We start from the raw sequence: 129,467 nt of genomic DNA, 5'->3' as shown, positions 1-129,467 counted from the left end.
GAAACTTACCTGAACTCTTCCCAAGGTCAGCTTGGCCATCGCTGTAACACAGCTGGAAAATCATGAATATTTGCATATTTACACATTCACTTGCTGCATATGTCAAGGTGTTACGCTAATCTGTGTTTTTAAGCTTGCCAGACTAAACTTGCATTTGGTTAGAAATGCTTGATGCTTCAAATTTTTACTGTAACAGTGAAAGTACAGAAGTTAAGGTTCTTGTATTGCTCAGGAATGTGGACGGCGTTTCAGGTGTCTGACAATATATTTATTGGCAATTCTCTAAATTTGTGTAATGCTACTAGTATCCTACTTTCACCTTTAAAGTTCTTAAACTCCTGCAATCTAAGCTGCAAGAGACCGGTAATGATTACAGAGTTGGACTCTTTTAACCTTTAGACTTGCTGTTAATTCATCGTTTTCATACCTTATATACTATGACATACCAGCCAATGCTTCAGAGATTTTTTTAACTTCATAACATTTTGTACTAATCATCTCAGTTTTAACAGATCCTTCTTAAAATTGTGTGTTGAAATGAAGTGCAAAATCCAATCTTAAGATTTGAGCCTGAGATTGCTGTTTAAGTGGAGAAAACTGTTCGTCTGTTAAGTGACTCTTGGTTATTTTTTTCTTCATTGAAAATTTTAGTGGATAAATCACCTTTACCTATATGTTTCTCTTTCCTAATCATTGTACAGATATTAGTCTTCAAATAAGCTGGCAAAAGGAAAGGTTTTATTGACCAGTAAGAACTGCTTTTTACCAGATTTGTAAGGTGGCATGGTAGTGTCATGGGATTTTATTTTTTTTTTGGTTGGTAGGTTGGTTTGGGGATGGGTGTGTTAGTTTGTTTTGTTTTGTTTTTTTTGCATAGTACTTACAAAACAAGATAGTTTCAACAGAGTAACTGTGCTTAAACAAAGCAAGCTATTGGCAAAAGAAAAGGGGCGGCACTGTGTTGGAACACAAAACAGTAGTCAAGCTATGTGACAGTCAAGTAGAGACATTTTGCTTTCTTGGCCGACCATCAGTATTAAACTCTGTTCTTCCATCACCCTGTTATGCCATTTAAAGTGTCTGTTGGAATATGAGGCTAAATGATGAGAACTCTACAAATGTCACTAAAATTGTAAGAGTTGCGTGTTGAGTGACCGAGTGTGGTGCAGCTATAAACAAAGTAGCAATAAATTCAGGAGCCCGTGTTATATGGGGCTTCTGTGAGAACTTGTGAGAGAATTTCACTGCAAGATCAGTGCTGCCAGGACATCTTCCAGAACTGTTCATGTCACCAGGGTTGTATTCTTAGTTCTTCCAGGGTTGTATTCTTAGTTCTTCCAGGGTTGGTTCATACTGATGTTCCAAAGTCTGCATGCACTTAGCACTGTATGACCCATGTTTTTTTTTCAGTTGGTGTAGGCCTTCTGTTAAACTACATTAGTCTAGTCTACTTTTTCCCCTGCACCCAGACTTAGCAGCAGTAGTTGTATTCCGTTTACCTCACCTAATCCTAGGTATTTAAAAATGTCAGTTAAGAAGTCTTAGCGCCTTTTGGTTTTTTATGTAATTAACAGGGAGAAGTGTTTCCAGAGAGAAATGCAGATGTTGAGTGGGCTGAATCACGTTCATGGAGTGCCTGTTTCTGTGAAATTGAGTCTAGGGTAAGAGGACACCTGAATTGAGGTGTTGAAAGGTAGGAGGTTGATTCTGGTATTAACAGTGTGACAGACTGCTTTGGCAGAAAGTCTTTTACTGTGAGGTTGTCATTTGGTCAGGTGGAGAATGAGCCAAGCAGAATTAAAGGAAAATGTCAGTTGCTAGTAGTGACTCATTGATGCTACATAAATTTAACAAGTGCGGGACTTGTAAGTGTTAACTCTGAGAGTCTTTGTCAAAGAAGGATAGATTTCTAATCTGGAAAGCTGGAAGCAAACTCCAATTTTGCTTTGAAATAGTTTATAGAAAGGGAGGAGTCTTAAAAGTGAGCAACTGAGCACAAAAGCTGCCTTCTCAGGCAAATAACTATTTAAATGATCTCAGTTGCCTGTGAAATCATTCCATGAGTGGTCTTTGTTGTGAAAATGTGCTTTTAATATATTGATATTTTTTAGCGAAAAGGTTGTTTTCTGGGGGTTTTTTTTTCAGTCTTTAAAAATGAATAAATAGGCACTTTACTGGCTCTACAGTGTGTTTGTTTCTTAGTTGAAAGAAAAACTCATGTTCTCTTTCTGATGAATCGCAGCCTGAAAGGCACTAGTTTACTCTTTTTTTTTTTTTTCCCCACCACTGTTGATTTCTACACTAACAGAGCTTTTTAGAGTTGGCATGGAGATATTGCTCATTCAGCACTGAGGACTGACAAACAGAAAAGCTTTCACACAAATCACTCAAACTCTTTGTGGGGGAGACTTTATACTGGTGAAAGCCTCATACCCACCAGCATTTCCCTTAAGTTACTGATTAGAAGAATTCATAAAGCGCTTTTGGCATAATATGATTGGATTTTTTGGAAATTCTAGGAAAGAATGGACAGAATAGAAGCTATCAATGAGGTACGTTGAGAAGTGGTCCGCAAAGGTGCAACTTAAAGCAAACTTTTATTATCCAGACTATTCCAGCAGTTTCAGTGTGTACTCCTAGATATTTTTCAGTGGAGGTGCAAGTTCTTTTCAAAACTGATGGATTGCCTCTGTGTGTCTGTCTGTAAAATACAGGAATCAATCATTTCCCATAGAACTGGCAGAAATAGTCCATCAACTTCTGCTTATGTGCTTTATCTAAGGAAAAAGTCTGCCTTCTCTGTTACTGAATTTTCTTTTTTCCATAGGTGTTTCTTAATACTGAAAAAATTAAATAACCTAGAGTGAGAGGAGCAGATGGAGAATACAGTCTTTGCCAAATTCATGTACATGTAACTTCCTAATAGTACTTTTCTTTTCAACTTGAAAGTCTTCAGTACAGCTGTCAACATGCAGCAATACAATGTAAGAAAGAAAAGGAAAGTTCTACTGAAGTTACAGTTCCTTTATGGAAAACAGGAACCAGTTGTCCCAGTTGCCAAATTATATCCTTCAAGATCAAGAGTGATGAAAGGTTGAGCAGGCTTTTTGTGTTAGTAGTTATGGAAAAGGATTGCATGAACTTGAGATGGGCAAGTGCTTGAGATGAGTAGATAAATTTATTTGTGGGTGTGGGATAATAAGTATTAGGCTGCTCATTACAGTCATGTGCTGTAACTTAATAATAAAAATAACCTTATGAACTATTTCTTTGCTGCTGCCCAGCAGGGCCTCTCTGCTTGGCTTTAGGCAAAATACTACATATAAGCTCTTCTCCGTACTGTACTTGACTTGGAGAATTTTGCCCCATTTCAGTTCCCATATGTACAGAAAGGAAATATAAACTTAGAGAGATGCTAGAGGTAGTGTAGCATACACTAATACAGTGTGGAAATCACTGAAGTCAAGCATGTTCTGCAGAAAAGTGAACTTAACTCTTTTCTCTTATTCTTTATTTCCTTATCACCCTTTAAAGATGTGTAGTTTTACATTGTGAACAGCATGATAATTGATTAAATCAGACTCCAAATCACTAGATGGTTTGCTTATTTTCAATGGTAAATGAATGTAGGCTGGATGAATGATTCTTCTGAGTATTTTGCAGCTCCTAGAAATGTGGAATCTATGACTGGCATGTATACAATGTTTACAATAGTATGCACCTGAAACTGTGCAGTTGCTCTCCTAAATCTTTTCTGTTTTCCTCAGCCGCTTTGTTTATTTTGTGTTTCTTCCTGTATTTGCCTTCGTCAATTTACTTTTCCTTTAAGACCATTCTCATAGTTTTCTCCATCCACTGAAGAAGCATAAAGCTGCAAGTCCCAGTCTTGGTATACTCCCCCCCTGCAAAATCAGGGTATTTTAACCACTGGCTTTGGTCCTCTCACTCTGTCACTGGGCTTGAGGAGTAGAGCAAGCCGTAAATCTAGAGAAGTCAAAAAGACAAAAAAACCCACAACAATAATTACTCTGGCCAACGTGGCTTGTAGTCAGAAAGTGAGTGTTATCAGAATCTGGGAGCACATGTATCTTTATCTAAAAGTTTCTTCTTGAGTTTGCTCCTTTTAGCTTTAAAAAAATTTTTTTTTATTGAACAAAGCAACAAATGGTTGTTACAGATTGCTGATATGTCTTTGTGGAAATCTTGGAGAAGGAAAATAGTACAACTTTTCTTTTGAGTTTTCCTTATAGTTGGCAAAGACAGTGCTCTTCTTTCTAAGTACAGATTTTTCTTCCACCAGTCAAGGGCTGACCCAGGCCACCCTTCCCCTACCACGTGTGTGAAAAAGCATTTTAGGAACTGCTAGCACAAACAAGTGCCTTTTCAGAAGGACTTTCTACTGATGCCCTCGGAAGGCACAAGAGGAGGGTTCTGTTTCTCAAAGGATTTGTTTCAAGCTTAGGGAAGAAAAACTGGAATTCTGTCGTCTTGACAGTTTTCTGTTTTACTCAAGCTTTCGGGGGGGGGGGAATGAGGGATTGAGTTGGGGAGTTCTTTGTCTTTAAGAATTACACTTTTGCATTCAGCTGCCATTAAACTGATAAAACTTTTGAACTAGTTTGTTTATGTTTATACAGGGGATCTGTTTCTTGGTCAACACAAAGCATCTTCAATCTACTTGCTGCTGCTTCTTGGAACTTCTTTCATCTTTCGTCCTGAGTGTAACTTTTTTTTTTCCTGATAGATGTTAATGATTGCCTCTAACCTGGTAGGACTTGTCAGAGCTATTCTCCTTTCAAAGTAAGACAAAAGTGAATTTTCAGTTGCAAGTTCTTTCTGTAATTACATATGCTCACATGATGTTGCTATTTAAATGTGGTTTTGAAATTAGTTGAAAGTGAATGCAGAAGTAATGAGAATTCAGATTTTACGTGTGAGCAGAGCTGTCTTGCCTTTTGAATATTGTAGAGTTATCCATTACAACAGTTCTGAATTTTTCTATTATAGTGAGCAGAAAATGCTTGCTATCATTTGGTAATAGTTGTTTTATCATTAAATCTTGGAAATGCTTTTTTTCCTATCTTGAAGTGGATCCTAAACAGACACTTCTAACAATTTCACTGTCAGTATACTGTTTTGTACAGGTAGGATGTTAGATGCTTATTTTTCAGGTTAAATATTGTCATGGAAGTTGTGCCATTTGGTTTGGAATGACATTTAATTTCTGATTCTTGTGTGCTTTTTTGTTAGAGCTGGAAATTTAAAAAAGTTAACAGGCGAAGGCAGCTAATAATGTCTCAAGCACAACAATCGGAAATAAACATTGTGGGAAATGAGAGCAGTTAAAAATTCCAGCTACGTGGATGCAGGAACTGGGTTAATTGTTTGCAGGAGTTCTCAAAGCTGTTGGAATAGAGCACTGTTTTCCAAGTTCTTCAGAGTTCATTTTGCCAAAACTGTATAAAATATTTAACGATTCATAAAAGATGGGGAAAAAAGAACAGGATGATCCTTGCTAGACTTTGTGCTGTGATTCTACTTCTCTGAAATAGACAACTGTGTACACTTGCGGGAATTTTTTTTATTGTTTATCAAATGTGATACTGTCAAAATGGATTAATTACCCATTGTAGAGTCCTTACCCTATTTAGGGAACTGCAATACTTAAACCTTGCTTACACAAAAGCAACTGATTATCTAGCAGATTATTAGCAATAGCTAACTTATCTTAAATTGTTTAAACTTCTCAGCTAAAATTAGATCTTAATTTAAAACAATTTAGCATAGTTTTACTTTGATTAGAGATTTAGAACTAGTTTTTGTATCTATCATAAGACAAAAATGGTGGCATTAAAGCAAATGATGTTATACCAATATTGTTTGGAGGATGCCCGCTAGTGAGATGTGGAAGAAAGGATGTTTGCAATGCTTAAAAGGAAAATGTTTTCCACTTGTTTGGATTGAATAGCAGTTAGTTAAAAGCATTGTTAAATGGCTCGCAGAGATGCATAGTCTGTTTTTTAAGCTATTGATGGAAACAGATATGTCAAGACAATGTTTTTCCTTTAATACACTTAAAACAGGATATTTATTGCAGAATACTTTAATGAGTTTATTACAAGAGGAGAGAGAGGAGGAAAAAATGTTTTACTCTAAATTATTTTCTCCTCATCTTTATGTATTTTAGCAAGATACAAACAGAAATGGAGTGAAGTATGAACTCTAACACCATCAAGCTTATGAAAGCCAGATTGTTTCATAAAGATAGAGCTTTCATCTTACAAATGATTTTACAATATTTAGCTGTGGAACAAAAATCATCCAATTACATGAAAGTACTAGTGATACGAGTGAAGGGCCTTCTTGTTCATGCCTAGACAACTGAAGCTTTTAGGATAGATCAGCCTAAGGAGTGTGTAAATCTTGCTTGTAGTATTGTCTTTTTGGCATGGAATTTTTATATCCCGAAGTACTAGACTTCTTGAAAAGCCTTATTTTTTTTATAACACTAGTGGTTTACAGTAGTGATTTCTTTTTTTGGTTGATGCTTTCACCTTCTGTAGCCTAGGTTTCAGTTAACATCTCACTGTAAATATTTGTATTAGGTAAGAGCAAAGACTGATGTACCTTTTTGCTGTTTTGCTTTTTCTTTTACTTCCAAGCATGTTTCCAACAAAAATGTCTCAAATGTTTTCTTTCATATTAGACAACATACTTTCATACTAACATTGTGAAATCTTAACCTCTGAAGGTTTTTAGAAAGAGTGGTAGGAAACTCTTAAACTCTAGTGTATTATCGGTTTAAGAAAGATCCTTGCTACTTCTCAAGGAAAGACAGGGTGGTCCCACTTTGTCAGTGGTATGGGCCAGATGCCACTCCCAGGCCACTGCAGAGAGGTAGAAAGGAAGGAGAAGAGTGTGAAGTCCCTCAGCCCTGCTGCAGTGGAGCAGTGCATCTCCTGGAAAATGAGGTGCTACCAGCAATCTGGGAGGCATGGCTTAGAGCCTCCCAGCTCTGTCAGGCAACTGTTGCTGCTGAAGCTTTGCTGAGCAATGGAGAGCTTCATCCACACTCACTTGCTGTCCATCAGAAGCTATGTATCTAGCAGATTTTGATGGTTTTCTGTTTTCGTCTGCCAATTCCAAGTGTTAGCGGTCCTAGTCAATCTGACAATGTCTACACTCGGTACTTCTGGTCAGATGTGTGTGTGTATACATCTTAAAACTTTGGACATAACCACAACAGACTTCTGCAAGTCTGATATTTTGGGAAGTGTCTTGTTATGTGCTGCTCTGCAGTGACTGAGGAAACTTTGAGTGATGGATAGATCCATATATGCATTAGTCTTCTATTGTATGTGCAGTAAGAATATATTGCGTGGAATAATACTGTACGTGCACATTTGACGAATGCAGCTTAATGCTGCTTCAATAGATAAACTTAAAAACTCTTTATTCTGTGCTAGTTTATGCTGTTGAGTTTGTATTGCCAGAAAATAGACTGTTTCAGAGCAGATGTAAACAAGTGGCCTTTAGTACTTTTTCCATGCAAAAATAGCAAGGGTATTTGTATGACAACCAGTGCCTCGTGACTAGAGTTGGGGAAGAACGCATCATCTATTTCTGTATTTGCTTGGTTACAGTGTTGTGTCTTATCACCTTCCTCACATGAATATTGAAGTGTCTTGGGTATAGAATTAGGGAGAAATTTGTTTGTGGTAACTTCAAAGGTCAGATTGTCTCTTCCACTTTTACTGTGGGCTTTGTCTGGCTTGTCTGTCTCGTGCTTTGTTGCCTGTTGCCAAGGAAATGGAATATACCTGTTCTCTTAACAGATGTTTATCTGTCTTTATTGTTGCCTTTGCACCCCCTTACCCCCCCCCCCCCCCCACGAACACAAGCAAAACACAGTAAACAAAGTGTAGAACATCCTGATAGCCTGCATGGGGTTGGATGTGTTCGCTGATACTACTTTTTCTTCATGGAGTTTCCTGGAGTGCCTTTTCTGCGATGTTCTTGGAGGAAATCATTCCTTAGTAATTCATGAGCATTTTGTATCAGAAGTACTACCTTTTTGATATAACTTTCATTTTTGAAAGAACTCCTTTCCTTCCATTTCTGAAATTAAAAATGAATTATTTTACAATTGAAATAGTCAGCACAATGTTACACTTCCAGAAAGAGGTAAAGGAGCCTGAACAAATACAAATTACTCCTGGAGCGAATGATGGTACGCATAATTGCTTTCAAGTCACGGCAATAAGGTTGTTGCTTTGTAATGGAATTTATTTAAGGGAGATTTCACTTATCCCTGTCTGGCAAACACGTATGTATGCTTATTTTTTAGAAGTGAATGGTGGCAGCTTTTTCATAAAACACCAATGTTTTCATGTTGCAGAGCTGAAATGGAATAAAAGTATATGGATGAGCTGGATGACTGTTAGGAGTCCTTTCTCAATGGTAATGAGGTCTGACACTTGTCTCTTGATATTCCTGATTAATAATAAGCATATGAAGAAAGAAAGCCTTGTAAAGAGAATACTTAACACCATCTCCTCTGTACTACCCCCTTGCCCTAAATACTCCTCCATGCCACCTACTGACGTGGTCTTTAGAACAGTGAGAAGGCAGGTTAGTGGACTCCCAGACTGAGGATTTCTGTTCAGTTCTTGCTGTTTTTAGCATTTGATATTACTTTCACTGATACATTGCTTTCACTCTTATTTATGCTAAAATGAGAAACCCCAGATTTAATGCAATTGCTTCACTAAGTCAGTCTCCAATATCCGTTTGCTTCTTTCATGGAGTCAAAATACCTTAATTTAGCAAGCTTAATCTTGGCAGGGGAAGGCTAAGGAATATGATGTATTTTATCTAGAGAGCAAGCATAAAAGAATACTTCAAGTAAGTTGTAAGGAAAACAGAGGAAAATGAGAACCTTGTATTGTACAAATTTAATTTGGGGGTAAGAAAATAACTGAAAGCCGTTTCTAACGTTTATTTCAAAATGGTAACAGAAGTAATGATGTTTTTAACACCAAATATTGCTTTCAATTGCATAAAAAGCCTATGGGCAGCATTTCTTTTGTATATTACTGTAGAATAATTAAATGAATGATTAGTATATTATTATAGAAGATATATTACTACCTTTATTTTCAAGCCTTCCCCATTGACGAGATACTTGAATAGAAGCAGTCATCATTTGCTTTTTTCTTATGCACAGTGGATTCTTAGTAATAAAGTGAAAACAGATCAGAAAGGCAGCTCTTTTTTGGATTTGAGACAACTTAAGGAAAGTATTAAAATAAGTTCTATAATAAAGGTTGTCAACAATTTTCACTTAAAAAAAAAAAAAAGGCCTATAGATGAAGCTTTTTCCTCTTGAGCCTTGTGTAAGAATTTTACTATCTTATTTTTTCGTAAGGATGCAAAATAAGGTATTTTCACTTTTCAAAAAATATGGCTTGCAGATGAGGCTTCATCTTCTTTCTGGATCTTGCATAACTATTTGTATTGCTTTTCATGAAGATGCAACCTTTATAGTAGTACAGAAAAACAAATTAATGCAACCCATATGCCTCGATTTATTTGAAAATTGAGCAGTGACAGCAAACCAAAACAGTTAGTATTCGAAATAATCACAGAAGTGTTATCATGTTCCTGTGGTCATTTTAAAAGCCTCTGTTTTCAAAATGTGTACTGTTTTGGTTTTTTGTTGTTGGTTTCTTCCATGGTCCACACAACTATTTAACTTTAGTGCACCAAGTTGGACCTCCTCATTAACCATCTTTATAATCCATCTGAACCTTAAAAACATGTATGTTTCTGTAAGTAGTGCTTCCTTTTTTATTTCACTTTGGTCTTCCCGTGCTGTGGCCTAACAGTCACCAAATATGATAACTGAGATATTTTTATTCATTGTCTTACAGTATACTAGCCTATCTTTGTGGCTTAAATTATTTTGGAGAAGTTAAGAAAAGTATCTGTAGAAAACAATGAATCTACTTAGTTGATATGGTGGTTCAATACTAAACTACCTCAATCCCCTTAATCAACTTGCCTTTTGGGACTCTCTCTCCTGAAAAGTTTCCAACAGAAATTCTCTTGGTCTTCACAACTGTAAAAGAGGTCCTTTGCAAATAACATAGGAAAGGTTTTATTCTTATTTTCTCTAATTTGGGGGAGGGGGAGGATTGGAGACCTGCTATAAATCTTTTTATAGTCACTGGGAAACTAATTAATTCAGAATGGTAACTGCAGCTGTTATAATTCCTTCCTTAGTTCTAACTGATTGCTCTTGTGTATAGAATCATATTTCCCCCACGGATGCCTCTTGCTTACAAAAAGTATATAAGGTGTCTGCGGGGAATGTAATACTAACATAAATATGACTTCAGTGCTGGACAGACTCATCGGCACTTTTATTAAAGAATGGATTTAGTGAGTGTGCAGATGAATATGATGGGGCAGAGTAAGTGCAGCTTCGGGAGATGGAAGTCATGCCTTGCAAATTGATGGGAATTCTTTGAAGGAATGAATGAATAATGTTGGATATTGCTGGTTGAGAGTCAGCGTAAATTTCCAAAAAGCTTTTGACCATCTCTTACCAAAGCCTCTGTAAAAAGACTAAGGTGTTCAGAGATTTGAGGGTTTTTTTCTTAGCTTAGTAACAGAGTTAAACATACTAAATGAATGGGAAGAATAATGGCTAGCCTTCGCAATATGGGAAAGTTAACAGTGGAGTTCTACAGGGATCTGTGCTGGAAATGGTTTGGAAAAGGGAATGAATATGACAAAACTTGATCATCCGAAACTTCAGGGTAGTAAAACTACTAACACTAAATAACTGCAGAATGATATCACAATACTGAGTAACTGGACAAAAAAATGGCTAAAGAAATTCAGTATTGATAAATGTTAAGTAATGCACGTGGGGAGGGGATTACCTTCACAACGCTATATATTCGTTGAACCTAAATTGGCTATTACTGGTTAGGAGGTGGATTTTGGAGTTATTATAGATGTGTATATGAAAGTGCCACATCAGACAAGACAGTGTGCTCGTGTTTAAATCCATTTTTCTATTTTTCTCCCACACACTACACAAGATTTTTCTTATTACATTAAAAAAATAAAGTACAAAACAAAAGCAGCAAGGAGGACTGTAGATACGGTGTAGCATCTAAAAGGAGTGTAATGAAATTAGATTAGGATTCCCCAAGATGCGAGTTAAACAACTAATATTGGAGACTTACACTTCTGACACATTTGTGCTGGATACTTCTTTTGCGCTGTGTACCATAGTTTAGTTAGGAGCCTTTAGCAGCCTGTTTGGAAATCTGTAGGTACTGAAAAAATTTTCTCTTGTGTTTTCTTGCCAGATCTCTTCCTTCCAGCTTTACCCCTCAGAAATGTGCGAAATGATTCAAAATTGTAATGTTCTTGAAAGATGCTGCTATGAAATGAACAGGCCTGTAACAACTTGTGATATATTGATGGAGTTAGGGTACACTTAACTTCTCTTACTGAAATCTAGGGTTTGGAAACCCTGGCAAATGCTCATCATGTTATGTTTTTGTTCTCTCATCCTGTTTTGTTTCTTTTTTTCCTCACCTTGGGCAAATGAGACACCAAGACTGTCTTGCATAGCTTCTGAGATCTCTAGAGGCAGGCAAAAGGTGACATTTTTTTCCCAATGTGCTCCTTTTCTATGCCTTAAGGAAAGACTGGAGGAGGAGTACTTTTCCCAGAGATGGGGTGCACTGGGAAAGGGAATGGGAAAAGAGTTCGTTCTTTCTCTGTTGTGTCTAATCTTTGAACGCTTCCCCACACCCCCCGAAGCAGAAGGAATTGAGTATGTGGTTCTACGTGTTCACACTTTTCCGTAGCTTTCTGCATTTTTTTTTTTTTTGATTCTTCTGTCTTCATTATTCATTTTTCTTTCTGTATCTCTTTAAAACAAGAATCTAGAGGTGGGGATTATTAACTGGATTGCACCCGGTTAATCAGTCACGGTTGTCTTCAGTGGGAAGTTACTTTATAAGAATATAGTACATCCTTTTCCTGGCTCCTTTAGTTGCAGCCTTGCTGGCTCAAGCTTCTGTTGGGAGAAAAGAGGCTAAACTGAGAAAGAGGTGGCTTTCTGCTAGTTGTGCATAGCGTCCCCCTCTGGCAAGAAATGCCATTTTTCTTTAACTCGTAGAAAAACACTTTCTCTGGCAACCAGTGATATTGGCAAGTGTTGTGAATACCGGGGATAGTAATCCAAAACTGAAGAAAGACCCAGCCAACACAGGACTGCTTGGAAGTACGTTAACCCTGAAATTGCATGTGGTTGTTATTTTAATATTAGAAAAGCAGCATGGAACAAATTGCCAATATAGAGTGAAATTACAGATCATACCAGTCCAAGTGAAGGCTGACATTCAGAACCAAAAGCTGTTTGAGGGGAAAAAAAAATATTCAAGTATGAAATCTTGGCATCATCATACTTGCTGTACTGAATAATGCTGTGAGCTTACTTTTTCCTTTTGTGTAATTTTTTTTGAATGCTTGTAATTGTAGTTTACTTTCATAATAGCTGCTACTTTTGAAATTGTCGTAAGATTACAGGCTCAATAACTTTGTATGTTATGGTAAAAACAGTGACCGTTGCTCCCTAAATGTGGCTACTGAATCAGATGGGAACCTCCAAAATTAAACAATTCATTTAATCTAATTGACTAAATAAAATGCCAAGTTCACAGTGTTCATCTCTTTAGACTGATGTAATTGCTGGCATTTCAATTGCATACCTCTTGAAATATTAAATTAGTTTATAAACGTGGCAGAAAAGAGCAGCCTATGCTTGCCAAATAAAGTTTGGGGATTTTACAACAGCTTAGAAAAACTAGCCATGTTAACTCTTGTTTTGGGGAATTGTTTCTTAGTTTTGTTTTGTTATTAAACTGTATAAATAGGCTTTCTGTCAGCTTCATGCTCCTCTTTTAAGAGAGCTTGTATGACAATAGCAGGCTAAGGATATTTAGCTAGACGGAAGTATCCGTTTGCACAAAATCATGTTTATGTTAATGCTATATAGTTCTATTTTTTTGAAACAAAGGGATGAAGTCATTAATAATTTTATTTTTCTAGAAAACACTAAAATCAGAAAACTTTACAATTTTTTAAATGTGAAACTTTGTGTATATGAAGACTCTCAGGTTGACATTGAATTTCACTTGGATCTAAACTGAGACAGCAGTACTGTAGACATTTAGTAATGTTTAAGATTGGTGCCAGCAAAAACCTGACACTAGTGTAGTTTACAAAAAGAACAATTGCTAGACAAGTTCAACTGGAAATACTTTCTTAAGCTCCTAGTGATTAACTGTAATTTTGGAGTGCTTTTTTTAATGGGTTAGCATCAGTTAATCTCCATGAAAATCAAATGCCATGTATTCATCCAAACTGAGGTTGTTCTACAGCTCCATTGTGATCACTTCCTCTAGTGGCTTCTTTTAATTTGTTATTTTAAAGGCAAGTTAAGTTTTACTATTTTTCCATAATCTACTTTATAGTATTGCTGCCCAATTTATTATTAATCATTGAAATAACTAGTTTTCATTTTTGTTGGAAGACTAGCCTTTCATTTTAATATGATTTTTTAAAACCAAGTTAAAACAGCATTACATTTTATAAAGCTTTTGAAAATGGAAGGTGGTTGATGAAAGATGCAAAGTCATATTAAACAATGCATGATATTTTCTTGAGTAAAATTAGCAACTCTAGGATTTTTTCTTCCTTATACTGTCCTTCTTTGTAGTGCAGAATCTAATTTCTGATAAGTGAAAAATACTGTAATTATTGTAAGACACAATAATAATCTTCAGTCCTAATGACACAGGGGAGTATATTCAAATTATAATTCATTTCATTTAATTTCTCTGTAATTAGAGTGAAAATGTATTCATTTAAACTAGATAAAACCCCTGGTTTCAGTATGTGATGATATAGAATTTCCAGCACAAGTTTGCCATTTCCAGTCAGTTTGCCGGGAAAAACTTTGTTGGCTAGACTGGTAAAACAAAAAAAAAATATCCATGGTCTCTCTTCTGTTGTGGTTTTGTTTTACTGCAGTTGTCTGTCCCTCTTGACACAGGTACTTGGAGTAAAACTTGATTTGTGTGAAAAGATAAATCTTGTATATCCATATATTTTCAACTTACATCAGGTTTATTACATTGCCTATAAGTTAAGCAGAAGCTAAAAGAGGAAACACTTGTTGGAGGCAGTTGTTCAGGTGTCATTCCTGAAAATGTGCAAACTAGTAGAGTAGTCTTTATTCAAACAGTACTAGTTACTATTCTCAAGACTGGTATGAAAACTGTTTAATAGTGATAAGTAGTCCACGCAATATGCAGAACACTGCTAACTCTAAAGCCATTCCTAACCTCATAATGTGACCTGTCATGTTCATTCAGAAAAGGGAATACATTAGTAATATGCTGGTTTATCTTGTTTATATTAACATTGAGTACATGTGCCTGCAATACCTGGGCTTTTTTTTGCCTGTATATTACATTATACTAGATGAAACGGGTTGGGGATTCATCTTCCCAAATGCATTCTCGCCCCAGAGTAGTTACATATTGAACTTCAGTCTCAGACATCCAGTAGAGTACTGTGTATGTTTATAAGGTTTATATCACTTACATTTTGTGCCCGTATGTAGATCAAAAAGTAAAGATGTATGCTGCAATGTGCCAGTGTGCCACCAAAGAAACCATGGCAGTGGTTCCCAAACAGTGTCTCTCTCTCTCTCTTGGGCATAAGGTATGCACAAAAATTGAAGTCCTGCCTGCCACCTTGTCAGGAAGGGTTGCAAGTCAACCTGAATAAAGCAGAGAGATCTCTAACCTTAGTGTAAGTAGATTAAGCATAGCTTCTTTTTATTTCTTTTACCTAATATCCATTCACCTAATGTATCAGCTTGTATTTTTTGTCAGTTAAGAATGAAATATTTTAATGACTATGCAATCTGTTTTGTAACACGAAGTAAGGTAAATGGAGCAGTTGAACCTTTCAGGCATTTTCACGCCTTCTCCAGGCCAGAGAGGATAAATGGGGTTTTCAAGATTACTTGTCACAGTCACTAAAGCAGGAAATCATTGAAAGAAATTTGGGGGTTGAGGTGTCAGAAGCTTTTTACTGCAGAAGTTGCAGTCATAAAAAGTAGCAGCATGTACAGCTGAGTTTACCTAATATCAGGTTACAGTTGTGAATCCTTGAGACAAATCAGTAGATTCGTCTGGAAATATTTTATGTAATTTGGAGATGATGGATAAAGATGAGGATGACCTGGATTGCCTGGATTCCATTGAGGGGAGCCAAATGAAAGATTAAATTTCCAAGAGTAAAGAAAGATGCGGGCTTTTTTTTTTTTCTAGAATGAGAATTGTCTTCTGTGTGATGTTACCAAGACACATCCTATATCCCATTATATTCCTATTTTAAAAATCATAGTAAAAAAATGGGAGCAAGTGCAGAAGAGGACTACAGAGGTTACGTATAGAAAGAATTTCATACTGTAGGAGATAGTCTGATATGCTTAATTACTTAAAAGGGTACTTGAAAGGCATGGTGAGCATGATGATAGTCTCTAAGTACTGTCAGGAAAGTAGCCAGCTACTCAACTGTGCTTTTTTTCTGTTGACTAGGGTATTGGGGAAAATTACATGGTGATTTTATAATAATGTAAATATCTCAGTGTAGCATCTTATTTATATATATAATATATATAGCTTTTAAATTGAAATCACACTAAAGTGAAAGTTTGATATTGTTTAGTTACCGATTCAAATTTTCTGTCCTAAAGTGCTTAGAAATTTTATCCAAATTCCCCTGATGAATATTACTGATGTTATTTTCACATCTGGCAAAACAGGATTTGGGGGGAGGAGGGTTATGGAGTTTTTTTTTGTTTGAAATAGGTAGAGTGACATTTATTTCGTTAAGGTGGTTCATTAATGGGACTTATCTCTGTAGAAATTCACATATATTTGGATCACAGTTGCTGACAAAGGATTAGGCCTTGTAAACTCTGTCAGGAAGAGATGCCCTAAGTAGATGTCACTTTTTCTTCATAATCAATCAGCTTATAACTGATTAGAGTACAGCATTCCTGGGAATTGGCCCTTCCTGGCTGAAACAAACTTGTACTCTTATCATGGATATAGTTTCTTTTTTGAAAAGCGTAAAACCTTTTAGCCGAACCAGGGTTCATTTATTTCACTGTCTGGAAAATATCCTACTTGTAAGTGCATGATCCATTTTTATGTAAAAGAAGAAATACTTTCACAGTGGTAGTATTTACACTAAGAGTCAAAGAATACTTTTGCTCGGAATGATTAAAATACCCAACTCTTACAGACTTAGAGAGGGGAACAAACTGATCATGACAGGAAGCCATGCAGTCATTAAATTATAGAAAAAGAAGCCAAAGAGCTGTTCTGAAAAGAGTATTTTTGGTACCCTTTTTTCCTCACTAAGCAACCTAGAAAAATGACAGGAAAGAGCAAAATGAAACTGGATACTGAGGAAAAATTGTAAGATACTTTATGAAATGTAGTCTAGAACACCCATTCAACGGTAGGAAAGTGATATTTTGAAAGATCTACGTGCAGTAATGGGTAACAAACTGCAGCTGAAGTTTCACCTAAGCTATCTGATGTTAGTTTGAGGTGTTTTATTATCTATTTGTACGTGCTCTGATATTGTTGCTTTTTCTTTTTATAGAAATTCTTCCTTTTTAAGAAAAAAGTTGTCTTGCAAAGATGGCATAGATGGAGTGATTATGAGGAAAGGCTTAACACTTGGACAGCTAAGAAATAATGAGGAAAATGATTGAATTGCATTATTATAAATAGAGGTAAAGGGATAATACTGGACAAAACAAAATTGAGCTGAGGAGTAGGTAAAACTTTTAAGTGTGAGGATTGAGATTCCTAAATTGCTTCCACAGGCCACTACTGGCAAACCTTTCTTCTGAGTCATCTAAAACAGCTTTAGACAGGATAGCTGCGAATACATTTTATATGAATAATCTTGCATTTCTGAGATGTGTTGAAGCCTCATCCGACAGCTTTTCTGTCTCTTTACTGTCTTCTGAAGGCTATTCAGTAGGTTACATTTCCATTCCTGTTAAGTTAAACTGCATCTTTCTGCTGAGAAAGTAGTTTAGTTTATCCAAGAGGTTGAGCAACCATGATCAATGATGATAGGGAACTGTCTTTTTTTCAGATGGCATTTATGCTTGATATACTTTTTGTTCAATATAGTCTTGTTTTCCTACATAATACAGTTATGGTTTATTTAAATAACTTCATATCTTAAAAAAACCTTGTTATTATCTTAACTTCTGTAAGTAGCAGAGTGAATTCTCTGCCTCTGATACTGGAACTGACTTCAGTAAAGCTCCATCTCTGGAGAGTAAGGTGGAGAGGCCTGGCAGGGCAGAGTTATAGCGTTAGGAAAATACCGATGCTATCAGGTGTGCAACTGGCACCGACATGGTGATGGTGGGATGCTCAGTCTGTCTGTTCTTGGGGCTTGCTTGGTAGCAGGAGAGGGAGCCCCTACTCCCCTCGCCTGTGGAAGCAGGTCCCACGTGTTGTGGTGAGAACAGCCGGCTGGGCTGGGCTGCCGTTCTTGAGCACAGGCCTGCCCCATGGGTACGCTGATTATCCCCTTGCATACTTTATTATCCCTTTTCCTCACATCTTGGCCTTTCCTCTTTTCCACCCCAATCCTGTCCTTACCTACCCCTAATTAATTTTTCCCCATTGCTCCCAATTTTACTGCACCCATTCCTGAATTTGGTATTTCCATATGGCTGCATAGGTAATCTTGGCTTTACATGGGGTTACTGATATGGTTACTTAGGTGCTGTTGGCCCTGCAAGATTCCCTCCCCAGTACTCCTCTTCAGTGATCTGTGAAGTTTATCCATTTCTAACGTAACTCATCCTTAATGATCTGTAAAATCCAGCCATTTTGTCAGCTTCTCACATCTGTCACATCCAGCAGTTTTCTTATATCCAGTAGTTTTTCATATCCTGTTTGTTTAGCTTAACCTCAGGCCAAGGCCTAGTAATCTGCCTGCAACCTTAACAAGGTCCAACTAGCTGACAGGTCCATTTAGCCTGATTTCTTTTGTTTTATTTATTTATTTTCCCTTGGAGGGAGTGCAGAACAGCTGTTTGAACAGTGAATGCAGCCCGACTTTGAGAGCCAGGCTGTTACTGCTGCTGCCACGGGGGATACAAAGGGCAGCTGCTGCTTTGCCACCTTCACGACCTCCCTTCTAGTTTCGTCTTCACTGCCTCCATGGCAGCTGTCATCTCACGTACTGGGAAAAAGATAAAAGCGCAAAGTCTGGCTATATTGTGTACATCAGCCTACAGAGGTTCTTCCCTTATCTCCCTTTCTCCTAAAAACTTTTATATTAGAAGTTGAGCTAGGGATGCAGTCTGTAATCAAAAGAGAATGATCTGTTTCCCTTCTCTTATTGACCATTCTCCATCAGGATCCCTGTGTTTGTTAGCTAGGACACTAGTGTCATGGGTGTCAGCTGTGTATCTGACAGTCAGTGTCCTGTGTCTTAATTCTAGAATTAGATCTCTTTCCTACAAGAGAAAACAGAATCAGCATGTAGACAGGATCTGTTGATCCCAGTAGTCATTTCTTCATCTTTTGTGGTTTTAGGGTATTTTTAGGTATTCAGGGAGTTGTTTAAAATATTGGTCAGAGATCATTTTCAAGGAGAGAATGGGTGTACTGGTTGGTAGTGGGGTCTTATCTGTGTTTTATTATCTAATCTGGGATTATTTTGGATCAGATGCTTCATAAAATAGCATATGTATCTAGCTTCTTTCTGGCCTTTATATTCCCTCCCCACTTGGAACATAACACTTCCTTGAACTTGACAACTTGTTGGCAACAGATGTTGTGGTATCAAACATGATTGTAAAAAGTAACTATAAGTGAAAGAGCAAGTCATAACAGTTATTACATACAAAGGTACCATCTCAGAGTCAGGAATTCTTGGGCTGAATGCATCTGGAAGCTGAGAAGACTGTGCTGGGAAAGTATCATTATATAGCTTTCTGCTTCTTGTCTACTGCTGACCATTAATAGAGACAGAAGAAAGGTCTATTTAGCCCAGTACCATTAATAGAGACGGAAGAAAGGTCTATTTAGCCCAGTAACTTTTACAAGAACAGAGTATTGTTGAAGACTGTATAAATCAAAAATGCTTACTCTGCCATAAATCTAAGGAGAGTGAAGGACATGCTTTAAATTTGGGGCTTTCACCCTTAAGAGGAGGCTCATGGTCACATTCTGGACAGTAAGCGTTTCAGTGAAGCTGCGTTCATGGCTCTGCATCCCAAACTGTGATTCTTACTTCATTGCTAGGCATGATTCTGCAATTCCAATGTAGTTATGCATTAATCCCATATAAAAACTAAACCCTTGAACTTCTAGTACAGACTTTGCTGATGTTTACCTCCCTTTACATCTGTTCCCCCCCCCCCCCCCCCCCAGTGTTCTGTGCTTAAATTCTAAAGGGACAGAAAATAGGCACAGGTTTATTTGGGATACAATTCAGAAAATTCATCCTATTTACTATAAAGAAGCAGTATGGTTTAACTCCATTGGCTTCCAGAACTTCATTCTTAGCCTCTGGCCAACTATGTGACTGTGAGCATGTCACCTAACCACCCTGTCCTAGTTTTGCCATCTGTGAAACACTTTGGGAAGTCATGGAAAACTGAATCATAGGTCTTTTCCATCTCTAGATTCTATTAGGTCATCCAGTCTGTCTATCTGCCAGTATAAGATTGTTTCCTATAGTCACCAGTGTTTTTCCAGTCTGGTTCTGTGCGCCAAGTGATTGGGCTCCCACCAGTGCCTTTGGGAGATGATTTTACAGACTACTAAATCTCACTTGTCAGGAAGCTCTTCTGGCACATAAAGTGAATTTTTAATTTCTTAATTTCATCCTGTCACGTTATTGCTATTAGTATATGCTTACTCAGTGTTTTAAGATATAAGCAATTTCCGTAACACCTTAAAAATCTAGGTAAGATGCATCTTTCCTATAGAGAATCTAATAAATGGAAGTTAAGGTTTTGGGTTGAGAGGTGTGACCCTTCATAAGGAAATAAACTATTTGGATGGAATTTCAGGAGGAACCATGTAAATGTACAGACAAACTGTCCTAGATTTAGGATAAAAACAGGATGGAATATAGAAACTTAACATAGTGGGGAAAAAATGGAGTAGGATGTTAAATGAAAGTGTTGGAATATTTATCAAGGATGGTTCAGTAGGGATTTTGAGAGAAAAGAACAATAGTTTTAGTCAGTGAACATGAAAGTCCCTAGTATAATACTTTTTTCAGATATTTGTAAATTATCATGTCTCCCATAATTTAAATTACATTTGAATCTTTGCTAATACATTATTCTAAGTCATTAATCACAGTAATTGCTTTTAGGGGTTTTCATTTAGTGTGTCTCAGCTTGTATCTGAGCACAGTGTTGCTCAAACTGTAATACATTTGCATATACAGCCCCAAGTTAGTTTTTCTTCTTTATTGACTGCAAATGTTGCAAATGTTGCAAATTTGCAGTTTTTTGGTCATTTTAAGTCATCCACTTTTCTGGCGTTTCAGAAATTCAGTGTATAGATTGTTTTCTTCAGATGTTGAAACTGGCAGTATTGAGGGAGAGTCTGGATGACAGCTATCAAATTTTTGTACAAAGAAGTTTAGTCAATCCTCATTTTCCAGAACTATGAATATGTGGAAGTTATTTTGGTCTTGCATAACACCATAGTTAAACTGTTTTTAAAGTGGCCATCTGGCAAACAACTGGTATGTAACATGATTTATTTGACATAGCGCCCTAGCAGCAAAAAGCCAATATTAGATTTCTAAAATTCAGTGCATTCATTTGATAAGGTTACTAAGGCATTTAGTAATACAATATAAATACAATATATGTTTAAGGGAAAAATATGTTGTGAGGGCATGTTTCATTGAAATATACATCTTCTAAAGAATTCTGCTTGTCCAGGACTTTCATTTCTCTATTTTGGCTGCTAATGGAAATGCTTAAGTCCAGGAGTGAAAATTCTGAATGTGTAGTATTTTCAGAAGAGAGGAGTTAGGTTTGCCCCCATCCCCCTTTGGTGTCATGGTCTTAAACATTTCTATTTACATATGTTCGTAAGTTCTGATGTAACTGCAGAGCTGAAGATAAGTGGAGCGTTTCATAACCTTCCAAAGTTTATTTCTAGCACACCTATATGGGCACTTTAAATGTTTCTATAAATAAAACCTCCGTCTTGCATACTTTGCTGTTGAAAATCTCCATTGCCCTCAGATTGGATACAATTAAGTGTAGGTTACATTTTTTGGAATTAAAATCTATTTATTTTATGTATTATTTACATTTAAAAAAAATCTATATATGAGAAATTGTTTTTACTTCCTTTAAGAAATCAGCAGGGGATGCCGTGAAGCCATAAGGTTTGAGGAAGGTGAGTCTTAGAAAGATTTACTAAAGTCCCATCATAAGAATAAATGTATGTTTCATCCACAGGAAATAAAGCCAGATCAAGTTACCAGACTTGCTCTTAGGAAGGAAGTTAATTTTGAAAGTGTCTGCAGAAAGGTAAGGTTTGGATTTCTGATTTTCTTTCCCTTGCTTCCGTGAATGTGAGAGAGCACATGAAACCTTTTAGGCAAAAGTGCATATGTTGGTGAGAGTATGTGCCTTATGTTACGTTACATTTTTCTCAATTGTAGATTTTTTTTAATGTATACACTAAGATGTGCCTACAAAAACTTGTAGAGATGTTTAGCACGAGTGGCTTGTCCTTAAGGCTTGCTGAGCTAATCCCTAGTGACTGGAATAGAAGATTAGGAAGCATAGCAGTGGTCTTTGTCTTAGAAATACATTTGCTATGTTTATATAATGCACTTCTTTGGTTCAGTTAAAAATCTCAACTTTCATCAGCTGTTGAAAAACAGTTGAAAAAAGTTCTTATACTTTAACATACAGACAGAAGCTTCCAGATATGAACAAAACATAGGAAATGGCCTGAAATACAGGGGAAACCAAACACTGCTGAGACTCATTAACTTCAAGGGTATGTCTCTTCAGAAGCCCACTGGTGGTACGTTATTAAATGTTTACTGTTTAACTCATGATGCCTGTAACAAGTGAAATGGGGACATAAAGGAGGGAAGATGCTCCTTGAAATAGTTGAGGCTGAGAGCAGACAGGATGCTCAAAAAGCAGAGTGAATAACAGCAGAAATAAATACCCTTTGAATGGAGATGATGTAGGAGATTGCTTCTGCAACAATGCTTAATGAATAAGTGTCAGTAAAAGAAACTACATATATTCCCTTGAGTTCTTCTAAATACCTGTTGGTGTTCCACTAAGGACTGCAGGGAGGCTGAAATCTGAAATATATATAATGCAGAGACTAAATTTTAATGTAGAACTGTGGCACTTTCTCTTATAATGCATCCTTAGTTTGTAGTGCAGCTACCATATTGCAAAGCACAGTGATGTGTGGTGGAGTTCATGCATACTTTTTTCTTTGAACAGCAGAAATGCTATCAGCATAACATGCAACAGTATTTGTGCTTCGTTGGAGCAAAATCAGGTTAATAGAAAAGTAATACAGTATGCCTCATGTAAGAGGAATTCAGTATTCATGGAGAAATGTTTGGATGGAAGTGTCCTACATGCTCTTCCTTCTCTTAGTGATAGAAAAGAGTGATGAAAGGATCACAGAGATACTGATGTGGAGCTAAGAAGCAGCACTCTTAGTTACTTGACCAAGAATTTCCAGTCAGAAAGTGAGCTAGTCAGAAATTGGTTGTTAGGAGGTTAGAAATGGTGTAGAGGTGGCAAGGTTCCAGATGCATGAGGACACCTGGAGGAGGAGTTCACACTTCAAAAAGGATGCTCCAATTCAGGCAGTAAGGCGCCTACTCCTGTGGGAGATGCCTTCTGCTAAGGATTCAAAAGTGTCGTGTTTGTGGTTTGTATTCTCAAGGTGTGGAAGCACCAGAATGAAATAGCTGATGGTATTATTTTAAAGGAGTTTATAGCTGGAATTTTATTGCCTAAGAGGACAATTTTATTGCCTAAGGCACAGAAGGAATATTATTAGTCTTACCAGTTTCTGTTGTCTATTCATTTCTTTTCCTAGAACCTTCTCAGATATAAATAAAGAAAAAAAAATGCAAGAAAATGCTGTGCCTTGGTATACAGGTTTCTCCCAAATAACTGACTGCACATTTTCATGGTCATGGTTGACTTTATACTTTTCATGTTTACTTAAAGTAGGCTTTTATTTAGACATAATCCTTGAAAGCAGATAATGCAGGTATTTTCACAAAATTACTGTTTTAGTTTTTAGATTTGTAGTTATTTCCATTACTTTCATCTGCTGGTCCTGTTTTCCAGTGTTAGGAGAATCTGTTAATCTTGTGCCTTGTAATGAATGAGTCTCTCTTGTTTCAAAACAAGTGTTTGGATGCATGCTGAGGTTGGTTTAAACCTGCAGAGGGGTTTTACCTCACTGCAGGGTGAGAACATGTACAAGTAATTATTGCAGTTCTGTTGACAAGCAGTGGCTAGGCTATCCTAACTTTATTGCTTGCTATTGTTTGGCTATAGCATACCACCAAATAAAGAAGGTATTACTACTATGCTTTAACAAAACTTAACTCTCCAGTGTATTACTTCCCCTTTTCCCACAGTTCTTTTTTTATTATTATTGCTGCTAACTACGAGGTGGTTTTTTATCCCCAGGAGTGTTCTGCAGGTCACATGAAATTCAGAACACACTGTTTACCTCTTCGTTAACTTGACTTTCAGAATATTTGAAGCAAAACATCCTGTGGCTATTTTCCTTTTTGGAATAGGTTTGTTTTCATTGATAAAAGGCAATCTGCTTTTAATTCACTGTGGAATGCTGAATATTAGTTTTGCATAGTGGACATGTAGTCAAGATATTTGTTTAATTCCTTCTGCCTGCTGAGATTTTATATTCCATTACCACGTTTTCCCATGTATTTTTCGGAGTAAAATAAGCATACTTTCTTATTCAGAGTTTGCATATTTTTCAATCAGTACAACAAAATTGTGCAAAGTGTTTAGGAAGTCACACTCTAAATTGAAGATTTTATGATTTAGCTCTCAAGATTGCTGTACAGACTTTTGTGACTGGTTGCTAATAAGATAATGAAATTAAAATGATTGAAGAGTGAGTTAGTGGTGAGTCACCAGCCACATGACATTACCTTTTTTCCCCCTGTTAATTTATAGAAACATAGGGCTTGCCACTGTAATATAGGACAAGAAGCAGTAGGTGGACATTTATTTGTGTACCTTCCCTAAAGCTTGCTTTATCTGTTTTTAATATTGCTGCAGCTGACACCATTGCTATCAACAGGTGATAAAGTCTGTTCTAAAGATGATAATAAAAATGTTGCCATGCATCTTTAACTAGACTTTATATTGTTAGTGTGTAGGTACAGCTGTTGTAAAAAGGGAACCTATTTTTTCTTGTTTTGACCTAAGGATTTGTGTTGAACTTGCTTCCTGTAGCACATATAGGTTTGCTAGCCATTAATTAAAAAAAGAAAGGAGGAGGGGAGTAGGATGATAGATCCATTATCTAAGCTTCTCTGCTCTGAATATTTCTAACTGTGGTTGCATTTTAGAGCTTTCCTTGTAGAAGATGTACCTGACCTGGTAAGGGTGGCTTGGTTTATTAGTGTTATGCTGCTAAATAATATGCCTAATAGAGCACCCCAAAGGTGTAAATTGGAAGCCAGTCATGAAAATGCAGTTCACTACAAGTAGGGGATTAACTTAGGAACTGGCAAAGGTCTTAACTGTTACCTTCAGCCTCCTGTTAACATAGGTTTAAGATAGACTGGTTAGATAAGATAATATTTCTTACATTTTTCTGGTGTAAGGGAAGCTATATGCATCATCTGTACTGTCTCTCCAAAAAAGGAGACATTTTTCCATCTGTGAACACCTCTATCTTTACCGCAGTTGCTTCTGTTGCTTTTGCAAAAGTGATATCAATAAGTGATTAATTTGCTGTAATATCTAGTTTAATTTTTTTTCCTATGTGTCTTTGGTATAAAAGACACTTAAAAAAATCTCTTTGAAAAGCTGAAAGTTATAGAATCCTACTCCAACAATGGCACTCTTTACTGTAAGGAAAGCTCTGGAGTGCCATCTTGTCTTAAATCAAAATGTTTCTTCTTTGTCTGAATGATAAAATATATATATGCTTCAAACTTCAACACCTCATATATCTTTAAAAAAAACATTGATACTGAAGCTGCAAAGAGCTAGATTACCACCTTTCCATATGCAAAGAAGAATACAGGGCAAGTATACACTAATGTCAGAGCTTAAATTTAGCATACGCTTAGTATTTCTGCAAATCAGTTTGCAGTTGATAAATGCATCTGGTTTTTTTTTTTTTTCTTCCAGATATCTTCCTGTATTTCAGTAGCATAGTTTTCTTTTTGCTCTGAACTCTACTCTGTGGTCCTTGAAGTGAGAGCCTCTACTTTCATCTGTTTCGCCAGTCCTGTCAGATTTGAAACTTTGTAGATGATTGTAGAGCAGAGGATTCTGCACAGCAGATTGAGCCTATTGTGATCCTTGGAGTCTTAGGGCCATGCAACATCCCACTGAGTCTTAAGATGACTGAAAATCTTGCCACAATTTCTGAGTTGAGAAATTTTAGTGGACCTGAGACATAACCCATGAATAGTTCTAAGGGGCCTTTTTGCTAATGTAAAACCTGGCAAGCTCGTTTTGGATTACTTGGTGTTGAGGCACCAACTTTTGCTTGCAATTTGCAAAGACTTCTAATGCTTGAGGAACTGGCTCTTGGGCAGCTTACACTGGGCAATAGACAGATGCCAGGATTTGACTGAGTGGCGTAGGGTATGGTATGATTTTGATCATTAAAAGTCTAGGCTGCCTCTTGAGGGCAGCTCTAAGTGCCTGATTATGGAGGGATGCCAGTAGTGCTGTCTAACTTCAGGTCCAGGTATTTTTCATGGATGTTCAGGGTCCATTATGTTGTGGTTAAAGTTCAGGGAATTTCTCAGGGTGAGTGAATACCAGTGGCCCTTTACCTGTAAGGCTCAGAAGAGTTTGGGAGCAACTTGGGGATTTGCAGACCAGCAGTAGAAAAGAGGTTTTCTATGACTTATCAGATGAGTGCTACTGCTTCACATTTGAGAACACTGCTTCAGCTACCAAACTGCTCCATGAATTCACTGGGTCTCTGGTGAGAGACTGAAGAAGTCACTAGGCTAGAGGGACAGGAGAATGAGATAAAGATGTATGGACAAAATGGACTGACAGGAACAAAAGGATGAAGCTTTCTCAATTTATATTGCATCATATATTACAAACATTGAAAAAGAAAAAAATTTTAGCAAGCCAACAGGAGCTAGTTTCTAACAACAGAACTTAAAACAGCATTTCTCCAAGAAGCTGAAGTTACAGGCCTGATTATGTATTACCTTTATCTCTCTTTTTAAGTGTTTAAATCCCAGCATCAAAGTAACAGTTTTCAGATTTGTCTCACCAGCTTGTTAAACTGTACCAGTGACGGCTAAGATTAGGCTGTGTATCAGTCTACAATATCTGTCTCATCAGTAACTGAAGAAAAAAACCCAGCTGCATACAAAGAGAACAGTTGTATCTGTATTTTCTAACTTTCAAAAAAAATACTTACCCCTTAGCTGATGTTCACAAATATGTGTTTAGGAACCCGGCTTTAATTTATTAAAAATATATATATTGTAATGGAAAATATGTAAAAGCAAAACCTCTGTATTTTCCATGCATTTAATCTTAGAAAAGGCAGTAAGCCATAGAAGGGGCCTGATGCAAAGTCTCTTGCAGTTTAATCGAAGACTTTCTGTTAACTTCAAAGGCTTTGGATCGAGCACAGAATAGTTGCTGTCTTCTGTTTGGGCCTTCTGGGCATTTTTCCCCAACTCCCTCCGTTCCCTGCCTTCCTCCCATCCAAGAATTCTACTAGCTACAAAAAAATTATGATAGATTTTGTAATTGATATAAAACTTCTGTTGCTGTTGTTAGTGCCTTTAACAGCAGCATAACTAGGTAATTACTTTTGTGGATTTTTAACATTCTTTGCTTATGAAAATATTTTGTTTGCAATCCATAAGCCGTGGCGAAAGGGCTACTGTATGAATCGGTCTTTGTGTAACAGCGATGTGATAGTCTGTCAGTTTTGTGTTGTGTCGTATGCTTATCACCAATTCTTTGCACGTAGCTCTTCTGTGGATTGACTTTGGCAATGGTGGGGGGGAAAGCAGCTGTTGTTTTTGAGGGACCCATGAACGCTTTTATTCTGTTTTTCATCATCTCAATTCTTGTTGTTAACACTCTCCTTAAATTAGAAATCCTGTGTGGATATTCAGTGTGTAACTAGCATAGGAATGTTTCTGAACATTTGAAAACTTAATGCTTACCTACCTGTATTTCAATCATGAGAACCATCTCTCACTCTTTTTTATTTCCTTCTTAGTAAGCAACATTTATTACAAACATTATTATCAACTTACTTTAAGTTTTAAGTGTCCAGATTTATGGATTAGCATTTTTACTTTTAGTTTAGCATGGATATATATTGCCTGTTATGCACAAAGATGTGTCCATTCTCCAACAGTGTGTTCATGCCGAAGGTACTAAAATAATACTTACTCGTTTTCTTACAGATATGATGTTACGTTGCAGTTTTTCTTACATCAGGATGGAAATAAAGGTAGCCATTTGCATATCAGATACCAGATATGCTTTTCTCTGTGTAATAGTTGCATCTGTCACCAACATTTGTTTTTGGAGGTGTATTGCATTGATTTAATAGCACAATTTCCTGTAATACAGACTCAAATGATTTGACTGATGCTGGGAATCAGTGTTGCAGAGTTGATTCCCCCTCCCTACCCCCTGCCCTGAGTATTTTGCATCTGTTTGGATGGAAGTTGCTCTGGATGTACGAAACCACTGTTTCCTGAGAATTTTCCATGTCAAACACCAGATGTTAACTTTAAACAAGAATGACTGTGGTCTTCTGAAGACTACTGATGAAGTGAAGAATTTTGCATTCAGTGATGAATGTCACAGTCAGGCGTAAATACTTTCTCTGTGTGACTGCTTTTCCCTGAGAGCCCCTCGTCTTCCAAATCTGATCACTTGAACTGTGAGATGTTTAGCATGCCTTTTATGCATGCTTTTATACAGTCCTTCTCTATACTTTAGAGCCTAGTCTAGTAGAACCATAGTACAGACTAGTATAGCCATAACCCACTGCTATGGTTGCAGCTCTAGTTTTGTGTCAGTATAAAACTAAGTCTGTCAGTCTTAGACAAATCTTTCTCCACTCTTCTCCCACCTCCTTCTACACTGATTCTGTCAGTCTTCTAGTCTAACCAGTATCTGTCTCTTCCCTGACTTCCTATCGGAGAGAGCAGGTCTCCTGTTTATCCCACATTCTGTCCACTGCCCTCCCATTTTTGGTTAGCCATTCTTTCCTCCACCTGATCTTTCTCTTTATTTCTCTGGGCCAATTCACCTATTTCTTCCTCATTAGTCCCTTTGCAGTTCAAATCAGATTGCTTCCTACCTCCCTAAGCTCAACAGGGTCACCATTTCAGAGCAAGGAGATGGTCTCAATCTGACTAGACCTGAAGTTACAATCATCTTCAATATCAGAGTAGCAATTGCAATGAATTCAGGTTAGGATTTGTCTGTTGTCGAAAGAATCTTTTTAAAGTCTTAATCTTTTTTTCAGTTTTGAAATAAACTTCTAGTAACTTTGCCAACTTTTTATGGAGATAGTATGTGCATTTCTGATGCACAAAGTCTGCTTCCTGCCAGATTCAAAGTTACTGATCCAAGGATCTTTCTATCATTCATTTGCAACCATATGAAGAAGCTGTATCACTTAAGTTTGTCCATCCAAACTGATTGTTTGAAATTATTAAAGGATATTCCTATCATTAGACCAGGATCAGTCTCAAAAGTGATGTCATTGCTCTTGATTTGAATGTGCTCTATTCAGGTATTTGGTGTTTCAGAGTGGAGTGTGGGCAGGCATACTGTTGTCAGTAAAGCTCAGAGCAGTTAACGCTCATTTTTCCAAACAATGTGTGGCTGGGATGATCTAGATAATTCAGACACAATAAATAGCATAAACGGACAGAAAGGTAGGTGGGAAAGAGCAATGTTTTAAGCATGGATATGCTCATGCTAGTGAGGACTTGAAGCATCATGTTTCAAGTACATGGCTGTGCTGTTTCCAGCACAGAAAGACTCTTATCACAATACCCATGAAAGCACAGTCAGCTTTCATTCCTGTTTTAAATGAGTATTTGTGATATTTATAAATATTTTACCGTACATGAGCTGTCAGGGGAACAAAGCAAGAAAACAGTAAAAAAAAAAAAAAAATTTCTTGTTCTTATGCTTTCCTTGAAGAAAATGCAAGGAAAAATTATTTTAACAAGATATGTTGAACGTTCTGTGTGTTCGTTTTGGGGTTCTTTTGACTTAATAAAGGCCAAGATACTCAAGTCCAGGGTCTGCGTGATAGCATCCTCTGAAACACTGTTCAGACTCCTGTGCAATGCCCAAGAGACAGGTGAAGATCCAGATTTGCAACACATGGGTGTATGTGTGCTATAGAATGGAGAGGTTTGGATGTTTTAGGAAACAGTGAAACTTCAGGGACCAGAAGAAGCTGTATAGCAAAGATGGGCTGCCTCTTGATCGAAACTGGACCAGGCTGGCCTTGCGGACGAGTGAAAACTGTCATGGAGTATTTAAACTAAAAGGATGGTGAAAGACTACACGCATGGAGCACCTGATTCACAGTGATTTTAACCAACAAGGGACACGTGGCTAGTTTTTAGTGTCTCTTAAAGGCCAAAGAGGGAAATAAATAGCCTGATCTAATAAATAATGAAGGCAAAGTAGACAACCTGCTAAGCCTAAAAAGTAAATGGGGGAAATGAGAACCCCTGACATCAGACAACATCCCTGATATAATAGACATTCTGAAGACGGATAATTAATGAAATAGTGTTGCCAAGTACCATCTTTACAGAGATAATAAGCTAGGATGTATGTGAATGAGTGGTGCGGTGTTGTGAAGGAATACGTTAAGCATATAACAGCATAAAACTATTACAGGAAAAGGGAAGCACTATGAATGCAAGTTCCAAAGTGTGATACTAGTATTGTACTACAGCCCCCAGTCAGTGATGATAGCAAACCAAAAACATTGAGCGAGATTGGAGAAGCTACAAATTTAGGACAAGTAGTAACAGCGTGAGATTTCAGTTACCCTTTGTTCATTCATGTATTAAAGAAGAAATCTTAAAATTGCATCCTTTATGTAGCCATGGTGAAAGTGGTCAATTTTTAAAGTTGATCTACAGGGAGGTTGGGAGGAGTGGGCAGGAATATGCCCTGAGAAGAGAATTATTGTTTCAACCAAATGGGAGAGCAAAATGTTTTCTCTGTCTTGCCAGTCATTTCTTCTTTAGCAGTCTGTTAGTGCTGTGTAGACAGCTGAAGAACTAGCAGAATTTTCATGTCAGGTATCAAGCAACTAAGATATGTCTGATGATAAAGGGTCATAATTCATTGAAAATATCCTTAGCCATCCTTACTAAGGAAAAAGGGCACAGCCACATGTTGTCTGTCTATCTGCTAATGCTCTAAATAATGGTGCCCATTGATCAGTGTCAGCCAAGGTTAATAAAGATTGTTTTAAAAGTGGTAACTTCCAGCAGGTTATTTGTGTGTGACAGTTCCCCCCTGAATAGGGTGAGAGATCCAAATCAGTGTTGCCAGTGAGGGAAAGGTAACTATAGTTCATCTTATTTTGAGAGACACCATAAAGTTGGCACAGATGATCTCTGCAAGGAAAGAGGACATAAAATAGAATATACATCTGTTAAGTGTTTCATTACTTCTGTTGCTTATAGAACGTACTGTGTTAAGGTATGTTTAATTTTGATATTGTATAAACATTTGTAATTACTTATGTTAAAGATTGATTATCAGCTGCTCACATGTTACAGACGGAGAAAGCTCTTTCTGTATATATGCTTTGTAGTGTGCCTCAGAATTGCATTGCAAATCACAAAAAACAAATCTGACATTCCTGATATTTCTAAAATGAAAAACAGCTGCTGCTGTCTCTTGCTCTTTTTATTTTTATAAGTGAAACTCTAAATGTTTTGTTATAAATCATATAGAAATCAAGTACAAAACCATTCCCATTTTTTCTTCCCCCCCCTTTCCTATGCAGATTAGTCTTTGAAGTGCTGTAACTCAGGAGTTAAGAAATTAAGAGCTATAAAAACAAGAAGTTATGGAATCAAGAGGGTTCTTTCATCTCAATATGGGGCTCATCAGTCTGTTAACACTGGAAAACTGTATGAAAAGTGGTGGAGGCACTAGTGCTTGAAATTTTTAAAAATTAACTGTAGAAGATGAAAATGATGTTCTTGAATTACTGGAATTATGGAAAAAAAATCTGATGTGATGGCATTGAATATAGCTGTTAAGACTAGCTACACGGTGAGGTAAACTGAGAGCACAGATTTACAGTGTATTAGTACTCGGTGGTAAGATCACTAGGTAAGAGGTTGTATGGGAAATATGAGGTAACTAACCACTTAGTAAAAGTATAACAGCCTCAAATTTAAAGGGTAATGATCTAGGTTTTTCTTGGTTTGGAGTACAAATAATTGCATGATGATTGACATAGCTGAGTGATTGCACACTGGAAAACCTTTGCATTCTAGATTTAACTAATAATAATGTAATGGCCTAGAAGATGCCTGAGAGTCTCTAAATGTAAAGTTGATTGTTCTGTGTGCCATCTGGTGAAATACCTGCTATAAAATGTGATCATGCAGGATTTCCATTTACTTTGTATTCATCTGTTGCTAATATGCTCAAACAATATCAGGGCTTCCATATACGTCTGACATGTGTTTATTGTTAGAGTAAGTTCTGAATGCATATACTCCCTCAATAGACTTAATGATGGAAAATCTGCATTTTGGTGCCAAGGAATCAGTATGTTTATCTCAGATGTTTAATAGTTTTTTCAGTGAGCTGAATTTGTATTTCCATTGTCTTTTTCAGAAAATGCTTGAAAAACATATAAATTAAAAGAAGTCTGTTTTCAATTGTGCACAAAAATTGCATTGTAGTATGCCAAGAAATTTTGTCTTGTTTTGAATAGCATATTCTAAGATGGCCTATCCCTGGTTAGTGTGTGCAATATCCATGAAGTCTGCAAGTCTTCTGTGCCCCTCAATCCCTGGCTCTTGTATTTGGTTTCTTCAGTAGTGCTTTGAACATAAATACATCTCTCCCTAGAGTTTTATTAGAAGACGTTGACCTGACAACACATCGTTTATATGTGGGTGTGTTGTTTGGAATATTGTACATGTGAAGGTCTAAGCAATACAAGGTTTGTTGTTAGGGACAAATCTGTTACCTTTTCCATTAGAAATGATGTGATACATATCTGATTAAATGCTGGGCAATTATTTTCAGCTGTTACTTAGCTCTGAAGATTTGCATCTGTTTTAAAATCTGAAGATTTGAGGTATGTCTACTTTTTCCAGTAATACCGGTTAAGAGATATTGTTATAAACTTTGTCTTGCCTGTGTTCATACACATATGCTGCTTTATTGGGCTGCAGCTGACAAGTTATCCTTTGAGGTTTGAGCGTCTGTCTTACAGTGAAATACTGAAGCGATATCTCAGAGTTACATCCCTGGAAGTGGTGTACAGAGTTTTGTCACCAGTTTGACTTCATAAGGAGACTGGAGGAGGACTTGATTCTGGAACTCCTCAGCTTCCTCAAAGGCTGAGTATTGTGAACGTCTTGGTGCATTAAATCGTTTTACTGTTGTAGAGATCATCCCTGTATCTCGCCAATTTGTTTTCTACCATCTGCTTCCACTCAGAATCTTTGGGCATGTCTGCGACGCGCGCTCGGCTCTGGGGAGACGCGGAGGCGCTCAGGTTGTGGCTGATGCGGAAAATGCCATTTCCTGTTTGGCTTGCAACACTGCAGCGTGTTAGTGGTCTACTTTCTGTTTCTGTTCTCTCTTCTTTGAAAAACAAGCAAGTATAAATAATTGATTTTGTTTGTTTGTTTTCTCAAACAGCAGAAACTGTTTCCTTCAAGTGTGTTTTTTTATTAATATTAGCCAGTTTAACACCTTTTCTGGAAATAACTGCTTATTTTGGTCTTCCAGACCCTCAATCTAGATGGCCAGTTACTAGCAAATGGTCTGTGAACTTTTCAAGGTGCTTATTTTCTGAGAAACATTTGATGTGGTTTCAGATGTGAATATATAGTGGTTGCCAAATTAATCTGTATATAAACCTTAAGCTTTCCTCCAAATTTCATGATCTTCCTCTGAAGTCTATGTGAATTTTGTAGCGAAGGCCTTTGTGTTGTCCATGGCTACTGCCTGTTACCTGAGTTTCATTTTGTTCCTCTTTTTTGCTTCAGTGTTTCTATTTCATCATATTTAGATTTGCGAGTTTACTTTCTCAATATCATTGTTTTTTGCCCTCTTTTAATTATTGGCATCTATTTTATCATGCTGTTTGCTGAAATTTTTTACACAATTTGGCAAAACCCAAATGTTGACTGATACAGTGCTTCAAATATCAAAATAATATGCACGTATTATATACATAGGTATTTTTAAAACGCAAAAATTTGTCTTTATACTGTTATTTGTTTTACTTATTTGAACTCGTATGTTTTAAGTCGGTAGAAAAACTGCCGATTTTTTTTATATCATTTAGAAAATAATAAGATATGTATCTGTACAATTAAATTAGATAATCTGTTTAAATTTTTAAAAAGTTAATCTCTGAAGTCCCACATGAAGAATGTTCTCTTCACAGCTGCTCGGGAGTGGGAATTTGTCCGCATGATACAACAGCATAAAGTGCTGTTCAGCGTGACTTCTGGTTTTCCTAACAGCCAACAGAGATTTCGGTGTTGGGGGTCGCAATGAGTTAGACCCCCACAACTGTATGGGGGAGTTGGCACAGTGCTTGCTCTGACTGCTTCCGTCACCTTGAGAGATTGGCACTTTTTCTTCAAAAGCAGATCTAGTGTTTGTATGAGATGCCAAACTGATAGGATTGTAGAGACACCTTCTTACTAGCCTGGGAAGAAGAGTTAGCAGCAACTGAGTTTTTCCCCTAATCTTGCAGTGTCAGCTTATACCTAGTTTACTTTGTTCACCATGAGGAGATGATTAAGAATCCATGCCTAATTTAGTCTGGATCTTTTTATTGAAAGAATCATGGCAGTGATTTTAGGGATAAAAGGAAGAAGGAAAGAATTAGTAGTAGACTGAGTGCATAATTTGTACTTCGGCAGGCCTGGGTTTTATGCCAAGCTCTGCTATAGACTACTATGGCAGTTTGGGATGAAACGCTCCATTTCTTGTTCACATTTCCCAATCTGAAAAATACAATTCTGTGAAGTAAATGTTTATGGCTGGCTAAATTAGTTGTGACAGGTTAATCCAGAGAAACCCTACTGACTCTTCTATACACCTAATAAATTTGGTTTTGTAATACTAAAGTGCTGTACTGGGCTTCTTAAAAGGCTTTTAGGCTCTTTAAACTGCTTGGACAGAAGGTATTTTTCATTGTGCATGGAGGAGAGAACAAAAGGAAATCTGATGATTTTCATTTCAATTTCTGACATATTTTGAAATTCTTCAGTTTGAAAGAAGAGATGACGATGGGAATAATAGGAGTGTACTCCTTTTTAATAAGAGAGAAGAGCCAGACTGGATGTGAGTGCGGAGGTAAATCTAAATGAACAAATTATGGGGCAAAGGATAGCTTTGATCCAGATATGTAACTGGCATTAGAACAGTGTAAGCACCTCCACAATATTTAGAAGAATTTGATGCTTCCTCCTGAAACCTCTACAAAAGTTGATGCTGAGATGCCAGTCAACGTTACTGTCATCGGTAGACAGTCAGCCAGGCAGTTCTCCAAAGCTCTGCCTGCCTGGGTGGGTGGGTGTAGTTCTGCAAATGAACTAAAAAAAATAGCCCACAGTACCCCATGTTGCCGCAGGTCTTCAAGTCCTGTATTACTTGCAAGATAAAGTACAAATCCAGGTATTTTCCTGATAAAATTACTTTGATGGTATGAACTGATGCAAGCTTTCCCTAGAGGTGAAAAGAACAAGAAACAGGAGGTCAGGGAGGGGGTGTGAGGGTTGCTTTATCCTGATGCTTTATGTGAAATTGGTCAGTAAAGCTTCTATTATAAGACATTTTCCTGCCAAGTTTTTGCGAAGGTATTAGATCTTTTGGGATGTGTTTTTTAGCTTCAATTGGCAATTTCCTCAGTCCATTTAAAAAAAATTGTGTAGTCTGTTAATAAAAACTGTTGAAACTTGCCTTGAGATTCATACTGAATTAATTGCTGTAAGAGAACTTCCCACCTGTGTTGCTATAATGCTTGTGTAACTACTCCTCCATAATCCCTGTATGATCATCCCTAGCCATCCTTCTGATGTTGCATGGAATATTGGGAAGACTGACTGAGTTGAATAAAAGACTGATAATATCTGCATTTCTAGTGCAGAATCTGAAGCATTTAATGCCAATGTTTCTTTCCTATATGTACTCTTTGATTCCTCTCTATTATTGCTGTTTTGGGGAGATCCACTCTCTTAAACTCTTTCCACAGCCAATAGAGATCTGTTTCATGTCTTTCCTGCTTGATCCATCCTCCCACTATCGAGGGGGACCCAGTCAACAAACCACGTCTCCCTGGCAGGAGCTGGGAGACAATCTGCCGCTACAACTGATATCAACAACCAAGTGCCTCTCATGTCAAAGTCTCATTTGGCCTGATAGCCCAAGTCGCCTATCACGTATTTTACAGACATAGGGAAGAGATATAGCAGTATTTCACAGTCAGAAAATAACTGCTTCTCAAGGGTCTTATTCCACGGCAGGCTGGAGCTAACAGTATGGGATCACGGGATAGACTTGGATGGCAGCCGTGATTTAGCACCTTCACTTTACATTAACCACAATTTTGCTGCTATTATGAAGGACAGCTGTAACTAGTTATGGCTCTGGGGAGAGCATATGGATTAGTAAGTTTTCTATATGGTTAGAGAAGTAGCTCCTCCCCTAAGCTGCTGCTATTGCAATGACATCTTGTTTTGGCTGGGGATTTGGGATTGCTGTTATGCTCTTTATGTTAGACTGCCTTTACAGTTAGTTTAGAAACTTGAATATGACATGCTTCAGGGTTATTTTTTGTGTAATATGTTTTGCTGTGTACTACATACCATACACTTATCCATGGGGTTTCTAGCTGTCTTAATTTGAATATCATTAGTTTAAATAGCAGAGATTATTTAAAGTGACAGTTTCAGGGCCACCAAGTGTTAGCCATTTGGCAGCACTGTCCTGTGATCTAGCTGAAATTCTAGTAGGAGTCTAGGTAGTTGTATCAGGTGAAACCTGTAGCCAGGCAATTGCTTCTTGTGCAAAAATCAATTGAAGATTAAAATGAACATATGTGCTCTGGCAAGTTAGGTTTTGAGGTTTGTGTTTGTGTCAAGATTTAGCATTCAGGGTGAGAAATAGTTGTTGATGCAAGCTTTTTCATTTTGAAAGGTTCGAAAATAGATTGCAGTGAATTCTGTTGAATGTCTGCAATGTGGCAGTGATGACACAGGCATCTTTAATTCAATATGCTGAAATAATGCACCACTTACCAACATAAAAAATTAGAGGAAGCTTTGACTTTCAGGTTCCTCTGTATGTAGCTTAAAACCTTTCACTGGAAAGTGTGAATATACAATGCTCAGTTGCTTTGTTCATTTTGCAGCTTCTCACTTGGACATTGAATGAGGAAGTGTTCCTATGGAAAGTATTAGGACATTCTTGCATGAAAGAAACAATTAGTGCAAAATAATACAAGCAGTAGCATGGACTTGTGAGAATAAATATTTGCAATTCCAGTATCTGCATAAACAAACATGGCGGGAGGAGAATGTTGTTCTTGCTGTAGATAAAGTTGACATTTTTCTACTATATTTTATTTTCTGACAATGTTTATATACTGGAAAATACTTAATGAAAAAAAAGAATTTAACTTTGGATGTGCCAAAGAATAGAAAAATGGGAAGTTTTTAAGAATGTATATGTCATGTTGTATGTTTGTTGGCTGCTGTGTATCAGTGTGAATAGTGTTTGTAAAGTATTTTGCTGTACGGAAAAAATATGGTTATTCCATATGAATTGGCATGTATATGCTTAAACCCTTTCTATAAATACTTGAATTAAAGGACACCAGATGTTGCACAGAAGCTGCTGCTGCTGCTGCTGCTTTCTGAACTTTATGGTATATTCTTTCAAAACCCACAGGAAGTAGCTGAGGGAAAAAGTATATTAATTAAGTTCAGAAATACATTTTCCAGTTATAGAAAAATCTCCAAAGAAAATACTGTTTGATCTTCAGAAATGTGAGCTTGCTGTCCCAGGAATCTGGTTGCAGCATGCAGCACTGTCACATGGGAATCAAAGTTCAAACTCCAAGTTTGCAAAGCTAGACTAGCCTGAGAGTAAGCCAGTCTGGCCCCTTGGAAATGGACCCATCTCTTTGACCCACCTCCTCTGGCCGGTGTTCACAGCACTGTAGGCAGGCTACAGAGGAAACAGTTTTCCAGTTTTTCTTGACCTGAAGAAATAATCCTGTAATAACAGGACTTGAGGAGAAAGGAACATATCCAAAATATATTTCATAAACTCTAGAGCTAAGGTAAAAATACATATGTATGTGTTAAATGTGCTTTGTATTGTTTGAGAAACAAGATTTACATTTATGCCCCAAATTTAACACTTCCACGTTTAGAAAGAGCACTTCTGGTATAGTGTCTTTGTTATTAGGAAATTTAGCGGGAACGTGTAAGAGTCCAAATTTTGGGATCCTCCAAACCCAAGCACTAAAACAGTCTCCTGCATCAGTGCTTGGCATCAAGTGTCCATCTGTCTCTACCCAGTGATTATGTAACTGTTTATATTAAGTGGAAAACTGCATTGGAGGAAAAGGTCCCTATAGCCTGATAAGATTCCCCATTATGTCAAGCAGATAGATACTTAGAGCATGCATGACTGATGTGCTTGGTCATGCTTGTACCATTTGGGGGAGCAGGGGAAGGCATGTCTTCTCTCTCTCCTCTCTCCCAAAGAATTCTATTGCAAGCTTTAAGAAACCTTCCTGCTGAATTTGTGTTTTACAAGCCTGTACACCCCCTTCTCCTCCCCTCAAAAGAAGACAAAAATGTCTTTGAAGTCATCTCATATACCACTCATTTTGCTCTTCAAGCAAAGTGATGACAAGAACCTGAAGCTGAAATAGCTTTTCCAATATGTGGTTACCTGTGACCTCTAATAGATAAGAGAAGAAGTCAGAAAGGGAAGGAATTCCTCTTCTCTCCTTTTTCTTCAAATTAAAGCATTAAGATAACATTTGATCTTTGAATCAGTCTACAGAGTTCCCATATTCTACCACATCACATTCAAAGTTATTTGTCTTTAAGATCAGATTTCACTTTCCCCCTTACTTACCCACACTTAGGGTACAGTCCTTCAGTATCTGCTATATTGTGTTGCCAACTTTAATGGCATTTAAACTGCTCTATTCACAAGCTGCTTTATTCCTTGATATAGAATGCCTTCTGTCAATACAGTGGTGTTTTTTAAGGGTGGTTCATACGTTTGCTTTACATGTATATGAATCAATGAATGCGTATTAGGCCTGAAAGATGTGGTGTAGTATACATTTAATATAAAAATCATGTTATGCCCATTCAGTAACTGAGAAATTGCGGAAGTGCATACCTGTTATGTTTCTGCCAATACTTGTGCAGTCAGATTTTTTTTTCCTTACTCAGACTTATGGCAATATTGGAAAACTAATACATTGAAGCATTATAGTGTCACAAGCTTGTGCTCTTATTCAGTCACCAGTAGAGAATTGCTTTAGTATATATAGTAGCCTAACTCATACAGTCCTACGTAAATCTTCACTGTTCTGTTGAGTTCGTTCCTTTTGATCTTTTTTGTAAAGCCAAATTCTACCGCAACTGAGCGAGCCATTGCAAGACTTGCAACGCACCCCATCTTGAAATCAAAAATTGCTGACCTTAAAGGTAGGAAATAGTATACTAACTTGTTCATGACTATGTAGCTTACAGGGATGTTACCTTGTTCCTATATATTCCTGACATGAACACCTAGTAAGTATATCAGCTCCTGCTACTACCTTAAGTAGCTGCAGTGAGCAGAGTATCACAAGTTTGCAGTCATGTGTATTGGTTGAAATGGGCTTTTATCTGATAGTATGCCATAACATTTTAAGATATGGACTGTAGGACAAACAGGGCTCATAATGGGAATTTTAAAAAGCCAATGGATGTAATGGAATATCTCTAAAGTAAGACTGAACTGGCCACGAGAATAGTAACAAGTAGATAACGGTAAAAGGTGCATTACAGCTGAGTTTTCAAAGAAATGTGAAAGATTTCACAAATAACTCTGTAAGCTTCTTTGGAAACTATTTCCAGGGTCCACGGGGAATGGTTCTTGGTTCTTTAAGATACCTGCTTTTCTCTGTAAACACAAATATTCCAGTGAAAACTGATGTTAAAAAGGGTGAAGTCCTAGTGATAATGCCTTGAAGTTGGTTAGTTAGTAAGAAACTATGTCAAATACCATTCAATTATATTTAAGCGATTTACTATTTGTTTGCAGATTTTACACACAAGGTATTGCCCTAAACAAGCATGATTATAAACTACAGATTACTTGTTGAAAGATGAGCTCATAGTTAAACCCAAGTTCAAAAACAGTGTATTGACTCAGTAATAATTTCAAGCTGTCTTCCCCACTTCTGTTGTCATACTGTAAGGCTTCCTTTGCCCCATATGTTCAGTAACTAATAGACATTCAAAATATACTTACTCAATACAATAAATTTAACTTGCAAAAAATGTTTTGTTAAGATAACACGTGTATTGTCATGTGCAAGTGCAAAAAAGATGTTTTTCTGCCATTTTTATAGCTGCTGTAAAAGCTTTTAAGGATGCAAGAAAGAAACCAGCCCAAACCCATCTTTCAATAAAGGATAAACCAGAAGAACACCCTAAGTCAGCGCAACATCTCAATAGCAATGTGGATGACCAAGTTCTTAAAGTAGTTCAAAAAGAGCAAGCATGTGAAGACAAAACAAAAATGAGTATGAAAATAGGAGCTAACACAAAGAAAGAACTTTGTGTGAGTGATTATAAGCAGAAAATTGTGGAAAGTGAGAAAGCATACACTCCAAACGAAGTTTCATTACAGGCAGCAGAAAGGCAAGCAGTCCCTCAGAATAAAGTAGGAAAGAAATTTGACTATCCAAAAAGGAAAAAAACTATAAGCATGAACAAATTCACTGCAACAAAAGAATCAGTTAGTGATGTTAGTGACCTGGAACAACTTAATGAAGAGTACTTTGATGATAGTACTGAAGAAAGGTTTTATAACCAGACATCGGACTCTGACAATGATAGCAATGATGATTTCTTCATTGGCAAAGTAAAAAGAAAGAAAAAGATAGCAGCAGTTGGTGACTTTTCTTCAATAAAGGAAAAGAACAAACCACAGGAAAAGATACTGAAGAAAGAAAAGAGCACAATGCCTAGGACAGCGCAAGATTTGATCGGAGAAGAAGGAAAGCTACATGCAAAAGCAAGGAAGCTAGAATCAGTGTTCTGCAGTTCTCTGTCTACCCCTAATCAGAAGTCCCAAAATAGAAGGTAAACCTTTTCTTTTGTGGTGTTCTCTGTTCCCCGCTTCCCCCTAGTAATGGAGGTTGTTGTGTTTTTTCCTCTTTAGTAGCTGTCAGCAAACAAGCAGAACTTCAGCCAATAACAGCTTAGAATGTTTTCACGTAACCCACTCTTTCTGTGCTTTCTTGACTCTTATGCATTTTTCATCTTCACATTAGCCCTGACATATATTTAGGATTCCTTAGTAAACTTGCATCTAAATTAAATCACATCTGAATACTTCTATTTTTACTTCTTTGAAACCAACAGGAAAAAATGTTTTTGCATGTTATAAAGTTTAAAGTCATTACACAAGTATTTTGATGACCACTCTTTATTCGCAAATGTTTCTTCTTACTAATTTCATGAAAAAACCTAAATAATATTTTTATTTCTAGAAATACTAAGGACCAGCCTCCCAAAAACAGAAGAACAGGTATGTATTACTTGTTCTGATAAAATTGGGTGTGAAAACTTCTTGATTTTGTTACTTCTGTAGTCTAATTGCAATAGGCTATTTATTGTTTTGTTTCAGTGTTGTAGTATGTATTTTAACATTTGTTGTTAAAATGGTAAAATTATTGAACTTTAACCTGTGGATTTTGTATGCTATTATTTCCTATTTTGAAATATTAAAAATATTTAAAGTAGGGTTCACAAGGGACAGTATTTTTCTATCTATCTTTATGTTGAGCAGTTAGTGCTATCTGTGCACGAACAAGACTGTCAAATTATGATATTTATCTCTAATATGTAGTTTAGCCTATAAGTAATTATTTAACTCTTTCAATATTTTACTCCACTATATGGTATATGGTTCCATTTTTGAACTCATTAAATCAAAGCGTTTCAGTCATAGAGTTGCATTAGTTTAATGCACAGAAAAAAAGTAGAGATTGTGATGAATATTAGTCTACACAAATTTTGCATGTGGTCAATAATAATCGATCTTAAGTATCTACAGTCTGTCAAGGGACAACTTACTGCTGCAAGATGAGGAAACCTATCTTAGTAATTTCCTTTAAACGCTCAGATGAATGTTACCTGTGTCTCATTTACAAATTCTTGTAAACGTCTACCTTCATAAGGTAATTTTAGCACATTTTTATGAATGTTCATGATGTAATTAATGTTTTATATTGTATTTCCTGTACAGCTTTTCCTAAAAAGGAACCACAGCTCAGGAAGCATCAATTTGCTGAAGCTGCAGCTATTAAATGCAAAAATAAAAAAGCATGTTTGGAGCAGCCTCTTCATCCTTCGTGGGAAGCAAGCAAGAAACGTCGGGAACAAATGTCTCAAATTACAGCATTCCAGGGAAAAAGGATTAAATTTGATGACTAGACTTCATGTAAATTCAGATTTTAAAAAAGATTCTTGTAGATCCGCATCTGGTGGTATTTTCTTATGGAGTAACAACTGGTGTTGGAACACTTCCCCCCGTGATAAGAATGGAAGACAGAATAGAAGTCTTCACTGAGATAATATTTTTACAAGTTTTAAGAATTCGTGTCTTTTTTAGCCATATTTAGATGTCTTTAAATTATTTTCATTAAACTGTCCTTGTCCTTTGAAGCCTGTAAAATAATATTTTAAAAGCTTTGTTGCTAGAACTAATCATCTGTTTCTAATGAAGATTAAATAAGGCAATGTGCTGTCTTGACTAACATGAGGTCATGTGGTGTTGGTTTGCAAGCTCTATTACATAGTCTTGCCATTAACGAAATACACCCTAACGTGAATGAATGTTTTGAGGAACATCATTTTTGTCCTCTAAAAGTAGTATGAATTCTTTGGAGTTTTGTTTGAGTAAAAATGTACTTAAGACTATTTGAGGCCTTGGATGTAAGGAGAGAGGGGAGAAGGCAAAACATCACTACTGAAGAAATAATCCTAAGAATACATTATCATATGCATCTCAGCTGAGAAAAGGTAAGAGATCTCTTAAACTTGAACAGACTTCATAAATTCATACATTTATTAAGTAGCTAGAGAAGTAGATCAGTAATATTCATGTTATGAAAAATTCTAGATATCAATAAAATATTGGCCTGTATAAATTGTGATCTCTGTCTTTCTTTGATTATGCTGCCAGTTTGAAGAACTGAAATTGTCTTGAATATTCCTGTTCTGGAAAATGTCTGAGTGCTCCAATACGTGTGTCTTGCACTTGTTGCATAATTGGAAGTCATCTTTCTTATTCCTCATGTTGATATTTAAGAAAATAGAATGTATATGAAAAGGTAGTGTTATGACTACCTTTGGTAGTCAAAATGATTTGGTTATTTCTTAATGCTGGAAACAAAGATCTCTTGCACACTCAGGAACATTTGGCTGGCTTAAGTGGCATTTCTCAGTTTTGGAGTAAGTTGAGATATGAGAATCTTCACTGTAACTTTTCTTCAGAGGCTTTTGCTAGTGGTTAATAGAAACAAAAGTTCTGAGCTGGTAATTAATCTTCAACTGTGTGATTTATTTAATATAATTGTCTTTCAGAATCTTACACCAAATGAATCCAGAAACTTGATAAATAACTGCTATGGGTGTAAGATAATGTACTGTGCAATTCTTATAGCATGTTGTAGAGACCTAGGTTTATTAAATGTCCCTGGCTTCTGCATTTGAAGGAAACAGTGAACAACAGATTCTTACTCACCCTGTATGCTGCTTGGGGCTTAGGGATGTCTGTTATATCACCATTGTGTCAATTCTTCTGCTGACTGAAGACCCTTATTTACTTAATTGATTCTCTTAGAGAAACAGTTTCATACAGGAGATTGTCCTTGCTGATCTTGCCAGAAAAAAACTTCAGTTCTTACAAGCCCTTTTTGAAATGGGAGGCCAGAGGAGACAGTTGCACACACTGCCCAAGATGCAGATAGGCCCCGCAGTTTATACAGCGTCATAGTACTGTTTTCTGATGTGTTCTTTATTCCTTTCTCAGTAATTTCTAATACTGAAATTGCTTTATCTTATTGTGTCTGAGCACTGGACTGACATTCTTATGCAGTTACAACCTTCATGTATTGTGCTGATAACTGATGGTGGGTTTGTAGCCTATTATACGTGAAGATAGAATTGTTATTACTGTAGCACTTTAAATTTATCTACATAACATTTATTTACCATTCTAATACCTGATCACTTGGTCTCAGTCACTACCTTGAATAAGTTTCTATCATTTGCAAAATGTTGATTGAAAGTTTGTTGCTCTTTTAAGTCATTTATAAATACACTAAACAGGGTAGGTCGTGGTGGAGTCACTGGTGACCTCCTTCCACTTTGGAAGTTGAGCAATTAGTCCCATCTTTCATGTTCTACTTCACAGCCAATTATTTATCCATGCAGGAACCTTCTCATTTATTTTGTGGCTATTGAGTTTCCTTGAGAGCCTGTGCCGAGGGAACTTGTCAGAAGACTTTTGAAAATCCAGCTGAATGGTGTCATCTAGATTTCCATGCTTATGAACCCCTTCAAGGAATTCCAGTAGGCTTTTAAGGCATGATTTCCCTTTGTAAAAGCTATGTTGACTCTTCTAATCTTGTGTGTTCCTAATTCTCTTCCTCCTTCTACTAATTTGTCTCAGACATACAAGACTTAGACTTACAAGGGTATAGTTGCCTGAATCATCTCTTCAAGACTTTATTGAAAACTGGCAATTTCAAAAAATCTGCTGCCTTCCAACCATTCGGTGCCAGTGTGATTTTAAGATGAACGGTAGCACGGTCAGTAACTCTGCTGTTTTAACCGTGACTTCCTTTAGAATTGAGTGAGTATCATCTGACCTCTGTGACTTGCTTCTGTCCATTTTTTTTTGTTTGTTCTGTAACCTCTATAACTTCTATTTCCACTGTGGGGAACCCCCTCAATTTTTTTCCCAGCTACTACAGAGCAAATTATAAGTTTTTCTGCTATGGCTTTCTGCTTCAAGTTTTCCTCAAATGCCACAGTCCTACAGACACTGGCAAGCATCATTGCTGATGTGTTTTGAAAAAGATTTATTAATGGTTTTGATAGGAGGCAGACTCCTTCTGGCTTGTCTTACTGTATTTTTATTTTGCTGTAGTTTGTTCTTATTTTCCTTCTTCTGATGCATCTTCAGCTTTTTCAAAGATGCTCTCTTTAATCTCCCTAATGTTATTACTTAGTCATGGCAGTTTTCTTCTGCTTTTTCTCAGATCTGTATTGTTAAAACAGGATTATTCAGTGCCCATGCCCCCAGTACGACATCCTGAAATATTTCCATGCCATCTGCAAGAATTTAACAGTCAACTTGTTTCGAGGAGATTGTTCTGTTTAACATGGCTCTCCTTTTGGAAATAGAGCATAGCTGTGGGCTTTGTGTTTCTCTTTGTTTCCACAAATGTTCAGTCTGAGTAATTAAGTTTATTATTGCAGATGCACTCTTGGAACTGCTGTGTTTGAACCCGGGCAACAAAGCAGGATGCAAGCAATCCAGGAGGTTTTTGGAGAGCATTGATGATAACTTTCTGGTGAAGGTGATCAAGGAGCCAGTGAGGGGAGACGCTCTGTTGGGGCCTTATTGATGAGCAAAGAACAACTGGTTGGGGAGATAAGTCAGGGCAGCCTTGGCCGCCTCTCTCTCGCTCTCTCATGTATGCTTTGTGTCTTTGTTTATGCATCCCATGGATATCTGCCTATCTTTCTGTTAAGTTCCTAAAGGCTAACTTGTTCTAGTTGCTCATTTTATTTATTATTATCTAGGCATGTCTTTACTCCTCCTTCTGGTTTTCTCTTCTGTATCCAAAGCAAATGTCAGTATATGGATAAAATGTAGTAGTATCTCCCTGAATTGGATTGCTACTCAGAGGAATCTGAATTTCAAATGACCTTTCATTTTTCAGGGTGTCCTTTTTTGTTGTTGTTTGTACTGTACTGTAGGGAATAACATTAAATTCTAGGCCAGATCTAAAGTAAGACTTGAGCAGAAGCATCAAAATAAAACATGGAAATATGTTTGTTGTGGTTTTCCATGGGAAAGGATCATATTTTGTAGAAAAAGCCATCCATTTACTAGATGTATACAAAATACTCTTAAGTTTTCCAGACCCCATTACTAGTCCCTAGCATAAAAAAAAAAAAAAAAAAAAAAAAAAAAAAAAAAAAACTTAGCCGAATGAAAGTCCAAACAAATGTTTGATATGCAGCTTCTCTGGTTCCAATAAAAGGCAAAAAACATTTCTTTTGTTAGTTGTCATCAGTTATAAAACATTTCTTCATGGACAGCTAATCTTTCTCTGAGTAGATGAGTTCCATATTTTAAGAACTGACTCATATTAAAGACCAAGAAGTTAAAGATTGCATGTAGTTCAAAAAGACTGTTTACAACTACATCAGTAAAAATTAAGGAACTTATATTCTCAGCTGCCTTTTTGTATGTGCTTAGACATCTAAGGCCATTAGTTTATCTTGGCATTTGAGTAAGTTTCTGGCCATAGAATTCTTCCTGGAGGAAGCTTGACTTATCAAAACATCTCTCCCCCCTCTCCCCCTTAAAAACACTTCTTCTAAAAAAGATTGATAAAATATTTTGGATATGGAATGAGAGAGATTGGGCTACTGGCATTGCTTCATATTTTAATTGGTTATTACTGCTTTTAAGCTTTTTTTTTTTTGGTGACTCACCTGGATCACAGCATTAATGTGCTAAGCAATAAAGAAATGAGTAGTGATGGTCGAGACTTGATAATATTTTATATGTGCAACTGAGCAATTTTTGTGAACTGATAAACCTAGTGAATTTATCTGGAGTTTCTGATAAAGTTCAGAAAATTCTTTTCATTATGATAACATAACATTTTCAGTATATACCTCACTTTAATGTAACATATCTCTAACATTGTTTTGACAGAGACCTCTCAAAGTAATATCAGTTTATTTTTATAGTGATATGGAAAGTTATTTCCTTCTGTGATTATTAGATTAACAACTCTTCACAAGTTCTAGCCTACTTTCCAGTTCAGTACTGTACCATAGAGGAAATGTTCTCAGTCTGGGTACATATTGTGAGATACTGCTAGACTGCTTTCAGATATGCGGTATTTTCACCTTAACCTTATTGATAAAACAATCTCAGATTTTTCAGCATCTTTTAGAAGAGTCAGTATTAGTTTAAATGTTGTAAGTTTCTTTTAAAAGAAGACAGTTATGCTATTGTTATCCTGAAGCTGAAGATTTCCAAATGGGCTGAATTATTTCTTTCATCAGGCAGGTTTATGGATGGGTTAAATAAGGAGAATTAATTGAGTTAAATCTCAGTTACAGTCATTCTTTCTTAAGTGAAAGTGTTGGGCTACTTTCTAATTGTAGAATGATGCTACCTAATTTTGTGATATGAGGCAAGTGATTTGATGTGAACACAAGCTCCAGAATGAGACCCAGACAGTGGATGTTTGGAAACTAGGGGATTACTTGCTTTTCAATAAATTAGAATATAGTTTCTGCATTAATTGTATACACATATATTAATTGTTTTGACTGCATTGTTCTATTTATGTGGATTCCCATTCAGAGTGAGCTTTGAGCTCTAGGACTAGCACTTAATTTTTTAAATTAGTTTGAAGCTCCTAGCTCTAGAATATATTGGAATAATTTTGTTAAATTATAGAAACATCATCACAGTATTGCTTAAATCTGAAATAATTCTGCGTTTGTTTTATTAATTTTGAAAGATAAGTAGCACAATGACAAAAAAGTATTATCTGAAGGTAGGAGCGCTATAGTCAATATTTCCGAAATGTTTGAAAATCTGCTACTTAAAGGAACATTTCAGTGTTTTTAACTATGTTCTTCTGTCTTAATCCCTCAGTGAAGGGAACAGAAATACTTCACGCTTCAGTCTATTTAATCAATGGAGCGTACAGATTGGAGAAGGCAGCAAAATACTGATTTGTATTCAGAAAGTGTAAATCACGAAGGATAAACTGTTTATGGAGGAACTGTTAAATGTGTTAAGCAATTGTCTAAATTACACAGACTTTCTAACATAGCTTAAACTTCATTTCCATGAGAGTAATGTTTTTGGAGCAGAAATTCTGAAATTGGTTTCTAAGTGCCTGTTTCTACAAAGACAAATTTGGTAAGGTAATCTTTAACAACATGGTATGTATCCAGATGAACCACCAGTCATTCTATTATGCCTTCACTGTTAAGCCTTAGTTGAGGGGAAACTTATCATCCATTGCAACTTTTTACTTTCTTTTTTGTTTCTAAGTTGGTATGAAATTTTTTTCCCGAGACCAAGTCAGAATTACAGAATAATAAATACTGTGAGCCGTATTAATCACATGGCCCCACAAACAGGGGGCCAGTTTAGCTAGCAGACAAATCTGTCTTTCATTCCCTCTGTTGTTGTTTTTTTTAATGTGCTAAAAGTAACTCATGTCTATAGCACTGTGTTTGATAGTAACTGTGAAGACAGGTAAGACATCAAAAATTAGCTTAATGAAGTATCTCGTGTGTAAAGACGAGAAGAAAAATCCAAGAGAGAGTCAGCCATTTGGTTCATGCTTTCCTTTCTGAATAAGGACTGCTTTTAAACCACAGTTTTCCTGTTAGAAAACATTTCCCCAAAAGCTCTTGTTAAAGGAAGAAAAGCAGAAATGCTTCATATAAAAAGAGAGAGACTTGTTTGTTTTTCTTGGTATTTGCCATCATGGATACTATGAAATCTCTACCAAGGCTGGATTTTAATAACATCATGTTGAAGAGCAATTTTTACTACTATTTTGCATGAAATGGCTGATACTTTCACAAAAACACTGAAAAGTCTTCTGCCTAATTACCTAAACTGAACCTGCTCTGTACTGTTGTTCTAATATCTATTTTCCGAGAATGTGGTGTTTACAATCACTTACGTGCAAGCACTTGATATTCCTTTTTCTTGCATATGTCAATAAGTGTTTTATTTTAGACAAAGACCTTTTGAGACAAAGGTTTAGCAAAAATATGGGAAACTAAGTTTAAGAAAAACAGAGGCTTCTCTTATAACTGAATTCCTGCCCTTTTGGCACTTAAACACAATTATTAAACAAACATCCTGCATTTGTGCTGATTTCCAATACAGTCTAACTCAAGTCAACAGACTTTGGCTAAGGCAAACTACTGGACATTTCTTACTCTGAGACCCACCTTTCAATTAATACTTGTCAAATGACCATCTTTCCCATTTCTGTACAGATATACACACACAACTTTGAGGTTTTTTCATTGAGACATGGATCTGGCTTCTTATAAAGTCCTACAATAAATACAATACTTTGACAATTTGAACACTTGAAACATTTTATTCAAGTCATTTTCACATAAACTTGCAACCATAATACGGGCATGTAACACAAGAATATGAAAGTGCAATGAAGAATACAAAGCTAGTGTCTGAATATTATAAATAAGAGCTCTTCAGATAAAGATGCAAAGTTTTTGAAATTAAGACTCTTGGAAGAAAAGTGAAGGAAATAATGAAAACCTTTCAAAAAGTTGCAAAAAACAAGTGGCATTTCACTGTATCTGTAGCATTTAGTTGCATAATAGAAACCTCTCAATAGCATAGTCTTCAGTTTTAATTCAAGTTAAAATATTTCAGCACCTTCTAGAATTTGGAGAATATGAAAATGCCATATTGGCATAAATGTGAGACACAGGATAAACCACCTTTCAATGTCTCATTTATGAAATTTGCCCTGCTGGTTTGAATAAGTACAATATAAACCATGTATGAATGACGAAGAGGGTACCCTTGGTGTTTGCACCCCTTCAATGCTGCATAGTAAACTCTGGAGCAGACAGAAAATGAACAGGCTTTTACTAACATAAAAACATCATCTACACAATATGTTGGTTCAACTGGTGACCAATCTGTCATTTTTGTTACACTTTTGTCTAGAAATATGCAAATATCAAATGTATTTCAGGATTTAAAAAAATATAACAAAGCCCTTCTGTAATAAGTCTGGTGTTCAGAATATTCCTTATGTGCATTTTTTATCAAAAGATCTGAAATGTGGGAGGTAATTGCTTCACGCACATTTTTAGCAGTTTGGCCTTTCAAAGGAAATTAGACTGTAAGACAGCAATTTTGTACTGGAATGTTCACAAAATGCAAGTCTGATACTGCTCCCACTTAGACCAAATGGCAAGATCCCTTTCATAGACAATAGGAACAAGCCCTATGCCTGGTAAAAAAGGATTTCAAAATAGCATTTTCTTTATTAAAAAAAAAAAAAAAAAACCAAAAACTTTTATCAAAACAGTTTTGATAAAAGTTTTTCAACAAAAATGCAAGTAATCTCTTAAATATGATTTCAGTATGAAAAAAGTAAGTTAAGGTGTCTGGGTCAAAACTTCAGAGCCAAATTATTGAAAATACTGGTTGGCACTCTGTTATTTAGAAATGCTTCCTCATGTGCTATATAATCAACTCTGACTTTTCCTGCATTTACTGTAGCTCAGTAGGGGAAGTTAAAGACACATTTCTGCATTTTTAATTCTAAAACCCCTGGTTTTTATCTCTTAAATAGATGGTCCATGTTACCTTAAGCAATTTTGTGCTATTTTGTACATTGGTGTCATGTTGCTTAACACACCTTTCGAAATTTGTACAGTATCTTGCTAAGGAAAAGAACATCTTTGTAGCTACAACATCCCACAAATGCCAATGCATTGACAGGCAGTAGATGTCACTCACCTAGAACAGAGCTCCCCCAGTAATGCAGTTCATCTTATTCCCATGTACTGTGCCTCAGCAGTTTTCTAAAGCTACTGGTGTCCAACACTCTCAAATCAGGCTGTTCCCATTGGAAGGACTAAGTCCGATATTACAGCTTACTCCACCTACGCAGCTGCTTGTGCTCCTCTGATCCTTACAGACTTCAGTGGAGTTCTGTGGGCAGTTGAAGTATAGGCACATGAACAGGTTACTGCCTTGTAAGCTGTAGCGGAAATTCAATTTCTGCTGGCTGCTCTGTGGCCAGTTAGTGTTCTCTTACCCCATGCTTGCTGTCAGGCACAAGGTGAGCATGTGTGTGAGCTCTCACCAGGAAGCAGTCTGTGCTCACAGCCTGGTTTGCGCTACAGTAATTTCTGGGTCTGTTGCCCAAGCTGCCGCCAGGACTTTCATGGCAACTTTGACCGAAGTTTCTAGAAGGGTGACAACTGAAAATGCACTTTCATCCCTCAAACCTTTTCATCTTAAAAAGCCTTTGGGCTGAGATTTCAGAAGTCTGAACTCATAACAAACCCTCATTTTGCAGCTGCATATAATAAATTGGTTTCTAATCCAGTTTTCAAATATCACTCCTGTTAGGTGCCCATACTGATAGTTGGTTACTAAAATGGATCTCTGAACAAACAAGAGGGGACCTGCAGGTATAAACTGTATCCATTCTGTACCCACATCTGCCCTTGGGTAGTAAGCACTGGGTTGCTGGTTCTTAGATTCTGTTTCTTTAGGTATACTTTCTAGTTGTGCAAGTTTGTAGCATTGTTATAACTGAGATGGAAGTATTTAATAATCATGAAATAAACTTAAATACACATTGTAAAGAACAAGCTGATCCTTCAAAGATGTTGAATTAAACAAATTAAACTTGTAGGGTTCTATTGCATAAAATACTTTAGACAAATATTGCCTAAAGTATTCTCAGAAGTGATAACAAAGCCTCTCCATATTCCTCAGATTTTTTCATCATATAATCAATATATCAATCAACTATAATCAATAGCACATTAAAAAAAAAACCCCTAAATTGGAGCTTTGTTTAATTTGGTGTTTTGAACTGCCAATTAAACATAACCAATATCAATCAATTATTTGTAAGCCACTTTGTTTCAAAAGTAAATCCTTCATTTTAAATGATCTGTAATCTTCTGAAAAAAAACACCAGATCTTCTTGTGATATGTTATTTCACAGTTTAAGAACAAAATCACAGCTATTTTAGCTTACAGCAGGGTGCACTGCAAAAGCAAAATAATTTGGGGAATGGGGGGGTGGGATGGGGTGGGGTGGTATATCCAGCACCAGTAAGTAATTTGGGCTGAGGTTTTTCCCCTTAAGAATGTTGTATTTGGTTCCTGAACAGCCTAGGTAGGATATGTTAAATATACTTACTTTTGTTCTCCCTCTATATATAGTATATTTTCCACTTCATTGTTTGAATGCTCAGATATGCATTTTAAAAGTCAAGTACAGTACTTAAAGGGGAAGCAGGTAGTAGGCTTTTTCACAATAAAAATTTCATGTTAGAGATTCTGATCTGTTTGTGGTGCCACCTGAGTTAGTTGCCTGCATTATTTTAATGGTTAACCTGTTCAAGTTGGTTGCTTTTCCAGAGATGACTACATCAGGGACTCTTCTTCGTCTCTTCTAAGAGCCCCATTTCTTCTTGACAGGTATTTATTTTAATTGCCATTATGTGTGCAGAAATCTTTTTAAAAAAAAGCCCCACCTTGAAAAATCTGTCCAACATAAAAAGGTGGATCAGTTCTTTAATTTGGTTGCCAAAGATAAAAAGGCTTCTTTCAAAAACCCATCTGTGTTTGATTTGAGGAAAAAAAAAAAGAAAAAGTAAAACTTCTAATGTATTAAAAATGTAAACATAACTTTTCTCATAGGGGTATAACTAATAGATATCTATTTCTCTGCTATATTTTAATATCCCTTGAAAACTGAACATACTTTTCTCATTCATATCAATGTGTCCTAGTGAGTTTTATTTTAATGGCATTGTAGCATTACTCTCAAATTTTCATTCTGGTATTTTCTGAGATAGTTGGCATTATACTTCCTATCATGTTTTACTTAATGCATTTTACATGAAGTTTTGCTACCTTTTTAGAATATGTTCAACTCATTCAGCAGTAATATTCTGACTGAAGTCTATTGTCACCCGAACTCCAAATTTTCAGGAGTTAAGAAATGCTCATGTTTCTATGAATGAGTCAGATTTTCAAAATAAAAAAAAATCTGTGCATGAATCACCAGTTCCACACATTTCAATAGTTTAAAAAGGAATGCCAATTCAAATGCTTAAAATCCAGTTACAGGTTTTGTTGAGAAGCAGCTGAAGTGCTTCAAAATCACATAAGGTACGTGGGTGTATGCATGTATGTTCTGTAGTTTTGCTTCTATAGTGTTTACATCCTATTGAAGTTTACATAATGATACTTCAGTTCAAAACACTTGGCACTGCTCATCCATTTTCTTGCATCTTTCTTAATATCTGTTTAAAAAAAAAAAAGTTATCGACATGACCAGATAAATACAAAATAAAAACACTTGTTAACTGTCCCTTTTCAACTTGAAGATGCAGCTTAACAAAAGATAAAAGGAATTTTGTGTCTTCCCACCTGCACAAATATATTTGGTTACATTTATAGAGGTAAAATGGGGAGGCTGTAAGTTAAAGGAATGAAGCATAAGATTTCTCTTCAACCTGAATATGAGTGAATAGGTGTTCATGGAAGTACCAGCTAAGTCAGTCCTGTCCTGTTAGAGAAATGCTTTAAAAGCTACTTCTCACAGGTCTGCCAAAAATGAGTGCTCAGGACCTGCAGAACACTGTCGCTGTCTTTGTTTCCTACAAGCACAACCAACATAAACTGAGAACAAGTAGAGGATTATGCTGAAGCCATTTAACTTGTTGCATTTATGACCTAAGTGTGATTATAAATACAGTTCTCAACCCAGGAGTGAAAAAATGTTTCTCATTTTAGCCTCATTTAATCACTGGTATCCTAATACAAAGTGAGGAATGAACACCTTAAAGGCTAAGTAAGCGATGTTCTCATTAATGCAGTATAATTGTTTAATGCTGTTATAGCAGCAGCTCTACAATTCATTCATTTTACTCTTCATTCACGGCTCTAGAATATATCATACAGGGATCTGTACACAATGTATCATTTGTTGTGCCATTCAGATGAAACAATTTAATAAATATTTTGTATGAGTAATTATATATTATCCTGGGAACTGCTTACCTCTGTGTTACAAATGACTTGCTTTTTTGCATGTGTGCTTCACAGCTACTGAACTACAGTAGGCTGAGAGTATGAACACTTATTTAATGTAAATTTGCCCTTTTGGAGAGAAAAAGAGACAGACAGGCACAGCTGTGTCATTGTTTAAACATTTGAAGAGCTAAGGGGAAACTGTAAATGGAGTGTATCTGGAAGAACTGTTCCAGGAAGGATGGCTGCTGTGGCAGAAGCAGCAAAGTAACATATATGTGTGGGTTCTTATGAAATGTTTTAAGAACCCTGTCACTGTCTGCTTAACAGTTCTGTGTGGATTCTATAAATGGATATTGAAAGAGCACAGGAAGGTTTCAGGACAAATACAAAGAAGACTTGAGCCAGAGGTAAAATCTGGGAGCTCAGACAGCAGCAGCAGTTTTGAAAGTGCTATATATTCTGATAGCAAGATTGCAAGAGCAAAATTTTCCAGCAAAGACTTTTGGTAAGAGTCCTGCACTGACTGAAGGATAAACTCTGGAAACTTATGATCATTTTTCAAGCCTAAATAATTTCAAAAATTCAGTGTTAGACTTACAGAAATAGTTTAATTACCAGAGGTAAGGATTTGAAAGCTATGCAATTATCAGCAAAGTAACTGTTCCCATCCTTCCTGCCATAAACAGACCTTTGAAAAGTACCATCTGTATTTCTAATTAATACACTAGATCCTTCAACTCACAAAATGATATAGTAAAGAAACCAGTATCACTAGAATTCATAGTGGAAGTTATTTTTCAATCTCTAAGCTTTATAAATCTGTTTGTCAGTCTTAGTATTATGAATATAAAACAGTAGCAAAGAAAAAGGAATGTACTTACGGTGAAATTGTACAGCCAGAGGCATATGCATGGTGGCCAGTATAGCGTATATCGCAGCGTACTATATTGTTGGAGTAATCAGACTCAGGTACCAAATAGCTGGGGTTTACACTGACCTTGAGGAGAGAAGGCATAGTGGTGTTTATTTCTAAATTTGAGTTGATAACATACCAAAACACTTCAAAAGGTATGATTGCTTCTTAAAAAAATAAAATTAAAAAAAAAATACCCAATCTTCTCCCCCCCCCCCCCGCCAAAAAACCCCCAAACCATTACCTTCAGAATGTAATTTCCAGGTTTTACATCTGTAATATCAATCCACTGGCAATCTATATCAGCATTGTAAGTGTCATAGCAGCCAGGGCTCAGTCCCTTAAAAATGAAGTTAGATAGATATCAAAGAATTTTTAGGGATAGTAACATTCCAGAAGTTAATAACACTGAAATACACTTAACCATCACAGTATTTCACTAAGAAAAATTACCTGAGGGAATAAGGCTGTTTTTCTTGGCATTTTATTTGGATATCTCAACTGGAATACCTAACTCTGACATAACATTTTTAGAGACACCACTTTATTACTGCTACATAAAAAACAGCTATACTATTGTTAGCTGTATATCTGTGAGATATCTGTATTTATTTGCTGTTTAGAGTCAAAAAATACTTTAGAAATACTTTATTCTGAAAAGCTCTTGCAGCACTCTGAGAAGTGTTTAGGTGTGTCTAGTTTCTACTCTCCTCTAAACTAGACTTCTGGTGAGTGGGAGACCATCCAGTCAGTCTAGTTGTGTGACTAGTATAGTGCAGTGCAGGAATGGTTATTTGGCCGGGTATCCCAAGCAGTAGGAATGGGAGCAGAAGAGACTGAGCTATACCGTGAAAGCATTTTGTGGTTTTCTAAGACTGAGTTTTGATGCTATCCCACCTGCCCAAATAAAAAAAAGAGTCAAAATTATCCCAGGTCAAAAGATGCTTCTTCATGGAAAATAAAAAAAAAAAATCATTTTCCAACACAAAAAGAACTAGATATTTAAAAATCTGTTTACTGCTAAGCTTCTATAAAACTTAATTTTCTGTATTTTATTATCATTTAGGGTATAGTACCCTTTTTATGCAAATATTGTTGATAGTATAACCTGCTCTTATTTACAAAAGGTGAGGGGATCTTTCCAAAGTAAAACAGAATCTGAGCAAAGGCAGGACCTAAATCTCTGCAAATCTCCAGTAAATAGCTTTGGTGGTTCTTTAGTATGAACTTGATCACCAGTGTTGGAACCTGTCATTATCCTTAGGAGTAATGCAACTTTTTGCCCTAGATGTACTCTGCTGAAGTGCTTTCTTTGAAAAGGAAAATTGTGAAATTCAAGAGCTAATTTCACATTTAGTTTCATAGGGGTTCTGTTCAGGCAAATACAGACTTTGAAAAGCTTCAAGAAATGATACAAGAATCCTGAGAGAACTTAAAATGTAGCTTTTCTTCCAGATATATCTTTTCTGAAAACTTCCTTGCTGTTAGGAACATTAAAACCAATTCCATACACAAGTGTACCAGTGGTTCAAATCTGGTCTCCTTAAACCATGTCTGATATAGCTGGCTTTAGGCAAAGCCAGTATGTTCTGATAACACACAGAGTGCACAAAACAAAGTCCTGCAGGAATTCCCTCCTGACCCAGCTGGTGATCAGCTCAGACTCTCTTATATGTGCCAAGTCTGAGGCTGGAGGAAAGCTTTACAGTCCAATTACAAACCCCTGAAATATGGGCTTCCAGTGGAAATGCTGACACAGCTGTGATTCTAGTGACACACATACTCCAGCTGTAAAATATGTATGTTGTTTAGTTAGATGTCATAGTCTACACAAGGGAGAAAAGATATTTTTAAAACCTCTTCAAAGCATTGTAGATCATTCATTATATTTAAAATTCAAGTGTGGACATGTCAGCCAATGGAGCATAGCTGGCATTTCTCTGCGATAAAATAACTACCTACTAGATTAAAAACTGCGGAATAAGGGATACAAATTTATGTATAAGTATGGCTATACTGAGTTAGACCACAGGTCCATCAAGTCAATGTCGTGTCCCTGACAGCGGTCAGTAGCAAATGCTTGAGGAAAAAGAACATAAGAAATGGGATGTGTAATGTCTTTTACCCAGGCAAATTCCTTCCATCAGGCATTTAATAGTTTCTGAGAGAGAGAATGCCTTCAGATTATTGCATTTAATGGCCTCTATTACTCTAAATTGGAACCCATGTATATATTTTTGGTCTCTGCAACATCCTGTGGCAAGTTTAACACTTTACTTGTGTATGACAAAAGCACTCCTCTGTTTTAAAGCTATTATATGATATTCTTTTGGATACTGTTAAATTCTTGTACTGTAAGAAATAGTAAATTTTCAGCAATTTCCTTTTGCCATCCAAGACCATTCAAGATTTGGTATTATTTCCCTATTTTTCCAAATGAAATTATCATTTTCTATGAAATCTCCTAGTGTGGTAGCCATACCACCTTCCTAATCATCCTTGTTCTCTGGGGTGGGGGGTGTTACTGTAACCTTTTTGAGATGTAGTGACCAGAACCGTATGTAATATTCAGGGCGAAATTCTATCACAAGTTTGTATGGTATCATAATGACACATTCCAGTTTTTATCTATTCCTTTAATAAGCCCTAACATCTTGCTGTTCATTTGTATATGACTAATAATGATGTTCACATGGCCCCTGTTCTCTTTAATGGCCTTCTATACATGCATGCAACAGCGCTACAGATTTCCTGCATTGGACTGCCACCCAGTAGCTCTAGGTATTAAGGGAATTCAGCACCTTGCAGCCTCATGCTCTGAGAGGGAGAGAATACTAGCTATGAACTCTGGGAACAGCTAAGGGCATCAACAAGCAGCTTGAGGAGGTAGATGACCAAAACCACTTCTTTACTCAGTCTAGAGCTCCCTTTAGCTTGCTTGTCTAGTCCTATAACTATAAACAGCAAGAACCTGTGGTGTGTTTAGGTCAGCTAGCAGTGACTCCAGATTGAGAGTCCTAAGATGCCCACATTTAGCAGTCCCTGGGTTGATCATAATCCTCCAAGTTGTTACCCTGGCCTTTGTGATGGAGAAATTCAGAGCCATTTAGGGCAGCAGATGATTTAGCCTGCATTGGTATAGAAAGATACCTGAGACTAAACTCAAAGGGAAAAAGAAACTTGTTTATCTCTGAACCACCTCTTACCTGCGTATGTGCAGTACATGCATATCGTCTGTAATAGCCATAATCACAGGAGGTATCTTCCAGACAGAAACTTGCTTTGTGTCCTTCAGCAACTTTTCTATGTGAGCTTGCATCCAGCAAGTCATAGTGGCTGAATTCATCCATGCTGTGATAATGTCTGTGAGACCATGGATACATTATTAAGGATGGATCAAATGTTAGCAATGTCATTTTGTTATGTTCCTATCTGTTTCACCTTCCAACAGATCTGGCCAAACTTTATTACGCAGAACTGATGTGTTAGTGTATTTTCCTCTTACAGACCATTCAGTTAAGTTTTATTTTCATTATTCTAATTTTCAGGGACTATAAAAATGCTGTCTGCTATAAAAAAAAAAAAAAGTAGCAGGTTTTAATTTGTTGAGGGAAAGACTATGTGATAGCATACTTTTCTCAAAATTTCCCCATCTCTCTCTTTTACAATAACAATAGCATTAAGTAATTCATATTTGAATTGTATATCTTAAGCTTTGCCTTTGGGAAGAGTTTGACTAGGAATGTTTACCTTGCATGCTATAAATTCCAGTGAAGTTTGCTATTGTTGGTTATTTTCCTATTTCCATGGTCCTCAATACATATAACATTCATAATATTAGTGAAAACAAATTCTGCATGAAGAAATCAGCCTCTGTGTACTGACCTTACAGATCTCTTTAGCTTATTGTTACTATTAAGAACTAATGGAAACTGAATAGTGATGTTATTTTTTGTAATCTGTACTTAATGTGATCTCATTACTTCAAAAGTGTATATACTTTCAGCCTGGGCTGAGAGATGTACTTTTCTAGCTCTCATACATAATAAGTTCTAGCTTTTACTGTGAAGCTGAACAGCTGTTACTCTTAAAATTTTACTTTTTCCAAGTGGAAGAGTAAATTTGTACTACCTCAGTACCTTGTCTGTGCAGCATTTGACAACTGTCGATTATGAACACTATGTGCCCAGTAAGTATATGAAAAAGATGTAATTAAATAGAATTCAGTCATACTCTTTTAAGAGAAGCATGTAAGTCTCACAAGTTTACAAGACCAGATCACTAAGAATGGTCCACTGAAGATGATGACTAACACTGAAATCTGGTGGCTGGCTAAACTAATTGATAGTTATAGTTCATTTCCAAATGGGCTTGTTTCAGTGTCATGGAAATGAGCATGAGAAATGGATTTTTTGTTGTTGTTGTTGGCAATGTGTTTTCTGTCCAAGAACTGAATTAGCATCACAGATGCTTTACATCTGGATAGTTATAGCTGGGCTATAGTGGCCGAGTAAGAAAGTGCTTGCTTTATAAACAGAAAATTTCAATTTCTCTCCATCTATTTTATCTGCTATCATCTTTGTAAGCACCAGGTAGAGTTTGCAGGGTGGTGGGGGAGGGTTAACTAAAGCATTTGTAGAGACTTTTTTGTTTGTTTGATTTGGTTTTAGCTCTCTGATCCTTACAAGATTTAAGCTAGTAATATCATCCTTTCTTTGAAAGGATTTGTTTGAATGATGGCGATTTTTCATCTGAGTTTGATTACAACCCTATAAACTTAAAATCCCTGATGCTTGAAGGGGAAAATATTCCATTGACTCCAGCAGGCTTTAGACCAAGCCCATGTTACATATTTGTTTCTACAGTAGAGTGATGCTAAATGATCACTTATGCACCTGTGACATCAGGATAATATTTTCAGTAAGTTGGAAATAAGGTAAGCTTTCTAATATTTTACAATTGGTCTTGCTATGAAATAGCTAAACTTAGAGCTAAACTGCAAACTCTTACATGCAAAGTTTCACAAATGCTACAAGTTTACAGTGTTACCTGCTCCCAAAATGTTGCAAATGTTCTCCTATGTTTGTCTTGCCTTGTTTCCAGAAATTTTGCCTTTCAAGAGCAATATTGCTATGTGGAAATATCATATGATATGGATATTGATAATGAGGTCAATCAACTCAATATCTTCTCTTTCCTATATTGATCAGAATGTTGCTTGTCAAGACTAACCCACAAAAGGTAGGTCAAGAAGTATGGTTCCATGTTTAAAATGATGTTTTATAGGGAACAAGTTAGTAAGTATACATTTTGGGGCCTACACAGTAATTTTAACACACTGGGATTTTTATTTACTGGTTCCACTTAAATGTAACCGAATAGTAATCTATATAAAATACCATTAAAGGGAGATGGTGCCTTTGTCAAAACCAACTTGAGATTTCTATTTATACAAAATTTTACTTGTTAGACTCTTATGTTTATAGATAAATTTCATATCATCCATTTGATGTATGTAGCTATATAAAGAGTAATTACCACTACCATAAAATGGATGAGCCAGTAAAATCCTAAGGTTTCCCTGCTTCTTCCCCCACTTCACTGCAGGTCTAGAACATGTCACATTATAATTGACAATTTGCTAGTGAAAAAAATAATTAGAAGGTACCATACTGGGCATTTCACTCACTGGTGACAGCTGTGCCACTCCCATGAATATCGGGGTCTGCTTGGTAGGAAATCTGATGTGCCTTGATTTTTCACTCTTTGGGGGAATCTCAGGAGCACGCGATTATCGTAGTCTCTAACATCTGCTCGGTAAGCTGAACTATAGTAATGCAAAAAAGAGGCATAAGTATATGCAAAAAAACACTTTAAAAATTTATATTGTTTCAGAAGTAACTGGTAGGATAGATCTCTTAAGTAGCCCAAGGAGACCCTTTAATCTCAAATGTTAAAGACGCACAAGAATTCCACATGATGTGTTCAGAAGTGCCTGGTATCAGACCAAGAATTGAGTAAGATTCAGATCTGCTTCTAATAATGTAAACAGGAGTTTGATCACTGACTCTTTGGCTCTAGCTCTTATGCAGAACCGCTGCTTAGCTGTAAAATTACTCTGGTACCAAAAAAGCAATTCCACTAGTTGCTATAAAACAAAATAACTTATTGTGTGATCTCATACCCACAAACTGTTTGTTTCTGTTGTAGTATAAAAAAACATTTCCCAGGCTTATCCTATTTTACATAGCTATAAACTACAGTCCTTTAAATATTAGAATATTTTAATCAATTGGTATCTCAGTCAACAAGAACATTTCAAATAGTTTTTAAAGTTAACATAAAATATGCTATTTCTTATGCCCTTTTTTCTTGCTGAAGCAAACTAACAAGAGCATGACCCTAGAAACAATCTGACATCAATTTATGATGCTGGTAAATAAACAAATCTGTTTTGCATGATAAGGTATCATACAAGTAAAAATGGTTAAAACAGCCATGGCTGATTTCATTCCAAACAAAACAGGAAAAATCCTTCTTTGCCAAGTGGATAGGACCTAACTTGATAGCAAAGCTGTTATTTCAAGCTCTTAAAAGGCTTTGAAAATACTTTTCAGATAGATTTTAGTCTTTAGGAGACATTATGATGCATATGCCGAGAAACAATTAGTGTATGTGCCCAGAAACAATTTTAATAGTAACTTGTGCTGGTTGAGAATATGTTTTTAAAAAATAGAGCAGAATGTGATTTGTTAGGCATAGAGGGGGAAGATGAAAATGACCAGATTCAAGTGGGGTTTTGGGGACCGCCATTTTGCCTAATTCAGATGTGTTCCAATGAGCCTGGTGATAGAGATGTGCAGTATAATTTCTTAAAAAGTGTAGTTTCTTAAAAGCATCTTTAGTTTTTCTCTCTAATATGGCCATATCTATTCTTGTATGCACACTCTGTCAAAACAGATGGCAAAACGTGCATATAAGAAAAGACTTAGGAAAGGGTTACAAACTGGGGTGTTTTGTCAGGCCCTCTAGTCTCGCTTTTCTCCACTGTTCTTTCTCTGCATCTTCAGGTACTTCAGGGTGCGTGCAGACACAAGCGCCCCCAGCAAAAAAGGGAAGAGCCCAGGCAATGCCTACCTTGCGAGGCAGTTCTCCTCGGCTGCGCATCTCAAGTTATACATAGACATCCTCTGGACGTATGTGGACGCCTGGATGTAATAGGGATCCGGGACTAAGTCAGGGAGACCTGCAGTTCATCAAACCAACCACAGAACAGCAAGATCAACCCGGGACATGTCTGCACATACTTGGTTTCACTCCCACTCTGGGAGCCGCTGTCCTGCCATGGACCCCTGCCCCATACGCCTCGGGTTTTACCCCAAAGCCGCCCCACGAGCACCGCAGCTCCAGCAGGAGCCCGCAGCGCGCCGCGGGCGGCAGGGCCGGGCCAGGCCGGGCAGCCGGGGGCTCCCGCGGCAGCCGGGGGCTGTGGCGGCCGCGGCGCGCCGCGCGGCCCCTGACGCAGCCCATCGGTATGCGCGGCGCTGGCGCCGGCTCCGCCGCGTCGCGGGGCAGCGGGCGGGAGGGGCGCGGGCGCGGGGGGCTCTTACCATACTGGAAGTAGCCGGTGCCGTAGCCGGGTCTGTACCTGCTGCCCTGGCGCGGCCTCTCGTAGGTGTCGTAGTAGTTGTAATAGGGGTTATCGTCCGTGTACTTGTAGGGGTTGTAGGGGTCGTCGCCTACCATGACATCTTCCCGGCCGGGCCTGAAGTTGCTGAGGGGCGGCGGGCTGCCGCCGCCGGCGCTGCTCCGGTTGCTGCCGGGGCCGCCGGTGGGAGCGCTGGGCCGCGACGCCCCCGAGGAGGGGCTCCGGCCCGCGGCGGCCCCCGAGCCCCGCGGCGCCGAGGCGGCGGCGCCGCGGCTGCCGCTGGGCGGCTGGTAGCCGGCCTGGAACCAGTGGCGAGCGCCGGAGCCGCGGCCGGCGGCGGCGGCGGTGGTGGTGGCGGCGGCCTGGGGCTGCGCGGCGGCGGCTCCTCGGGCGGCGGCGGCGGCCCGGCGCGGCAAGGTGCCGTTGTTTCGGAGCAGCAGGATGGGGCTGGCCGCCGCGTCGGCCGCCTGCCTGCGCCGGGGCGGCTGGTACTCGGCGCCGAGGCTGAGCAGGCTGTACACCTGCCCGTTGTTCTCCCACTGGATCCGCTGCCTCCAGACGGCGGGCGGCGGCGGCGGGGGGTCGCGGCGCGGCGGCGGCGGCTGCTGGCAGCCGGCGGGCCGCAGGCAGCTCCAATAGATACACGCGTGGAGCTGGGCGAGCAGGAGCCCCGGCGGCGCGAAATGCATCTTCTTCTTCTTCCTCCCCGGTATCCGCGGGGGAGGGGGGCAGAGAAAAAAGGACGAAAAGGGGGAGAAAGAGGAGGGGGGGGGCGCCTTCCTGCGCGGGGGGAGGGGGCCGGCCGCGCGTGCAGGGGGAAGGGGCGGGAAAGGGGGCTCAGGCTGGGCTGCCCCCGGGCGCTGCCATGAGGGGCTCCGCGGGCCGCCGGGAAGCAACGGGAAGCCCGGCGAAGGGGAGGGAGGCGAGATCGGCTTTTCTTCTCCCCGGTATTTATAGGCGAGGGGATGCGAATAGGAGCCGGAGCAAACAATCAGCCTCTCATCTTCCTCCGGCTCGTGCTGGTGTCTGGAGTGAGGGAAGGAGGAGGAGGAGAGACGAGGGACTTTAAACTTTCTGGCACATTTGCAAAGTTACACAAGCCCTTCTGGCTGGCTGCTCCCCCGCTATTTGTTCACGTAATGCGACTGCAAACGTGCGGCCCTGACGGTTCCCCCACGGCTGCCCCCGGCCCTCGGCACCGGCCGGGCCAGGCCCGCCGCGCGCGGGGGCGGCCCGAGGCGGAGGGGGCAATAACGGGCGCCGCGGGCCGTTGGGCTCCCCCCCCCCCCCGCGCCGCCCCCCCGCGCCGCCGCGCGCGCGCAGGCCGTTGGGCGCGCTCAGACGCGCGGAGGCTGCCAGGCCGCGGGGCAGCGCCAAAGTATGCCGTGGGGCAACGCCAAAGTATGCAAAGGAAAAATGCTATTAGCTCATCAGCGCTGGAGAGGCTGGAAACGGGGCGGTGGGGAGGGGGGCGTTCGCAAGGAAGGAAACATGTTTCTGGAAAAATGTGCTGGCCTGCACATCTCACAGCCTGGAGCGCCTGCCGGGGACCTTCGTTTAGCGTCGAGTAACAGTCAGTCTCCCTTAATGACCTTTTAATTAGGAGAAAACCTTCATCAAATAAACTCTTGACTATTGACTTTTGGTTTTCTGTGTATGAGTCACACGAGAAATACACTACCAGCGCTCCTCTCAGAGTAGGTTTTCATTGAAAAATGAAATTTCGCATGGGAGAGACTTAGCCCTCACTAGAACAAATAAACTTGGCTGGGAGAGCGTCTCCCCAAAACTATGCTTGGAGCAGAGTGGCAGGTTGTGATCTGAAATGTGGCTCTCTTCCTTCCTGCTATTACAAGAGTTCATAAATGCTCTGTTTTGATAAGTCTGATCACCCAGCGAGGCAAACAAATTAAGATCCATGGATTTCAGCCAGAAATCCTTATGGGTGTATTTTTCCAAGGGCTGTTTGCTTATGAATCCTTGCAAAGGAATGGAGGAGAATACAAAAGTACTGCTTCACCACAAGTTTGACGACAGCGAGGATTTTTCATATGCAACCCTGTGAAACCTTACCGTTGTAGGCTGGAAATTTTTATCCTACTCAGTGTGTTCAAAGCACCTTCCTGATGCAGCCAGGTTTCAGAGGTCAGGTTAACAGTCCAAGTGATACTGGCTCTGCAGATATCTGCCCTTGCAGTCTAGTGATCTTGATATAGTTCTCTTGAAAAAAAGTTATTGCAGTTTAGTTATGTATTACTCGAAATGGAATACACTTAGTAATCAAAATCCTGCAAAACGCAGTCCTGCAGCAAAGGATTGTGATGCTGATTTAAACTGCTATCTGATTAGCAGTAGTAGTAGTACTTCATTTTAAAGTCGCTCTTTGTAGCCTCTGAAATCGGTGGTCCTGTCTTGGGTCTTAAAGTTACCACGTGGACAAGTGGGTTAGAAGCTAAGACTGGGGGCTGGGGTAGGCTGCTCCCAGAGCCACACTCTGCTTACTCTGCTGTGCATCTCAGGAGAGCTGTACTGCAGACAAGTGTGCAGCCTAGTGGACTTACTTAAGCACTGTTCACATCCTTGCAGTCATCCAGATGATCTAACGGTTAACATCGCTGGGAAATCAATGGTTTCCCTAAACATTCCCGAGCTGGAGAACACTCTGAGAAGCATGGGAAGGTATGCACCCAAGAAAGTGTAGTCTTCTTACTTGGAATACTCCAGCTGGCTGATATGCACGTCCGTTATCACTGCTAGCGAGCACTGGGCTGGCAGGGAGCATCTGCTGGACTGGGCCCCCAAAGGGAACAAGTAAGCAGTCACTTCTGACACGCAGGGGCCAATACTCCAGTTGGTACACTGCTGGGTAGCCCACTGCAGAGATTTTGGGGTTTGGATTTTCTTATTCATCATATTTGCAGACTGTTCATCCCCTCAGACGTTTTTCATTGTGGCTTTACAAATGTTACTCTCCATTTTAGGTTTTGCCTGGAACAATCAGTGACTAAGACTGAGGAAAATGGAAAGCTTGAAAATAAGGAAAATACAACACTGAAGAAACAAGGTTTCTGTCTTTCTAATCTTCCTCTAAATTTTACTAGTGTTACAAACAGCCGGTTGTTTCCCAATGTGTGATATTAGAAAATATTTCCACACACTGGGATTCTAGCCATAATTCTTTATGCTTTGCCTGATTAAGCAACTATTTTTCATAAAACTGGAGAAAGTATAGTCAGGGACAGCCCTGGCCATTTATCAGCCATTTATATTGTTTGTATTTTTTTCCATAGCACAACTTTTATTTTTTTTTATTAATTTAGGCTTCATAAATCATAAAAAGCACTAGCAGCATCGCTAGAGAGTCAAGCCCTTTATTTACTGTTAGGTGCCTATGTCCATTCAATTTCTGTTCTCTCCTCAGAGATTGCCAATCATGCCTATCTTTTATGACTTGGTCTGTTTAGGCCATTAAAAAGCCCACCGCCGTCTGTGGTCCCAAAATACATAGATATCAGTACTTTATAGCCAGTAATTTCTCAAAACCTGAGATGAGGAGGTATTTTATATTTAAGCATAATTGGTAAATTGTTGCAGGACTCATTCAAAGCTAAGAAATGGAAAAATGCCTTCAATGTCATGTGTGACACTTGGTGTTCTCCTTATGGGTATACCACTATAAAATAGTAGTTGTGAATCTCAAAAATGGAAAAAGATTAACCTGAATTTCAAAAAAAAAAAAAATACCCAAAACCTAAAAAAACAGAACCAAAGCCATTTGAATTTGGCTTATCTTAATATGCATGTCTTAAGAAGGAGATTTTAAGGTCCTTTAAGTACTGTTTACTTTGTTAATGAAAAAACTCTGATAGTGTAGAATAGGGAAATTTATTTTACATGTAAAGACAGTTTATACCAATCACATCGTGTATTATGTTTAATGTTATTTTTTTAAATCATTAGCTGTATTGTTATAGGTGCATTTTTGATAAAACTGAATTGTGTAAGGATGGCTAATTTGTGTTCTTGCTTATTGTTAAATTGAGATGCTTAGCTAGAGGGAAATATATGAAGCAAGAAGTATAAATAATTTTGTAAAATCCTTACATGAAAACAGATAAATTTCATACTTGTGTAGTTCTTTGAAGCCGATATTTATTTGTTTGGGATCAAAGGCAAAGCCATTCTGTTGGTTGCTGAGGAGTTGCTTTGAGAAAATCTTGATATGCAGTGAGTGGTTTTAGCTTGAAGATTTTTGAAGGCTTTTTGTATTTGAGAAAAATTTAGTTTACTCATCCATTAGTTATGCATGAGTAGGCAAAGTATGTCCTCTGATGTTTCCGTTTGCACAACACTGAGTTGCAATTAGATTATTCAAACTTCTCTTGTTTTGTGGCTTTTACTGTTCTTACTTTTTGTACTTGTCCTTTTTACATTCCAATATTCAAAGCAGATTATTTTGTCACGTACTAGAATACTGTGTATTTTTCTGAAGTGTATTTAAAAGCAAGTCCAGGTATCCTTATTTAAAAACTCACTTACAGGTACATTGCATGAAAAGGATCCTAATTGTAATGAATTCCCCTTAATAATTTGAATTAAGATGTTAAGATAGTCATTCCAGTATGTGAATTTCACTAGAAAGTAAAGATTCTGAGTATTTGCAGGCTCAGCTCTCTAATGAGAATTTTCTTTTTTAGCAAACCAACCTAATTGCAGACCAAAGTCACAGACTTTTTCTGACATCAGTAGGCTTTGAAGCAGACTCTGCAGTAATTTACTTTTACAAAAGCTGATCTTCTAGTTAAACTTAGTTATGATATTTAGGTCTGATTTAAAATCTTTAATCAGGCAGCTTCCTATGATAATAAATATAGAACAAAATTAAACTTTCAAACTTCTTTTTTTCTGCTCTGAACTGACAAGGGAATGGAAAGATTTTTGTTTCTGTAATGGACTTGTCGTCAATCCATCAAACAATGAAAATGATCAGAATTTTTAATTAGCGGGTTATCTCCTGACATCAAGATCATCAGTCAAAATGTCACCTCCTTGGCCGCTGTTTAATATTTTTCATTTGTCTACCTATCTGCATTACAAAATTATTCTGCAGTTACTTTGCTTTGTACCCTGTGGGTAGACCTACTGAATTGTATATGTCTATCCCCAATGAATAAAGTTAAGCACACATATACAGGACATGCACAGGGTCCTGGGCAACCTGCTCTGGGTTACCCTGCTTGAGCAGGGGGCTTGGACTAGATGATCTCTAAAGGTCCCTTCCAACCTCAACTGTTCTGTGTGATTCTGTGTCCTCTCAGAGCATAGTCAAAGAAAACAGTTATAGAAACTGAGATAACTGTTGGTCTTGTTTTGTGCAAGACCTTAGGATAAAAGCCTTCTGAAGCCAGTGGAGTTTTTGTCAAGCCAGGGCTTTGCACTGAGGTTTTAATAGCAAGATTTTTAAAATTTAGAGTGTTGGTGTGTTGGTAAAGCTGGATAAGGATGGTTTCACAACATGTAATTGCATGGATTCTTACTTGAACTTAGACATACGGAGATTGTAGTGAAAATTAAACAAAAACCTTCTCCCTTCTGAATTTATAATGTGCTTCATCTTTGAATGGTGTTTTCTAACTCCATATTGGTCTCACACAGGTTCCTATAACAGGTGAGGTTTCTTTAAAAGTGCAATAAATAATAAGACAGCTACTGCAGATTCAATTAGAGATCTGAAAATCCACTGAGGTTCCTTCTCTTCTTATATGTCTGCACCTGTAATGGAAGCTTCCCTAACTATTGTCCTTGAAATATTCATTGTAAAGTGCAAAACTTACCATCAATGATTATTATGTTTACTTTGAATTTAACAAATTATCTGATAACACATACATAGGAATAGAAATGCAAGGCACTCAGAATTAAGAGCCCACTGTCTGTACAATGATGCCCCTGGTGGGTGGTGGTGAGTTTCATTTAGCAAGGTTAATGAAATTAGATTTGTACAACGTCTATGAACAGTACTTTTTTGGTTTTAGGGAGTTCAGTCTTCAATTGTCTTTATAAGCAGAGCACAAATGCTCTGGAACTACCTACCATCTCAAACATGCCTACCTAATTTCACTGAAGTTTTTGAATGTTGAAAAGAGGATGTCATGATAAACCTGAAATACTTAAATAAATTCAGAAAAAGCAAATGCTTGCTTGAACAGTTCCGTACACATGTCCATGTCATGGCACGGCTCCAGAAGTGAGAGTCTTCCCTTCTGCATATGGACATTTTGCAGAGAAGCACAAAAACACAGCTAGTAAGTCCAAGTTGAGGAAAACGTGAGAAAACAATTAATTTTTTGTATTGAGACACTCACCAAACTGTTCTGAGAATAAGAACATTGGTTATGAAAGGAGAGGAATGGATAGCATGTCAAATCAATCATTTTCCTTTCCTTTTCAGCAAGGGGAGAAGTCCTTGTAAATCTTCTACAAGGTGGAACACTATTCAACATACCACAAAAGCAGAACGTGTTTGCAGAAATTTTGGAACATGATTTCACTATGCATCTCATCAAAGATGTTTAGACTGTGCAGCAGCAATATCTCTAAAACAAAGCTAACTTTGTAAAAATGGCATAAAGGAGCTTTAGATTCATACAGTCTCATTCATTTTTGTATCTAAGTCACTTAGGTTACAAGTAAAAATAATCTGTAACTGTCCTCTATACCTGGAGTCCTATAATTCTTTTCCATCTTGTATATAACATCTTCATGTTTGTAGTCATTCCTGAGTTTGCCTAGTTATCACAGAGATAGGTAATTTTCTCAATAGACCCTCAATGGTTGAGAATATGAGAATAACCCACTTTAAAATTCCAACGTGAATTTCCAGAATTGCTGTAGGAAAAGAACCCTATATTATGCTGATAAGATGCATACAGAGCTACAATCAAAATAGCCATCAATAATGTCATTCATAAAGTGTGAGTGCCTGGCAAGTGCACAAATGGTGGGACAATGATGGAGGTAATTAAGAACTGGCAAAGTAATTCCGGTAACCTTATAGGTAGGATTTGAATTGTCTGCTACTTTGCTTTTCCCTGAAGAATATGTAGTCAGTACACAACAAAAATCTAACATCTTTGCATTAGCAAGAATGTTCTTATAGCTGAGCATCGAGGACATTAGAAATACAGTTTGCAGTTTGCGTTCAAAAAGAAATGAGGGGAGAGTAGAAACAAGTGATACGGGCCAACTTCTCCACAGTGAAATCTACTGGCAGGACACAGAAACCTACCTGACAAAGGGTCTTTTTCAGATACAGCAAGATTCAGGTTCCAACTTAAAAGGAACCTGAGAGAGACCAAATTCCCATAGAAAAACAATATGGTTTAGGCATCTTTCTGCCATTAATCCCTCCTGGACATCTTAGTATCTTGCTGTATCTAGTGTCGTCACAGTGTAAATGTGTCTTCTCAGAGAACAAGAAGTATATAGCCTCACATTTTCAACTCAGTCTGGGTTCCTAGCTTGACATTAACAAGCAAATGTTTGATATTGTCAAGAGACATGTTAGCTCTATTTTGCTTATCAGACAGAATTATATGTACAAGGTTTCATCTATACATCCTGAAAAAGTGAAGTTTCTGTGTGGATTAAGTAAACAGATGAGTTGCAAAACATATACATTTCCACTCCTGGAACAAATCAACGTACATAAAACAGTGGAAATATGTCGGTTTGCCTAAACTGACGGTCTGGAGTGGTAAGCATTACTTGGTTGCTGAGCATGTGTTTCTCAAGGCATATCCAAATGTAACTTTTCTGGGAAGTTTGAAAAAAGTAGTGTCTAATTGAATGAGTCTTGGGAAAAGCTGGCTTTATTTATTTACCTTCCTTATAAGGCAAGGAGAGTACTAAACCTGCTGAGAAATTGTTGGTTGTTCCTATTCCTACCCAGTCCAACTGCAGGTCTTGGTACCGTTAGCATTCTTCCTTACTCCGATTGTTGCATCTTTCTCCAGCCAGACTGCAAGCTCTGCAGGGCAGGGACCACGACTTCCTCGGTACAGGTTCAGTGATAGTCACAGTAGGACACTGAGTCTGACTGTTACTTTTGGCCACTACTGCAATATGAATAGCACTGAATACAGGCTGTTGTCTTGAACAGATGCAACATTTAGAACATGTGAAAGCCCTCATGCAGCTGTGTGTATTATTGAACAAAGCTGACACTCAGCAATTCTGACTCAAATAAAACACCCACAGCAGTTTTTCCTTTGGTCTAATTTTCATCATAATATTTTGTCTTACATACCAATATTATGAACTTTTTTTACTGTTCTGCTCTGTAGCTCTATAACAGATCTATTTGAAATGCATTTCCAACCAAATCACTGTTTTCATCTACAGGTAATTATCAGATTTCATTTTAACTCTTCTCATTGCTCAGATAATTCAAGAAATTATTTGAAATAAAACATTAAGTAGTGCAATTAGATTGGCAGGAATGTTTGCAAAAAGATGTTGAAGACAGGGCAGTGCCTGTAATATTTACTTTATCAACTAAGAATAGTAGCAAAACAATACATTTAGACAGTCCTTGTTTGGTTTTAATGAGCCGAGATAAAAATTGGTACTTAATACTGTTTTCTTTTCGCAGTCAACAGAATCAAGCAGATACTAATTGAAGACTGGTCTTTAGGAGTAAGCACAGAAACTGTCTTGGTATGCCAGGTTGATTTTATTGTTTTTATTCCATTTGATTTGAAGCCTAACAGAGTAACTGGTTTAAACTGCATTGCATGTGTGTCTGTTGCCAATCATTGTATACCAGATTACAGCTTCTAGTATTATGATCAGAAAGGACTGTAGAGAGATGTTCCAGCTCCTAGGTATTCTGCTTTTCCCAAAGCAAGGTCTTTGTAACTGCTCCACTGGAATCAAGCTTCATAGAGGAAGCGAGTAAGATGGGTGCTGTCAGTAAGAGTTTCCCTAAAGAGCCATGAGAAATCAGTAAGGAATAAGATAGTCTTGACTTGATGGCATTACAGTATTTTACTCAGTGTCTTGCTCGGACCGCTCAAGGAGTATGAGTAAGGAGCAGAGCCCTTAGCTCCTGTAGGGACTGTATCAGCAGAAGAGACCTTGTAGGAATGGAGAACCTGAATAAGCTTTGGCAAGTGTCAGGAACAAAGACGCTGCTTGAGGAGGATGGCACTGACTGAATGTCTGGTTTCAGAAGCAGGTGTTTCCCCCACAGGCACACAAGAGATGATCAATCCAGTGTGTCTGGAGCAGAATCCTCTTTGAAGTTTTGCAGGCGACGTTCATTTCTAGTGAGCAACTCCCATGGAAATCAGCTGAGTTATAGTAGGGTGGGACTTCACAGCTGCCAGTAGAGCATTTAATGTGTTTCCATATGACTGGCGATGGATTTTTTAAAGAACACAAATTCCTTAACATGCTGTATTTTTCACACTTTTTATTGTAGCTCTGGCTTTGCATTTTAGTTTGCATTACAAGTAGAGTGATTTCCTGCACTACTCTCCTGTTGTAAAACTTTGGTTAATTAAAGTTTAAATTTTGCTATGGTGGGAAGTAGGAGCAGAGCACAATTTAAAATGTCTGATCTAATTAACAATGGGAAGATACTCTCTCAAACTGCCATTTGTCTTTCCACCATCACTGTAACTGTCCTCACAGGTTAGTATTCCACAGGGACTAAACAATAATGAGTAGTAACTTTAATTTTTATTACATTAGTCATCATGGAAGATCCAAAAGCACTTTATAGAATAAACTCTCCCATCACTGTTCTTTGCCCACCATTAAGGAAGAAGATGTCATCTATGTTAAAATGATGTTACTGAGCAGTGTTGGACAGGAAGTGTATGGAATATTCTTTTTTAGAAACCTCTGGGGAAAGTTATAAGAAAGATTACATGTGTTAGGATTTGGATGGGAATTTGGATTTACAAGATTTTAAAGCCAAAAAGGACCAATATAACTATATAGTCTGATCTTCTGCATAACACATGCCATAGAATTTCACCCGGTAATTTCTGCGTAAAGCTTGTAATTAGTAGCTGAGCTAAGACATCTTTTTTAGGAGGAGAGTCTTGGATTAAAGATTTCAAATGATAGAGAATGCACCACATCCCAAAGTCTGCAGATGCAATAGTTTCTTCCCCTCACTTAAAAACAAAACAAAACAAAACTGTGCCTTATTTATAATCTGAATGGAACACCTCTACTGAGGTGGTCATCTTAAAGACAGCACCTGCAGTAAGAAAGCCCCTTCTAAGACAATGGTGGTGTTTTAAGCATGAACAGTGGTGACTGGAGAAGTCAAAAAATTCAAATAGAGTTTTGTTCATTTTCCTTGATCATTCACCTTTGAAAGGTCCTTTACCTTTCCCTTCTGGCTGCTTGCTTGATGTGAGAGTGCCAGTGCTGTTCTGAAGCATCTTTTAAAATGAACCTTATATTATCTCGGGCTCTTGAATGACTACCCTTAACAGGTTTTCTGCCTGTGAGAAAGGAGCATGTTGCTGTAAAGGAACGGTTTTGGATACGGCATCTGGTGAGCAGAAAACATATTTATTTAACTTTGCTTTCTTCCTTCCAAACAATACAGTGCTACTGGACTGACAAAAACACTGATGTGTGTCAACAAACAGCAAAGAGAACCTCTTACTCTCCAGCATCATTTCCTAGACCAGGAAGTTTGGATATCCAAGCACGTAAAGACAATCTGACCCTTTCCTCTCATGGGGTCATCAAGCATGTTTGGTAAGAGAAATTGCTAAATCTTCTGTTTTGTTACATGGTTTATGCTTTCTAAACACTTGAAGCAGAGTGAATCCTTCAGAGCTTGAAAAGGTTCAATTTTCTTAACCACTCGGAATTTATGTTCAGAACGCATGATCATAGTTGCTGTTTCTAAAAATTGCTGTCCTATTTTATTCATTTAAGATCCACATTCTATTGAAAAGTAGACAGAAGGACAGCTCAAAAAACCTAATATTGGTTGAATGCAGAGTTGCATGGAGAAGAATTGGCTGATTGCAGAGTTCCAAGGAGAGGAGGCCTTCCTCAGAAGGACTTATTATTATGTAGTTCTACTTCATAATTTGCAACGTTCACCCAAGCTTAAGATGTATTGGATAAACTGTACCTTATATATGAAAAAAACTAGCAAAAAGCTAGCAAGACTCCTTTCTTAGAGGCTAAAAGATAGCAAAGAGAATCCAGAAACAAAGGGCAAATTGCCACTTTGAATCATCTAACCCAGTCAGTCTTGCCTCATTATCAGCTTCCTGTGCTGTCCCAGCCAGTCCTGTGCACTCCAGACTGTCTTATGCACCTCCACACTCCATTTCCTCAAGCCTTTCCTTAAGATACATTTCTTCCAAGAAGCCTGCAAACCAAAATGGAACTATTGAAACATCCATTCCTGTTCTTTCGAACCTTTGACCATGTAGCATCCAGAGAGCACCTCTCATATAGATTTGCCTTCATTTTTATCTTGCTCACTGTGGCAACACCTTTATTAGAAAAAGAATGCTTTCATAAATAATAAATTTTCTTTTGTATCCGAATGTAGGATACAATTCAGTAATTTTCTGTGGCATAAAATGGATGTATTATTATTTGTGCCATGTTAGATCATGTTTGCATATGTTATACAAATATTTAAAATGTATTATTTCAGAAAGATGTTCCAAACAGTGAACAAACTATGTATGTTAAGTGTGAAATAGTAATATCTTGAGAAAAACAAACTCACTCATTTGAACCCATAAAAAAACTAAGCACTGAGGTTAAACCATGAAATGTGGTGGGCAGTTTCTCACTACAGTAAACCACTAGACTATTAGGTATGCAGGCAATATGTGTTTGTTTGCTCCTGTGGATACTAAAAGTATTCTGAATTCCTCAGACAGACTTTAAATATTATGTTATAAAATATTAAACCAATACCTTTAGGACAAAAACAGAATCAAACACATGCCACCTAGATTATTAAAGAAGGTCAAAAAATAAAAAAATCAGGACTCAAGCTTCTGAAGAATTTTTTTAATGGAACATGTTTCCACTTCAGCTATAAAAAGCTCTAGTTTAAACTCCTGCACTTGTTTACACCTGAGAATAATGACGTACCTTATTCATTTGCTTTTGGAAAAGGTTATTTTTGTTTCAACCAAAGCAACTCTTTTTTTCTTTGTCTTTCAGCATCTTTGAAATTAGAAGTTACCCTGTCTTTTTAAAGGGAGTTTCTTGTTAAAGAAAACAAAGAAAATTATATGCCTGAATCTAGTAGGACAATTTGTTGTTGTTTATGTCTACAGCGGACCTAACAGCAATGCATATAGCAGCAAGTTTCCTTTCTGGAAAAAAAAAAATAAAAGAAAAACTGCCCTCATTTTGTTAATGGACAGATTGAGTTCACCAGAAGTTAAACATTCTGAACAAGACCAAAATGCACTAAATAGGCTTCTTAAAAATAATATGTATTGGGAAAGAAGCAACTCAGAAAGAGTGCATTCATGTGAGGGTTGTTGTGAAAGCAATTTCTTAAAACAGATCTTTGCAATGGTTTTTCCACTTCTAAATGATGATTGTCGGTTTTGTTAATGCAAATTTCTGTGGCGTTAATTCTGGGAATTTGTCCAGTTAAACACATTCTTCCATTTAGCCCAAGAGGAAACTCTCGACAGCAATTCTGAATTGTTTTTTATTTTAGCAAGATTCATGTGGAAACCTTTGCTTTGTTTTGAGAGAGCCTTAGAGGTATTATATGTAATGTGATGATACCTAATCTCAGAAATGCAGCTTCTTCAGGGCTGATAATGTGGCAAATAAATACTGACCCAAAGAGGAAAATTTCATACCATTCAGGAACTTGGGCCTTCCTAACTATCAGCAATATTATATGTGCTCATTGCCCTCTCCTGGTTTCATCTGGTAATTTTTCAGGTTTAAAATGTCTGAATCCGATCTCCTAAGAATGTTACATTTTCCTCCGATAGATTTTTTTCTTTTCATTGTCCCATCCAATGTATCACTGGTGAACACGGTTTCTCAGCTAGTACAAATTACCTCTCTCATCAGTATGCTGGAAACCCAGGCTAAGAGCCAGCCCTGTTTCGAATTCTCTCAAGTCGGAACCAGTGGACTCTATTTACTCCCTGTGCGTGTTGTAATATTTATCTGCTACTCACCTGTGCGTTCATGTACATAAGGGCAATTCAGGCAATGCTTGAATTTAAAAAGTGCTTTTGATAAGGTTCTGCACTGGATGCTTGTAACAAAAGGAAGCCGTCATGAGAAAAGAGATCATTAAAGACAGGGCTCTCAAAGGGCAGAAGCATGTTTCCTTCATAAAACTTGTGAGGTAGTTTTCTTCATGAAGGGGAAGAGGATGTTCAGTCTTCCTCCAGTGAACAGCTCTATGCTGAGACTTGTGCCGTTTAAATTAGATAATCTAGAATTTAGGGGCAAATAAAGAGACAACAAAACTTACTATTGATACAGAGTTGTTTGGAATAGGCTAAAGTGGAGCTGATTGATAGGAAAAAATAAATTCAGTACTCACAGTGATGGGCTCATCACTGAGCCCATCAGAAAAGACAACTTATTTGTGAAAATGCCTGTATAATGCTTAGGAACTAAAAAGAAAACAAAAAGCTACCACGTCTTAAGAACGAAACAGAAAATGTCATTGTATAAGTGATGAATAAATCAATAAAAGCAGTCATGGCATAGAGGACATCTGGGCCAAGCTCCTGCTCAAAGCAGGTGCAGTTGCAACAGGTTATTATGCCCAGACAAGTTCTGAATATCTCCAAGGACGAAGATCCCACAGTCTTTCTGGGTCCCTGTTTCAATGTTTGACCACCCTCATGGTGATTTTTTTTTCTTATATTAAGTCAGAATTTCCCATGTTCCAGCTTGTTTCTGAAGCCTCTCATCCTGCTGTATACTTCTGAGAATAGCTCATGATGAGTTAGTACCTTAGAATGGGACCCTTCAGTTCATAAAGGAGAAAACTGAGGGAGGCAGAGGTATGATAGAGGTTAAAAATCATGAATGATGCAGAGAAGGAGAATAGGGAACAATTTTGTTTATATTAAAAACCAGGAAAATTTCCCAGTTTACATTAGAAAAAAGGAAGTACTTTTTTTCACAGGATGTGATTATGTTGTGGACTAACTGCCAGTGCATAATATAGAGGGCATAAAAAGGAATTCAAAAATTAATGGAAGATAGATCCATATGTGTCTTAAATCCAGTGGTCTGAAAGCAGCTGTCTATGCTCAGGAAGGCCCTAACTTGCTGACTTCTGGAAATTAGGAAAGTAGTACAAAGGTAGATCACTCCAGATACAGCCTGTTTTTCTGTGCGTCCCAAGCCATCTTGTACTGGATGCTGTCAGAGGCAGCATACATTATACAGGTGGCATATGTGATACAAGATTTTGAATTAAGAGCCCTGGGGCCCACATTTATTGGTCAGAGGAATGAAATATTTTAAGCTGCACCTTTAATAGCACAGGATACAAAATACAACAAAAAGAGAAGTGGCACTGAGTCTGACTCTACGTAAACAGTTTTATTTGGGGACATGGGATCCGATTCCTGCGTTCGTAAATTAAAGGGAATCAGGTTGGAGCCTTTTATTGCCTGGAGCCTTTTTCTGGTAGTGTCTATGCTGTTATACCTATCAGGTGTATGTTTCCACCTGCACTGCAAACAGATACTGTTAACTGGAGATACATACATATATGTATACACACGCATGCACATATATGTATGTATATAGCATGTATTCACATATCACATGTGGGTAGGTGTGTATAAAATGTGAGAAGAATTATTACATTTCATTTAGAAAGTTGTTCTCTGCCCTACTGTCTCCTGTTTGTGTGAAATGAGAATACTAGAGCAGTAGAAGAGATTATAAAGGCCCACATCCCATGTCCCCGTGGGCTGCAAGATCTAGGTTGTATCACTTAAAGACATAGTGCAAAATCATCCCAGTTTTTCCTGCTTTTAATGCAAGTCTGTATGTTTTCTAATTCAAAATCTGATTCATAAGTTATATCTTTCATTTACCAAATCCCCAATTACTTCATCTGTTAGAAGTAGTACATTAAAATCTACAAGTATTTAAGCAAGATTTTGCATCTCGCAAATCCTCAGATTTTCAGAAACATGCCAGATACAATGTTGTCCTGAAATCCAGTATACTGGGACATTCTGGAAGCTTCAGTTATCCGTTAGCTGTGTTATTTATTAATCTGCTCTATTTGAAGATAATTCCATTCAGATCCCAAATTGTCCAGAAGGAATGTTAGTGGCTCAGGGACCTCCCAGGCGTCAGAGAACTCTTTAATTTGTGATGGGATGAGACTTGAACTGAATGTTTAGACTGAAGAATTTGTCTAAAATAACTTCCTTTGACTTCATTATGCTCCCAAACTAATCTGTCTGCCAGATTTAGCAGACATTCTGGTAGGTCTGGTAGGGAAATGTCCACATCCTGGAATCTGGCTTTTATATAATATGGTAACACTGAAAGGAAATAGGACTTTAGGTTCTCCCTATGGCTAGAGAAGTAGAGTTATTGCTGATATTTTAGGTAGCGTACACTAGTTGCCAGGCTTCATATGCTATGCTGTACTAGGTAGATATTCAGAATACAAGTTTAGACCATGTCTCAGATAGAGGGAGCAAATATCTACAGCACAAGTGTTGTAAGGATGTCTCTACCAGTAGTCCCATTAAGTTCAAGACTGAAGATTGTTGTTGTTTCAACTGAAAATAAGGAGATATTCTAGAAGTAAATACAATTAGATTTTTTTTTATAGACACCCTTCGTTCAGAACAGATCAGGCATTCCAAATCCATGCAAACATTCATGGCTTTTAAGGAGAGATAATGTTTTAAAGTCAGCTGCCAGAAAGACAGGCATCTTTTCTTCCTTCCTTTAGTAAAATCTTCATGTTTATACTATAATTTTTTTCTGCTAAGGGTTAGAGTGTAGTTTTAATTTGTATCAAGACAATAATATCCCCCAGTGCAACCAACTTGAATTCGTCACCCAAATACTTTGTTTGGTTTCATATCTATTTTCTATTTTATTTCTACTGAGTATTAAGCTTGTAAATTAAATTGGCTTTTATCATCATTCTATGCCTCTTCTTTTGCCATATATTCCTTTGTTAATATAGTCTGTTTCTTCTCCTATAAGCCCTTGTCCTGCACCTGATTATGTGTCATCTGGCTTTTCTCCTCCTAGCTCCATTAAAAAAAAAGTACAGCTTATTTTATATTCCAAATAGTAGCACCAAATTAATATCCAGTCAGAGATTTTTAATAATGGTTTGAAAACATCATATTTTTGCCTGGCACTTTGGCCTCCTTGCTCATTTCTAAATGATGGCTTACTTAACTAAGGTCAGAAAAGCCACTGGGGGTTGAAAAGTGGCAAATGTTTTTCTTTTAAAACGTTTTATATGTATTGGAAAACTAAGCATCATTAAATATGAAGCAGTTCTAAACAGAGAGCTGGACATTATCTAAAGCAATGTAAGAGAATAGGTGAGAAGCAGTATCTTAAATATACTCCAGAAGCAGTTAGATCATATGTGACGAAAACTCTGTGATTTGTTAAAAGTACTGCTATTAAATACTTCACTATATGGTGATAGTAGCTTGTTGGATGACAACTTTATTTTGAGTCACTGCCAACTAACCTCATTGTCCACCACATTAGGAGATGCTATGTTGTTCAATCTACCATGTTATATGTGGGACGCAGGTGAACATAGGGTTTTAATAACCTGTGGCCATAATATATCTAAAAGTAATCATGAAAGATAGGACATCAGCCGTGGCATAACAAGCAAGTTATAATATGGACAAGTAACAACTACACCTGTGTAAATTCTCCTTTATACTTGTATCGTATTGGTTGATGCAATAACTACACATAATTTATTTTCTTATCAAAACAACATATTTATCATGAATAAGTGGGCAAGCAGAATTTTGCAAGTCTGGTGTGGCAATTATATTAAGAATTCATATATTCTTCACCTATATAAATAAATTGAAATTAATAATTTAGCAAAAGAGCACTTTTAATTATCAAACACGTTACATTCAAGACTTTTTATACAGTCAAAAAGAGGTATAACTCTATGTAAAGCTTAATTATACCTGTAGACTGCATTTAGATTTTTTGGAGCTTCTGCAAATCTGATGGCCTTCTGCTTCTCATCAGGATGAATCTGTGCTCCTGGCTGAGCTGTGGTTATCACATACGAACATTTTCTCTGAACTGCTCATCTGTTTTTGGGCATAAGGTAATGTCTGCTGTTTTGTTGTTTCAGTTCTCTGTTCCATTGTTTTCTACTACCCCGCTGATACTTTCCAGAATTTTACAAGAAAAAGTCATGCAACTGATGGCCCTACTATTATAGTCTCTTACCAGTATGGGCTTTAGCCTCATCCCGGGACAGGCAGTGATGCAATACATGTATGGACAGGTTTCACTTCTCTCCTTGCATGCTGGGGAAACACATATAGAGACAGGAAAACAGGAAAAGCTGAAGTGGTCAATCCTCGTAAACAGTAGGTGTAAAGTGATACGTAACATTCTCATTATCATTCCATACCACAGACAGTAATTCAGTTGCTGAGTAGATGTAATACTTTACAATTTAATTATTCAAGGTATTTAGATAAATATTATCTTTGTAAGGTTTCAGTGAGAGCTGAAGGCACAAAAATCCACAATCTAAAGAATTGTCACATTATTTTAAGAAAGTAATTCTTTTGAGTATAAACATTCTGGCAAAACGGAAGAATCATAACTGTACTGCTATGAAAGGTAAAAGCTTGACAGCCACCAAAATTGTCTTCTCTTCCACCAGAAGAATTCATATACCCCGTGAAAAGCAAGCCGCCTCTCAATGCCTAGCCAGTTTGCCTCAGTGCTGACCTGGAGGCGCTCTCCAGAAATGAATGGACATAGTCTGTACTTGATATACTGCCTCTCTCTTTGTGTGCCAGTAAGTACTAAAGACAGGAGAGGTTTTATTTCATATTTCATTAAATGACTCACTACAAAATGATGAGGCAGTAGGAGACTGTCAGATGTGGTTCTCCTTCAAGGCAGTGCCAGTCTTGAAGCCTGTTGGCTAAAAGGATCCTCTTCTTTTTCTCATTTCCTCCTATCAGTAAATTTTACTCTAGTTCTGTTTTGAGAAATAACTGAGTTCTGAAAAGGCAAGAAAGGAGGAGACTAGGAAAAATAAATTCCTCCTAGAATCAAATAGACTATGACTGGAAACTGCTTCTTGTGAATATGTTACCATATTTCAAAAAAGCTATTAAATGTGAAAGCATCTCTCAGTTTACTTCACCAAATTCAGTGCAGCCACAAAGCATGTTTGCATTGTATATATAATTTTTAACTTCCACAAGTTTCCCAATAGCAGATTTTTATGCTTCCTTGCTCACACGATACACTGCATTTTATTGCTCATACTTTGTGTAAAGCCCAGACCATTAAATTTTAGGGGGCTATTACAGGAAGGATTACTAGTCCCAAGAGATCAGAATTTGTTTTAAAGTCTGCAGTTGCCTTCAGAATTCCTTTCTTTAAAATACTTATTATAAATGTAATCTCAAACAGATGCTGATTTTTCTGTGAGGCATTGTAACACAGATTCAATCAGATACGATTTAACCGCCACCATCCATAACAGATTGCCTTTTTCAGCCAAGATCTGACACCATAAGTTGCGTTTCACTTCTGAAATGCAGTACAACTCTCTTAATAGTCTCTTAATCCTTTTTATTTACCTTTATGTTTCTTCCAGCTTTGGCACTTAAGCAGAGAAATGGAGGGATCTTTTACATACAAATTGATTGAGTAAGTTACAGGCAGGTGACCAGTGCATGAACCTAGCTTCTGCATCAATAGATGTGTTTTCTTTTGCCATAGATAAGAATTGCATCTATGGTTGTTTCCATTGCTTTGTAATGTCAAGAATGTGCAAGTTCTCAAGTTACCCTTGTTTCTTCTCCTTGCACTCTCACCCTCTCCCTCATTTTCTTTCTTTGTCCCTCTCTCCTGTATATGTATATGCATGCACATGCTTATACATACACATCTGGTGGTCTTTGTTTAGACAATTACGTTGCTATAAATGCACTATTTATTTTATTTTATTTGCATTTCCTTTCTGCTTAATCTTCACGCTTGAAGATTTCGCATATGCCTGAGTCTGCCTAATATTTTCTAGAAGGTGAGAGAGAGAAGTGGAGAAATTTCCTGGAAAAAGAATTTGAACATTATCTTCAAGTGATGTCTTTTATACCACATTCCAATCATGAATGGTTGTCACTTTGCATTAGTTAATGTCACAGCACAACAAAATAGCAAAAATAGCATTATGGCAGGTAGCTCTTTGTACAACTAGGAAAATCATGGTATACTTTTTCCTGTGATATGGTAGCATACAGAGGTCTCAGTTGTCATTAGAAGAGGAATGACCCTTGATCATACAGGATCATATGATCATGAGGATCATACAGGAAGATCATCCAGGAACAAGACCCAGAACTCCTGAGCTGCACACTTGTGAATTAGCTGCACAGTCACCAGCCTTTCTCACAGTCTAAAATGTTTTACCAGGGGGAAATGAAACCTTCACATAAAGAAACACACAGGCTTAATTGCTACCTGGTATAACCAATAATTACTGATTTACATTGCAACTTCCATAAACCAAACTCTATGAAGCTTCTATGGTGAGACACTGCAGTCAGTATAACTCTAGCAGCAACTCATTGCTGTGTTTAAAAGTCAGTACAGGAGGGGCTCCATTCTCTGTTCAGTTTTTCTCTAGTGAATTGCACATCACAAAAAAATTTGACCCAACTGAGATCATGACAATGTAAGTGAAAGCTGGATTTGGTTTGATGAGGACTTCAGGGCTACATAACAAGTCAAACAAAGTCTGTCCTCTGTCGTGTCAGCTTATTTTCAGCTGCCTTTACAAACTTTCAAAGGAACAGGAACTTGAGCAGCTGAGACCAATACATAAAGAGAGGCACTCTTCCCATGCCCTCCCTGTCGCTTCTATCTCATGTTCTCCTCAGGAACTAGGTTATCCACAGAATGAAGTCAGTCAAAATTCAGTGCAGCTTTAGACAAAATATAGCTAGAGCATCAAAGAAAGAAGAATTGCTCGTATTGGCTTTGTTTTGTAGTATTTTATGTTTTTAATTTTAAAAACCCAAACTCTATGCTTAAAGCTTCTTTCTGAATGTATTTAAAGCTATCCTCAACTGCTGGGGATGCAAACAGTTTTCTCTTGGGCTGTACTGGGTTGGGTGTCTATGTTGTCACTGCGTTCATGAATGGTTGTGCACTCAGAAAATCTGCTCATCAACTTTGATAACAATCTGTGTTTAATCTGCTGAGAAAGACAGCAAGCTAAGATATATCTCTCATCTTTCTCACCATGACAGGTATATCAACATGACCAGTTCATTTTTTTCTATCGATATTTAGCATTTCAGAATCGTGTCACCTTAGGGCTTCTGTATAAGTCAGTTGGACTGTGTCACATACTAATACCCCGTCCTCACATCAGGTTGCAAGTTCATTACACCAGGATTTTTTTCTTGATTTCTGCTGTGATAGAAACAGCACCTAACCTCAGTTCACAAATATAAGTAATTATTCATTTGAGCAGTGATAGGTTTTGGCAAGAGGCATTGCCCTGGTCTTTCACACACACACAAAAAAAGTAAAAATGCTCAACGAAATATATGTAAAATCTTTTTGTATACCTAGCTGGACAAGACCATTGTTACAAATTGTTTGAAGTGGATGAATACTGATGTAATTTTGGAAAATACATTAAGCAGGGAAAAATGTTTTTCTTTTATTACAAGTCAATATAAGGAGGGAAGGAAGTATAGTATAATTTCCCTTAAGTGATCTCTCAGGGGATCAACAAAGATTGACTGCTTAATGGAGATGGTCTTCTAAGAAATTTAGAGAAGAATTTATTGGATGTGTTTAGGGATATTCAGAGGCTGTCTAGAAACAGAATTGTTTGATAAAGTTTGTAATTTGTATAGCTTTTTGTGTAAGTTTATTAAAGAGAATGTTTTATCATGAAGGATGTCTCCTTCTTAATAATCAACCCTTTGATTTAATAATTGTTCTATCTTTAACAAAAAATCTTGCAAACAGAGTAACATAAACTGAAATATGTGGTTTCCTGTGTGAGTAGTTATTGTTTTATAAATATGTTGGTTATAAAACCCTCAGTATACGTTTCTCTTGAGCTGTATTTCTAGGTCAGTAATACAGTAAGGCTACTTGAAGGGACTTCTGGGGTCTCTGCTTGCACTTTGAATAGCCAGCTGTTTTCCAAAACAGGAAAATGTTTTATTAAGTAATGGTGAGGTCAGTCATAAAATGACAGTGGCTTCTGGCTGACTGACTGTGTGTAGTGAGGAAAACTGGACTCTGTTCTTCATGAAAAGGAGGTGTTGAAGTGATAGTCTACACAAAAGTTCTCCTAGGAGCTATCATTCTGCATTCTGGAGGATAAATGACTCAAATGCATTTAGTATAATCAATTTTACACAGTAGATTTTGATCTGCTAACAATCCTGCTCATTTTTGTAAATAAAACTCTCTGTAGTTATACTGTATATGTCTGTATATTGGTGGATTACACTTCTAGAGAATTTTGGATGCATGAAGGTGACTCCACGTTTCATGGATGTAGCCAGGCAGACAACTGCGCAGAAGGTTACTCCTTACTGGTAACCATTTAATATTGGAATAATGGCATCTTATCACTATCATTCGGGGATTTCCAGCTGAGGAATAGATCTCTGTACCCCCCGGTAATAGTAGACTGTATAGAGAAAAGTTGCTCTGTCAAGCTTATAGTTTAGGTATATGATTAGAGAAAAAACATATGTGCAGGGAATTATTGTCAGAACTAACGTTCTTCTTAAAACCTCAGCTCTGTGAATCTGTGAGAATCTCTGCATTTATTTATAAATGAAATAACCTTTGATCCTAGGATCTTCTACCAAATCTTGCATGTTGGCTTGCTCTGAAGGCCTGCAAAAATGCTGAAGCAATAGGGAACATGAGACACCAGCTTTTTGGTAGAACTTGGTAGAATTTGGAATTTAGAATCTTGGGCTACATTTCTACCTCCCCATATTGCCCAGCAAGGAGCACTTTTCCAGTCAGAAGGCAAATAAGGAGAGCCCAACACTTATATTATGTAACAGTTAAATCCCATGATTTTTAAACTAGAGAGGAGAGCGAAAGCCATCATATTGAGACTGCAGAAATGGCACTGACTAGGCTAAGAAGTTATTTTCAAATGCTCGCTTTAAGGCAGGAGTTGGCTTTTTTAAAAACAGTGAAGATGTTTTTGTGCAGTTTGTTCTGGGTGACTGCATCTTGGAATCAACAGTTAAACAGTGTTAGCTTTTAACTTTAGGCCTGTAACTCAGGGGGTACACAAAAGGAGAAAAAACGTAGTCAGTTGACAAGAGTTGGTTGTGAATGGAAGGAGATGGGAGATAGCAAGTGGAAGGAAGTTATGGTCCAGTGTTGCTTTTAACACTAGTACAACACTTTATTATATTGTTTTTAGTTTTGAGCAAAAATTTTTTGTATATATATTCCTACTCTATTTGCACATATGTAACTATGGCCTTGCCTATATGAAAGCCAGACTGGGAAACAACCTGAATTTCAGAAATCAACTGTGAAAAGATTATGAAACTGGAAATAATGTAAAACTCAAATATTTTGTTAGTAACACAAGAAAAGGACTTGTAAGGCCAACCCCTTGGTGCCGTTAAGTTTCTCCAGTAACCTCACTGGAGCTGCAGCGGTTTGCCCCATGGACGATATGGTCCACAATTTTTAACTTGCTAATTTCCCTTTAAGGAGCAGATGAGCCGAGATGTCAATGACCTTGGCAACATTACCTGTGTAGCATAGTTTCACTAGGATGAACTGTTCTTGGAAAAATTCTCCCCTCTCTGAGTCACAGTCAGGTTTTCCTTCTAGAGTAAGACTGTGTGCTGTTCTTCCCCTTCCTCCCTTCCCCTGGAGCAGTGCATGCAAATTCCAGCTCTCTAGTCTGGCATTTCAGTTTCTGTAGGGCCTTCTTATGTTATCACAGTGTACAGATTTTTACGTTTTGTGATACTCTTTTTAAATTGTGCTGCTCCAGAACACCTAGCTAGAGTCCAGTGGTAAGACTTTGAAAAGGTAATTTTTTTTTGCCTTTATCCACAAAAATGAACTAAAGTAGTTCATTTGCCTCTTCATTGTGGCATATAAAACAAACAGAGTCATTTGCAGTGGTAGCAACAATTGACAAAGTCATAATATGTAAGCTTAAGAAAAGAGTGGTATGGATAGTCATGTGAGAAATACCAAGCAGTCCATCTGTTAATAGTTCTCAGATATTCAAAAAAGATGAGGGCTGCTGGGAGAAGGTCACATGCCATTTAAACATCAAATATATTGTGAATAGTAGATGTTTTTACTTTCTGTTGAACAAAAGAAGTAAAAAAATATGTATCGTTCAGATCATACCACATGTAGTGATTTCGTTTGTTTCTTTGTTTTTGTCTTTTTTCACAGGCACATAAACTTCCCTGCCAAAAAAGAAATCATGTAAGGCGTTTCAGATACTTCTAAGAAAAGCAGATGGCGGTGGCAGTGCTTTTAATCATTAGCAAAGTGTCCAGAGCACTCGGTGATATGGAGGATGCAGATTTGATGCCTCTGTCAGGTTATGGGAGCCATGGTTTGAACACTGAAGGAAATGGGTTCCCTGCTCACTGGGCTAGAACATATTGAAATAGATGTGCTCGCAACCCCTCAGTCCGACACTGTTTTGCTGCAGAAGCCTGTTGTCCTAATCACCAGGTTAGAAAGTCCTTCTGTCTCAGTAGCAGTTACTATATTTTGAGCAAAGTGGATGAGTGTGAATAGACAGAGGTCCTTCCTTAGAACGTGGTCTGTCCTAGTGGTTAAAACATTGTTGTGACAAGTAGGTAACATTGGTTCAACCGCCTGCCATGTGTCACGCTGAAAAGATTTTACTTGGGATTTCTCATCTCTTAGTCTGACCTTCAAAAACGTCATTTCTCCAGACCAAAGGAACCTCTACACTGGCATAAGATAGCTCTTAAGAGCAGTACACCAGCCAAAAATAATTACAGTCAATTCTCCATTATCTGAGGGAAGGAAAGAAATATTTTCCCAATAGTAGAAAAACACAGATGATGCAGGTACTGGGAGCAGTCACGGAACCAGTTCTCATAAGCCTGGCCAGACCTAGGAGTCTCTCTGCACTGCACACTCCTGATGCTGCAAACTAGAGGAGGACTTACTCATTCAGACACAGCGCCCAACCCGAACTGGCTCTCTGAGTGCACCACATTGCAATAGAGCTAGTAAGCTTTCTGGGAATCTGGAGCACTCTGCAGCATAGTAGCAGCCAGGTCATATTTGATATGGCACAAACACAAGTGCATAAAATCTGCTGGTCTCCTGCTGACAAAGAAGAGCCCCTTGAATGTGTCTTCAGGGGGTTTCACAGTACTGGTTCAGAGAGCATGGTGTGGAGACAACAGGTCTGGCTCTCCACTGAGCTAATCCCAGTCCAAGCCTAGGCTATATTCTGTGTAAAAGCTGCTGTGCTACAGCTGAATTCTGCCCCAAGATAATAACTCAAGGAGCCTGGATAGCTTCTTGCAGAGCCAGTTGTACTCTCTCTTCTTCTGTAGCATGGTTAATCAGCTGTAGAGATCTGCTACTCACAGATAGTTAAGTGAGAAAATGTATGGAAAATGTGTTATAATCGTGCCACTTGGTTTTCTGATGCTTGCTGGCTTGCCACCCGCATAGTGGATATGGGAGTCAAACAGCACTGTATTGTCCATGGAACTTTGTCATTATTCTCTTTTCACCTTTTACCACCTCCTCAAGCATCTTGCAGGCAAAACTGCAAGAGTCCATCACTGCCAATCCATGCTCAAAGAGAAGTAGCAGAGAGAATGATGGGAGAAGGTAAGAAAAAACAGACATAAAAAGAAAATAAAAGCAATCTAGCATTGACTGTATACTCAGATGCCAAATTTGTACACTGCCTTTAGCAAGGAACAGCAATTTATTAATAGATTTGTTACTTTTGATGATGGTATTGTACTTAAAAGTATAAAAGATTACAGTCTAATACAAACATCAGCCCCATTCTCACCTCTATGAATGTTTAAGTTGAAAGTTAAAACGAATTGTGTTTTTACAGTTGTCAGCTACCTATTACAAGGTTGTTGTTAATGTTATGTTCTTTATAATGCAACCAACTTCAAAGTGAAGTAATAGTAATGGTTACAATGAATTTCTTTAGTAACACAATAAAACAAGACAAATAAATGCAGTATTTGCTGTGAAAAAGGAAACAAACTAGGAAGGTATGATTTGCAAGCTTTCTAGCTGGGTTTCCAAAATATATAGAATAAAAGCTTTGTAAGGTACTTGACCATGTGATGTTCTTTAAAAGTAATCTCACATGTTCTATTTAATCTGTATTGACAGCGTTGTTCATCCAAATCACAGCGCACAGTGAACAGCTAAAGTGGAATGGCTGAGCAAACAACTTATATTCCTGGTTCTGAGAAAACAATAGAATTGAGCATAGGTTTGTATTTTTCTTGAATGTATGTCATATAAGAAAAAGGCTTCATTTATCTCCCTTTTCCTTTCCAAAGCGGGTACCAAAAATTCCACTTATTTTCCAATGGCTCATGGAAGTTCCTGTATAATTCAGGTAATATCCAAAAGTACTGTTCACATACAGAGGGGAGAAGAGTATGGAAGTCTGTTGTATAATAAAGGAGGAGAAAATCTACAAGGAAATGCAGAGACAACTCTGCCCAGACTGTTTAGCTAGTTCTACAGGTACATGCAGCCAAGACCAGAAAAACAAACAAACAAACAAACAAAAAGCCCCAACCCCCAGCAAAATAAAATGAAATACTGTTTAAATCCTTTACTTTTTGTTATTAATATTACTGTTTGTATCTTCCTCCTGCAGCTCTTGGCAAAACCCAAACATTAAATATTTGGAAAAACAGTTGGTTCTTCCCACCTCTTCCCTGCCTTTTTTTAACTCCTGAAATCATTGAGCATTGCTGTGCTGACTGAAAGCCTGTTTACTAATGCTGCTTTGTTATGTGGGTATTTTGATGTTTTTATAGGAACTTTTTGTTCCTACAGAGCAAAGACTTCTCTTGTCGTGCCACAGTCAAGTCAGCAAAGGTGCTGATAGCCCCCTGTAGTGAAGGAACATTAGGAGAGAGAAAAACTGGGGGAAACAGAGCAGGCTCCTCAACCATCCACATTTATTTGAATGTAATCATGAAATTTGGCTGTTCTTGAGGCCGTATGATGTCTGCCCATTCTGCAGGGTGGGGCTGGAATTACTGCTGGCATGAATTTGTTTGGCCTCTTATTTTCATAACCCTTCAGAGCCATACAAGGGGAAAACAAGAGGCCGCTTAAGTACATTCAAGGGCTAAATGTTTGTCTGGCATGCTTGCATCATACAGGACTTGGAAGGACTGAGGAAATCCTCTGAGCTTAGGGAATGTGAAGTAAGCTGCCTAGATTAATACGCAGACAGAGGGCTGATAAGGATATAAGAAGGGAAAATACATTATGCAGGTACTGAGAGGGGTCAATATGTGTGAATCAGCTTTGGAGGAGAAAAGGGGTAGAAGATTAACCTTCAATGTCCTCCATTATTATGGCTTTAAATCCATGTATGACTTGAAGATTAATGGGGCTCTTTGTTCTGTGAGCCTCCATCCCCTGCAGGAAAGGGATGTGCCCTCTGATTTCATCCTGGTCTTCGATTTTCAAAAGCCTTCTGCGGCCATGTTTCTTCCTCTCCGTCTAGTTTCATTTGTAGCATCTTCTTGGCACCTACCTTCCCTGAAACCTTGTTCTCCAGCACCTACCCTGTCTCTTTGCAGCTCCCCTCCCAGCCAGGTCTGTCCTGTTCCCCACTTCTGTTTAGGCTATAACAAAGTGGTGCAGCTGCTGCTCTTTCTTCTCAACAGGCAGGCAGGATGACAACCAGGAGATGGCTCCAGAAATGACTCCCATGTTATGTCTTCAACTCCTTTGCTTTTCTAGCTCCAGCAGCAGCAGCAGAAAGTGAGTATAAAGTCATGAGAAGGATGGAAAATCCTAGAGAAGCTGTGGGCCTTAGTGATATCTAATAGGGCTGAGAGAAATCTAGAAGATGATTGTGGGGTTGCCAAGGAATGAACCTTTGATACCCTGAAAAGAAAGAAGCTGAGAAGCTCAAAAAGTGATAAGTGGGTCAGATTCCACAGAGAAAGTTGTTATCATGTCAGATAACCATGCCATAAAAAGGAATGGAGTGCAAACTGTGAGAGAAGAAGCTTAGGAGGAAGTAGCAGAAATGCTGAAGAAGACCTGGAAGTGTTTTTTGTCACAGGAGCATGAGTGAATTGGGAGTTGAACAGGGTGTTTCCAGTTAAAAGTTACTGAGCGATTTAGAACAGTAAATGAATAGGCAGTTAGAAGCATAGTTTCCTTGACAAAGATGGATGGGTAGTGTGGTGTTTGGGAACAGTGAACATATGACTGAAGTAGATGTGTGACTGAGCAGGGAGGATGAAGTTATTTATGTTTTTATGACAGAATATGACCAACAGGTATGACTGCGCAATGAAGACAGAGGTCAAAAAGCTGAAAACTGACAGGAGAGGGAAAGAAAAGGAAACTAAGGGAGGAAGAAAAGAAGTTGAAGAAGAAAGTTAGTACTGGAAGCTAGTTCCTTTTACAAGATAGCAATGTGCCATAGGAGAAGAAAACAGCATTAGAGAAGTCGAGTGTTACGAGGATATAAAGAGTTTAAATGGAAAGTGGTGTAGAAAAACTAAGAGACAGAGGGAAGACTTAGAAGTGGAAGAGGAAAGAGAAGGAGATCAAAAAAAAAAGGAGACAGTGAGTTAAGCTTTTATTAATGCAAGGGGACTGCTGGTCTTGCAAAGTGGCTGCATCATAAATCTTACACTATGAAACTCTGTGCGTCTCAGACAAAGGCTTTGATTGGTCTCTTTCAGAATGTGCTTCGACGTTCTCAGGAAAGGCCTTGGTGGATGTTTCACATGTTTGGCATATGTTTATTCTGATCCCTTGACAGACTACATATTGGGGACCTTCAAGCGTTTTCAGACCCATCCACAGACTGAAGAATCTCTGACTTTCTTCACTCCTTGGTTGAGTGCAGAGAGATTTTAGATCCCACATCACATTTAAAATACACAGCTGTTGTTTGAGTGACATCTTGGCTTAGTATGGCTTAGTATGGGAGAAAAACTGGTCAAAGTGCCTTTCTCATCTTTTTTGGCTTTAATAAAATTCTGGATCTTGCCTAAGTGTGATTTTTAAGGAAGAATTGAAAATCTGTCCTTTTAGCTGACATTATTCCTGGCTCATTTACTTTCCAATGCAGTTAATGGATGGAAAAAGACTAAGTATAGGGAACTTGTAGCTGTTCTACTTCAAAACCCATTTTTGGGGATGCTGTGAAAAAATTGGAAATGGTAGGCTGGTGGGGCAAAATACCAAAAATCTTTCATTTGTAACTGCAAATAGAGAGGGTAGAGGTTTAAAGACACTGAGGCTTAAATCCCTGTGAGGGCCACTTAGGAGGAATTACATGACTCATAGATTTTAGAGCCAGGAGGGATCAACAGATCGTTAGTTTGACCTACTGTGTAACATGGACTGTAGTATTTCATCCAGCTGGTTTTGCAGCAGGCCTAAAGCATATCTTTCCCAATATCAGGTGGACTTGATTCGAAGACTGCAAGAGATGAAGAATTCAATGTATCAATTAATAGTTTGTCCTCTGGTAGTTTGTACCTTACTGTTTCAAATCTGTTGCTTTTATATTTAACTCCAATTTATACAGCTTCAACCTCTATCTTTTTTTTTTTCGTTATGTCTTTTCTGCTGTATTGGAGTCCTTTGTGACCTATTATTTTCTCCATATGAAGGATGCTTATGATGTGATGAGTATGTGTAAGATATAAAGGATGTGCAAAAAGAACAGGCTCTGTCGAGACAGTGTGGTAATATGAGTCATTAGAAGGGCGAACATCTGTTCTCAAGGAAATTGCCTCATTCTGAAGTATACTACGTGTAGTTAGGCCCTCCTGCAGTGGAGCTGCAGTGATGATGAATTTGAGGCAGTTTTGTCCCTAAGTTGACCTATTAGTGTTCCAGTTTGCGTCTATGTACTCATACTAGGAGGCTAGGGCCACAGGGTCTTAGAGAGCTCCTTTGTAGTTTTCTTAATTGAGTGGCAATAAGATAGCAGGGTTGAGTAGGCTGCCCTGGGGCCAAGGTGATTCCAGCTCTTGGGACAGCTTTTGGCAACGGTGGCTGCGTATGTGGGATGCTATGAAAGTGAGCGAGCGAGTGAAACGGCAGACTGTGTGAGGCTGCAGTGAGTCAGCCACTCCGAGGGAGTTGGAAGAAATGTATAGTCTATATAGAGGAACATTGGACTGCCCCGAACTGGAGGCCAAGGAGTTCTGATTTCTGCAAATTCAATTCATCTGATGTTCTTGGCAGTCCGTGTAAGGAAATTGACAGCAGAGAGCTCTAGTGTGTGAGGAGTGATGACTCTCAAGCTGCCTTCTGGGAAAGCAGGCCAATAAATTTGGTTACCCTGTATTGCAACAACAGTCCAGGAGAGGGAGCATAAACTCAGAGTAGTATCCAGGGCAATATAAATTGTCTCGTTGTGGTGGACTGAGCATTATATGACTAATGGCTGGAGTATGGACACACATTCACAGGAAACATTTGTGTATGAATGTCTCTCATAACTAATGATTTTACCTTTGTTTGCCAAGACAGGGAAGTTCTATGGTTTAATTAAAATTCTTCTTCATGAAAGTCTTTTTCCAGAAAGTTCATCATCTCACAGTCTTCATGCCGTGATTTATTCTTCTGTTGCTTCTTCTAAATACTATGTCTGTTCTTTTCTAGCCAAACACTAGAATTCTTTCCTTCCCTTTATTACTTTTTGGAGTCTCAAAACTCAGTCTCAGAACTTCTCTTGTTAATGGTACTAGTTCAAAAGATTTCACATTTCTCCTTCTAATTTGTGTTACTGACAAGTGATATCATTACAGTGTGCGAAGCTGTTGAAGATGCTGTAGGAGCATAACTGTGAGTTTTAAATGTTTTGGGGAAAAGAATCAGTAGGTATTTTCAGGTGATCACAACACTGAAATGTCACTAACACTGTGTAATTTGCTAATATTCCGGCCTTGGAATGTGTGGTAGTATTTCACTGTGTGAAGAATTATTGTTGCTTCAGCTGCAGCCATATCCATCTCCCTGGGAAGACTTCCAGCTTCAAAGGGAAATCTGGTTGTACATGTTTGAACTGTGTTTTTAGCTGCAACATAATCTTTTCTGTCTTCTTGCTGCCCATTAGAAATGGTAATGAAAAAATGGCTCAAGGTTTATTCAGCCTCAGTGTAACCTTTCTCTTTCTCAGGAAATAAAAGTTCTTCATTTCCAGCAGAGGATAATTCAGTTCCTGATATCCTTTTAGATGTTTTGAAGTTATGCTTTTTTGGAATGTCTGCATAGTAATCTGTAGAGTAAAAGGACATTACCTACCAAGGCGATGTCAAAAAATAAATATATTAATCCTCCAATTAATTGCTTCATAGCAGCTGAATCATATTAAACATACGTTGATTTTATGGCCTGAAGAGTCAAGTTTTTAAATCTTCAATTATCAAAGCATGTTGTAATTAAGAAAATCTTACGTTGAGTCTGACATTATGTGCAGCACAAAACAGAAAAGAAACATCAGTAATGGGGAAGCCATATTGCAAATGCTTGTGAACTTTTGGAAAAGCAAGCTGCAAAGTAAGAATGATGTATAATGAAATGGACTTCCCTCATTTATTTTTCTCTCCATGAACAAATGAGCTACAGTAAGCAGTAAAAATAACGAAGTCCTAGGAACTGATGACCTCTTACCTTCACCCCATCTCAGCTGCTTTTTAAGGCATTTTTCATATTCTTAGTTTGTTTATTGTTCCTCTGCCTCTTCCAAGTTGACCTTCAGATAGGATCCCACCCAGAGTTTTGCAAGATACAAAGTAGGGCAACCGAAGCAAAAGAGTTATTAGCAGGCCTGATGGTTATAAAAATGTTTACTAAGTAAGTTTATTATGACTGTTCCTGTCCTGCTTAAATATAAGTATTCTACTGATGTTTGTCTCAGACCTTTGAGGAATTCTTAAATACATGGGTATCCTAGGATAAGTTTCTGTAAAAATAGAATAAGTCAATGATGGTAATATTATTTCATATATTTTGTCATTTCTCTTTTATGACCTTTCCCGACGTCCCAGGATGCCCTGTTTGGAAGATGTTAAGGCCATTATTATTGATTAAGTAATAAGGAAAAATAAAATAATGAAGACACTATATTCTTCCCTGTATAAATTCTCAGCAACTACATATGTACATGAAATTTAAATTACTTCATATAATAAAGCCTGTTCTAGGAGCTTTTTGCTCCTTACATGATTTAGTCTGCCTTTAAAGAAGACGTACAGTGGAAATCAATTGGTCTCTGACCTTTTTCTTGTTCTTCCTCAAGTAAAAATAATTCCTGTGTGCTTTGTTTATATTTTATCTAGACAGCAAGGTTTAATGATGGAGTAATAAGAAGATACAAGCCAAAAGAGATTAAAGGCAAACTGGTACTGTCCAATTTAAAGTGGCACAGAGAAGTGAACAATGCAGCTGTAGCAGTAGGCTATATCACGCTAATATAAAAGCTAATGTATAAAAGCAGTATAGTCATATTGGTGCAGCACTGATTTGTGCAGTTCAGATACTTGAATACCACATGCATGATATATGTAGTAAAATAAACTTTTTTCAAGGTTGTCCATTTTTGTTCTTCAAGTATCCAAACATCTAAATTTACACACAAACATACATGTATAAAACGTCAGCCTGAAATTTAGCTGGAATGCTGTCACCCATTTCTAATATGTTATTGGTGTGAATAGATTTATTTAAAAATATGCCATATTTTATATTCATATTAACTTATTCAAAGATTATTCTGTTAATGACTTTTCTTGTAATATAAAATACATTCCATCACCTTGATGTGAAATATTTTTGTTTAGGATTTAGTTTTGGTTTTTAAATTGGATTTGAAGTAATATTTATTTTCTTCATCATTTCTAATGATCTAAAGGTAATTCTGTTTTTTACAGGAAGAACCTGATTTTTTTTTCCTTTTCCTAATAATCTTGTGTTATGAATAATCCCCATGCTATTTCCAGACATTTGAAATGTTGGGACATTGAATGTCTGAGACAGCTGAAGTAGAAACAACATTCTTATCTGTCTACCACTGATACGGGTTCCAACCTAAAATCTTACAAGGGAAAAATATTTTTATCTTTTCCTAAGATACATAAGTGAATTTAAGCTTGTATGTAAGTGTTTGCAAGATGAAATCGTATTTTCATTTCTGATTATGTTTTTTCTCTTAGATCTATGAAGCAAAGAACAACCTTAATCTTAGTATTTCCTGCCTTTTGACTCTATAACTCTAGTATTCTCTTCTAAAACAGTTATCATTTTTCTGATGCGTATAGCTCCATAACTAAAATTGGTTCTGATCTAAATTTTGCACCATTTATATAATGATACGTTATGACATAAATATGTTAAGTAATTAGCAATGTATTAAATTAGGTAATTATTAATGATCACTTAAAAAATCAATTACCATTGATTGATGGCCATTCAGAATATCAGAGTGTCTTTGTACGTCAGCCTTGGAAATTCAAGGCTTCCTCAAGTGTTTAACATGCCCTGACATTTCCATGGTGTCTTCTTGTGAGCAGCTGGAGTATCACACCTTCAGCAGTTAAGCATTTCAAAACTTAAACTCAGTCAACTAGGGAGAGGCGTGTACTGTAAATGGTGCTGGTAACAGACTATCAATTGCTGACCATCGTTGTCAATGTGCAGTAGAATACCGCTTAGCAAATTAATGTTTACCAACTAAAACGTAGGTCACGAATTTCCGCACCAACAACTTCAGTACAAAACTGATACTAGAGTTTGTTTGCAGTAAATCTTTGTTGCTTGGCAGACATTGTTCCTGCCAAGACTCAAAGCAGATTGTGCTTCTTATGCATTTGCAGGTTTTCGGTAACTGAGGACTGATTTTTTTGTGTGTGTAGAAAGGGATAAAATGAAAGAAGCACTATGGATTTGTACTCCTCACTGCCTGGAAAACACTTAATGTGCAAATATTAGAGCCTGGGGTAGTTTCTTGTAGCAGTTATTTATTATTTGTTATTATTTTTGTAGCATTATTTTCCATGGAAAATATCAAGGTTGTAAAAGTTAAATTTGGGGAAATTTCAAACATTGAAATAGTTTGGCCCAAAATGTAAACATTTGGATCAGAACAGTGCTTATGTAGGAGGTGGCATTAGGGTTCGTCGTGCCCTTAGCCGTCACTGTTGGCTGGGCTTTCCAGCAAGACTCCCGTCCCTTTGCCTCTGGTCGGGAGGAGAAGTCCCTCCCTAGTCACGGATGCAGTCCCGCCGCTGGGGACTCTTCCAGCTCAACGGTTCTCGTCTCCAGGTGTGAAGTTGACCAAATCGACCGTTCATTTTTACGTTTGCTGTTTGTGTGGCAGAAAAGGTACATTTTCTCCAAAGCTGGGACATGAAGGCAAGCCATTGGTTTTAAGGACACGTAGGGCCCCCGCTGGCAGGGGGAGAGCCCCGAGGCCCAGTGTCTTGGCCAGGGGGAGCCCAGCAGCCCCCCTCGGGCTGGGAGGCAGCCAAGCGCCCTGCCCACCGCTCCTTCCTCTTCCCGCTGCCCCCAGGGACAGGGCTCGTGGGAGCCTCCCTGATGCCCCTTCTTATTGGCCGAGCCTGACCACAGCTCCTCCCCCCTTTCTGTTACCCAACAATGCAGCTGGCCAATCAGTGCCCGAGGAGCCTGCAAAATTTGCATTTGTTGACAGGTTGCTGGGCAACGCTGGGGCTCTAAAGGCCATGGTCCATTGCCATGGCACCGGAAAACGCTCGCTCTCCCCAGGCTGGCAGGGACCCACCGCTCCGGTGCCTCCGCTCAGCCACCACTGCCGTGCCCAGGGCTTAGCCTGCGGGGATTAAGCGCTGGTTAAAAAGGTAAGACCAAAAAAGCTCCTACCCCTAGGATGGGGGGGAAATCTGTTCCATGTATGTTTGCCTAACTTTGCTCTTTGACTTTTTTATAAAGGGCAAGCCAACTCAAAACACAACATCGGAAAAGCCAAGATCTGGAGAAAAGTAGGGTTTTCATCTGTACTTTGAAGCACTATTTAGGAAATAATGATGTGCTTGCGCTTTCTCCATCTCTGAGCATTGAATCCAAATTATTCTATGAAACTCTAGGGTGGAAAGATAGAAAAAATTGATGGGTTAAAGAGGCATTGTGATTTTTCTTCAGGCCAGAATCAAAGAAACTACTGCCCAGTGAATGGGCACGGGCAATGGGCAGCACGTGAGTTCAAATTCTAGTTTTAGTGGTGTGCTCTTGGGTAAATCTCATAATCTATCTGAACCTTGATTTCCTTTTGAAACTCAACTGATAATACTGATAACACTCCTGAACCAAGATAATGCAAAGATTAAATAATTAACTCCTCTTAATCCTATATTCTTCCCACTACATCAGTACCTGACACCTGAGTAGCAAAAGACAGGATTCCTGCAGATCTCATGGGCCCAATTATAAATGAGCAGAAAGGACAATGAGTGAAGATTTGAGTTACTTTCTCCCTCAGATCAGCTAGCACGTAAGAGTGCTTATGGAAAGGTCGATGTATTTATTTTCTGGAATTCCTCTCTGCAGAGATCTGCATGGCAAAAATGGAGCGTGAGTAATGTTATATACCAGGTTAGATGTTCTAATTTCCTAATTCCACATACCTTTTCTTGACAGACTTCATTTATGTGAGTGTTTTAAGAGGCAGAAAAATACAATTGGAATCATAATGGGCAACCATTTTGGATACTGAAAGCTAGAAATCATACTCTCTGGAGAAGATAATCCTACCTGGCACATAATTCTGATTACCCCATGTCACAGAAAGGACCTCATTCAGTTCTACCTGAGAAATATATGATGCTCAAGTGCAATAAGAAGGTTTACTATAAAAAGCAGAAACTTCTTGCTTGGAAAGCACAAGTGAAACAGAAAACTTTAATATCCAAGTGGTTTAGCTTGAAGCCGATGTATACAGCAGCATTGCATCTCAAGATACTCAGTGAAATGATTGTGCAAATTATAGTTTAATGTAATTGACTTCATTATTATTTTTTATTTAAATTCATTTTTCCATTTACTTGATTTCCAAGGACACTGATATACAATACCAAGCATTAGTTTCTAACCAGATGAAATTACAGTTTCACAGTAAAGAGCCCAGACACACATTTTTAACGTGTTTCTCCATTTAACCCACAACTTCTGTAGGTCTTTCAGGCTTCTGCTCCATATATTTTTCCATGGTTTTATGGAATTTGATAAGATCCTGGTATCTAAAGAATTATAAAACAGGAAACAAGACAGTGTAAACAGGTACATGAATAACAGTTGCAAATGTAAATTGGGAAAAGACCGCTGTTAAATGTAACAAATTATTGAATCACCACAGCGCAATGGTACTAGTTAAGATTTGATGAAGTTTATCAGCCGTGGCCTCTCACACTGGCTAAAAAATACTGGCCATCTAATCTGGAGGAGAAAAACAATAATGTAAAAGAATGTTGATTTTAAGATTCATTGCCAACAAGACCCTTTATAAATAAAGGTTCTCTTCAGCCTTGTGCTGTATTTCCCTCAGACTGCACACTGGATCTGATAAATATTCTGATATTCTTCTAGGAGCACTGCTTTTGTAATAGAGATTAAGCAGGTGGCCATTTTCCTTTGTTGTCACTTTAATATGAATGTTCTGCAAGGTATTAGGATGTGCCGTATTGTTCATGCAAGATATGAAAATGAGTATTTAATGATTTCTTGTTAGGAATAACCAACATTTCACAAAAGAAATAGGATGTCCTTATTTTTGTTGTTTTAGCCATTTTCCAGTTTGGACAATTTCTTGTACTTGTCTGGATTCTCACTGTCACTTCTCTATTCATCTTTGCTTTCTGCTCATTATTGTTTCATTTTCCTATTATTTTTAATAACTGCTTTATCTTACTGAGCTTAGGAATTGCCATGGTAGGTAAGGTTATCTAGCTGAATATCCTGTTCATACCAAAGGTACAAAAAATCTTATTTATGTAATCATCTGTCAGCAAGTGCAGTTTCTTTCTATTACAAAATGATTAGAGTTGATTCACACTGTAAGAGAACATTTATCCCTTCTGATTATTTTTATCCTATGTAATGTAACTGTGATAATTCAGATATTGAGAAAAGTGTAATTTTTTACTGAATCACTCTAACCCATTAGTGTCAGCCTCTCAGCAGGTGTAAATTGTTATTGTTCTGTTGATTTTCACTATCTTGTGATAGTTTATATGAGCTGAGGTGCCTGTCCTGTATATCTTGAATCAAACAGATTGCTATCTGATTATACATTTATTTATCCGTCTGCTTTTTTTCTGTAAATGATCACTCTCCTTTCCTGAAATTATTGTCCCAATTGCCCACTGTGCAAGCACATTTACCCTCAAATCACAGACATTCCCAGTCTGATTCTGCACACACCAGTCCCAGAAATGGAAGAGTTGAACAGAGACACTTGAGCTAGGGAGCTTGAGCTTACTCTCACGCTCCTGCGCTGCAGACAGTGTAAACATGTCCTATCCATTTATCACTTTATAGATATCTGGTATGCTCTCTACAACTCATATAGTGATAAATATCGCAGATCTACTGGAGTGATTGACATTAAGAATGTGTTGCTTGATATCCTAAGTGTCACCCAACTTGGGAATCTCTCTGAGCTGATATATTCCTCTCCTCTCATTTTTGCACAAGACTAGATAGGCATTTTCAGGAAGGGGAACATTATTTTTTTATAAAATGAGACAAGTACATCAAATAATTGCATCTGAGTAAAAACAAGGTAATCTTCGTTCTGAAAAGTTACGATGTATTGCTAAGTAAAATGTACCTTCTGTAAAGAACTGTTTGTAAATAGGTGCAAGGATAAATACATGGCATCTTTCAGAGAGACACTGCGTGTTTCCTAGAAACTTGGGAATTCAGGAGGCAGCTGAGCTCAGATAAACAGCTTTCTTTACTCCATCATACACACAGAAACAGAAAAAGAAAAACTGGCATTTATCTTTACTTATGCAAAGCAAGAACATTGTTTCTAGAACATAAACGAAAATTGAAGAGAACAGCATTACTGGAGCTCGTCTAGAATGTTGAAATTAATGAAAAATTACACTTTCTTTAACATGAAAATGTTTAATGTTTTATCTATATCTTAACTAGTGATAGTTATAATTCCCTCAGATAGAGTTAAATTTTCTTTCAAATCAAAGGAATTCTTTCTTACACTTGGGCAAAGGAGGTCAAAGTAAGGGAGAGCACTGCTGATTCACTAACACCAGTCTCCAGCTTTCTCTGGCAATACCATCATGAACTCAAGTGTACTGTCTAATTATATGTGCGGTTGCCTCAAAAGCCAGATATACAGTGACTTCTACTGGCTTTAGTGAATTTTGGTTTGGCCTGTAAAGTTTTAGATAGGAAGTGACTCAGATCCAAAGACAGACATAGGCAGTTAAAGTAGGTCAGAGGAAGATTACAAGAACCTTTAACTAGGTTGGTTGTCCCATTATAAACACCTTAAGAAGTTCATCATAAAAAATATCTCAGAGCTATAAATTTTGCCTCACATGCTTTCTAATGAGCCTTTGCACACACACATATTTATGTTTTCTCTCTTACTCTCTTGTAATTGATGCAGGTACATTTTTGAAGAAAGTTTTAGTTTTGACAAATAAACACCTACTAGTGGGAAAAACACTTATTAGAAAATTCCCAGTCTGTTTAGCCTGTTTGTGTTCATCTGGAAACAGTGAGTTTTTAACCTGGTATATTTTATTTTCAAGTATGCTTGATTTGTCCTCAGCTGGTTGCATCCATGTTTATTGCAAGTGTAACCACCAACCTCTAGGCTGCAGGTGGAGATGTACTGGGGGGATGTTACTGCTATATGTGCAACTGATTCTCTGGTGGAACAAGCTTCGTATTTGGATGTTTCTGAGTGTGCATTACTCATAAGATATCTAAGCCAGACTGCTGTGATGTTACAGTTTAGAGGCTTACAGGGCCTTGCAGCTGCCAGATGTGGGTGTACATGCCAATATTTATGTGTTTAGAGCTTGCAAATTGTTTCTTGAGATAGGAGGTGCTTAAAAACATGGGTTTTGCTCACCTCTGACAAGATAAAGCAAACTGACATAGAAACCTGTGGATTTCCTACATCTCAGTGGTCTTTATTAAGGTTTAATCAAATAATAGTTTATTCTTTTCACATCACTAAAGGAGAAAATTAGTCTCTAACACTAATCAGAGGCGACTTCTCCAGCCAGAAGCTCTGGAGAAGGTGCAGTGCTAAGCTGAAAAAATGTGAGGATTTTAATATGTGGTTAATTTGCTAAAAATATTGTTGGAAACATAACAATGTTTTTTTCCTTTTATCTTTCAGTGAAAAACAGATCCATCAGTAAGATACTGCAAATTGTCTAATATTTTTGTCCAATTTATGATTATTTTATCTTAACAGATTTCTAAAAAGATTTATGATTGAGCAATTCGAAACAACATTTAGCACAAGAAAAAATACTGCTTGAGATATTTATTTAGTTTCATTTGATTTCCCTTGAACAATAATGAGAAGCCTCATAGAAAACATTTTTATCTGGAAACAGAGCCTGAAGCAAAGCTCTTTGGCACTCAAAACAAGATGCAAGTTTGGTCCCTTCTGACACCTCTTGCATATGTAAACATAACAAAAATCCTTTTATAAAGTTAGGAATCAGCCTTTGAAAACCCTGTGGCCAGACTGATTTAGTATTGGGGCGCTCAACTGTATGTCAGAAAATTTATATTCATTTCCTTCTCCTCTTGACTAGGTGCATTATGTTGAGCGGATCACTTCATCTCTCTTTTCTGTTTTTCTCTCTCTACCTAATACATTTTTCATCCTCTTAGATTGAGTTGTTCTCCTTTGTATTTTTATGTAGTCCAGCCCAGATTGAGAAACTAGGATCTCTAGCCACTATTGTAGTGCAATTAATTGTGGCTCATTGTTTCTCATTTCAAATTCTTTGATACATTTTTAATCTCTGCAACAATAAAATTAGCTGTTACAAGTGAAATAACTTTTCTTTCAGAATACTTGTAAGCTTGGTTCAGTTTAAATGAATCACCTTTATGAACTGATCCCCATAGCAGTAACTGTGGTGTTACAGATGCAAAACTGATGACTTCAAGCACTGGATGAGGAAGAGGCAGAATGAGTAGACAAGCTCAAATGTAGTGTTGAAGGGAAACAAAGGGAAGGCTGTCTTACAGTGCAGTGGGTATTTGCATAAATAGGGGCTTGCATATCCAGGAACTCTTGAATCCAATATACTGATTTAACCAGTATCTCTTTTGTAAGCTAATATTAGTTTATTCATTTATAACACGACAGACAGGTCTGTAGCTGGACTTCTCACTAGGTTGTTGAATTTGAGTGCCACCATTTTGGAGCCACACGTTCCGCCTTCATTTAATGTGTCTTTGTTGCCTGTCGTACATTCGCCTAGCAGAGCAACCCGCTCAGACATTCCCATACCTCTGTTATAAGACTGCGGATTTTGTAAGCACTCTGCAAGTATAGATGATCTCTCCAAAGAGCCTCCTGGAGGTAAGCCACTGCCATCTCAAGCAAATACATTTTATAAACCCCTTTCATAGCTTTACCAAGCACTGTTTTAAAAATAGTAAGGGAAGCAGGTGTTCCCACTATTTATATTACTTACTTGTGGTCCTTTCTTCTAAGCCCAGACAGGAAAATTGGCTTTTGCCTTTACAGGGAGTCAAGGATGTGCAAGGGCTATTTCTTTGAGAGGTATAAGCTTGAAAGCTCTATGACCTGTGTTTTTAGCTCTGTGTTTGTTTGTTGCAAGGATTTATCCTGTCCCTTTCTGTGGAGGCAAGGGGGAACAGAGACAGTAACCCAGCCATATATTTAAAATGGAGTTTGCAGTCTGACACAGCTGCAAATGGACTCGCTGTTATGTCAGTCAGCATTCATAAGCTGTATAGGAACAGATTCCCCAGATTTTCACAACTAATTCTGTATTTTGCCCACTGAATAAGCACATTTGTGTTCTGGCAGCAGGAGGCTTCATGTGATGTGTTCTTCCACAAGGTAAACTCTGTTTTTTTCAGTCGGGAAATCTCCATGTGGAATTCTAGCTAAGTCAAAAGCAGTAGTGTTGAGGATTTGTTGGAAACAGCCAATTTAATCCCCCAGCTAGTGCAAGTATGTTTTGTTCAATTCAGTCAAGGAATCCAGGCTTGTAAAATGACCTGATAATGGGTTTTGAGGAATTGTTTACATGAGAGAATCAAGAGAGATGAGAAACAGAAAGGGTCACTCTTCAGGAAGGGCTGCACGCAGGAAATAGGAAGCGTATGTGTCAACTTTGTTTCCAAGTTCCAGCACTGACATGAAAGAAGACACACGGCCATTTGAGGGAAGACACTTGAACCTATAGGTTGAATCACACGTGGCAGCTAAGAGAAGACTGTTACTAAAGGCTGGGTAATAATGCCGTTGTTGCAATTTTTGGATGGGATAAACTTAAAAACAAAGTGTGCAAGAGTTCATGCTCCCCCTTCAGTCAAGAAGATAGGGGAATTATTGAACTATTAGCAGTCTTCTGATTCTGTTCTCTTTTGGGTAAAGTGAAACATCAGCCTGATGCTGAACAAGCCATTGTATTTCAGTTGCTTTAAATTAAACTGAGTCCATTATTTGTAAATGCCCTGTCATTGCAAATCGTGAGGTATTTTTTAAGTATTGCACTCAGTGGAACTGCAGAGGAGAGGAATATTTCCCAACATCTATATACAATGACCAACTCTATCTTCTCACTTTATTAAATAACCTGTAACATTTTTAAAAGAAAAAAGTAACAAAGTTTTACATTTTTAAAAGAAATGTTACATCCCAATCCTGACTTATTTCTGTGTCTATCACTAAACTTGAGAAAAGAAGGTTTGAATAGCTCATATGCATTTCCATTTCACACTGAATTTATAGGAACTTTCCAAATAATAACAGTCAACTTGGCAGGAGTAAATGTAGACCAAATGGTGTAATCCCCACAAGGAAGCATAATTCTGTTATGAAGTATTTACAACAGCAAGCTTGGAAATCCAACAATAGGTTATATTGTTAATAGGTTGTTTATAGCATCTTTTATTGACTGATTCATTCTTAACAGTAACAGATTTAGTCACCTAACATTCTTCATGTGGCAGTCAGTTTCTTGTCCACTGTTGCTTTAAAAATCATCTCAGGTAATAGAAAGTATCTTTCTGACGTAAATGAGTAAATCAGACATGTAGTTAGGAGTGCAGCCCTGCAAAGTTCAGAAGTTCCCTGAAACGTAGTTGAACTTTTTGATGCTCCCTTCCTGTGACCCTCCAATAACCCTTATCTCCTCTCTCCTCGTGACCCTTTAATGTTTCCCTGGCTCTCCATTCCCTTCATCCTCCTAAAGAGCTTGGCTACTTCCCAACTTGGATTCATCCGATAGGCCACCCTCCTTGGAAATTCTCCCAGTCTTTGAAAGGGCCTTGCAGTAGACAGCCTCTCTGCTAGTTTGCAAATGAATTTAAATTTTACATACTGTTGAACCACACATGTAACTGCATCAACATATGCCACCTAGCTGGGACTGGCAAAGTTATGCAGTAGCAATTTGTGGTGCAAAGTGATCAGCCTTTTGTAAAGTCAAGGTCAGAGAGTTCAGACCTTCTAAAACAAGGAAAAGGCTTTTGCAGTTGTTGTATGAATAGCTTTTCTGATATTTTCTACACAGCATAGAATAAAAGGGAAAAGGGTTTTGCATTAAGGGGACTTCACTGGTGGGGGCAAAAAATGTTTCTTTAAAATGGGACAGCAGCACTCCGGAGCCAGCTAGCTGCCTGTGTATTATTAATTGCTACTGTCCAAACTGCTTGTAACCTTTGTTTCTTCGATTGTTTTAGTATGGTTTCCACTGGATGTTTCACAATTATACACTGTGCAGGTATTGGACAAAAAAGCTTTTTGATATTTGAGATAAAAATTTCAATGCTAAAGTTTTGTGTACCTTTTAACAAACAGTATATGAATATCCAATACTTTCAGAAATGAGAGAATGTTACAACCTTGTCTTTTGCAATATTATTCAATAGACTATGGTTATGTAATAGAATTTTAGAGAAGGTGTTAAGTGCTAAGAAGTATATCCCTCAAGAATTGTATTTTTACTAGCTAGCTGCAGAATACTCTTTCACAGAGATTTGTTCCAGTGCAAATCACAGATTGGCTCTGATGGTCTTCATATCTTCCAATTTGCATACAAACAAATCTGAGCTTCAGAGGAGATTTTGTAAAATGACCAAGTGTCACAAATGTCCCTGGAATATGCAACCACGTGAATGTTTAAGCCAGAAGTGTGAGTGCAGCAAACTAAACAGCTTTGTAGGACAGGCAGCAGGATGACTATCGTGTGAACCTGGTGATAACCCATTTTTTCACTGTGATCAGCTAGCATCTCTAATGAGAGAACAGAAACAGCTAAACGCTTCCCAGTGGCGTAGGCAAAGTTTGTGTCATCGCAAGGTTAATGACAAAATTGTGTCTTCACCCTTGGATGTAGTAAAATTCAACACGTGGTTGTAGTTAAGTGGCTTCAGACAGGAGGGATAAGAGTGACACAGTTGTTGAGTGGGAGCAAAGAGTCTCCCATGGTGACATGATGAAAGAGCAGTGAGGAGGTTCAGGGCAGATCCAGGTTGATCAGTGGCAGTGGAGAAAGTGACCTGAGATGGATCAGTGGGGTTTCTGGGTAGGTAAGTTTGGGAGTTAAGAAACCACCAAAAGTTTGGAGGGGTTGAGTTAAAGTTTGGAATTTTTGGTAAGAGCAGGGGACTCTTACATCAGAGAAAGACCTGCCGCTCCAGAGCAGTGGCTGTCACACCTTGACCCTGTCTTTGGTGGCAAAATAAGCAGCAATCGGCTGTTCTATATAGATAAAGTAGACAGTGGTGACCTTGCTGTCTTTGCAGCCACCTGCCTATGCAACTGCCCACTCACTTATGTCTAAAGCTAGCCTGCTAGTTATTTTGTCTACTTATAAGACAATAACCCCTACCCTAACATGTTTACAGTCTAAACTTCATTTTGTGATGCTTGGAGGACCAGCACAAAGCCTAGTCTCTGTGATAAAGGAGCATTTAAGGGTTTCAATACAAACTTGTTCATATGTAAGGACAGACTGCAAATTGCAAAACTGAAATGCTTGAAGAAAATAGTCTGCTGCAACATCTGGATCAAAATATGTCCTATGAGTCCTGTCTGAAGTGCATCTGTTTTGATTTGCTTTTTCGTTACAGTTTTTCTAAGGCATGGCAAAGGCACCTTCACCAGGGTGCCAAGCATGGAGGTGTAAGTCCTTAGAAAACCTGTAAGTAAAATTCTCCAAGCTCAAATTAACAAAGAGGGAAAGCTATGACTCAGACAATAGCTTGCAAAAAAGAAAAGGCTCAATTTTATCGGTATTTATTGTGAATTCTTTTCACACAGCTGTCTGTCTTTAATAAAACTTGTCTGCAAAATATGCATATATGTTAATATGCTAAGTCTGTAGGAAACAGAAAGCCTGGTGATCAGGCACTCACTAACAACTGAATTCTTGAAGACAATTAGGCATTAAAAGGTCATTGTCATATGCTGGTCCCAAACCAGATGGATGCACTAGAAGAGAGAAATGTCTTGTAGTTTTGGCAGAGGCATAAGAATCAGAGATGAAGGATTTATTTTTGACATGTCTAACCATGTTCAACAAGACTTTGGAGAAGTCACTTTCATTTGTTAAGCCGAGTATTTATTTCACATTTGTGTGGTACAGTACAACTCACTCATATTTGTAAAAAGCTTTGAGGTCCTCTAGTTTTAAACACCATGAAGGTACAAGGGTTTTTAATGTAGCATAAATAGGATTTATATGATTTGTTTTCAGTCTATTTGTTTTAATAGGTTTAATGTTTGCTGCATAGAACTAATACAAGGAAACACTTGTTCAAATCTTCCTCTTCAGCTTTGGGCAAGTCAGTTTTTTTCTGCTTACCAATTTCTCTTCTGTAGTTAGTCTTTGGTGCTTTGCACATGTAAAGCAAATTAAGACTACACAGATGCAAAACAAGATTGTCACTGAAAGCTGGTTGGAGATTCACAATCTGTTTTTGAAATTGGTAAGGGCAGAGAATAGTTCTCTTTTGGCCTATAGATGTCTGTGAATTTACAGACACTGCACCAGCAATTATAATTTAAGTGATTAATAAAATACCTGTTTGTTAGTTTTAAGCTGGACACTAAGAATGTTGAGAGACAAAGCTTTTGAAGCTTCCCTCAACTCTGAAAAATAACTGTAAAAACAGTATCTCATAGTTGTAAATTTTCGGTCCTGTTTTTGCCCTGCCTGTGTTTCCTTGGCACATCACATTTTGCTACATTTACAAGCAGAACTTGTAAGTTACAGGTGGGACTTGTAAGTCAAGCTGTTTGTCTCTTCCTTTCTTATTCATCATTTCCATCAATAAAGCACATCTTCAATAGTTATTGCTCAAGAATTTGGCCTCTGTTTGGAACACAGCTCTCAATTCATTTACTGGTAGGTGACTCAGGAAAGATTTTAGCCCACACTCCCAGAGCTAACTAGGCTGTGGTGTACTAACACAAGTAAAAGCTAACATTTACTTCTGTTTCTAAAAGTCTATTTTTGTAGTTGCCAAACAGAAGAAAAAAATCATTTTCAAAAACCTCACATTACAAAATTAAATTCAAGACTAGAGATAAATTCTGAACTCAAAAGCAGAACATTCAGGCCTTTCAATTTCATTGGTATCCAAATATTATGTAGGATTCAACTAAACAAAATATGAGGCAAGTCTTTATCTTGGAGCTCTTGTAACTCCTTTAAGTATCCATGGAAATCCTAACAGAAATGGTAGTGATTTACCTTACATTGAGGATTATAGCAAATTTCTCTTGCTCTAGCTTAATGTTATCATATTATGATCCAAGCGTCACTGCTAATTTGATTCTGTAATTTCACTATGAATTTAAAGTCCAACTCAATATAGTTACTCAAAATTTCAGTTGTATCTAGTCATTTACTTTACATGTATGATGTTTGTTTCTTTTATACAGAATCAACTTCGTATGCCAGTAGCTTGTCTGGATTTTCAAGTTTGTTATATCAGTGGTCATGAAGTTGTCTTCCGGTAAACACTGAATCAGAAATGCTTGGAAGAAGGAGGTCATGGAGATAAAAAGTAATTCTCAGTAAGATATTTGTTTAAATATCACATATGCAAAGCTGATCAAATTAAAAATCTTAGGTCATCTTGAACAGTCAAGATGTACTGTATTTTCTTGAGATGAGGCATATATTGTTTCTAGTGCAATAGACTCCAAAGGTGATTAAAGGACATTTCAGTGTAAAACTGGTTTTATGAAAGGTCAAATTCTTAAATATTTTTCATTTATCTTTTGTACTGCAAGGTGTTGATTCTCTTCTCACTTCCCATTTTACATCAGCAATATTCAGGTACTACATAGCTGCTTCAGCCTTAGACACTTGTAAACAGGAAGTCCTGTATTTTTAATTTCAAACACAGATCCACATCTCATTTTTAAATCAAATTTAACTTCAAAATAGTGCTATCCCTGCCATAAAATTGTGAAAACCTTGTTTGTACAAACCAGTCATATAAACCATTAGACATAGAAGTCTTAAGTTCAACTTCATGAGGGGATATGTCTATACATCTATCATTGAAACTAATAAAATCCGCAGATTTATAGCAGAGTGGAATTTGGTCTGCCTATTTCACTTTTGGAGATGAGGAGACCTTCGAATTGTTATGGAGTTATGTACATCCTAGAGAATCTGAAAGATCACATAAGCCATATTTTAATGGGTTTTTTTGGGATTAAAGTGGCTTTCAGGCTACTGGCAGGCTTCTGTCAAAGGTGAATTTGTTTTGCAGTGAAAAATCAAGGATTAAAATGACAGCCTGCAATTGGCATGGTGCTGAGCCATCATTTAAGATGACCTTAAATTTGATTCTTGAAATGTTTTATCCTTCATGGGAACAATGTAAAGAAAAAGAATCCGAACAAAACCAATAAAACTCTGCTAAGTGTCGGAGAGGGCCCTGCTAATATCTCTACCATCTTGCCTTCAGAACAGGTTTCAACATCCAGCGTGTCAGATCTTGCCATAATTTTGCCAGAAATAGTGCATCTAGAAGCTGATCCCAAGCAAAGACGACCAGGCACTGCAATAATATCAAAACACTCAGATTCTTCAAACATGTCTCAGACTCCACTGAATCGACCAATCATCCCACCAAGAAGACCTGGCTTTAGAGTGTGTTATATCTGTGGCAGAGAATTTGGGTCCCAGTCTATTTCCATACATGAGCCCCAATGTCTAGAGAAGTGGCGTATTGAAAATGATCAACTACCAAAGCATCTCCGAAGAGCAGAGCCCAGGAGACCTGAGGCCCTTGCTCGTGGCTCCTGTAGGCTTATGGCTGAAAAAGAGGCAGCATGTCAGAGTGCTCAAGCCCAGCTCTTGCCTTGTGAAAAGTGTGGCCGGACTTTCCTCCCTGATCGTCTCACTGTGCACCAAAGGAGCTGCAAAGGAAACAGCAGTGGTATGGGGCTGTCAAGTTCTAAACCTTATAAATCTGGTAAAGGCCTAAGCTTTGGGTCTGGCTCAGCAAGTTCTGAGCTGTTTGGTCAAGGTCAACAGAAGAGTGGGGCTGCACCAGCCATATCAGACAAGGTAAACTGCTAAGTATGTGCTGTATTGAAAAGGTCTGGATGCATTTTGATGCTAGGCACTCCAGGGGAGACTGGGTTCTCATCACAATTCAAAATTTAAAACCACTTTCTTTCAGAAAAATCTTTTGGCTCTATGGAAATATTTCTCTGCTGGATAATAAGTAGAGGAAAGGGGAATACTGTGTGCATAAAGGTAACTGTAGGATTCTTAAATCATATTTATTTCTGTTTCTTTTGATTTTCCTGTTGAAAGGGGATAGCTGGGTTCTCATATTCTTTGCTGCTGTGGAGCCATATGCCCAAAAGGGACCATTATGTGATACAGTTCGTTAACAGATTCTGTTGAGCTGCTTAGGCAAGCTTTGAATGTTACATATTTCAGTACATATAAGGCATTTTTATTTAGATAACATGAGATACGATGTTTCCTTGTCCTGTAAGGACTCCAGTGATTTTCATTTTTTTACCATTATTCTTAACCTTGGCATGGAACGTTAGTTTACTGAGGACTGCGTGTTCAAAGGCAGTTAACTCAGAATGTAACAACAACAAAATAAATAAGACTGCACATTTCTTTCCACTGAATTTGATTCAAGATCCAAGAATAAAGAAGCTGATTCACATTGCCCAAAAGCTACACAAAGTTTTGGAAAATGGCATATTTTTTCTGCACTTGTTTCCGCACGAGCTCTCTTTTGGCCAGGAGTTTGGTAAAGAGATAGATGTCTAAATTTAGGCCTGACGTCTAAAATAAATAGCCTGATTTTTTTCACTATGTCTTGTACTCCTGATTGCCTACGTTACTTCTGAAAATGGGATTTAGCTGTCTCAGTCACCAAAGCAATGCAATGCTATACAGAGCATTTCTGAAAAGGTTTTAAAAGTCAAAACCTTGAACATGCCATTTCTCAGTTTTCCAGCTGCTGAATAGAATGAAGATAATAGCATTGCCCCACCTAGCATGAGAATAAAGACAATGTGAGGTATGTTTATATTATGCTATTTGAGGCCACTGACTGATAGATAATAGCAAGAGGTCTACTACTCAGCTAAAAGTCTTTCGTAATAAATCGACAGATTTCATAGAACACGCAAATAGTGCAAAGTACTGTGCACATGTATCTATGGCTATAGGAAACTAGACATTTCCATTGTGTCACGTTACGTTGTGCCATTTGCCAAAGACCTTGCATTGTTCTAAAGGTGATTGTACAGTGAAAGGCATTGATAACACATGAGTGAACCAGAGTCATTTGTCCTCTGCACAGAATTTTCTATGTTTAAAAAAAAAAAGTTTGCTTTTTTTATGTCATGAAAAATGTCCAGAGTTATAGTGACATACAAAAACAAGTTTAGAGTGTGGTTTGGCATTGAGAATGACCTTGTGAAAATGTTGCCCTCTTGCGCAACCTATCTGCTCCCTGCATGGATTCAGTCACATCTGCTGACTTGTTGAACAACAACATTATTACCAGATTTTCCTTCTGTGAGCTCTGCAGAGCCAGAACGAAATGTATTAGAATTTCTTCCTCCTTGTGTCTGAACAACAGGTTTCATCATTTGCTTCCATTCAGTTACAGTTTTTCAATTCCAGCAGAACTAATGAGGCTGTACAGCCGGCAGGGTATAATTGATTCTGAAGGAGCTTGTTACTGGTGGTGACTTTCAAGAAGGGAAGATGGATTTTACCTCTCTGCAGTTCTTTATTTTAGTATTTTTAGACCGACCTTTTTGTGCAGAGGTACAGTTTAAAAGCAGAGATAGGAATGGAAAGAGTGAAAGAAATATCCTGTGCTCCTATGGACTGTTCAGGACTGGAAGACTACTTCTAAGAAGTAGGCAAAGGAAACCTCTTTTCCATAGGTTTAAATTCTCTATGTGAAGGTCTCCACCTCCAGTAAAAAGTTCTGAAAGGTCCACACATACAGGATGTTGAAAAGCACTAAGCTGACAGAGGGCCACAGATATGATATGTAGAGAGACAAGGTCTGGGTCCACTGTACAGTTTTCACCATCTTTTTCCAGCACATGGTTTTAATTTTACTCACTCTACCAGCTACTCGATTGCTTATTAATTATACGAACAGAGTAATGAAATAGCAGTCTGCTTTGGTCCTGGCAGGAATAGCATCAAGCTCAAGGCATCAGTTAGACCTGATTGATGAGAAGGATATAGATAAAACTGCTTCCAGCCCTCTTTTCGGTGGACTGATGTTGCTTCAGATAGTGTCCTGGTGGGACATGAAGGAGAGGATCAGAGGGAATTTTTTAGGATTCTTGGAGGAGAAAATATTTGGGGGGAGTCCATGTTTCACTTAACAGACCTACTCTGAATGTGAATCAGTAAATTGTTTAGATACCCATTTAAATAACATCTTTTAAAGTCCTGACTCAGTAAAATGTCAGAGGGAAGGAATAATGAAAAGAATAGTATATATATTTTAACAGAACTGTAATACTACTGTCAAATATAAAGAAAGATGCCCTACATTCAAAAGCTGGATTTTCCTCATTTTAAAAATGGAGCTCACTCATTCTGTCATACTCCATGTGAAGGGTGTTCTACCTTTCCAACTACAAGAGCTTATGCTGAGGTAGCTCTGTCCTCAGCAGCTCTCTTTCCATTAGCAAGTGAAGGATGAACTAGACCAATATCATTACTGACATGCTTATTCAGTTTGGTCATAAATACCCTTAATGCTGGAGACTGAACAACCTCCTTAAGCCATCTCTTCCACTAACTATCCTAGCTCTTAGAATACATGAACACATCAGAGTTAATCATGTCTGACTATGTAAAGCAAACAACAGTCTATACTTAATAGACTCTGAAGGATCGCATCAGCTCAGAAATCTCGATTCTTGCATACTATTTAGATTCTGCTGTGATACCTTAGGCAATGACAGTGATGTCTGGTACTATTGAAACTCAGACTTGTACTAGAGCAGAATGCGTTCATTATTCTTTCATAGACCAAAATGTTTCCTACTGCCTATGTAGATGAGTATTAATGACTTTCTATGGATATATGTTTTAGAATTTTTTGGACAACAGATGGTGATAACTTTAATCCTAAAATCCTATCAGATGTATCACTAGCATCTGGTGCTGCCATCTGCTGCTTTCTTCCTACTGTTTTAACTACCTACAAAATAAAAATATGTTAGTGATCTCCCTTTTCTGTATTATAATATAGAAGTCTTGAAAACCTGTTTAACAACAAAATGGTGATGCCATATCTTGTTTTAGCATAAAGCCACTGCGTAAAATGAAAAGACCTTAAGATGCCTTGTAATTCTAAGGAAGGCGGGAGGTCAATTACAAACTTTCCATTTCATGTCTCAGCTGCAGCAGTTTTGAACATCTTGTTAGAAGATTAGTGACAAATATATTTGCAAATACAGAAAAGTGAATGAATGGTTGGAGTGACACTCCCTGCATATTATTATTGTGAATGATAGAGGTTCCTGCCTTTCTGCATTTACATAAATGCCATGTTCACTAGACCTTTTTTTTTTTTTTTAAGATAGCACATCAGGAGTAAAGTGGGATATTCTAGTGATTCCATTGGAGTAAAATCTACAGTTACCTGCATCATCAGGCAGAATTACCTTGTTGTTATTGCACTTCGTATATAGGCATACAAACAGTCCTAACATTAGTCTGTTGTTGTGGCCAGTCAGCAGCTGAAAGCACTGCGGAAGGCTGTGAAATGCTTCGTTGGATGCTTGTGAGAGCCACTCTGGATTATCTCTGTCCCTTATGCAAAATGCCCCTTACTTGTCTGACAGAGTGGAATGAGTGGAAAAGGTTGCTTTCATAAAACATGATGCTGTCATTAAGTATTTATACTATTTTTTTTGTGATCCACTGTTCCTTGGGCAGTTCAAGCCTATGATGAGAGCTATGATGAGAGCTCTGGTGTGTATCAGGAAGTCTCTCCTCCTCCCATTAAGTTACATGGATAATTAAAGGAATAGGAATTTTGGGGGTCTTTCAGTCCTAGATGATAAATCTTTATAGAGCGGAGCTTGGGAGCCAGTCTTATTGGGTGTGCTTAAGAGGAAATTAAAAGCTTTGTTCATTATGGGAGGATTTGACCTCATGTAAGTCATAACAGCAGCCTGGGGCTGACCTCAGGTAATGTCGGGTCTATTGAAAATATATAGTTGTATAGCCCTCTGAGTTAAATAACTTCATTCACGGTAACACAGACATACTTAACAGTCTTTGAGAAAAAAGAAAATACTAAGGCACCAGAGGAAAACCTAACTGCACTGTCAGGTATTTGTAGGTATTTTTATAATAACACGTTTCCTGAGGAACCCTACTACCCTTTTCGAAAGTGAAAAACAAAGCAGTAAGCAGACAGCCACTGGCTTGTGAGTAGTCTGGGCTGGAAAATTCTGGTGATTCCAAAAATAGTTTAGTTTCAAACGGGAGGCCTCCAGATGTGACATTCTGGGTAAGAACACTCTGAAAAGAAAAAGAAATGAAGGATGAATACCATCAGTTGTAAAAAATCCAAACAAAACTTATCATACCTAAGACTCCACAGGTAAGTGGGGAATAAGCTGTTACTACAAATTGTAAAGATATTCTCCCTCGGTTTTTATTTTCTGATTTTTACAGTGTGTATATTTGCAGAGAAGGATTTGTGTGTGAAATTTAATATATAGTGATAGTTCAAACTCACTGCATTTCTGATAAAAATCATTCCATCCTTATGATGATGATTTATTTTAATTAATTGTCATCTCTACTAACATTTCTTTCCTTTTCTTAATTGTGAAAGTTATTAAAAAAAGAAGGATTTCTACTTGAACAGATTTTTAAAACAATTTTTTCACCAGATAACATTTAGTTATGCTAAATTGATAAACTTGGAAAACAGGATTCTCTGTTCAGCTCCAGGCCTGGTTTCTCTCAATCACAACACAAAACCCATCCCTGTCAGGATCTGGAGAGATCAAAATCGTGCTCATTCAATCTTCAGGTTTTCAGGTGAGACTGCCAAAAGTACCATTTCAGAGAGCTCTGAGTTGTGGAAATCTGTCCAGATCACACGGGAAGGAGATGACCAGCCTTTGTCTTACAGACCACTGACAGCTGTTGAACACTGAACAGTATGTCGCAGTTACTTTAGAAGAAGTGTGACAGATTTAAACGAGGGAGTCAGAGAAAAAAGCTATTTCCATTCGCTAGGGAAATATATTTGAGGTAGAAAACACTGGACTTTAATGATATTTCTTTTTTTTCTGTTACATTAATTGAAAGTATTTAATTTTTTAAGTGATTTTTCACCCATCTTCTATCAGCACTTAAACTCTGGTTAAAGCTGTAATTTTGCGTGTATTATACTGCTCCATACATTGGAAGTGATTGTGATGGTGCATGCTAAACAAACTTATTGTTTGTTAAATGAATTCCTTCATACCATACTGGTAGCATAAAAAGAGTCCCTGCATACTGAATGCAAATCAAGTTGCTATTTTCCAGTTTGCATCCAGTAAATCGTCTATTCTGCTGAATGGCTGGGACGAAGCTAATGAAAACTAGAAAGGAAAATGTGTTTTCAGTATTCTCACACAGCATTTTTTAGAAAACCTCTTCTAAAATGCCACAAGCGTACCCATAACAAGCATGCCCACTGAATGAGTCTCCTGACTTGAAGAGCTTGCACTATGTTATCCTCACCAAAAGTTTACTGGAGCCTAAAAAAAAGCACACACTGCCTTCAGAAGGTTCTGTATCAGGACCCAGAGTCTTGCCTCAAAATCAGACAAGGCATAAGTTAATAGCCGAAATAAGGAACTAGGTGAAAATTGACAATGAAAAGTTAGTGGGCTTCCAAAAACAACTGTTGCTATATTCAGCTATGAATAGAAAGAGAAGGTTATATATATATATTTAAAGTAATTTGTTATCAAACATGGCTAAGTAAATAGCATATGAAAGTTAAGAGCTTGAAAATGTCCTCAGAATGACTGGTTTTGTATAGGGTATACTTCAATTCTGTGTGAGAACTTTCCAGATCAAGTTCAAGTTGCTGGAAAGAGTGGACCTTTGTCCCGTGATGGGCCAGCTGAGAGCTTATGGGTCAGGATTAGTGGGCAGACCAACACAGGTGACGTTGTTGTGGGTGTCTGCTATAGCCCACCTGATCAAGAAGAGGTAGTAGATGAGGCCTTATTCAGACAACTGAAGGAAGCCTCACATTTGCATACCCCCATCCTTTAACCACCGTGATATCTGCTGGAAAGATAGCACAGCAAGGCACAAATAATCCAGGAGGTTTCTGAAGTGCATTCATGACAACCTCCTGTCACAAGTGTTCAAGGAGAGGAGGAAAGGCACTCTGCTGGACCTTATAAACAAGGAAAGCCTTAGCAAGGATGTGAAGGTGACAGGCAGCCTTGACTGCGGTGATGGTGGGGTTAGGTATTCTGCGAGGAGGGAGTGGGGCTAAAAGCAGGTTCACAACCCCAAACTTCAGGAGAGCAGACTTTGGCATCTTTAAGCATCTGCTTAGAAGAATCCCGTGGGATATGGTCCTGGAGAGGAAAGGGGTCCAAGAGAGTTAATTGATATTCAAGAATCATCTCCTCCAAGCTCAAGAATGGTCCATCCTGATGAGCAGGAAATCAAGCAAAGGTGGCAAGAGGCCTACTGGATGAACAAGGAGCTCCTGACTAAACTCTAACAAAAAAAGGAAACATACAAGAAGTGGAAGCAAAGGTGACACAGGAGGAATATGGAGACACTGTCCAAAAGTGCAGGTATGGGGTTACAAAAGCCGAAGTCCACGTAGAGTTGAATGTGGCAAGGGATGTTAAAGCCAGCAAGAAAGGCTTTTACAGGTACATAAGCAGCAAAAGCAAGGCTGGGAAAAATAAGGACCCCATACTGAATGGGGCAAGGGCCCTGGTTAGAAATGACACAGAAAAGACTGAGGTACTTGATGTCTTCTTCGCCGTGCTCTTTACTGGTAAGAGCAGCCTTCAGCAATCCCAGGCCATAGAGACTAGTGAGAAAGTCCTGTGCAAGGAAGACTTGCCCTTGGTGGAGGAGAATCAGGTTAGGGAACATTTCAACAAACGTACACAGGTACGTGGGACCCCATGTGGTGCACCCATGGGTGCTGAGGGAGCTGGCCAATGTCATCACTCTTGATGATCTTTGAAAGGCTATCCAGGGAGGTTCCTGAGGGCTGGAAGGAAGCAAACATCACTCCTGTCCTCAGAAAGGGCAAGAAGGAAGCTGTAGGGGAACTACAGGCTGGTCAGCCTCACCTTGATCCCTGCAAGGGTGATGGTGCAACTCATCCTGGAAACCTTTTCCCAACATACGAGTGACAAGAAAGTGATTGGGAGTAGTCAGCATGCATCTATGAAGGGGAAATCATGCCTGGCCAACCTACTTTCTTCCTATGGTGAAATGACCAAGTTGGTGGATGAGGGGAGAGCAGTGCATTCAGCACTGTTTCCCATAACAACCTCAAAGACAAACTGATGAATTATGGACTAGATAAATGGACAGTGAGGTGGATTGAGAACTGGCTGAACTGCCGAGCTCAGAGGGCCATGGTGTGTGGCACAAAGTCCAGCTGGAGGCCAGTCGTTAGGGGTGAATCCCAGGAGTCAATATTGGGACCAGTGCTGTTTAACATCTTCATTAATGACCTGGGCAGAGTGCACCCTCAGCAGGTTTGCAGATGATACAAAACGGGGAGGAGAGGCTGATAACACCAGTTGGTTGTGCTGCCAGTCAGAGAGACCTCAATAGGCTGGAGAAATCATCAGGAAGGAAACTCATGAAGTCCAAACATGAGAAAAGCCAGGTCCTGCATCTGGGGAAGAACTCCATGAAACAGTACAGGTTGGGAGCTGACTGACTGGAAAGCAACTTTGCAGAGAAGGATCTGGGGGTCCTGCTGGACAGCAAGTTGGATATGAGCCAGCAATGCCCCCGCATGACAAAGTTTATTGGCATCATGGACTGCATTAGGAAGAGCATTGCTGACAGGTTGAGAGAGGTGATCCTTCTCTTCTGCTAAGCACTGGTGAGGCTACATCTGGAGTGCTGGGTCCAACTCTGGGCTCCCCAGTACAAAGAAGACATGGACATATGGATCAAGTCCAGGAAAGGGTCACAAAGGTGATTAAGGGACAGGAGCATCTGACATATTTGGAGAGGCTGAGAGAGCAAAGACATGGCTCAAGGCGGATTTTATCTCAATATGCATAAATACCTGATGGGGTGGAGTAAAGAAGACGGAGCCAGACCCTTCTCAGTGGTGTCCAGTGACAGGATGAGAGGCAATGGGTACAAGTTGAAACACAGGAAATTCTATCTGAATATAAGAATAAAGCTTTTTTACTGTGAGTGTGGTCAAATACTGGAACAAGTTGCCTAGAAAGGCTGTGGAGTTTCCATCCTTGGAGATATTCAGATTCTGACTGGACATGGTCCTGGCCAGCCTGCAGAGAAGATTGACTCTGCTTGAGCAGGGGAGTTGAACAAGATGATCTCCAGAGGCCCCTTCCAGCTTCAACTGTTCTGTGATTCTGTGAACTTTTCCCAGCAAAAATACACTTTGTAGAGTATTTCTTCATGTAATAGAGTTTACATGTGTAATACAGGAAAGAAAGCTTATGCAGATTATTCACTAATGACATTTTCAGACTGTAGCATAAATGCAAGAAGAGCTGCCCAGAATTTCTTGAATATACTGATGGGCTGACAGAGTCATAAATACTGGAATAGGTTATGCCTTTGTCTTACACAGCAGAGGAAAAAATGAAATCTCCACCTCCCTTGCTTACGTGAGAAAAGTTTCCCATGTTTGGTCTGGCATGGCTCTCCCTCTACCTTTAATAAAAAGGCAGGAAATAATAGGTAGTCTTTTACTGGTATTCTGCAACCAAGAATGAAGGAAATTCTGACAGTTGCAAGAATCATCGATGTGCCTCAAAATTATATTTTTTGCAGTATGTTTCTGCTTTACCCTGCTCCTGGAGTGGGGCTGGTACTGACACCACGCCTAGTGCAGGATGTGCCTAAAGACACAGTCTAGTCCATAATCTGCAGTACCACAGTAATTGTATATTTTTCAAGCTTAGAATATATATTTCTGGGTTTGAGGATTGAGGTTTTTTTCTTTAGTTGAGCTATTTTTCTCTACAAACAAAAGCAGATCTGCAGTACAGAAACAATGAGTTGCTGAGAGTCCAGTTCTGCTCTCACTGAAGTCACTGGCAAGGTTCACGCTGAATCTTTGGGATAAACAAACAACAGTTCCTTTTTTTGCCCCCAATCCTGAAATGTCCTGGACTGGTTTTAATCTGTCAAGGTCAAGAATTCCACCAGTTAACCAATCTGTGGCAGAAGTAACACAGAGTTAGTTCCCACAATTGCAAATTTATCACAGTTGCTCTCACTGTTTGGCTGAACCGAGATGCTAAGGCCTGACATGATGCTTTAACTGTGCTCTGCGTGGAGATGAGGTCTTTCTGCTATTGGATTAGCACGTCAGCAGTTCAGCTGAGGAAGGTTTTATTGTTCCTTTCCATGTTCCATCCGATAAAAAAGGATTTAAATGTTTAAGATTGTCACTGTACCACAGTAACTTGATCAAGCAGAGGAGCTCTCTCTGAATGTGGTAAGTCGGCATTTTCATGAACTTGCAGGCCAACTGTGCAAAAATAACAGAGTTATATGGCTATTAATTAGGTGACACACATGAATTTTCAGCCCAATATCTGGAGAAGCAGCGTACGTGTTCCAAATGGCCAGTTAATGAGGCAATATCTCCTGTAAGCTTCAGGACTGAATCCAGATATACTGAAACTGATAGGAACATTAACGGTGATTTCACAGATTTGAATCAGTTTCTTTTTCAGCATGATGGTTTTCATTCGGAGTTGTCTGATTCAAAATTAATGTTGAAAATAACACTTATTCTTTGTTGCAATTGTTATTTGCAGACACCAGTGATAAGATGGCCACCCACAATTATTTGTTACATATGTGGCCGTGAGTATGGAACAAAATCTATCAGTATCCATGAGCCACAATGCCTGAAAAAATGGCATCAGGAGAATGACATGCTACCCAAGCATTTGAGAAGGCCAGAACCCAAGAAGCCTGAAGTCAGTTATGTAGAAGGTAAGCTACAGACCAAATGAGGAAATGGGATGAAGAAAGAGGGAGAAAGAAAGAAAAAAAATTAAGGACTAGCTTAGTGGTTTGCAAATACCCCCATTCAGTCCAAAGAGAATGTAGTCATCATAGGACTGTAGCTTGTTTTAAGCTTTTTGTTAAGCATCCTCTTCTCTTTTTGTGCTGCATCAGTGAGAAACAAGAGTAGTCATTGCCTTGTGGGACATGCCTCTTAATGTGTCAGTACCTTCTGAATCAAAACACAAAAAGATTAGTAACCTGCTTCACAGCTACATCATTACTTTTTGACTACTTTCAACACTGTAGAAAAGCATATTTTAAAATGAGCAGAAGCATCCAAGAATAATGTGCAGACTTGACACATGCAGTCATTAAAACAAAATACCTTTCAGGCAACATAGCAATTGATATCTCAGCCAGGTTTTACACCTACAGCATTGGTTATTTTAAAAAAAAAAAAAAAAAAAAAAAAGCCCAACATTAGCTCTTACCCAGTGGTAAACAGTGAGTAGCCTATAAAATGGGAGTTCGGTGGTAAAATAAGAGAAACAGTACTAAATGCATGAGAACTGCTAGAAAATAAGGTATTTTTAAAAGCTAACCTGTAATATATACTGTAGTTTCTGGGTTTTATTAAAATATATGCAGAGGTAAAATTGCAGTATCTTCTAAAATTAGTATCCAGTGGATGCTGTTAGTCCCTTTTTATTTACAAGCCTTAGAAACTTACATTGTGAGATATTATAAAGCTTACTTTATGAGACATTATAATAGAAACACAGCGGAAAAATGCTGTATGGTATAAAATAAGCATTGTATTTCTGTCAATTATGTCGTGTTTGTGTGTTTGGTCCTGTTCTATAAGATGCTGAGATCCCACTTCTTCAAATTAGTGAAAATTGATGATCCCTAGCACCTTACAGAGCTGGGCTCCCATATTTATCCAAAGGGTACATGCTCACTGTAGAATCAAGCTGAATTTTTATTTAGGCTTTGCTTGGAAGTTGATTCACTTCCATTGGATGCCTTCCCTGGCCCTGCCAGGTGGTCCAACCTAGTTCAGGCCAAGTTTGGACTTCTTGCACCCAGGTGGCTAATTCACCCACTTTTTATTTGTATTCTCTGTAATTTCCAACATCTTCCCTTAATGTCTGAAAAAACAGACAAGTTCTCCCACAATTCACTGAGAATCATACATTAGATCACTTTACAGCAGCACAAAGAAATACGTCCCCAGGAGATGCACCCAAAAGAGAGCAGGATCACTCACCAATCATCTGTTCAAAATAATAATAATAGCAGCTCGAATAATATCAATATTGATTAACAGATGTCAAGCAGCTGAGTTGAATCTGCAGTAAAAGATAGGTTCAAAAGGCATTTTCATTGCATTTGCTCTTGTGGTTTAGCTTTTTTAATATTTACATGTGTGGTAAAAAAGATGGCGAAAACGAGAATTCTGTCTGGAAGAGGAGGATGCAAAAGGACAATTCAGGTTATTTTGAAATACACTATTCTTACTATGAGGGAGTGGAAGCAGAAAGACATCTACTCTTTGAGAGAACAATCCAGCAAAAGGCTCCCAGATATGAATCAGAAAATTGTCTCATTTATGCAGTGAGTCACACCAGGCGCCACACGTCTCCTATGAGGTGGTGTGTGCCCACACTTCCCCAGGGGCACTGACCTGCTTCCAGCATGTGTCCCGAAATGTCTGCTGACGCAAGTCTGATCGGTTCTGTAGCTTGAGCTGAAACCGTCGTTCCCCCTGCAGCTGCCTCACGCTCCTGGCCTCAGTAAAATAATCTCAGTGTTCTTTTTCCATAAGACATCTTCCCGATCATCTGGTAAAAGCTGTAACTGACCCTGAGACCATATACACGTACCGCATGTCTCACGGTTTCTTAGTCTAAGGAGGAGGGGTTACCCTGTTGTTGAAGGGAACAGGCAGTGTTCAAAGTAAGTTCAGCAATATTAACTGCTTACATAAAACTTTTTATAACTTACATAAATCCTTTCTGAAAACTCAAGTGTCACGGCAAGACAGCCACTGCCCTGATTACACAGTGTTTTGTTTGTGGAATGCAACACATGCCTGTAAGGAGAAAGTCATCTCTCTTTTTCTCTTTTTTTATATTCAATAAACTTTCCAAAGTACAGAAAATACACATTCATTTCCTGCAAGCAAAGGGGTTATTTGTCTCAGCCAAGAAAAGAAACACTACTTGGTTGCTCTTCTAACAAAAAGAACATTAGGAACAGGCATATTAAGAGATCTAAGGCTTATTGTGGTTATGTGAAGCATTGGATATGAATCATATTAAAAGTGTATGGGCCTTTAATGAAGAGATCCATGGTGTGCCAATGACAGAAACCATGGAATATTTTTAAATGTACAAATCCTTTTCTTTTTAGAAATTGTCTGATGCTAACAGTTCAAAGGCAAAAACAATTTTTTTTTTAGCCATCTTCTGTATTGTTACACCTTTTGGAAAGAGCAAAGCAAATACAGCTTCAAATCAAGCCTTGTAGATATTTTCTTTATGCACTTCAAATGAAGACTCTAAGATCTAAATTCAGTTATTAAGCAACCTACCTGTCTTTGTTGGAAATGAATTTGAAACAACACTATGTGAAAGTCCATTTCAAGATGAAAGTAAATAAGATTTTTTATACTCAGATACAATCTTGAAAAGACATCTGATGTGAGTGTTTGAAGAATGCTTCTGAACTTTCAGAGCGGTCAGTCTTTCTACGACGGAAAGTAACTGAGAGTAAAACTGGGTTAGTGCATAGATGACGATAGACACATCAGTGCAATGATCTCAGTGGAAGCTGTGGCTTAAAAGAACTGTAGGTTTTGTCTGTAAGAGGTTTTAGGCTTACCCAACCTTTAGTCAAGTTATTGGCAAAACTTGTATAGACTTCAACCGGAAGAAAATTGGGCCCCTTGTCCAAGGCAGTACAAAGAGCACATTTTCAAGTACGGTATACTCCCTCTCATTGCCCTGGTTAGATAACACATGCTCATTAAACAAAACTTGAAGTAAAGCCAAAAAGTGAAATTTGCCGATAATAATATGTATGCAAAGATGTTAATAATTAGCTAAGAATGCATATCATAACACACAGCATGATGTTTTCTCTGTACTCTCATACAATACAGAATGAATCAGTTTGAAGTTAATTTAATTCAACCCCTGGGACAAAAAGCAGAGTCTTTTATATATATATATTTTTTTACTCTTTTGCTTCTTTCTTTTTTCTTTTTCATTTGCAAAAGCAATATGGTTTGGTTAAAACTGAGAGGCTCAGTCAACAGGTATTTCCTGAAAATACTTTCCATAAAGAGTTGAATGTGGGTCTCCAGAATGAAAACTGATACTTTCTTTTTTAATTTTCCAGCCAAAGGTTTCTATGATCTTGATTCTTTAAACGAGGCTGCCTGGACCAGCGCCCAGAACCAGCTAGTTCCATGTGATATTTGCGGGCGTACTTTCCTTCCAGACAGACTGATTGTCCACCAGAAGTCATGTAAACCGAAACCTGCAAAGTAAAGTGGATGTAACACACATGCATACACATGCATTCACACTCACACACACACGTGTGTGTGTGTGTGTGTGTGCGCGCGCGCGTGAGTACACACACACACATGCACACATAACTTTGAACCACACTGTGCGAGAAATAAAATCCAGCTGGAGAGCGCATTGTCAGATCACATGATCTGAAGGTCTCCAGAGAAAGATCAGCAGTAGCTACTGCAGTGTGAGGTCAAATGCGGTGATTTTTAGCCCAGCAGTAGCAGAAATGCCTCCCCATTTCAGAGGCTCAGGTTGCACCCATCTTGAAATCACAGTTTGAGAGGGAGGACATAAGGATGCGTGAAGGTAATGTTAAGTTTCATCTTTACTCTTCTGATCCTGTGCTTTGCTGGGTACGTGGAGTATTCAAATGAAGAATCCTCACCAGCTGTTTTTTGAATCACTGTCCTGTCTGGATGTTTGTTGCCTGAATGTGACATGTTCTTCAGCCCTGCTTCTTTCACAGCCTTTCAGGTTTAGGCAGGCTGGACCTTGGAAAGCAGTTGTGCCCTCTACATGCATTTCCCATTCTATGAAGCATGTTTGTTCTGCTATTCAGCAGGGGACAGAAAGAAATGACATGGCTGTCTTTCACTGCAGAGATCCTCAAGAGAGTATCCTACAGAGATCCTTTTTGTTGTCTTGCTCTTCAAGATCCGTGAAAGTGGGAGAGATGGTGTAATGTCAGGAGATTTGTTGTCAGCAGGGACATTTGGCTACATGTCCTGCTCTCAGTGAATGCTGTCACCTACTCTTTCAGAAACATGAGGCAACTTATAGGAAATCAGTGTTTTGATGAGGAGTAATTCACTGAATCTCAGTGGAAACAAAGCTAGAGTGATGTTGGTCAGGAAAATTAATACGTTAAATAACTGGCTTAAATTTTATCTTCCCTTCCATCAAAGACTTGTCTAATCAGTGTAAAGACTTCCAGCTGAATTTGACTAATCAGAGAAACCCTGTCTTGCCTCCATCAGTGCAGCCAAGACTCTTCACTGACCCCCACTCGAGCTTAAATCCATGAAGCAGTCTAGCATTCATGCCCTTGTGGGACAGTGGAGCTCACAATGCCCTTGACTGCTACAGATAAAACATTCCCTGATAAAGGAATAGAGTCATGGATCATAGGCAAAGACTGGCTGTTTTTAGAAAACACCGCAGAAGTGCCCTCTTCTTGGAGGCATTTCCTGCTTAAGAATGATACTCATAGCATGATTTATCCTCTACTCAGTAAACCAAACACACCAAAAATAGTATAAGTTAGAGAAACACATCTTTGTCATGAACCTGGTAAAAGAAAAAACATTTCTGTGTCAAGCCAAAACAAGCATGATGTGTCCGACGGCTGGAATGAAATACCACCTTGTCTTTCGTGCCAAATGTGACCAAAACAGAGTGCCAATATGGGCAACACGGGCAGCTATTACACAGGAATGCACTGGGGGAGGTGTTTTAGTATGCTATTTAAAAAAAAATGCTATTGTGTTACACAGCAGAATCAGTGCCAAAACACATCAGTGAATGGGTTAAACACAGTAAGTGAGTAATACTCACTTTAACAAGGTAGAGTAGAGAGCACTTTTTATTATTTTACTTACTCTGAAGTGTTTTATTAAGTAGTCAGTGAGATATTCAAAATGTATGACAAAATGCAATACATGTCAACCAACAATATGGGCTTCCTGAAATGATATAAGAAACTGTATATCATGTATGTTTTCACCTTCAGGCTTAATTCCCTGTAGCTGGCTGTTATGTATTGTGTGACCAATGGGACTTTTCCCAGAGCATTTGCACTTACTGTTGCACTTACACAAATCAGATGAAGCGGATGTCTTCACACACATCAAAATGAAGTATGGGTACCAGCTCCTTTTCTTTTCCAAGCTGTCGAGCTGTGTGATTTGTTGCGTAAGTGAAATAAGAAGCAATATCGTTGTTCTGTTGTTAGAGGAACACTCCTGACCCCAGCCGTGGCGGACTGTTAATTCAGACTGGGAGAGATACCAGCATTCTTTGGTGAAAATAATTTCCAAAACAATCAATGGCAGTCCTCAGCAGTCCTTTCATCTTCAGAATGAGAATTCTATCGTCTGAAGATGGATATCTTCAGAAGTCAAAGGTTCAGCTTCTATTCTACAATGCAAAGCTGTCTAAACCCTGCAGATCTAGCCTTGTTAGCTTCTCAAACATGAGGAGATTCCCAGGTGAAGCTGGAGCTGTACTGTCTTGCCTCCTTTTGGCTGGGAGAAGGCACGTGACCTGAGGAAAGAACAGGGGCACTGATCTGTGATTACTGGGCTAGTTCCTAGGAGCTGTTGGCAGGCAGCGTATACAACAGGAACCTGGAGGCTGTTATAATTTACATCAAGTGCTGGTGCACTGCTGGGTAGCTTGGTAACTGGAGGTTTATGAATGCCATATAATCCCACCTTTCTGGCCCCACTTCCTCTTGTCAGACATGATAAGCACTTTTTGGCTATGTCTGCCTTACCTGAGTGATCAAACTTTGTCACAGAGTCATTTCAAGAGCATAGATGGTTTTTAAGAGACTAATCACTCTTTGCACAATCAGTGCAATCTTTGTCATTAAAAATTTAGCCCTATCTTAAAGTGGGATTGAGGCTTCAGAGTCCCTTTGTCATTCCGCAGGTTGGGTTCAGGGTCTTGTCTAGTCTTCTTGTTCTGCATTATTATCCCAAAGACCAATAAATCTTCCTGAAGAGCTGTGCAGAGTAGTTATAAACATGCACAGCAGTGCAGCTGTTAACCATACTTTCAACATGGTGTTGTGTCTTGCATGGAAACACCCCTGTACAGGACCTTCTATCACAAGCCTGAAGTATGTCTTCCATATCAGTCTTTGTGGGAGTCAAATGAAGATTTGGCAAATTGATCGCTGTCTCTGCTGAAGGGTGATTGCTTTTGAGCTCCAAACTCGATGTGGGATCTGTGAAACAGGAGTCACAGAAGCAAAATACTAGTGGGCCGCGAGAGGTGATGGTGAGACCAGTGCCTGCAGGAACTCAGCAGGAGGCAATAGCACTCAAAGAGATCTCAGAGGCATTCAAGATGTGACATCCCCTTCCCTCCCCAAAACTGTTGGTACAATGATTTTCAAAATCACATATGGAAAGCATTGATCTAACAGTGTGTATCATCGCACTTCAAACACTACCAAGATAGGGCTGTCACTCACATCTCCAGTTATTCTGTCATGAGTTTTTCTGCTGAGCTTGCCAACCATGATGATAACCTGCGCCAGTGATGATGGTGAGCTCTGTGGCAAGATTTGTCCACTGGGAAAAGCACTCATGGTGCATTTCATAGTCGCTCTCTTTCAGCGGGGTTAAACTAAGATCTGGTAAGCATTTTTCATTATTACTTGGCATTCATCATGCTGCCTTTTTTGCAGAAGAGGAAAAGGAAATGAGAAACTGAGCTACTTGGCTCCCTTTGTTTCTGTACTTTGGCTATTTGTCACTAAACCTTATCACATCCATTGCTGGCTCACAAGGATTCCCCCCTCAGCCACCTGTTTCCTACTGACGCAACACGCTTAACTCTTAAGAGCTGGAAAAATGTTTTCCGGTATTTCAAAATCTATGACATTCCATCCAATTTGCTACAAATGTGCTGCTAATAGCTAAAAATATACCTGTAAAATGTACAAAAAGTCAGAACATGGGTTGGCCTGCAAAGTTTGATCATGTTATGCAAATGAGCATCCACTTTTAAACTGTAAACAAAATGCCTCACTAATGTTTTAGTTAACCGGTTGAACCAACCAGTTCCAATTCAAGAAACAGACATTTTCAAAAAGCAGTCCTGAAGATCGTAATGAGGCTAAATGAGTTTGACTGAAGACTTCAAAAACTGTACATTAATGAAAGAACTCTCAGCTGCATAGTATATACTAATATATACTGCATAGTAAATAGTATGTGTGAAATGGTATAGTGTGGCAGCCTGAGAATGTCACAGTGCTTAAGTTACCGTATGAGCCTCAAAAGGCCCCACATCTTCAAGGGCCCTAGCAAAAACTGTAGCTGACATTGACAGGATAGTTCAATGGACCCTTTTCCTTAAAGACTACCAGCACTTGGTAGGTTGAGGAACACAGCTTTGTAAATACGTGTTCTATCTACATAGATAACGAGAATCCATATTGTTCTGTGAGTTCTATCTATGTGGCACAGACCTGGAATAAATATGGCACTGTACAGAAGTTATGCTTCCAAGCAGTACCTCCTGACCGCTGACACAGGCTTTGGTTGAGGTTTTGTAAACATAAAATTAGATTCGACACCCACTGGAGCCGAGTCGCACACTAGCATATGGGAACAGGATGGACCCAGAAAAACAAAAGGCTCAATCAGACGTTGCTGTGTGTGTGCCTTAATCAAATTATTTCTTAGGGTTTTTTGTGGTGTTACACAAGCCTTCATGGCTTGTGTTTAGTGATGTAATTGCACTATTGAGGACTAAGTTTATTTTTATTACTCAGTTCAAAGAACTGATCTAGGCACAGAGAATTCCAGAGAGGCTTTCATCTGAATCGGTGTTTTCTTCCGGGCTCCTGTCTGCCCAGGTGGCTAGTTTTGCTTCACTCTTAAGTGGGATAGATTTTCTTGAATTCTGTATTTCTGAATTATATCAACAAAAGTGGGCTGAAGTGATTTCACTCTATCTGGGGACATGACACGCTCAGCAAGATGATAGGATCATGCAAGAAAAATACTCGGTGGGGGCATGAGCGCCTCTAGGAGGCAGGGCTTACAAGCCTGGAAACTCTCCCAGAAGTAGCCTGAGGAAGTTCTGCAGCTGGGACTGGCAAAGGTGATGGCTTTGTCAGCTTCCTTGTTTTTTTCTAAATCTGGATATTCTCTTTTCTGTGCAGATTGGGTCACTTGTTACAGTCCTATTCCCTGTCACCTCAGAGTCTCTTCACCTTGAGCTTCATTACTTCCTCCTTGATGCCTTTCTCACACTTGTTTCCTTCTCCTGCTATTCTATCTATACCTCTTTGTCTCTACATTTTTCTTACAAGATAAACTTGCTGTTTGTTTCTTTAGCTACTTATTTCCAGGAAAAACTAATGATCTTAACATTTTAATTGTGACAGTGATATGACCTTTGAAGACAATTACTCTTTTCTCTATTGTATCAGTTTGTTGTGTTCTCTGTCTGTCTTGACTTAGATAGTTAACCTTGTGGAAACAAAACTATCTATGTTCCTATATGCTGTTCCTTGCCATCTTACTCTCTCGTTCCTCAGTCAGTCTCATAACTGATGTACACAGAGCAATACTGATACCAGGGCATGCAAGGTCTAGGGACCCATCCTAAATCTTAGAAAAGGAAAATTTCTGGCACTGGCAGTTCAAGAAAGATGTTGATAGTCTGCAGAGGGTTAAGAGAGATGTGATTATAGGATTAGAAAGCCTACCTGATAAGTGAGACTCCAGGAGCTCAGACTATTTAGCTTATCAAGAAGATTAAGAAGTGACTGACTGACAGCCTGCACATATCCAGATTACAGATTCTTCTTTCCAGCCAAGGAAGAGACCCCATAGACCCAGAACAGCACAGATTCAAGTGCATGCAAAGAATGCTCTAAAGCTGTCATAGCTTCTCTGTAGTGTCTTCCTCCCTGCCTCCCCTCCCCCACCATTTAGCCTTATTTGAGGCATTCGGACAGACATATCTTCTCCAATCCAGTGTACTGCCACCAGACTGCAAAAGGTGTGCAACATGAAGAAGC

At 38.2% G+C, this 129,467-nt stretch overlaps 4 protein-coding genes across 16 annotated transcripts in view; 3 read left to right on the top strand and 1 right to left on the bottom strand.

The window, feature by feature from the left end:
* LOC135324758 (serum response factor-binding protein 1-like) overlaps positions 1–43,118 on the top strand; it is a 71,435-nt gene extending 28,317 nt beyond the window's left edge. For 4 of the 7 annotated variants that reach the window (XM_064501639.1, XM_064501636.1, XM_064501640.1 and 1 more), the window contains 6 exons: positions 1,575–1,661; positions 21,650–21,721; positions 39,318–39,399; positions 40,311–41,046; positions 41,457–41,494; positions 42,215–43,118. In XM_064501639.1, the coding sequence (XP_064357709.1) occupies positions 1,575–1,661; positions 21,650–21,721; positions 39,318–39,399; positions 40,311–41,046; positions 41,457–41,494; positions 42,215–42,402 (1,203 nt within the window). In that variant the 3' untranslated portion in view covers positions 42,403–43,118. Of the gene's footprint in view, positions 1–1,574; positions 1,662–21,649; positions 21,722–27,858; positions 27,906–39,317; positions 39,400–40,310; positions 41,047–41,456; positions 41,495–42,214 lie in introns of those variants that run through there. The other 3 variants (XM_064501643.1, XM_064501641.1, XM_064501642.1) reach the window with 3 other exon arrangements.
* Positions 43,119–49,344: 6,226 nt separating this feature from the next.
* Positions 49,345–63,998, bottom strand: LOC135324759 (protein-lysine 6-oxidase-like). Its single transcript, XM_064501644.1, has 7 exons — positions 62,555–63,998; positions 62,082–62,190; positions 60,634–60,771; positions 58,151–58,307; positions 55,189–55,284; positions 54,913–55,028; positions 49,345–53,298 (listed from the first exon to the last, which is right to left on the bottom strand). The coding sequence occupies exons 1-7, from the start codon at positions 63,279–63,281 to the stop codon at positions 53,292–53,294; spliced, it is 1,350 nt and encodes a 449-aa protein (XP_064357714.1). The 5' UTR covers positions 63,282–63,998; the 3' UTR covers positions 49,345–53,291.
* Positions 62,189–93,449, top strand: LOC135323547 (uncharacterized). Of its 6 annotated transcripts, none has more exons than XM_064501647.1 (10): positions 62,189–62,476; positions 65,574–65,656; positions 71,246–71,310; positions 73,223–73,377; positions 79,876–79,957; positions 81,479–81,531; positions 86,308–86,595; positions 87,661–87,741; positions 88,270–88,372; positions 89,796–93,449. In XM_064501647.1, the coding sequence occupies exons 1-7, from the start codon at positions 62,238–62,240 to the stop codon at positions 86,342–86,344; spliced, it is 714 nt and encodes a 237-aa protein (XP_064357717.1). In that variant the 5' UTR covers positions 62,189–62,237; the 3' UTR covers positions 86,345–86,595; positions 87,661–87,741; positions 88,270–88,372; positions 89,796–93,449. The 6 variants fall into 6 exon arrangements, 5 of the variants coding, with proteins under 5 accessions (XP_064357717.1, XP_064357716.1, XP_064357715.1 ...); XM_064501646.1 differs by having other exon boundaries at positions 86,308–87,741; positions 89,796–89,892; positions 90,831–93,449; XM_064501645.1 differs by having other exon boundaries at positions 86,308–87,741.
* A 2,579-nt stretch (positions 93,450–96,028) lies between these two features.
* LOC135324915 (zinc finger protein 474-like) lies at positions 96,029–123,746 on the top strand. 2 transcript variants are annotated; one of them, XM_064501995.1, is made up of 5 exons: positions 96,029–96,983; positions 108,290–108,414; positions 109,330–109,934; positions 119,921–120,101; positions 123,522–123,746. In XM_064501995.1, the coding sequence occupies exons 2-5, from the start codon at positions 108,402–108,404 to the stop codon at positions 123,671–123,673; spliced, it is 951 nt and encodes a 316-aa protein (XP_064358065.1). In that variant the 5' UTR covers positions 96,029–96,983; positions 108,290–108,401; the 3' UTR covers positions 123,674–123,746. The 2 variants fall into 2 exon arrangements, 1 of the variants encoding a protein (XP_064358065.1); XR_010386150.1 differs by lacking the exons at positions 119,921–120,101; positions 123,522–123,746 and having other exon boundaries at positions 108,290–108,424; positions 109,330–109,458.
* The last annotated feature ends 5,721 nt before the right edge of the window (positions 123,747–129,467 follow it).

This window comes from Dromaius novaehollandiae, chromosome Z (genome assembly GCF_036370855.1).
Source record: "Dromaius novaehollandiae isolate bDroNov1 chromosome Z, bDroNov1.hap1, whole genome shotgun sequence".
In the NCBI taxonomy this organism is placed as follows: domain Eukaryota; kingdom Metazoa; phylum Chordata; class Aves; order Casuariiformes; family Dromaiidae; genus Dromaius; species Dromaius novaehollandiae.
This window is presented reverse-complemented; position numbering and strand designations above follow the sequence as displayed.

Bases quoted from the DNA above. Each gene is read 5' to 3' on its own strand.
- LOC135324915 (XM_064501995.1), top strand. The intron at 109,935-119,920 runs GTAAACTGCTAA...TGTTATTTGCAG, and splicing joins CACCAGCCATATCAGACAAG to ACACCAGTGATAAGATGGCC. The intron at 120,102-123,521 runs GTAAGCTACAGA...TTAATTTTCCAG, and splicing joins TGAAGTCAGTTATGTAGAAG to CCAAAGGTTTCTATGATCTT.
- LOC135323547 (XM_064501647.1), top strand. From the start codon at position 62,238: ATGTCTGCACATACTTGGTTTCACTCCCACTCTGGGAGCCGCTGTCCT. The intron at 71,311-73,222 runs GTATGCCAGGTT...CAAACAATACAG, and splicing joins TAAGCACAGAAACTGTCTTG to TGCTACTGGACTGACAAAAA. The intron at 79,958-81,478 runs GTAATGTCTGCT...TGTTTCTTCCAG, and splicing joins CATCTGTTTTTGGGCATAAG to CTTTGGCACTTAAGCAGAGA.
- LOC135324759 (XM_064501644.1), bottom strand. From the start codon at position 63,281: ATGCATTTCGCGCCGCCGGGGCTCCTGCTCGCCCAGCTCCACGCGTGT. The intron at 62,191-62,554 runs GTAAGAGCCCCC...GATGAACTGCAG, and splicing joins CACCGGCTACTTCCAGTATG to GTCTCCCTGACTTAGTCCCG. The intron at 58,308-60,633 runs GTGAGTGAAATG...ATGGTCTCACAG, and splicing joins GAGTGGCACAGCTGTCACCA to ACATTATCACAGCATGGATG.